Here is a 144,179-nt window from a genome sequence, read left to right as displayed (position 1 = left end):
AGGTTCCAGTTTAGCTCAAGACATTATCAGCATATTTTCTCAACTACTATTGCTGGCAGTATTGTACTGTGGGCATAATAGCGTAGAATAAAGTAAGTCACTGATACCCTGAGTGAGATTTTAGACCTTCCAGAGCCCTGGCCCAACTCTGCTGACCACAGTAATAATTCCACAACTACCAATTGCTCCTAAAAGAAATTTGTGCACTGTTTCAACTTTAACTGTTCGAGTTACTATATTCTGAAGTTTCAAGTTTTAGATGCAAAGGTGACTGGGCATGTGAAAATATCTGTAAACTGCAAACAAATAAATTTGCATTCTTTTTCTAGGACTTTTATGGACTATGGTTTCCAACAGTCATTCACAAAAGAGGTTAGACAAAAATCCCTGTTTATTCCCAAGAAATCTTTACACAACACTCTTACACTGGCTACTTCACATAAACTTGCCTCAGGGATTTAATTCATAAATCAAATAAATTTCCTGCAGCCTGTACAGTACTGTTGGAATGGCTATTATAATAATCTAAAATTGTCATGTGTGGTGACATATGCCTGAAATCCTATAAGTTCAGGAAAATGAAACAGGGGAAATATTAGTTTGAAGACAGTCTCTTTAACTTAACAAGGCTCCAAGCAACTTGGTGAGAGTCTGTCTCAAAATACAACATAAAAAGGACTGTAGATGTGGCTCAGTGGAATGCACCCCTGCGTTCAATACTCAGCACCAAACCAAAAATTAAAAAAATAATAATAATAAGGATTCCAGGATACAAAAACATGTAAAAATGTTGGCAACAGCATAAATTTAATAAATGTATTTTTGATAAAAGTGTTAACGTTCTTTAAAAAATTCTACATAATCCACTAGTAATAATTTGGGGTAGTAGCACGAGGTTGTACATGCCTGTGCTCCCAGTGCTTACAAGGATGAGACAGGATGATCTCAAGTTAGAGACCAGACTCAAAAAATTGGCAAGGTCCTAAGCATATCAGTAAACCCTGTCTCACAGATAAATAAATAAATAAATAAATAGGGTAGAGACTGGGTATGTAGCACATTGGTAAAGTGCCCATGGGTTAATCCCTGGGTTCAATCCTCAGTACCACAAATAAGTAAATAAATAAAATAAAAGAGAGAAAGAGAGAGATAGATTGAACTTGCATGTAATTTAAATTCTAAATAAATTTTAAAAAATTATAGGTGTATATATAAAGCAATTGAAATCCTTTTGTTGAAGATATTTCTGCCCTTCTATTTTTGTTGTATCTTTATTCACAGTATCTAATAAAAGGAAACAAATGAAGTGTCTTTTAGATAAAAGGGATTATCAGAAAATGCGTTCCAGCTGCAGATTATTCAACTAGTGCCTTTAGAAACTACACACTTAAAATTAAAACTGGTCCCTAGAAGGCAAGACTCAGATACTGGTGTTTTTCAAGTACTCCAAGAGATTTGGTATCTGTGGGCACCTTTTGTCAGACTGTTCTAAAACTCAGAATGAGGTACATATGGGAGGTCAGGATGAGACCACAATACACAGTAATTCTTCAATGAGTAATCTTAACTCAGACATTCTGATAGATGAAAGCAGTGTTGAAGATTAAACTAGATTCTCTGTTTCACTGATTTCTGGGTTATGGATTCAATCCAAACAAATATTAGAAAAGACTTAAGGCTACTGGTTAAAATCTATTTAAAATAGGTACTAAAAATATACCAAGGCCTGGGTGTGTTGGTGCAGGCCTGTATTCCCAGTTGCTGGAGAGGCTGAGGCAGAAGGATCAAAAGTTCAAAGCCAGCCTTAGCAAAAGTGAGGTGCTAAATAACTCAGTGAAACCTCATCTCTAAATGTCTCTAAATGAAGTAAAAATAACCCTGAGACTGAGTCTCAGTAGTTGAGTGTTCCTGAGTTCAATCTCTAGTATCCACCATAAAAAAAAAAAAAATGTACCAGGGGGCTGGGGCTGGGCTCAGTGTAGCTTACTTGTCTGGCACTGGGTTCAATTCTCAGCACTACATATAAGTAAATAAAATAAAGGTCCATCAACAACTAAAAAAATAGCATTTCACATAATGTACCTATTTGTTGACAGCCTTTGACCTCATTTGCTGTGTACTTTAGTCTTTGAGATTGAAGTTGGCCATGCATGGTGGTGCATGCCTGTAATCTCCCCAGCTGCTTCAGAGGATGAGATAGGAGGGTCCTGAGTTCAAAGCCAGACTCAGCAATGGTGAGGCACTAAGCAACTCCGTGAAAACCTTTCTCTAAGTAAAAATAAAAAATAAGGGTAGGGATGTGGCTCAGTGGTAGAGTGCCCATGACTTCAATCCCTGGTTTTGCCTCCCAAAAAATGGGACTGGGGATATAGCTCAGCTGGTAGAGTGCTTGCCTTGAGGCCCTGGGTTTAATTCCCAGTACCACAAAAAACAAACAAACAAACATCTTTGTTTGTATGTGGTGCTGAGGATCGAACCCGGGCCGCACGCATGCCAGGTGAGCGCGATAAGGCTTGAGCCACATCCCAGCCCCATCTGCAAAGTTTTTGCTCCATGTGTTTAGCTGTTAAGATTACTGAAATTCAGAGGGTGATCTGGCTGCCAAAAAAAAAAAAAAAGCACCCTGAATCTTCTTCACATGATATCTCAGAATCTAATAAATTAAGGTGAGCTTGTTCTCATTGAGGAGACAGTGTTCTAAAAGCAAAAGCAAAAACATTAAAAAATATTTCCTGACTAGGTACCTGACTAGTACTCTTTCATAGCCACAACTTTATATAAGCCATAGGGAAAAAAAAAATAAGAAGAGCCCTGACCCCAAGTTTGTAGAATACATTCTACATTTGGCTAGAGTAGGAGTAAAATCGCATTACCAAATTTCTGTACACAGATAAGGCTAAAGGACTGCTGATATTATATCACTAATTCTGCCTTTTGTGATAGATGAGGTTTATACAGCTGTTCAGTGTCAAAAACTATTTTGAATATCCCACAAGTACTGTGTGTGTGTGTGTGTGTGTGTGTGTGTGTGTGAATGTATGTGTTTATATGAGTGTAGTGCTGGTGGTTAAACTGAGAGAATTATTATTCCTGAGCTATATCCTCAATTTTTTTTCTTTTTTTTTATTTTGAGACAGGATCTTACAAAGATGCTTTCTTGTGTGCCCACAATTTTTAAGTACATATCAAGATCAAATATGCCTGACCCAAAAGCAAATCTTATCTCCTTTAGGAGCCATGATTCATCACTATTTTTAAATTCTCTTAAAAGTTAACTAGTGACATTTTTTTTTTCAAAAAGGGGGATTTATACACATATGGTGGCTCATGTCAGCAATCTTAATAATTTGGGAGAATGAAGCAGAAGAATCACAATTTCAAATTCAGCCTAAATAATATGAGAGTGTCCTAAGCAACTAAGCAAGACTTTGTCTGAAAACTAAAAATAAAATAAAATAAAATACAATTTAAAAAGCCTGGTGATACAGGGGTTTAGGAGAACTACCCTGGGTTAAGTATTCATTCCTCTCCCCTTAAAAAAAAGAAAGAAAGAAAGAAAGAAAGAAAAGAATTTAAAAAAAGAAAAACAAAATTTTTACATCTGATGAACTCTTTATTCAATGGGGATAATATGTTTGAGAAAAACTTCTAAAGCTTATAGCAAGGATTTAAAATAAACTAGGGAAATTGCTGAAAGTTCAATTGAAAAATCAAGAGCAAGCAATATTTTTTAAATTTCTTATCAGGAGAAATTTGAAAACAGGCAAATTTCATTTCAGTCATGATGAAAATGCAGGATGCTATGGAAACTGCAACAAAAGGACTGTATCTGTATCACAAAAGTTTTGTAAATGGGGAATATGAAACTACATTAAAAAAGTGAGGACGAGACAACATTAAGGCTATATATGTAATCTAAAATAAATAATATACTAAATCTCCACTATACGAATTTTAACTAGGAGTATGTCTACAAAACAACACAATACTCCTTGCATAAAGCAGAGGATTTGTGATAGTCTCAAATTAAAAATGATTTCACATCTGTGGCTGTTGTGCAGGGGCTCATGTAACAAAAGCAAGGTTTGGGGCTCAAGCAGTTGAAAGAAGATGTGGGATGGTAGGCATGCTACTTTTGAAGGCAGCAATAGCCCATAACCAGCCTCTAGCTTCTATCCTTCAGCCCCCCAAATTATTAGATAGAATTTTTTTTTTTTTTTATGCAGGTCAGACAAAGAAGGCACATCAACAACATTTTACTGATGTAAGAACATGCTCACAAACAAATGTTTTTGACCTTGAGTACATAGCTTGAATATGAGTGGGGTTTTTTGTTTGTTTGTTTTTTAATATTTATTTATTTATTTTAGTTTCGGTGGACACAACATCTTTGTATGTGGTGCCGAGGATCGAACCCCGGCCGCACGCATGCCGGGCGAGCGTGCTACCGCTTGAGCCACATCCCCAGCCCCTTGAATATAAGTGTTTATGACCTTGGCTACTTGCTAAAAATACAGCCCTCTGGAAGCCTGGCCAGGTACTAACATACTTAGTCTTTTTTTGTCCTTAAATGCCTCATGGCATTGAGCATTTTACAACTTCTACTGTAAGGAGTAATGCTAACCTCTCCATTCTTAAGGTGCAACACAGAATGATGTTTATCTCTAATTCTTACAGACAAAAAATAATAATCTTGCTCTCTGCCACCTGGGTAAATTATTTTTTAAGTCCACCAGTTCTACTTAACAGGTAAAATGGGGTAAACTTGGATACCTGGGCTGGCCATGCCAGTTGTTCACTTGAGCCATTGGCTGCTGTTGTTTCATTTTATGCATCATCCATTGACTGGACTTGAAAGCCTTCATTCTTCTTTTTCTCCCCAGACTCAATCATCACAATGGGGAAGGCTGATGGGTATTTTCAAAATACAGAGATCTTACTCTACCGGATGTACTTTGGATTCCTAGACTTCTTGATTATCTTGCAATTCCTCATTCTAGTAGTCTCTCATACACTTGCATCAGTTTTTGCTGTCAGATCTGTAGAAACCATTCATCCCATGGCCAGAGCAGCTGCACATGACTCATTTGACTACTTCTCCAAATCATCTATGCCACTGCTGCCACTTTTTTCTTTGGCCAGGGCCTGGGGCCTGGGCTTCAGCAATCCATTGATAGTTCAACTTCCAAGGTTCATGTTTGCCCACAGTGCAGTCAGAATCCTTATTTCTGTTTACAAGGGACTCATTCCATTATGTCACAGCTCTCCATAGGAGTTCACTCTAATAGGACTGAGGCAACTAAGTGTTGTATGCTTCTTGGTGTCCATAGGTGCCACTATTCCCCTAACAATCTCCATTAATCTATCATGACTGAGATATCTCTCACCTGCAAATATCCTAAAGACTATGCCAGTTGCTGTGTGGGTGTTGAGACCCAGGATGTAAAATTTTGGTCTCTAGCAATTGAGAGATATGAGGCAGAGTTGGCAGTGTAGTCATGCTTATGCAGAGGTAACAATAGCTCCCAGGTAGCCCAGAGCCTTCAGCCCTCAGACTCCTGCATCATTCTATAGGCCTTTTCATATATAGGCCAGAAAACAAAGGTGCAGGATCAATATTTTACACAGTGAACACATGCTCAGAAGAAAATGTTTATGACAATGAATGCATACACTAAATCAAGTTATTTATTACTTGAATAAATGATAATAATATTAATCATCATCATCATAATAATAATAACAGTAACCTGTTGGAAGCATCAACAACAGAGTAGCTATAGTCATGTCTGGCCTTTCCAATGATCCACCCTTTTAGGATTCATATTCAAAAAATCTACACACCTGAAGTCTTCTGCAATGATCTATTAGCAAGGAGGTAAGAGCTCTGCATCCACAGGCCTCAAAAAAATATGTTGTATTGTGATATGACTAGAACACAATCCCCCTGTCTAGGATTACTAAAAGCCATCTCCAGATGGTATCTAAACAAGCTCATCATTCTTGCAACATGTCATTGATCAACTGCTGTATGGCTGCATCTAATTTTTACATAGTTTCTTCTTATTCAGTGAGAGATATCTAATTCACTAAACATAGGCTAATGTCAGGATTTAATCATATGTGGAACAGAAGTTATGAGAAAAACATATTGTGCCTTATAGGTACTGATTAAATTTTTATTAATTTAAATTTAAACTTTAATCTCTTGACAGGCTTTATTGAATTATATAGAAATATGTGTAGACATCTATGCCTTTAATGTTTGATGATATTCTCAGCGTACCCCATACTAAAGAAGAAAATTGAAATCACAACCCTGCATTAGGCTAAAGACAAAACTTCAAAATATATTTTTTTAAATGTTTAGATTCCAGTTTCTGGGTTACTGATGATCTGATGACCTAGAGTCTTCTCTCCAGTGATACCAATCTCTTTTGGTTAAAGTATAATATCTAAAATGAAAATGGATCTGTGCCCAGAATCCTGTGAGAAACAGAGTCCACTTTTGTACACTTATGAGATGTAGATGGCTGCTCTCTCAAAGTGCAGAGTCTCTCTCCTGTTCTTTGGCCCTGAGAGAATGTTGTTTGGTATGTTTATTCCATAACCTATGACACAGAACTGAGTTGTCCATTTTTTTCACCTTGTTGAGGTCAGGGTATTTATGGATCTCAAACATGGAATATAGCTGTGGTGAACATAGATATCCCTGAGAGGTCAAGAGTGAATTTTAGGATGAAGCTTGAAAAATACATTTATTTATTAGTCAATTTATATTTTCAAAAATAATAATATTTTGGATATAGTGCTTTAAATTATTAAATTGATTTAAGCTGTCCTTAATTTTTATTATGAATACTAGAAATTTTTAAATGATACTAGTGCATTATATTGTTTTTCCCTCTGGGAAAATATTACTGCCTTAGGTCATTGCTTAGAAGTTTAAAATAAAATTTGCTTTCTCATAAGACCAGACAGCACAAAAGTTAACTGAAATTTTAAAGTAATTTTGATAATTTTTTTTTTCATAAAAATATATATTTTGGGTGTGTGGGAGACCTTGCCTCTTGGTTTTATTTTCCCCATTGGGTTTCTCCCCACTGAAATGAAGTTTTCATCACATGAGAAGAACATCACATAGTCCTTTACCTTTTCCCCCTCTCACTAAGGTGTGGCTGTAGAGGTCTAAGAGTGGTGAGGATAATGCAAATGATGAGAAGTGATGATATGTCATTCCAACTCCTCATCAGCCTCCCCAGCTCAAGTGCATTTTTTATTGAGCTGGCTGAACATCTGTTCATTTGCTCTATTATTTATACTAAATGTTGCAGCTTTTTTAACCCTTTTTTCAATCCTTGTTAGTTACCACCAGATTTTTCCATGACATCATTTACTCTAGGGCCAGAAACATCTGGTCTGGTGGTCTTCACCTTGGTCTTCTCACCCTTTCCTCTTATTAGGTGAGGAAAACCTGCCAGCGGCCTCACTCTGTTTATCAAGTTGAGAGGAAGTAATTTGTTTATGTCTGAGGGCAATATTGCAGGGCTTCTTTAGGCATGCCTGGTGAGACTGCATGTTTCAAACTGAAGTTTTTAAAATGGAGTTTTTTAGGCCAGGCCTAAGGCCATCCTCACAATAGTGTAGTTAATTTGTCCAAAATTAAGTTTTGTTTTTTTTTGTTGTTGTTGTTGTTTGTTTGTTTGTTTAATGTATTTGTCCTCAATTGAGTTTTTTCTTTTCTCTCTGTCTCTCTCTTTTTTAACCAGGTATTTAACTCAGGGGCAGTGAGACACATCCCCAACCCTTTTTTGTATTTATTTAGAGAGAGGGTCTCACTTAGTTGCTTAGTGCCTTGCTTTTGCTGAGGGTGGCCTTGAACTCATGATACCCATGTATAATTCTTCTGAGCCACAGGGGTTATGGCCTGTGCCACCAAGTTTGCTTTCAACTGAGTTTTTAAATATGTAAGACAACTTTATTAAAATGACATTAGAAGCATTCCTAATAATAAAGCAAACTCCTTTGTCCTGGTGTGGCAGGAAATAAAAGTGGAACTGGACTTTAATTTAAATAACAAGAAAGTTCAATTGCAAGGACTTAATTAGAACACAGTTAATTAGAAGATTATAGGCCATAGCACTGTTGTACTTTTTAAAAATATTTTTATTCTTAGTTGTAGATGAACAAAGTATCTTTATCTTTATTATTATGGTTATTATTATGATTATTATTATGATTATTATTAATGTGGGTCCAGTATCAAACAGACTGCCTCATGCATACTAGCCAAGCACTCTACTACTGAGCAACAACCCTGGACCCTTACCTGGTATTTTTAAAAATATTTATTTATATTTTATTTATTTATATGTGGTGCTGAGAATTAAGCTCAGGGCCTCATATATGCTAGGCAAGCACTGTACCACTGAGCCACAACTTCAGCTCTTTCTTGGTACTTTTTAAATACCTATTTTACATAAATTTTAATTAGTAGCTTTGATGCTTTTTCCAATATCTGTTTGGATTAAATCAATAACCTAGAAATCAGTCAAGCAAAGTCTAGTTTTATCTCAAACTCTGATTTTACTTTCTCTTTCTTCCCCAGACTCAGACACCTTATCACAGTGTCTGAATTAAGATTCCCGCTTGAAGAACTTACTGTATGTTGTTCACATTCCAAACTCCAAAATTTACCTGTTCCTTAGTTTTAAAAAAGTCTTACACAATTTTTCCAGAGGTACCAAAATCTCTTGGAGTACTCAGAAATATCCTTATCTGAGTCTTTCCTTTTAGGGAGCAGTTTGAATTATAAGTATGCAGCCTTTAAGGCAAGTAGATAAGAGGAACATTTTCATCAATACCTTGTATCTAAAATGCACTTCATTTAATTCCTTTTATTAGATACTGTGAATAAACCTACAGTAAAAATGGAAATAAAGTAATGCCTTTAATAAAAATGTCCCAATTTCTTTAGATATATATCCAGAATTATAATTACTGGGTTATAGGGCATTTTGTAAACCAAGAATTGTTATTTATTTTTATTTATTTAGGCACTTATCCACTGTGTTACATCCCTATTTTTTTTTTTAATGAGACAGGATATCACTGAATCACTTAAGCCATTGCCAAGTTTCTGAGGCTGGTTTTGCATTTAAGTTCCTCCTGTTTCATCCTCCAGAGCCATTGAGAGTACAGACATTCACAATAATACCCTGCTTTAAAAAATATATATATATTAGTGGATTATATGGCATTTTTATTTTGAGCTCTTAAGAACCACGATAGGGGCTGGGGATGTGGCTAAAGCAGTAGCGTGCTCGCCTGGCATGTGTGCGGCCCGGGTTCGATCCTCAGCACCACATACAAATAAAGATTTTGTATCTGCCGAAAACTAAAATGAATAAATAAATCTTAAAATTCTCTCTCTCTCTCTCAAAAAAAAAAAAAAAAAAAAGAACCATGATTGTTGAGAGCCACAGCCGAAGGGGCCCCAGCAAACTTCCAGCTGCCAGCAATCCAGCTGCCGGCTGATGATTGGCTCACAGCGGCCCCAGCAACATCTAGCTGATTGGCTCCTTGGCCCCAGCAACATCTAGCTGATTGGCTCCTCTGCGGTGATGCTCATTGGACTGTTTCCCTGCCCTTTCAGACCACGGAGCTGCTCATTGGGGGACTTTTTGGCTCTGCCCACGTGACCCAGCCAATCGGCCTCAAGAGCAGGAGGATTGTGGGAGGTGGAGAGAAGCTTGTGGGGGGAGAGGGAGGCTTGTGGAAAGCCGATGGTGGCAGTTGAGGCTCTGAGGGGTTTTTTCCTGAGAGGCTGTTTGTTTGGCGTGTTTGGTTCTAAAAATAAAGTTAGTTTCTTTTGACAAGTGGCTCCTGATTGTGCCCAGCCAGACTGCGGCATTTTGGTGGCTCGCACGGGGAGCGACTGAGGGTAAGTGAAACTGCTCGCCCCTGAGGGCAGGGCGAGAGGATGGGTAGCCATTTTAAGATTCTTCTTTTGTTATTTTGTTTCACTTTTGTTTTAAGTTGCCTGTCCCTGGAGATGAGTGAGACGGAAGAAAAACCGCTCACACCTGAGGAAAAACTATTTACGTCTGAGGAACAGATAGGGAGAAAGGACGGATGCACATGTCAGGAGGATAGAAAGGCTATAATGACTTTTTGTTGTTCCCTTTTTATTTCATTCTGTCTCGGTTTTGTTTGGCGTCATCTTGTTGGGTTGTATTATAGTAGAAATACGGGATCAGAAATTAGTAAAAAACAAACTGAAAGAGTGTTAAGTAAATTGTTAGAGGAAGGAGGCATCCCAGTAAAATCAATAGCAGTCAGGGCATACGTTGATACAATACAAAAATGTAGCCCATGGCTTTTTAAGGAGGAGTTGTTAAATATATCACAATGGAACCATCATGGTGAAGATTTAAAAAGAATAGAAAAGAAAAGCCCAGGGACTCTGCCAGTTGGCACATTGCCATTGTGGACGTTCGTATCTTGTTTGCTTAGTCCAAAGCCTTCAGTTCAGACAATGGTAGAGGAAGGAGAAGACATAATGATTCAAGTAAAAGAGAAGGCCTCTCAAGTTAGTCAGACAGAGGAAAAGATTCAAGTAAAAAAGAAGGTCTCTCAAGTTAGTCAGACAGAGGAAAAGATTCAAGTAAAAGAGAAGGCCTCTCAAGTTAGTCAGACAGAGAAAGAAAGTGTAAAACAGAAAAAGCCATCAGGGGGAAAGTTACAACAGGAGATTGCTACTAACACCTTTCTATCACCAGAGGGTGTAAGTGTCCAACCAACAGCACCACCTCTACAGGAGACTGCTACTAACACCTTTCTATCACCAGAGGACGTAAGTGTCCAACTAACAAGGCCACCTCCATATGCTGGGAGGTCCCCAACCCCCGCAGTTGATAGTTGGGATCCTGAGACAAGATCTCAAATATTAACATGCCCTGTATTTGAGGCAGGAGGGCAGCGATTTTACCAAGTTTTAAATTTCAAAACAGTGAAGCAGCTAAAAGAGGCTGTAACAACCTATGGTCCTCAAGCACCCTTCACTGTAAGCTTGGTCGAATCCATTAACAACTTGAACATGACGCCAGCAGATTGGGCTAATATGTGTAAAGCTGTGCTAAATGGAGGACAATACCTGTTATGGAAGGTTGCCAATGAGGAATTTTGCAAGGAGACGGCTAGGCGAAATGCAGCAGCTGGTTATCCTCAGAGAAATCTAGATATGTTGTTAGGAAAGGGACCTTATGAGGATCAGCAGCAACAAATTGCATATGATCCTGGCGTATACGCACAAATTGCTGCAGATGCAATTAAGGCATGGAAGACTTTACAAGGACATGGAGGTTTACAAGGTCAATTATCTAAGGTAATACAAGGAGCTAATGAACCTTATGCTGAATTTGTAGATAGGCTTATTCAAACAGCTACCAGAGTTTTTGGGAATACAGAACAAGCAATGCCATTACTAAAACACCTGGCTTATGAGCAAGCGAATCGTTGGTGCAGAGATATCATTAGACCATGGAAACATGAAGATTTAAACACATATATTAAATTATGTAGAGACATTAATGAACAAGAGCAAGTCGTGGCAGCTGCAGTAAAACAGGCTTTAGATGCCAGAGACATTAATGAACAAGGGCAAATTGTGGCAGCTGCAGTAAAACAGGCTTTAGATGCCAGGCCAAGAACATGCTACAATTGTGAACAAACAGGACATTTTAAAAGGAATTGCCCCATTGGAGGAGGGTTTAACAAAACTAGGTATCCAAGGAGTAGAATACCAGGTATTTGCCCACGATGCCGTAGAGGGAGACATTGGGCTAATGAATGCCGTTCTCAAACCACCATAGAGGGTACTCCATTATCAAAAAACGAACAAGGACCAGGTGTTTATCCACGATATCGTGGAGAAAGGCATCAGGCTCCATTGCCAAAAAATGGACAAGGGGGCCCAATGCTCCGGGGCCCAAAACCACAAATATACGGAGCACTGGAGGAACCCAGCAACCCCATCAGGGTAGTGCCCAGGACACATTGTCCATCAGATCCCTCATCAGACAAACCAGAGGGAGCGCAGGGTTGGACATCTGCGCCTCCGCCAGAGCAGTACTAACTCCAGAGATGGGAGTTCAAATCATTCCCACAGGGGTGAAAGGACCTCTTCCCAAAGGAACAGTAGGCTTATTATTGGGACGCAGCTCTTCTACTCTAAAAGGACTTATGATAAGTCCTGGGGTAATTGATCCCGATTATGAAGGTGAAATAAAAATTATAGCCAGTTCTCCAAAGGGTATATCAGTAATTTCACCAGGAGATAGAATAGCACAGTTACTAATAATACCCAGCCTACATGATAAATTTTCCAGTCGTACTGTAGAAAGAGGTTCCAAGGGATTAGGTTCCACAGGTGTAGATTGGGCTATGCTTTCTTTAAATTTAGATTCTCGCCCCATGCTAAAACTAAATATTCAAGGACATGAATTTAATGGGCTACTGGATACAGGTGCAGACCTTAGCATCATCTCTCGTCAAGAATGGCCAAAACATTGGCCATTACAACAAGCCACTCAAACGCTTCGAGGCCTAGGAGTGGCGACTAATCCCCATAGAAGTGCAATGGTATTAGATTGGAAGGATCCTGAAGGATGTGAAGGAACTATACAGCCATATGTATTGGATCATCTTCCCGTAAATTTATGGGGACGAGATGTCCTAGATCAATTAGGTTTGACATTAACAAATAACATCAACCAAAATGCACCCACTATTATGACTAGACAAGGTTTTAGGAAAGGAAAAAGATTAGAAAAACAAGAACAAGGTATAGCAGCACCAATACAAATAGATCAAGGAACAGACAGACATGGGTTGGATTTTCAGAAAGGGCCACTGAGACAATAAAAATTACTTGGAAATCAGAAAGACCAGTATGGGTTCCTCAGTGGCCCCTGACTAAAGAAAAGATACAAGCAGCCCATGACCTGGTCAAACAACAATTAGCGGAAGGACATATACAACCTTCTGTATCTCCCCATAATACTCCCATTTTTGTCATCAAAAAGAAATCTGGTAAATGGAGATTATTGCAAGATTTAAGAGCCATTAATAATGAGATGGTTATTATGGGACCTGCTCAATCAGGGATTCCTCAGTTGTCTGCTTTGCCAAAAACCTGGTATGTTTTAGTTATAGATATTAAAGATTGTTTTTTTTCAATTCCAATTCATCCTGAGGATAGTCCACGTTTTGCATTTACTATCCCTGCACTGAATCATGAAGGTCCTGATCAGAGATATGAATGGAAAGTACTCCCTCAAGGGATGGCTAACAGCCCAACTATGTGTCAAATTTATGTTAACAAAGCAATCCAGCCACTTAGAAATCAAAATTCTGAACTACAAATATTTCACTATATGGATGATGTATTATTAGCACACAAAGATAAAAACACATTGCTAGAATGTTATGCCACACTTACAAACTTATTAAAAAATTATAATCTAGAGATAGCAATAGATAAAGTACAATTAAATTTTCCAATTAATTATTTAGGAGTTCTATTATCCTCAACCATGGTCCGTCCACCAAAAATTCAAATACGAGTAGATCAACTCAAATCACTTAATGACTTTCAAAAGTTATTAGGAGACATAAATTGGATAAGGCCTTATTTAGGTATACCAACAGGAGAGTTGGGACCTTTATTTGATATCCTAAAAGGTCCATCAGATCCAAATTCACCCCGAATGTTAACGCCTGAAGCAAGAAAGGCATTAAAAATCATTGAAACATATATGGAAAATATGCATTTGGATAGAATTGATATAAGTTTGCCTTTATTATTTATTGTACTACCAACAAAAAATATTCCTACAGGAGTATTTTGGCAAGAAGGTCCATTATTATGGATACATTTATCTTATTCTCCTAACACTATTCTTACTAGGTATCCTGAGGCTGTAGGACAATTAATACTCAAAGGAATAAAAGCAGCAAAGGGAGTGTTTGGAATTTCTCCCAATAAAATTATTACTCCATATACTATGAATCAAATTGATGAGTTAGCTAATGAGTTAAATACTTGGGCAATAATCATGTGCAAATCTAATGTTTCATTTGATAACCACTTACCATCTAATCCTTTATTGTCTTTTTGGGCATTGCATCCTGTAATTTTTCCAAAAATGACAAGAAAAACACCTATCATGAATGCTCCAAATATATTCACTGATGGGTCAAATAATGGTACAGCAGCAGTAGTTACCCCTGATCAAACTTTTACATTTTTAGTACCCAAACAATCAGCTCAAAAGGTAGAGCTTAATGCAGTTTTACAAGCTTTTGTGATGTTTAAAGATTCTGTATTTAATTTATTTTCTGATAGTCAGTATGTAGTTAATGCTATAGTATCTCTTGAAGATGCTGGTAGGATTTCCCCTTCTTCTACTGTTTTCTCTTTGCTTTCCACTATACAAAGTCTAATCTGGGACAGAAAAGATCCATTCTTTATAGGACATATCAGGGCACATACAGGATTGCCTGGAGCCCTTAGTTTGGGCAATGATTTAGCAGATAAAACTACACATGACATACATATTTTCTCTACACTAGAAGAAGCTATAAATTTTCATAAAAAGTTCCATGTCAATGCTAATACTTTACAAAAGCGTTTTAAAATAACTAAGGAACAAGCTAGACAAATAATAAAACAATGTCAAGATTGTGTGACCTTTTTACCACAAGTTAATCTTGGAGTCAATCCTAGAGGATTGATACCTAACCATATTTGGCAGATGGACGTCACACACTTGCCAGAATTTGGAAAATTAAAATATTTGCATGTTACAGTTGATACTTCTTCTGGATTTTTGATGGGCTCCCTTCATGCCGGAGAAAAAACTAAAGATGTTATAGCTCATTGCTTACAAAATTTTGCCACTGTGGGTGTTCCAAAACAGTTAAAAACAGATAATGCCCCTGGTTATACTTCTACCTCTTTTAAACAATTTTGCTCAACATTTGGCATTACTCATATAACAGGAATCCCATACAATCCACAGGGACAAGGCATAGTTGAAAGAGCTCATCAAACTATTAAAATGTACTTATTAAAGCAAAAAGAAGGAATTGGGAAGGGGTATATATTCCCCAAAGATAAACTTAAAATAACCCTTTTTACTCTAAACTTTTTAAATTTGGATTCATCAGGACTTAGTGCTGCGGAAAGGCATATGTGTCCAAAAAATGTACATAAGCCCAAGGTACTTTGGAAGGATATTCTAACAGGACAATGGAAAGGTCCTGACCCAGTAATTGTCTGGAGTCGGGGGTCTGTTTGTGTGTTTCCACAGGGAGAACAGCAGCCGATTTGGATTCCAGAGAGATTAACCAAAGTCCTGACCCAGTGATTGTCTGGAGTCGGGGGTCTGTTTATGTGTTTCCACAGGGAGAACAGCAGCCGATTTGGATTCCAGAAAGATTAACTAAAGCGATTTCTACAGACCAAAAAGAAGATGATTTGGCTCAAATCCATAACAACTGATATCCAAAACTCCAGTTTGGCTATTCTTACATCTGCAACAGAACCAGGATGCTTTTTTCAATATCTATTTTATTATTGCCCTTTGCCATATCATGAAGTTCTATTTTGTTTTTTGAGCTCATACAGACCTAGGTTAATGTTTTGCTGATCAGTTCTATTTTTTGACTATAGAGTTTTTAAACATTGCAATGGAGATTTCACCTGTAAAAAGTTATAAGGCCTTTACTATAATGTTATGTGTTGTATGTATTATGTTATGTGTGCACACTTGTGTTTTGTGTTATATGTTTGAATGTCCATATATCATATATGATGAGCGCTCATGATAAAATGGATCCAAATATTTTTTTTTTCACGTGATTTATATGGTTTAATTTATATTGGGTAAACAACTGTTGAGGATTGTTTTAATATGTAAACAAAAAAGAAGGTTAACAGATCTGTTTGTTTACTTTCACCTTTCCTTTTCATTATATTTAATAATTCTCTTAAAGATAATGTAAATTGTTAAGAAAATTGTTTTCTTTTAGTGCCTTCTGTAATGTTACATAATTTTTTCTTTAGCCATTATTGCCAGAATTCCTATCTTCATCCCAGTGCCGGTGAAGACAATGTAAATTGTTAAGAAAATTGTTTTCTTTTAGTGCCTTCTGTAATGTTACATAATTTTTTCTTTAGCCATTATTGCCAGAATTCCTATCTTCATCCCAGTGCTGGTGAAGTCAAAGATAAAACCAATCTACACCTTCTACAATAGCCATCACTGAACTGCTTGCAGAACTTGCCTGGACACATTGTGAGCTCACCTGTATGCATTTTGAACTATCTGTTGGTGCAGCGACTTGTGGTAGTGTTGGGGTATTTTTGCTGATGATGTCACCGGTGGTACAATTTTTCAAAGGAGCCCTCAATTGGCTTAATGTCATGACATTTTGCATCCTCCTCTACTAGTGATGGTCTAAAATTTGGGGGCCAACAGAGGTGAGGCAAAGAACCTCACCCCCCCACTGGTGCAAAGGCCTATCCACAAGTATGGCTGTATGCTGGACCGGTAGTCAGTGACGGGTATGATCCAATTGCAGTGGTACCAACCTAAGACAGGAGGCTGACGCCTAGAGGTCAGTTCATCCGATGACGGGTAAGGACCATATGTTGAATTGGACTGCCTAACAGGCACGGTCCCTAAGCCACATGCTTGTTGTTTAAACAGAGAGGGGGAGATGTTGAGAGCCACAGCCGAAGGGGCCCCAGCAAACTTCCAGCTGCCAGCAATCCAGCTGCCGGCTGATGATTGGCTCACAGCGGCCCCAGCAACATCTAGCTGATTGGCTCCTTGGCCCCAGCAACATCTAGCTGATTGGCTCCTCTGCGGTGATGCTCATTGGACTGTTTCCCTGCCCTTTCAGACCACGGAGCTGCTCATTGGGGGACTTTTTGGCTCTGCCCACGTGACCCAGCCAATCGGCCTCAAGAGCAGGAGGATTGTGGGAGGTGGAGAGAAGCTTGTGGGGGGAGAGGGAGGCTTGTGGAAAGCCGATGGTGGCAGTTGAGGCTCTGAGGGGTTTTTTCCTGAGAGGCTGTTTGTTTGGCGTGTTTGGTTCTAAAAATAAAGTTAGTTTCTTTTGACAAGTGGCTCCTGATTGTGCCCAGCCAGACTGCGGCACATGATAGTTTTTTCAAAAGTATCTTTATTAACTTTATATTGTAACCAAAATTTTTATCCATACATATACACATATACTCTGGAGTCCCTACTGTCTTTCAGGTATTTGTTTGGTTTGGTATGGTTTGGTGGTAGGAATTGAACTCCGGGGGTGCTTACCACTGAGTTATGTCCCCAGCCCTCCCCCCCTTTTTTTTGAGACAGGTGATATATCACTAATATCTCACTAAGTTGCTTATAGCCTTGCTATGTTGTTAAGGCTGTCTTTCAAATCACAATCCTCCTGACTCAGCCTCTCCAGCCGCTAGTATATTTACCACCACACCTAGCTCTTTCATATTATTATAATAACCTTTTCAACAACACTGCCCAGGCTACAGAAAATCTCTTTGACTGATGCATTTTATCCCTGTGGAAAGTTTATATGAAGTAGCCAATGTAGGACTATTCTGTAAAGATTTGTTGTAATAAACAGGGATCATTGGTTTTCAACCTCCTTTTTAAACTACTGTTTGGTATCATAGTTCATAAAAGTGCTGGGAAAAGAATGTAAATTCATTTGTTTGAAATCTGCATAAGCTCAGTCACCTTTTGTTCCAGAGTTTGGAACTTCAGGACACAGTAACGTAAACAAAATATGTTAAAGTTGAGACATTCAGTACACACATCCACACACACACACACACACAAAAAAAAAAAAAAAAAAAAACCTTTCTAGGAACAATTGGTTGCTCTGGCATTATTACTAGTGTATCAGGGACATAGTAATATAAACAAAATATGTTAAATTTGAAACATTCAATACACACATACACACACCCACAAAAAAAACCAAAATTTTTTTCTAGGAGGAATTGGTAGTTCTGGCCTTATTACTAGTGTATCAGGGTTGGGGCGAGATTCAAGAAGTGCTAAGATCTCACTCAAGCTAAGAGTAGTTTACTGGATTCCTCCCTATATCACCTATAGTACAAGCTAGAGTGAACTTCATCTGTCAGCAATAGCAGTTGGGAAAATATGCTGGCAGATTTTTTTTTTTTTTTTTTTTGAGATAAGTTGACAACTTTGATATTTGGGTATTTTTGTGTCTTGGTCACAGCTGATGAAACACTTGTGAAGGCTTTTATGGCTTCTAGATATCACCACATTTTTTTGGTATAATTTCTTTCATATTTCCTTCTTTTTTTTTTTCTTTTCTGGTGCTAGAGATTGAACCCAGGGCCTTGTGCATACAAGTCAAGCACTCTAAAAACTGAGCTACATCCTCAGCCCCTCTCTCACATTTCTGTTCACTAGAGGTGATGATGGTAATTGGGGATTTTGTCCCAAATGTGGTACATTTCTTAAGACAGGACTAATATCCAGTGTATGTAAATCTCTCTACTCATTCATGATTTTGCCAAAGAGACACTCATAGTAGTTTTTTTTTAAATGTATCTATAGATGGAGGGAGAGTGTCTCATTTAATATTCTGCTTTATTTTCAACATCATTCCCTCTTAATATTTGCTTTTTATAGTGTTGTTAAGGTTGGAACTGACTATCTTGCACATTCTGCATACACACTCTAACAGTGAACTTTGCCACTAGGTCCCAATTCTAACTTTAGGTTGGATAGATTCATTCACGTCTAATGTTATTTTTTATATGATCAGTTTTACAAATGCCTTTCTATTGCTCTTAACAATACTATTGATCTACATATGGTTTCAGATTTGATTAATATTATGATTTATTGGTCTGCATTATTGCAATATAGTTTTATAATATACATTAAGTGTGTCTCATAACAATAACTATATTATTTGTTTTTTTATTAAAGGTTTTGGGGTATTTTACATATATTTTATTTCAAAGATAATTTTTTTTGGTCCCTTCTTTTCTTTTATTTGCTACTTGGAATTAAACTCAGGGGAATTGAGCCACATCCCCAAACCTATTTTGTATGACATTTAGAGACGGTGTCTCACTGAGTTGCTTAGGGCCTCACTTTTGCTGATGCTGGCTTTGAGCTCACAATACACCTGTCTCAGCCTCCCAAGGTGCTGGGATTACAATTGTGCACCAACACGTCCAGCTCTCTTCTTGTATTTAAAGAAAAACATGCTAAAATTTTGATAGGAAAATATTGTATATTAAATTGAGTTAAAATAGTTGTCTTTGTAATGATTAGTTTTATTTACGTACATGGTATTTTATGTGCTTTTGTAAATTGTTATTTAGTTTGTGATAAGTTCCACATATTTTCCTTGAAAGCCATTATACATGTGATGTATTTAACAGATGTAACTTCAGTATAATACTTATGTGGTATTTTGTTCTCTAATTAAACCAAAAATCTTTCTGGGCTCTAGAAACCAATCTTTCTCAAACTTTATTATTTTTATTTTTCTGAATCACCTCCTCTTTCCTCCTAGGCCCCAGATTTCCACTGTATTGACAAGTATAGCTCTAGATTTATGCTATCACATAACTGTACACTGTCATTGTACACACATATTATAATTTCTACAGGTCTAAGCTGCTTGGTGAGGAGTATTTCATCTTTATATAAACAGTTTTCATGATGAAATAACAGCAATTTCTACTCCATCTTTAGTTCATGAGAATTTATTTTGTGTCCTCATCAATACTTTGTATTCTTTTTGTTGTTATTGTTTCTTACTGGAATTTTAAATCAGGGGCACACAGAGATTGGGTCACATATAGTTGCTTAGGGCCTTGCTAAGTTTATGAGGCTGGCTTTAAACTCAGGATTATCATGCCTTAGCCGCACAATCCAATGGGATTAGAGGTGTGTGCCATGGAACCTGGTTCTATTTTATTTTTATATTGAAATATATATCACTTCTGAAAATAATTTATTCTTGATATTAAGAAAGCATAGAATACCATTTCCCCCCACAAATGACCCTTCCTTTTTTTTGGAAAAGATGTCATTTTTTTTTTTTTTTTGGAAAAGATGTCAGTAGTGCCAGATGTATAATTTATTAAAGTCTAAATGGCAAGGTTGTTGTTATTATTATTATTATTATTATTATTATTATTATGCTATGTATTAGTTACAAAACTTTACCTGTTCATATTATTATAAGGTATATACTCTTTTCTATAACTTCATAGCATACATCAGTGTGTATAAAAATGACATTTGGGGGGTTGGGAGGTGAGGGGAGGGATCATGGGGTTAGAAATGATGGTGGAATATGATATATATTATTATATAAAGTACATGAATAAAGGGGTGAATTCATGTAAATATAATTTGTATAAAACCAGAGAAATGAAAAATTGTGCTCTATATGTGTAATAAGAATTGTAATGCATTCTGCTGTCATATATAATTAAAAAATAATTAAAAATTAAAGATAAATGATGGCATTATGTTCTAACTGAAAATAAATACCACTTCTTTTAAAAATTGAAAAAAAGGTCTGTTGGTCAGTTGTAAACTTTATAAAGTACAAAATGTATCCTGAACATTGGTAATACATAAACCTAGATGTAGGTATTTATAGTGGTGTCAGCAAAATTTTAAAAAAAATACTGTAGAGTTAATTTTTTGCAATGTATACTCATAATTATATGAGATGCATTTTGTACATGTACATGTATACTACCATTATATATAATTAATAAATGATTACTACATCTCGCATTAACCACATTTATTTCAAATTAATTTGTCTTTTGAAAGCACCAATATATGATACTCTTTGATATATACACATGGTGTGTCTTCAAATTTGTCACTTTTATATATTATGTTCTTTTCTTTATTCTCCTTTTTATAGAATTTCTTTTTCCAAATTATTGAGATTAATGAATTTTAGACACTTCAGTTTAACAGTGCAGTCTGTAGATTTTCTTTTTTAACCTCAGATAAAATACATTCCAATTTTAATAAACTTATTGTTAGTAAATGACTTCTAAAAACCTGCATATATAACACCCTAGCCTGACCCTACTCTGGACTATTGATATCTGGGTGGAGGGGATCTCAAAGTGATTCATGGAAAAGGCAGAACAGGGATGGATCAGGATGTGAGATGATAGATGCTGAGTATGTAGTAGTGAGTATTAATGAAAAAGTATTGGTAGAATAGATACGGGTAGAGAAAAAAAGTGCTGTGAAGAAAAGAGGGAAAGAATGACCAGCTCAAGAGTTCAGATTTAAAAAGTCTAATGGTGGATCAATGGTAGTATGAGGGTAAGGGGTAGTTTCTTTGGAGGCAGAAATAAGGTAGAAGTGAAAGAAGAAGGCAACTCTGGCACAGTCCCCACAAGAAAGAGTCAAATGAATGGGTTATGTGTTTATTTCTTCCCACCTCCAAGTGGAATTGATAAATCAGAGTATGTTTCAGTAGGTAGTATAAAACCATTTCCAAGTAGCTTTACAAATTTATATGGCCACAATCAACATTTGATAATTCCAGTCACATAAAATCTGTGTACATTTTTATCTGTTTTGTTTATTTATATATTTATTCATTTCATTTTTTTCATTCACTTTTGCTTTACTATTATTGTGTAATAGTAAAGCAAAAGTGAATATATATATATATATATTGCAAACTTCTATAACATTAGATTAAAGTCAGCCAGCCTCAGCAACTTAGTGAGGGTCTAAGAAAATCAGCAAAACCCTTTTTCTTTATAGAATAATTTATTAAAGGCTGAGAGTGTTTCTTAGTATAAAAGCATATCTGTTTTCAATTTGTCATATGAGAGAGAGAGAGAGAGAGAGAGAGAGAGAGAGAGAGAGAGAGATCTTGCAAAAATAAAAAAAAAAGTAATCAGTGACACTCTTAGTGTCAAGGATGTAAATAATTTCAAAGTAATAGTGAGCTAGTTGGAAAACTCATCTAGGTTATTAACTACTGCTTGGGAAGTTGGTCTGCTCTCCAAAATATAAAAGTGAGAGAGGAATTCTTTATTAAAGTGTGCATAAGAAAAAAGAGGAGTTTTGACACAGCTTTTAGTTGATCCAGACTGGGTCAACTTTAGCGGGTGATTAGGGTTCTGCCAAGATGATAAATCCTTGAGTTATTTGGAATAATGTGATTTTATCTAGTCTTCATAAATGAAGATTGAGGTATAATATAAATAAGGCTTGGCAAAGGAAAAACATTTCAATGAAAAGTAAATGTATGAATAAACACATAAAACAATATTTAACAAAAAGTTAACATTCAGAATATTTATGCAATTATGTAATCACCAGTAATGTAAAAACAATGACAACTAAAGAAAAAGTGAATTAATAAAAAACAAATAAATAATGTAGTGAATGAATTAATTACTGAATAACTAACAAGTACAAAGATTTAATGTGACTGAAATTGTCAAAGTCAGCTTGTAGCCATGAAAAAGTGTAAAGGTACATAGAAATGGTGTTTTACTACTTACTGAGACATATCCTATGAACTATAAATTCCACTCCTAGGTGGGAAGAGTTGAACACAGAACCCATTCACCTGGCTCTCTCACTTGGGAACTGTGCAAAAAATTACCTTTTTCTTTCCCCTCAAACTTTATTGCTGCTTCCAAGAACACTACCCTCTATATTCACGCTATCATTGTAGACTTGTAGCATCTGAACCCGTCTACTGTTCAAGTTTTTCTTCTGTTTTTTTTCATTGCTCTTTTTCTCCCTACCCCCATATCGTCCACCAATACTTATTTTGTATAGCAAAATCTACATACTCAGCAATCACTAGTCTTATATTTTACTGTATCCATTTCCTACCTTGTGCATGACCACTTTGAGATCCCCTCCATCAAAACATCAGTAGTCCAAAGTGATCAGAATGGGGGTAAAATATGCAGAATATTAAAGGTCAGTTACACAACAAGAAAGCTATAAAAAGTGGGCCTCATTTAAAGGTGAAAATAAAAAGAAAATCTTTAGACTTCACTAGTTAAAATAAAGGACCCAAAATTTATGAGTCTCAATAATTTGAATTATACCTGTGAGTCACTTTTTTGGGGGAAAGGGATATAAGGACATTGCTAATGAGTTTAAAGCTCAAACTTTTTTTTTTATGAGACAAAAAACAGAAAAATTAAAAAAAATATTAAAGTAATTGTTATATAATTTTCATAAAAAATGCATATTTATTCACAAATTGCTTTAACCTTATAAACAGTTAAAAGTGTCAGTACACTTCTCTCTGGGCTAGGTCCTATTATTGGAAGAAAACTTTACCTTAAAATAACCCCATACAGAGGCACTTAATGCAATTAACAGGCCATCAAATAATAATAATAATAATAATAATAATAATAATAAGTGAGGTGTGGCGGATTTCAGGGTTGTGAAACATACCTGTAATATAAGTTACTTGAAAAGCCATCACAGGAGAATTTTAAACACTGTCTGAAGACATATATGTAAATATTATTTATAAAAAGTGTTAATGGGTTCTGTAGTCAGGGTGCACAAGTCCAATACACAGTCTTTTTGTTTTCTTGAATATTTTTTGTTGTAGATGGACACACTACCATTAGTAATTTGTTTGTTGGTTGGCTTTTTAATGTGGTGCTGGGTGTTTAACCCAGTACCTCACACATGCTAGGGAAGCACTCTACCGTTGAACCATAACCCTAGGCCCCAAAGTCCTTTACTTAATTCATTTTTTGGCGGGATTGTATGCGTGTAGTGCAGGGCATTGAATCCATGGCCTTATATAAGCAAAACAAGCACTCTACTGACTAAGCTATATACTCAGCCATGATCTGTAGTCTTTTTTTTATTAAAAAAAAAAAAAAAGCGAGAAAATGTATTTGTGCAGACACAGCACCTTTCTCTGCATGTCATAGGAGAGGATCGAACCTGGGATTCATGGATACCAGGCTAGCGCGCTACCGCTTGAGCCACATCCCAAACACCTAGTGCGGCCTTTTAACCTTGATAATGGAGCCGCCTGTCATTCAGACTTTGATTCTGCACCCACTTGGCTCAGGTTGGAGGCAGTGCCTGAGGCCTTGGCCAATCAGTCTCTTAGGCGAGAACTGTCCAATGCGCACCCAGCTGGTGATGAGGGGGCGGGCTTCCACGAACTTACGTTCCCTTCCCGTCTGGAGCCGGCCATTTTTTCGATCATTTTTAGGCTTTCTGTCCTGGATCCGGAGCCCAGGTTTCCGTGCTATGGAGAAGCTGAAAACAAACCACAGGGAGACCGCTGAGAACCCTGAAAGCCAGGAAATGGTAAGTGTGCCTTGTCATCTTGAGACTGCGTAGGAAGGTGGCTTAAGGCTGACAGGAGTGGCAATGGTGGAAACTGGCAGTTGTGGCTAGGGACTCCTCCTGGTCCTCTCCAGAGGCTTGTGGCCAGAGGGTCTCTCTGTAGCAGCTTAGCCTTCACCTCCCTCTTACTAGTCTAGTGAGGCTTAGATCAGCAGTTGAAATCCTGGGCATGTTGTTTCATTATTGTATGGTGTTTTCAGCTTCTTTCTAAAGCCCTTTGTGGGCTTCCATGTCCCATGAGTCCAGCATGACTCCAGATTGCATAGTAAAGACTGAGATGATCATCAGGAGAACCCCAAATCCTTTTGTTGTACTCATGCATGAGATAGGCTGTTGATTTTAGGGCTTGTTATTCATGAGGGTTTGTTTGTTTGTTTATTTATTTATATATTTATTTATTGTGTGTGTGTGTGTGTGTGTGTTGTTTTCTTTTTGGTACCAGAGATTCAACTCAGAGGTGTTCATCCACTGATTCACATTCCCACCCCTTTTTTTAAAAAAAATATTTTTATTTAGAGACAGGGTCCCTTTGAATTTCTTAGGGCCTCACAATTTGATGATGCTGGCTTTTAACTCATTCTCTTCATGAGTCCTGAGATTTTTAAATGTAGGGGAAGCAGTATCTCAAATCCAGAACAGACATCTGAAATCCAGAACTTCAGTTTAGCTCTCCATAGGTCTCAGAATAAACCCCAAGTTTTCTAGCTCTCTGTTCACATATCCAATACTAGGGTTCTCTGTTCACAGAGAATAAGTAATAGAATAGAATAGATAGTATAATGACCATGTAATGTGGATAATGTGTCTCACTCAAACACATGTGGCCGCTAACTGAAAGATATGTTAATGAGCACCATTAAGGCCTATTTCAAATGTAAAAGACCTTGAAGCCCACTTGTGGGAACACCTTCAACAAAGTCCTTTGTCCCAGGGGTGATTCCTGATTGAATTTGAACATAAAAGAATTGGTCACAGAAAGAATGAAAGTGAACCCCTGTGGTAGTCAGGATGCCTTTTCCAAAGCCTATTCTAAATGCATTATGCTCAGGTGTTCTGCCCAAAACCATTAGTAAACTTCTAAGATGGCACATCAAGATGAGTTTTTTTTTTTTTTCTTTTCTGGTATCATTCCTCATATCACATAGTGGGAATTCTATTTCTTAGATTTTTTTTTCTTCAAAATTTATGAGACAAGCACCCAGGTGCAATTGGCAAACTGAGAAATTTTGGTTCTTCTCAAAACTCCACTTTCAGCATTATCAATCATTATTTTTTCATATTTTATTTTAATTGGATGCATCATTTATGTTTTTCTACAAGAAATGAAGGGCATTTTTAAAAGAGTTTAATTTATCATTCTGAGATTTTCACATCATGAGAAGAAAGCAGAATAAAATTTGGTGACATTAAAAAGAATGAATCTCTCCTAAATGAGGTTTATGTGTCCCAATTAATAAATTTTAAAAACTGTAATGGGTCATCAATTGATGTTTTATTTATTTATTAATGTATTTGTTTGTTTACTTATTTATGGCCAGACCATTTTATTAAAATAACCCACAGAAGGGGCTGGGGTTGTGGCTGACCTATAGAGCACTCACATAGCACGTGAAAGGTCCTGGGTCGGATCCTCAGCACCACATAAAAATAAATAAATAAATAACCCACAGAAACATTCCAAACATTTCAGGAAACTCTTTTCCTGCCTGGTGTGGCAGGAAAAATAAAAGTGGGACTAACTTGAATTTAAATTACATGCAAATTCAATCTCTCTCTCTCTCTCTCTCTCTCTCTCTCTCTGTACTGGGGATTGCAGGGCCTCATGCTTAGAAGGCAAGCACTCTACAAGCTGAGCTATTTACTCAGCCTCATTTTTTTTTTGGAGGGGGGGAGACCAGGGATTGAAGTCAGGGGCACTCTACCACTGAGCTACATTCCTACCCTTATTTTGTATTTTACTTAGAGACAGGGTTTGAGTTGCTTAGTGCCTCACGATTGCTGAGACTAGTTTTGAATTCATGTTCCTTATGTTTCAGTCTTGTAAACAGCTGATATTACAAGCATGCACCACCATGCCTGGCCAATTTCAATCTTACGGGCTAAAGTACACAGCAAATTAGATCAAAGTCCATGTCAATAACTCGGTACATTATTTTATATATATATATATATATATTTTCTTAGTTGTTGATAGACCTATATTTTATTTACTTATATGTGGAGCTGAGAATTGAACCCAGTGCCTCACATGTGCCAGACAAGTGAGCTACCACTGAGCCCCAGCCCCAGCCCCCTGGAACATTTTTTATGGGGGATATTGGAGATTGAACTCAGGAACACTTGACTACTAAGACACATCCCCAGGGTTTTTTTTTTTTTTTTTTTTTTTTTTTCTTTATTTAGAGACAAGATCTCACTGAGTTTCTTAGCACCTCATTTTTGCTAAGGCTGGCTTTGAACTTTTGATACATCTTCCTCAGCCTCTTCAGCAACTGGGATTACAGGCTTGCACCAACACACCCAGCCCCTGGTACATTTTTAATACCTGTTTTACATAGATTTTAACCAGTAGCCTTAACTTTTTTCTAGTATATGTTTGATTTGAATCCATAACCCAGAAATCAGTGAAACAGAATCTATTTTTTTATCTCTAACACTGCTTTCAGTTATGACAGTGTCTGAGTTAAGATTTCCCATTAAAGAATCTACTATATGTTGTGTTCACATTCTGACCTCCCATATGACCTAGTTCTGAGTTTTAGAATATCTGAAACAAGGTTTCCAGAGATTCCTTTTTTTTTTTTTCTTTTGGAGTATTTAGAAAACATCACTCTCTGAGTCTTGCCTTCTAGGGACCAGTTTGAATTTTAAGTGTGAGCTTCTGAAGGGATGGACTAATTGGATGCTTTGCAGCTGGGAGGCATTTTCTGATATACTTTCTATCTAAAAGGTACTTCATTTGTTTCCTTTTATTAGATACTGTGAATAAAGATACAATGTGGCAATCTTTAGCAAAAGGATTCAAATTCCTTTACATATATCCAAAGTTATTATTAGTGGATCGTATGACTTTTTTTTTTTTTACCAAGAATTATTATTTATATCTTTTTATTTATTTAAATAATGGAGATTAACCCCAGGGCACTTTACCATTGTGCTACATACCCAGTCTCCAACACTTTTATTTATTTATTTATTTTTGAGAGAGGGTTTTACTGAGTTTCTTAGGACCTTGCCAAGTTCTTGAGGCTGGACTTTAACTTGAGAATAAACCCCTAGTTTTCTACCTCTTATCCTCCTAAGCCACTGGGAGTTCAGGCATGTAGAACTTTGCACTGCTATCCCAAATTATTACTAGTGGATTATGTGGCATTTTTATTTTGGGCTTTTAAAGAACCTTAACACTTTTATAAAAAATATATATTTATTGGTTTTATATTGTCATCAATATTTTTACATATTTGTGTACCCTGGAATCCCTATTAATTATGGCATATTTACTTGGTTTTGTTTGGTTTGGTGCTGAATATTGAACCCAGGGGTACATACCACTGAGACACATCCACATTACTTTTTATGTTATATTTTGAGACAGGCTCTCACTAAGTTGATTGTAGCCTTGTTATGTTAATGAGGCTGTCTTTGAACTAACAATTCTCCTGCATCATTTTTCATAGCTTCTAGAATTTCAGGCATATGCCACCATACATGACAATTTTAGATTTTTATAATAGCCATTCCAACATTTTCTGCATAGGCTGCAGACAATCTATTTGATTAATGCATTAAATCCCTGAGGCAAGTTTATGTGAAGTAGCCAATGTAGGAGTGTTGTGTAAAGATTATCAAGGATTGTGGAATGTGATAGACATTATTATCTAAAGTACATATATGAAGATAGGAATTGATGTGAACATACTTATGATGTGAATATACATATGAAAAATTGTTCTATATGTGCAATAAGAATTGCGATGCATTCCGCTGTCATGTGTTTAAAAAATAAAACAAAATTAAAGATTTCTTTATATGTATTGCTGAGAATCAAACTCAGTGCTTTGCACATGCTAGCAATGTAGTCTACCACTGAGACACAACTCCAGTCCATGTACCCAGCTTTTTATACTCTTTGTAGTAGTCAGAAACAACTTTAAAAATTGCATTTATATCACTTTTCCTAGTACAGTAATGTATTGCTAACTAAACTTATTCTTAGTATTTTTAAAAAAATGATCTAATGGATGACTGTTATTTTTTTCCAGAGATTATTTTATCACTTCTTTAGGGCTTGGTGAAGGGTCTTCTTTTTTTCAGAATGTAGATGTCTCCTATTATCAAATGGTTCCATGCTAAGTGTGTTGAAAATAATGATTCTAAAAGTTTACAATTCACACATTTCCAAGACTATAGGGGAAAGGGAAAGGACAATATTCACAACCAGGAAACCATTTCCCATGGAAGCATAGTATCAGTGTCCAACCTGGAGTGTAATCCAGATCTTTCAGTGATAAGGTTGTTTAAGAACTACAAATGTAGGTTTTTGGGATCCTCTAAAGTACACTGAATGGCTTTAAATCATTTACTCTTCTTCAAAATAAAATTTCTACTACCTACTTAAATAATAAAACACGGTGAATGAGATTTAAGTTCTATGGAGGTACTAAGATTGACCTTTAATTATAGTTCATAAATAGTCAAATAAGAAGGGCCTTAGAGTTGTCTCATCTTTTCCAATGCATGATATGGAATACTTAGATGAACTGACATGAAATAATGAAAATGCATTTCCGGGAAGTGATATCACAGAAATTTTCAGGGTAGAATCTTGGAAATGTGGGAAAAATATATTCATATACATATGCATTTCTACTGAAAAAATAAGTGATAAATACATGAGTATGAGAGTAAATTCAGTGTGCCTCATGCATTGTAGGTTGAAGGTAATGATAAAGGAGTAACTGAGGGATCCAGAACTCTATAATTGTGGGAGACATTAATAGCAATTTAGAAAAAGAAAATATAGTTAAATCCTTTTAGATTTGCCTCTGTCCTCTGTTCTTCTTATAAATTTAATTCTGTCAAATGAGATTATGTGGGTATGGTTCTCTCTGAATTTATGTTTTCTCTTGTTTTTAGGATTTTGTCAGCTATGTCATGTAAAGCCCTGTCCTAAACTCACTTTGGGGCTCTTTTACCACCTGTTCTGGACTGCAGAGCAGAGACTCACCTCACTCATTCTGTGCAATGAATTGACTTTTGTCAATCTTTGCAAACAATGGTTGGGAGAAGAAGGATATTGGAGGTCTTTCATATCCTATAATATGGTTGTCAGACCCTGTGGGTTAAAGGGTAGTTACTTGCTATGTTAGAAACATCTTCCCTATGAGAAGGGCTTATCTATATTTTATGTTTTGGAAGCCCCATAAACACAGAAGAGAAGCATTTATGGTCACAAACAAAGGAATGCCAGAAGCCATTAGATGTGAGAAAAAAAAAAAAAAAATCTTAGAGCTTTCAGAGGTAAAAAGTTTATTACTGTTTTCTGTAAGAAAACTAAAATTTCTCTTTGGCCTGACAATATTTTGATGTTTTAAACTTGCTTGCAATTTCTACCTGTGTTTTGAATTCACCTATGCCTGGCTATCCCTTACCAGATATCAACCCTCTCTAAAACCTTACTGGTGCCTCATAAATCTTGGCTCCCACTGACCAAAATACAATTCTCTCTAAATCTCAGTGGCAGCTCATAAATTCTAATGTCTGGAGCTGAATTTATTCCCTCCCTTGAAATGTTATCCATGTAGATCCTTAACCAGCTATCTGCCTTTGTATTATGATTGTCAAAATCTTGTTAGCTGTAAGTACCTTAGACACCCACTTCCTTTGTAACCTTTTGTGCTGTAAAAACTTTTTCCTGAAGGTCAGGGGGATGATCTCTAGCATGGGATCTTGTAAGAGACAGTCCTGGCCAGCTTTTGTGTACACGATACAATCTTGATTTAATTTGATTTAAAATTTGAGTTGGTGGTCTTTTCTTTGTGTTTTGGTTCAACATTAACCTTTTTTTTTTTAACTTCACTGTAAATAAAACCAAAGAACACAACAAAACTCCTGTAAATGAGCCAGATGCATAATAATAGTCATTCTTTCCTGAAAGCACAGTATTCATTAAAGAAATAATATAAGCTTAAAAATTAAAAGATAGCTCAAATATCAAGGGAGTTTAGGAGTTAGAAATTTTTTCTTTCAGAATATAGGTAGTAAAATAGGAAAAAAGATAAAATGTGAAGAATAAATATATTAAGTAATATGCAAAAAATATCACCAAAATATTTATTACAAAAAAATCATATCTACAGAAATGGTTCAAAAGAAGCAGTCTTTTTGTCAGGGAATAAACATTTGGACAGGAATGGAAGTTTTGGTTCTCTTTTTAAGTAGTTTTACCAATAGTGAATAATCTTTACACTATTTCTGCATTTTACTGGTTGGAATTAATTATAATTCATATATCTGCGAAAAAGGTACTGAATGCAGAAAAATATTATTGCTCATGTTTAAATCACCTACATTATTTGATCTTTCCCTTTTTAAACTAAAAATCTGCATAAAACCTTCTCTTAATAAATATCTCTATCTCTGTATATTAGCAGCAACTGAGTTATAAAATTTGCTATGATAACTTGTCTCTTCATGTACTTAAAGACTATGAATTTGCTGCTTAGCATTTACGTATAATTTTTTTATGGTGTTCTCTAGTTATTTACATCTCTGTGCCAAGTTTTATACCAAGCTCTTAGTATGTGCCTTAATTACTCTGTGTAGCAATGTAGGATCCATGACTTATTTGTGACACTTTGTTCCCAGAACTGTGTCTAAAGGGAAATATGTACAAGATGATTATTCAGGAAAAAAAAAATCTATCTAATATTTTATTTTATATTTATTTATATATTTATGTATACATATTATTTTTATTATTTAGAAACACTTTGGTCTTAAACTACACTGATTCTAGTGTATTTTAGCTTGAATTGGTTGTGAAAAACAAACTAATAAGACATTTCTCTTTGTTGTTTGGTGATTTCTGCAACCTCAGGAACCTAGTGAATAATGGCAGAAATAAATAAGTAATTCTCTAGTTTGAGGCAGAATCATCAAACTAGATGATGATTTGCTTCTGCTTTCTATCTTGATCATTAGACACATACCTTTAAATTTACATGGAACACTTTTGGAATTCTGTTCTGTTAGTTCTTCTAAAAAAAAATCAAAGAAAGTGAAAAATAATGCAGGAAAGATAAATGATTAATTTAAAGCAATTCATTTCTTAAAATAAATCATTTTTTTAAATTACAAAAAATTCTGAAAAGTTAGAAAAGTTAAAAGATTTAGAAATAGCCTAAGGCAACTTCTCTTTTGCTCAGGACAGTAGACTATATCTCCAACTCATTCCTCTCTAGAATTGGACTGTGTGCAAATATGAAAAAACAAAAAAAAGTGCTAAGATACCCCACATGGCTTATAAGTTTTAAAATCCTGACAGGAGCTCAAATCTGCCATTTTTCTACTTTACAAAATACAAAATCTTAAATTTGTATACTTAACAAACATTTGCAGAAGTGTAATTTAAAATGACCTAAAAAAATGAAAAAAAAATCATTCAAGGACTGACCCACTGAACATGAGGGACTTATAGTATTGAAGCCCTTATATTAAATGTCTTTTTATCATTGTCAAAAATTTCCACGTTTATATTATCAATATATTAATCAAAATTTTTATGCATTTAATAACAAATATCTTAGTTCCTCTTTTACTCAGTCTTTTAAAAAATTAGTAATAATTAATATTAATAATTTAATGCTCATGCTTGTTAAAGTATGAAACATATACTTTAAAAGCTATGGCTATAGCAAGTGAAAAATCCAGCCTAATTTCCTCTTAAGATTGGAAGCCATCTCATCACAAAGGCATGAAAAGTTAATTTCTGCTTTATTATAAATTACTGTGATTTGTAAACTTGCTTGAAATGCCTGCCAGTGCCTTGAACTCACCCATGTCTGGTTTTCCCCAATGAGATAACAACCCTCCCTGAAACTTTAGTGATGACTCATAAATTCTGGCTTTCCCTGACCAAATAACAACTCACTCTGAAACTTTAGTGGTGCATCATAAATTCTGATGTTGTGATCTAAACTTACTCCCTAAGTGCTGAACCATTTAGACCATTAACCTACTATATGCCTTTGTATTATGTTTGTCAAAACCCTGTTATCCGTGTAAGTTCTCAAGTCACCCCGCTTTTGCAACTTTTTGTGCTATGAAACTGCAATCCTAGAGAACTGGAGTGCTGTCTTCTTTTCCCATGGGTTTCAGGAGAGACTGTTATGCTCAAATGCGGGACCCCAAAAAGACCACCAGAACCAAGATTGATGTAAGTACCAAAGAGGTTTTTATTGCAAGCTAGCTCAGTCCTCTACACTCACAGCAACTGGTGGCTTAGAGGCCCTGAGCCCGGGGTTTGCAGCAGTTTTATAACTCTTTGGGGAAGGCAGGTACCCCACATACATCATAGCATCTCTTAGCAAATCATCACACACCTTGGGAAAATCATAAAGAACTCTAAAACATGATTAGCACATTCACTGGTGGGAACAAGTTGGGTAAGGGTGATTGGTTAGTACAAGATGGGGATTCATTTGAACTGATTGGCTTAGGCCATGAGGGGAGTATGTGCTGAACTATATGATTTCCCAAAATGTTATCAACCACCATAAAGTACTGGGAAGGTCATCTAGCATCTCAGGTATTTTCCCTGTCTCATGCTGATTGGTGGCTGCTAGGGGGTTGCTATGGATCCCCACCTAGCCTGACTGAGTCAGGGACACCAGGCACAGCAGATCTCTCCTGTTATTTGTAGATAAACAATGCAGCAGGGTGGGTATGAGCGTAGGAATGCTCTGTGTGTCTTTGCAAGGACAAGAGTCATGCCCCCTTCCTTGGACAGTCTTTGCTCTGAGGTAGAGGTTAGTTTCTCACCTTGTACCTTATGTTTTTGTTTGTGTGTGTGTGTGTATTTTTTTAGCTGTAGCTGGACATAATACCTTTATTTCACTTATTTATTTTTTATGTGGTACTGAGGATTGAACCCAGGGTCTTGCACATGGAAGGTGAGCACTCTACTACTGAGCCACAATCCCAGCCCCTTGTGTGTTGTTTTTATTGGGCCTTTTTACTTTAGGGGGTTTCTTCCCAAAATCATGGCATTTGCAGGGAAATGGATGGCACTAGAGCAGATTATGCTAAGTGAAGCTAGTCAATCCCTAAAAAACAAATGCTAAGTGTCATCATTGATATAAGGAGAGCAACTAAGTACAGAGTAGGGAGGAAGAGCATGAGAAGAAGATTAACATTAAACCAGGATGACAGGTGGGAGGGAAAGGGAGAGAGAAGGGAAATTGCATGGAAATGGAAGGAGACCCTCATCGTTATACAAAATTACATATAAGAGGAGGTGAAGGGAAAGGGGGAAAAAAACAAGGGAGAGAAATGAAGTACAGTAGATGGGGTAGAGAGAGAAGATGGGAGGGGAGGGGGGATAGTAGAGGATAGGAAAGACAGCAGAATACAACAGACACTAGTATGGCTGTATGTAAAAACATGGATGTGTAACAGATGTGACTCTGCAATCTGTATACAGGGGAAAAATGGGAGTTAGTAACCAACTTGAATCAAATGTATGAAATATGATATGTCAAGAGCTATGTAATGTTTTGAACAACTAATAAAAAAAAAAAGAACTCAAAAAAAAAAAAAAGCAACACTCAACGACCTGAGATTCTAGCCCTTATCATGTCTGGATTGGATAATATTCCCTGTCACTCAAAAAAAAAAAAGGCTCACTTCTCTCATATTCAGTGTTCATGATCTGAAGCTCCTTCCAATCAAGAGCATTTTGTGGGAACTGTCCAATCCTGTGTGTCATCAGGGAGGAGGAGGGTGGGCTTTCACTTCTTATCTCCAGAGTCCTCCATTTTTCCATTTGAGTCTCACACTTCAGAGTCACAGTTTGTTCTGCTGTACAGGAACTGAGGATCCCAAGTAGTCCTACTCCTGAGAACCAGGCAATGTTGAGTGTACATTAGCCTAGCAAGGGAGGCTGGGGCAGAAAGACTATTGGAATCACAAGACTGGCTGTGTTGTAAACAGGAGCTAGCAGATTGGGACTCTGGGCAGTCTTTGGAGTCTGCAGACTTAACTCATCCACTGGGCCACTATGTCCTCAGTCCTACTGGCCAACCAGGTGGGGAACATGTCAGTGGCAGAGACTCTTTGCTGCCTTCCTTATGTTCAAAGGGCATCCTCGGCACCTGCATCAAATACTATGTGGCAGGTGTGTTCCTGCAGCCCAGATGCTGGAGATTGACAGGTGGAATAATTATCAAAATCAAATCTTCAAGGGCCATTTTCCTGCAGGAGAGGAGCTGTCATTTTGGGGTACCTAATTTCCTCTTGAGCTAGCTAATTTTCATTTTGACATTCTTTTATTTTTACTTTCTTCATTATTATTATTTTGTTAAAGTTAGGTGAACTGAGGGATACTGTACTACTTAGCCATATCCTTGGTAATGAAGCCAGATTTGCAGATAGGTAGTTAGTGTAGTTAGATAAATTGGGTCTAATATCCAGTAAAATCAAGAATGAACACCATATTGAGAATGGAGTCCAGGAAAAGGGGAATTGAAAATGTGCCCAAGGCCCTGAGCCCATCCCAAGGAAATTTTAATGAAGCAGCTCACAGCAAACATGGAGATGCTAATCCAAAAACCCCTCCTGCCCAGATTATTCCTTCTGCCCACCTGTCTTCCACACTTTGGGCCTTCCCACCATCACTGCAAGAAAGCAGAATAAAGGACAACAATGTGACAGGAATGCTGGATAGCTGAAGGAAGACCTTAGCTATAAAAAAGCTAAAAGGACCTTAGCTTAAAAAAAAAAAAAAAAAACAAAAACAACAACAACAAAAAACCCTTCCATGGATTCTACATCTTGGGTCCCCTTTTTCCTCTGGGGAGAATTCTTTTCTACTGTCCTTTAATAAAGCTTCTATTTTCCACTCTAAACTTGCCTTGGTGTACTTCTCTGGTGTTATACTTCAGCATTGGGGAAGAAAGGACTCTTCATCGGTAAACAGCCCTAACATGTTTAAATTTATTTTGAGAAAGGTCCTAGCTAAGTTGCTAAGATTATTTTTGTTATGGTTTGATTTATCTAGACTTTGCTATTGCAATAAGCATACTGTTTTTACATGCATAAGTATTCATATGGGGATCTTATTTATATTGTGATTCTTTAATGATTATTGTAATATTATAATTTCACAATATATATGAATACTTGGTCATGATAAGTTCTTTTTTTTTTGCTCTTATATTTAAAATGGTTTTTGGCTAAAGTTATTTATAATTTTGTAGATGAATTTTAAAAATGTATGCTTTACTTTTTTATTTCATTTAAAGTAAAGCTTGTTGATCTTTTTTATTATTATTGCATTATTCTTGTATTTAATAGTCAGGTTTATTTTGACATAACCATAAAACATGGAATATAATTTGCTCCACCTTAAGTATCCAGTAGTTCCCCTTTCCCTATTCTCATACTTTCTTCTATCGTATATTTATTTATAGTTTTTTAAAAAAAGTATTGCTTTATAGAATACACATAAAAATAGACTTCACTGTGATATATTCATATTTGTACATAGCAATTTTCGTGAGATATATTGTAGGTTAATTTGGGGGAAAATTATCACCTTTATAATGATGAGTTTTATCATCTGTACATGGGATGTATAATTTAGTCTTCTATGTGCTTTTTGTGACTTTTATTTTCTCATAAGTTCTACAGATTTTGTTTCTAAAAATGTACATATGTGAAATACCATTTGCATAAGGCACCTATGTAAAATTTATATATAGAGTGTTTTCTGCTGTGTTCTACACTGGATATTTTATGAACTGTGACTGGCCCTAGTGACCATTTTTTTCCTACAGATTATTTTTTATCTCTTCCAAGATATGTATTGTATTGAGCCATGCCCTTGGGCTTCAAGTGTTTGGATGAGTACCATTGTATACTTATATGTTATCAAGGTCCCATATGCTCTAATTTCAGTAAGTCTCTGTGATGGGGAGTATCATGTATATTCAATAGCAAAATAGTTTCCACAAATAGATACTAATTTAAACTTCTTTTGAGTTAATGATTATTCATTTGTCTTAAATGTTCATCAATATTACTTATTTTTTCCCATGATGGGTTTTTGTTTTGCATTTCTTTAATTTGTAAATATTTTGAATTTTTATAGTTAATAAACATATCTCTTGTATAAATTTGCATTCAAATTTCTGGCCTTTACATCCTTTTGGCTTAAAAGATGAGAAAATGGATCAAAAAATGCAGCTAGAGTTTGATTTCAAGAAAAAGAAAAAGGTTTAAATTATTTTTTAAAATTGCCTTTTTTCTTTCCTCATTATTTATTATAGGTTTCTTGTATGATTGTAAGTGTAGGTTATGTAAAGTGCATTCTAGGGCTTATCTTTGGAAGTTACTACAGGAAAAAAAAAAGAAATATCTCTACACTATGGCTGCAGCAAAATGAGTACATTTCCTAAAATCATATGGTAATTAAATTGTTAAATGACAGATTTACTAAATATCCACTCCTTAAAGATTTTCTTCTGGAATATTTTTGGCAGTGAATCATGAATTCTATTATCTGGATTTGGGGGTTTAATATAAAATCATATGGACTGAAATTTGGCCAATCCTAAAAATATTCATACATAATTTGTTGTTTACTTAATGATATGTTGTGGAGATAGCAACTAATGAACATATCTATTTTTAGAAATAGTTACTTTTTTTCTTTTCAGTTTCTAATAACCTTTAGATTTATTTCCTTACTGAGTCACTCAAGGCCACCGATGTGTTTCTTTTCATTTTGTAATCTCTAGGCATTTACTCTTCTAAGAAATCTGTCTTGAGAGCTCTGTTTCTGAAGAGTATCTTAACATGAAAGAAAAAAAAAAGTATTTGTGTTGCCCCTGAAATGTATTCTCAACGCACTCTCTTCAAAATGGAGAGAAAATAATATTTCCACCAACTGGCATCCCTGTGTTAGAAGCTAATAATACATTGATGGTCTTTGAAGAAATTTCATACAGTTCTGTCTTTGGGTAGTTTTCTGTGGGCTGCTGAATTTCCATTTAGTATCCAGATACCCATGTTTTTTCATCTGTACAATGAGAATAATTTTAGAGGGCACAGAGGAATAATGCTCTTCATGGAGGCTATGAATACCTGTATGTTCTGTAGTGCACAGCTGACAAAGGCCCTGGGAGACACTGTGCAGATACTAATTGATTAACAATTATCTGCCACTCACATAAATTTTCTTTCAAAAGCTTGTAATAACTTTAGGCATCTATGTCATCCACATTCCCAAGTATAAAAGTTTAAATCTTTCTTTTCTGAATTCCAAGTTCCAATTCTCTTGTGGTTCAATGTGGTACAAATAATTATGTTTCTTTTTTCTTTTTTTTTTTTACACTATGTTTCTAATAAAAATGTTCTCAGCTCCAAACCTATATTTCCCATGTCCAGCTATGTTTAGAAAATGACATAGATAATTGTATTTGATAATTTATAAAGGAGAGTTGAGAATACTCCTTGCTTGTGTCTCCCTTCCTTAGAAACTGAACCAGAACTCTTCTTGGTCCTGAAAAGGGAGGACCATAACCAATCAGATAAAAAAAAAAAAAAAAAATGTTGATTGATTGTATATTCTCTTCTCTGTTCAGATCCTTGGCCCATTTCTCGATTGGGTTATTATCATCATCATCATCATCATCATCATCATCATTATTATTTGCTTAGTTTTTTGATTTCTTTATGTACCCTAGAGATTAGTGCTCTATCTGATGTGTGAGGGGTAAAATATTCCTCCTAAAATGTAGGCTCTGTCTTCACCTCACGGATTGTTTCTTTTGCTGAGAATAAACTTTTTAGTTTGATTCTATACCATTTATTGATTATTTGTTTTAATTCTTGTGCAATCAGTGACTTATTATAGAAATTGGGGCCTAATCCCACATGATGAAGATTAGAGCCTGTGTTCAATTCCATGAGACATAGAGCATCTGGTTTAATTCCTAGGTTCTTGATACACTTGGAGTTGAGTTTTGTGCATGGCGAGAGATAGTGGTTTCTTGAAGAGGCTATCTTTTCTCCAGTGCATGTTTTGGCACCTTTGTCTAATATATAATAATTATAATTTTGTGGGTAAGTCTCTGTGACCTCTATTCTGTACCATTCATCTACAGTCTTTTTTTTTTTTTTCCAAATGCAATGCTGTTTTTGTTACCATTGCTCTGTAGTATAGTTTAAGGTCTGGTATAGTGATGCCACCTGCATCAATCTTTCTGCTAAGGATTGCTTTAGCTATTCTTGGTCTCTTATTTTTCCAGATAAATTTCATGATTGCTTTTTATATTTCTATGAGGAATGCCATTAGGATTTTGATCAAAATTGCAGTAAATCTGTATAGTGCTTTTGGTAGCATTGTCATTTTGATAATATTAATTGTGCCTATTCATGAGCAAAGTAGATCTTTCCATCTTCTAAGGTCTTTTTTGATTTTTTTCTTTAGGATTCTGTAGTTTTCCCTGTATAGACCCTTCACCTCTTTCATTAAGTTGATTCCCAAGTATCTTTTTGGGTTTTTTTTTTTTGAAGCTATTGTAAATGGGGTAGTTTTCTTCATTTCTTTCTCAGAAGATTTTCACTGATATACAGAAATGCCTTTGATTTATGGGTGTTAGTTTTATACCCTGCTACTTTGCTAAATTTATTTACTAGTTTAGAAGTTTTCTTGTGGAGCTTTTTGAGTCTTCTAGGTATATAATCATATCTGGCATTTGCAGGTAAATGGATAGCATTGGAGAAGATTATGCTAAGTGATGTTAGCCAATTAAAAAAAAAAAAAAAAAGCCAAATATAAGGAGCTGATTCATAATGGGGTAGGGAAGGGGAGCATGAGAGAAATAGATGGATTCTCAATAAAGAAGAGGGGTGGGAGGAAAAGAAAGGGGGCAGGGGATTAGCAAGAATGGTGGAATGTGATAGAGACCATCATCAAAAGTACATGTACGAAGACACAAATTTGTATCACCATACTTTATATGCAACCAGAGATATGAAAAATTGTGTTCTATACATGGAATAAGAATTGTAATGCTTCTGTTGTCATTTATTTTTAAAAATCGATAAAAATATGAAAAAAATTGTTCATAAATTATATACATTAAATATGTGCATGTTATATATAGAATATATGCATATATATACATACACACATATATATATGCACACATATGTTTATATATAGATCTAGGGAAAGGCAAGTCTCTTTCCTGAATTTTTAAAAATCAATTAATTTATTAATTTGTTCTAACTTGCTAATAGATCAGAATGCATTTCACTTCATAGTACACAAATGGAGCACAAAATTTTATTTCTCTTGTTGTACAGAAAGTAGAGTTACAAAACCCATGTAACTCTACTTTGTGTACAACAAGATTTTCATCTCATTCCACCATCTTACCTACCTCTATACCATCTCCCATCACCTCCCTCCACTTTGTCTTATTCAAAGTTTCTTCATTTCTTTCATGCTACCTTTCACTTCCCTCATTGTGGATCACCATCCACTTAGCAGAGAAAACATTAGGTCTTTGGTTTAGGGGGATTGGCTTACTTGCCTTAACATGATATTCTCCAACCCTTAAGAAAAGAAAATGTTATAGACAGGCCATTGGGTCTAAGGCCATGTCATAAAATAAGAAATATACCATTAATCAATTTAAATAATAGACTCAAATCTTTGGATCTGGGGGAAAATACACACACACACACACACACACACCATACACTTTCTGGTTAAATCTCCTTGCCGTCAATCAGGGAAGTTTCTCTCTAGTTTTTTATATCTCAGGAGAAATATTGGTTAAAAAAAATGTATCTTTTACCTGTAGCTTAAAAAGAAGTGATCATGTCCTTCATCTTCCTGAACTCAGGAGAAGCATAACTCTCAAATATGGTTCTGTGAACTGAGATTTTCTGTAGTCTTGACATAGTTTTGAGGGTGCTGTTCCAAAAATACATATACTTTATTAGTAATATTTTAAATACATAATGGTAATTTTCACATAGTGGAAATTTTGGGTTATAGTATAAAATTCAATTTTTACTATTTTTATATGAATTCTAAAAAAATAATTTTATTTCCACCTCATACAATTTTAATGTTCAGTCTGTTTCCATACAAGAGAAGTGAACTGAAATTTTACGGGATTGTCACTGTATTATTTCCATCCATAAATAATGTATTTACATGTATAATCTACAAATTCAAAAGGCCTCATATGCAAGTTTAAATGCAAATGCTTTTCTGGGTTGGCTAGATTTTACTTCTCCAAGGATACCTTGCCTTAAATTTGCTGCAGCCTGAGGATCTGGATTTCAATTTCCAGAGCCTCAAAAGAAAATAAATAAATAAATAAATGTACAGACAAGACCTACAATTGTGACATCATTTATTTCTGGACTTAAGGTTATGTCTTGTCTCTCAAAAAACTCACTAGGCTCAGATTGAGCATATGAAGACATAAGTTGTGTCCAATCAGGAGCCCTTATATAAGTATTGTCCAGTCTACACATTTCAGTAAAGAGAAGCAAGTTTTGACCATCTGGTGTAAAGTCTGCCAGAGTGGGTATCCATTTCTAGGCTCCCTCACTAATGTTCAGTGCTCCTGATTTTTTTCTCCTGTATAGGTACTTTGTGATTTATAGAGAGGACATGTGGTTCCTAAAAATACAGTAAATGATGAGTGTGCAGTGAAATCCTGAGACTGGATGGTGAGTCTGGTTGAAACTGGCTGCACTGACTATGGTGGGAACTGGCAATGGTGGACTAGAATCCCTGGTGTAATCTTTGGTTTCTGCAGTCCTGCGTCTTCTGAGAAAGGTCAGCTATGAGTCTCCACTGGCCAGTCAAGTGGACCATATATTAACAGTAGACCCGGAAGTCCTATGTATCCTATAGAATATCTTCAGCCCTACCTTAAATTCTATGTGAGAACATTTGTGGCAATATTTCCGAATCTTCTCAGATTGTGTTGTGGATTCTGGAGTGGGGAGATCATCACAATCACAACTCCATATATTTTTTCCTCCAGGAGGGGGGTGAGATACTCTATAGGTATCTCAGTTTTTCTTTCCTCCTGAATTCATTCTCCTTCTTTTTGGAGATTGTGGTATTGTGGATTGAGCCAGAGGTACTGTACCACTTAGCTACATACCTGGTGGGGTTTTTTATTATTATTATTTATTTATTTTTATCTTCAGACAGTTGCTGAGTGTGATTTTAAATTTGTGCACCAGTATTGTGAGTTGTATTTATATATAAAACTTTAGCTTCCTGTTCAATGACAACTTCCCCCTTTCCCAGTATTATCAGTTACATTTGTGCAGTATTATCAGTTACTTTACCCATCTTATATTTCAAATGAACATGGTATTTTCAATTGTTATACCAAAAACTGGATGAGACTTTAAAGTATTTTTTTCTCTCTGAGTGCAATGATGCATGCATATTAATTCCAGAGACTCAAGTGCCTAAGTCAGTAAGATTTCAGTTTCAAGTTAAACATCAGGAACTTAGGTAGACCAATTAGACAATTAGAAAAACCTGTCTCAAAATTTTAAAACATGGCTGGGTATGTAGGCCAGAATTAACATGCTCCTGTTTCAAATCCCCAGTACCATAGAAAAAAAATCAAAAGCAAAATTTTTTTTTGTTGTTGTTGTTTATGAGCATTTTACATGATTGAAAAGTAAAGAAGAATTGCTTGATCTTGGAAAAATCATGTGTTTCTATTCTTCCTTTGTGTCTCCAAAGGCAGACAACCTGTCAGAGTGTCTTTATGCTCAGATTTCCTTTTGTGGAATGTATATGAGAGCATTCTCATTCCCTACCCTGATATTTTCCTGGAACTGTGTTTCAGAACTATGTAATATGAGGACCCCACAGCTGGCAAATCTAATGTCTCTCGCAAGTCCAGACCAGTACTTGGGGCTTTTCTTGTTCAAGAGCAGTATAAATGTAGACAGCTTAGTTTCTCAAAGAAGTAACTGAGAGAACTCTCAACTTCCATTTTTTTTTAAATGTCTTCACTAATTTTATAGTCTAGCACAGTGTTTCTTTCTTCCATATTCATATAATTGGAATACTACTTACTATTCCACTTTTTCAGAGTAGCCATTCTAACAGCTGTTCTCAAGCTGCAGAAGATCTTATAGTTGGCTGGTGCACTAAAATTCTGATGCAAGCTTTTTAAATTCCAGGGTGTCTTATGCTCACTGGGAAAAAAAAATGATGTGCACCTATTTTAGAAATAAAGAGGGATCTGTGATTGTAACCATTTTTCTTCACTAATATTTGAGATTGTAGCCCATTACAATGTTTGCACACCAATGTGAAAACACTCCTTTTTGATCTAGGGAGATTTGCACCTGCACAGTTACCAGTGCTTTCAATGCTTTGAGGTTTCAGATATAGTCCATTGAATGGAAAAAGTTAATATCAGGACAAATTACTTACAGAAAGAATTGGTTAGGTCTGGTGTTATTAGTAAAGTGAGCTGGGTGAGAGAGCTCAGGAAGTGCTAAACTGCCACTTTGGATTTCAGTGGTGGTCTGTATTTCCCTGTTAATTTTTTGGTACTGTCTAGATAAAAGTTCAACTGTCAGCAACAGCTCTTTGCATTTTTAGAGAATGTTGGCAAATCCCTCTAAGGGATTAAGGGGTTCCCCTAAGATTTAACACCTCTTCCATCTGGTCTAATGGAATAAAGCCCATGGATCTTGCATGGCCATAGAAAACCACTTATTTTTTCCCCCCTGGAGTTGATGCTCATGTATATCTTATTCCTTCCTCTGTGTGTACAGATAAATTAGCATTCAAACTACAGGCAATTTAGAGTTAAATAATATATTTCAAACTCAAATCAATCTTCCTTTATTTATATTAACACTGGATTTGGGCATTTTGTTCCAGTAATTTTGCATATTGCTCAAATCAGGAAAATCTTCAAGTGCATTTTACTCATCTCGGTAGATATTTTTTTTTCCAGTTTTCCAATGTGTGTGCCTCTAATTCCTTTACAGTTTTACGAAGGACTCAAAACAGGAGTATATATTTATTTGGTGTATCCATAAATGGAGGGAGATTTATATTCTGCTTTTATTTATTTTTATTTTATTTTTTTTAAATTATCTCTCTTTATATCTGCTGTTTGGTGGATGCTTGTGTATAATTCCAATGTCACACACATTCTGCACACAAGTCCCTTCTTGTGATCTATGCCTTTTATTCTAACATCTACCTTGAGGTTGGATTGTAGCATTCACTCACATTAAATATTTTATTGATATGTTTTGATTTATATACTTACAATAATTAACAATAAAAAGATATTTGCATACATATGAATTGCCCTATGTACTTTTCTGTATTGTGATTTCTTTATCTTAAAATTACTACACTCTTGTAATATTATAGCATGCATTAGTGTCAGGTAATGATCACTAGTACATTTGCTCTTTTTTTTTTGTTTTTTTAGTATTTATTTTTCAGTTTTCGGCAGACACAACATCTTTATTTGTATGTGGTGCTGAGGATTGAACCCGGGCTGCATGCATGCCAGGCGAGCGCACTACTGCTTGAGCCACATCCCCATCCCACATTTGCTCTTATATATGAGAGAGTTCTTGCCTAATTTTATATACATTTATCTTTCCAGGAAAATTTTAGAAGTTTTTGCTTTGATTTCTTCTTTAACAAAAAGTAAAAAATGGTAAAATTTTGACCAGTTATTATTAAAGGGTACCTTGGGGAAAATGATCATTTTTATAATAGTTTTATCCTTTGTAAATATGTTGAATATTTGAGTCTTTTATGTTCTTTTCTGTATTGTTATTTTCTCAAATACTGCATATTCCTTTTGTAAACATATTTACATATGAAATGCAACATTCATGTGACATCAGCATAAAACATACATGGTATTTTATAGTATTTGTCAAACTGGATATAATACATCAACAAAAATTCTAGCTCCTAGAATTTACATTTTACAAAATTTAATAATTATTTCTTCCTCTTTAGCCATGCCCCTTGATTTCACCTCTGGAAGACTATGGCTGTATTCTCATGTACAGTTGCTGTAATTTTAGTCTCTGTTTCCTGTGTGGGTGTATCATATACATTTTATTACAAAACAGTTTCTACAAATGGATAATAAAAGCTTAATTATTATTTTTCTCTTTTGTGAATGCATTTATTCCACATATTCATCAATGCTATTTAATTCATCTATATGATGTGATTTTATTCAATGTTACCTAATTTCTAAAGATTTTGAGTTTTTATGATTATTGAACACTTAGATATATCCTTTTTAAAGTGACTCTTCAAGAACTTTTTCTGTTTTTCTTTTGCAATCTGTATTATTTCTTCTTCTTATAAGCATTTGATGATATGTGAGGAAAATAGGGTTTCTTATTACCTTGTCAGTTTCGCACCTTTTAATGTAATCACTTGATGAATATATTTTTTTGTATTAATATTTTGTAATTCATAAGTTTAAGCCTATTATATTCTATAATTTTGAAAACAAAAACTATTTTTTTTTTCTTTTGTGATATTAGGGATTCAACCAAAGTGTCTTATTGCTGAGCATATGCTCAGCTCTGTTTTAAATTTTATTTCTAGATGGGGTTTGCTTAATTTCTTCAGTTGGCCTTAAATTTTGAACTTCATGCCTTAGACTCCAGAATAGTAGATAGTTCAGGTGTGAACCACCATATGAACCCTATCTTTTGTATGTAAACTTTTGAGCTTTGTACTTTCTTATATATTTCAGTATTATTTATTAATAACTTATATTTACCATTTAGTGTGTCAAAATATGTTGTTATGTTTTATGAGTGAAGGGATAAAATAGCATTTTATTATTACACTGTTTTCCCAATATCCTAGCAAGTTTTAAGTGTTTTGTTGTTGGTGTTTTCTGTAGTTCCACCATTTATTTTATTATGAGGTTTACCCTGATTGATTTTACTTTATAACATCAATCATGTGGCATCATGGTATTTTGGTCAACAGTAGACTTTATGTACAACCATGGATCTAGCAAATATCTTAGCCATGTACTAGTCTATACCATCTAGATTCTGTCATTGCACTCAGAGAATTGGAAAATTGCACAAGATTCTTAGGATAAATTTTCCAGAGTGTATTTCCATAAAGTGAGAAATCATTATATATGCCTATATTTGCAATTATACACTGTATAATTGATATAATTTTTATTTGTTGAATTTTCAAATTTGCTAGTGCTTTCTTTTTTAATTGTATCTGCTTTTTTTTTTTTTATTTGTACTGAATATTGAACCCAGGGGTGCTTAACAATAAAGCCACATCCTCAGTCCTTTTTTTTATATTTTATTTAGAGACAGAGTTGCTAAGTGCCTCACTAAGTTGCTCAATACAATATATATAAGACAATATTATATATAATATTATCTTAGAATTTATGATCCTTTTTTCTTATCCTCCTCAGTCACTGGAACTACAGTTGTCCATCACTAGACTGGGCTCATTTGCTTTTTAAAAGCACCAACATTGATATTGGTAACTCTGTGTTATGTTTATCTTAAATAGCTTCTAATTTTGCTCTTTTCCTTAAGACTTTCTTTACTTTTAGTTTTTAAATTTTACTTTTTATTGGGATGGATGATTCGATAAGAAATTCTAACCATTTTGTGGATTACTAATTTTTTGTATGTTGTATTTTCACCTCAGGTATAGATGAATTCCAATTTTTGCAGCTGTATGGAGGTCTAAGTGAAACATAATAACCTGTATGGATATTGTTAAAGAAATGGAACCACAATTTTACCCAGTTTTTCGACTGCACTGTATATGCCCAAAGGACATAAAATCAGCATACTACATTGACACAGTCACATTAATGTTTATAGCAGCACAATTCACAATAGCTAAGCTATAAAACCAACCATTCAATGATGAATTAGTCTATTCAGTGATGACAGGATAAAAAACTGTTGCTTTTGTACACAATAAACTATGAATCAGCCATAAAGAAGAATGACTTTATGACATTTGCCAGGAAATGGATGAATCTGTAGATTTTATGCTAAGTAAAACAAACCATTTCTTTAAAACCAAAGGTTGAAAGTTTTTGCTGATATGTGAAATCTAAAGCTCATAAAGTGGGGAAGAAAAAGAAAAGAAGATCAGTAGGTTGCACAATAGTAAACAAAAAATAAATAAATGAATAAATAAAAGGGAAAGGGATAGAAATAGAAAATATATATCTCTAAGTGAATCCTACCATCGTATCCACCAACAAGAACAGAATTTTTATTAGGATAAGATATATCCCATGCTTGCATAATACCATAAAATCGATTTTACTGTCAAGTAGATCTAGAAAGAACAAATAAAATAAAAAACAAATTATATTTGTTTGAAGAGCTATATGTATATTCTATATAAATATCATACAATATAAACATCGATCAAAGTTTATATATATATATGTATATATATATATATATATATATATATATATATATATATATATATAAAGTTCATATATATATAGTATGTTAAAAATGTTAAATTATAAAAAGGAAAATTCAAACAGGATTGTTGTTGCTATTTTTATATTAATAACATACATAAATACTATAAAATGTTTGAACTTAAATAAACTATTAAATATTTCCATTAAGTGGTCTGTCTACCTTGTTACATTTCAAAATTTCTCTTATACCATTGGTATTGGAATTACTAGAGATCTCACTACACATTCAGAACAGCCAACTCTATGAGAGAAATAACAAATAAGATTCCACACATTAGTAAATCTCTGATTAGTGGTTGTACAATTAAAATTTGAGGATTTCCTTTCTTAATTACCATAATTTTCTCATCTGAATAATATACATAATTTAGATCATGATATAAAAAATTAGAAAATATATATTTTTAGGGTAATGCCTGAGTTTTATATTATGTTTCATAAATGTGGAGTATGTATACTTTTTTGAACTTAAATCGCTTTTTCCTCAGAAGTAGATAATAGTATCATGGTGTTCCAAAACACCACCTACATGATAGTCTACTAACTCTCATTTCAACTTCAATTACATTACAGACTGTGCAAATGTTTATGTGGTCAATGTGTTATTTATTTGCCTATTCTTATTTTAGGAACTGTTAACATTCAGGGATGTAGCCATTGATTTTACTGAAGAGGAGTGGGAATGCCTTCAGCCTGCTCAGAAAAATTTATATAGAGATGTGATGCTAGAGAACTATAGAAACTTGGCCTTCCTGGGTAAGTTTAATTTCCCTTTAAAATTTGAATTAATAATTATTATTTAATTTACTTCTGTTGCAGAGTATCTTCTGGGAACTTCTCAATAAGAATGAGTTTCAGATTTTTGTTTCAAAGAAAAAGGATATTTTATACAGATATTTTACTCTCTCTCTCTCTCTCTCTCTCTCTCTCTCTCTCTCTCTCTCTCTATATATATATATATATATATATATATAATTTTACTCTTTAATCTGTCTCTTTCTTTGTGTGTTATACATCCTTCACTTTAGATAAGTAGTACCTAGTATAATTTAGTGATGTAAATTATTGTAGACTACACATAGCAAGGGACACAGTTGAGTCATTCAAATGTCAAGGAGAAAACCAAACTAAAAAATGTTGAAAGAGTAGTTATCCAGCAGAAGAAATTTTCAGAAGCTTAGGTTTATTTATTTTGATTGTAATCATTGAGTACATACTGCCCTATATTTATCACATTTTCAAATTCCTTGTTGTTCTCTATTTTCTTCTTTAGTGATGTCCCAGTTTATTCAGATTAACCACCAAAACTTACCTTTTGTTGTGAGGGACAGCATGATCTGTTTCAAATCCTCTTGTGAGGAAGCCTTTAAAGAAGAAAACAGAAGAGAGAAACACACACACAGTGAAAGGAAAAAAAAAAAAAAAAAAAAAAAAAAACTGTCCACCCCTCTTAACAGCTGCACATATAATACCCCAAAATTACATAGCTTCTGATACCATGACTGCATTCTAACCCAGTGTTTCTTTAACCCCAAGTGCTAGATAACCAAGATTGGGTACAGTTAATACAAATAAAGAGCCCCTTCTCCATGAGGACATTACCACAGAAACTAGATAGTGCACCTGTAGAGTTGTCTTAATAGCTTCAGGGAGAAAGTGCTGGGCATTACAATTGTGGGACTCAGGGTGCCAGTTACCATCATCCCCACACTTTCCTGTCTATTTCCAAGGTGAGAATACCTAATACCTCCCCTCTTTTTTAAGGCCTTTTGAATAAATAATATTACTTATCTCCTTAATGCTGATGGGGGCAAAAAATAGGGCAGGCATAGACAACAGCAAGTTCCAACATCAGTAAACATCCACCTTTGAATATTTTTGACCCAGATGAAATTGAGTAAACATGAAGTTAGCCATTCCACCAAGTCTAAACATCCATCATCTTGTTGAACCTTATTAATTATATCTTTAAGGTAATCTAAGTCTTTTGAAATAAAATTACTATTATAACTTAAATTGAAGGAACACATGTTATTAAACTTCTGATATCCTTTATGATGTAACAATAACACACAATCAATTGCAGCATGATTGTCAAGTATGGCTTGACAATGTTGTTTTTGTTCTTCATTAAGCCTATTTACATCCATGGAGGCATGATTAATACTGTTTATGATTGCATAGGCGAGTTTCATAGTAGTTTGCACAACTACTGAATCATTACAGTTTTTATCAAGAGGAATAGACCTTTTATGAATAAATTCCACAGGATGGTGACCTATTAAATACTATGTGGATGGTAAGGACACATTATTCTGCTAAGACAACAATGAATACCATGAGACATTTTTACAGGTATATAACAATTTCATGCAAGTGAGTCAAGATATTGTAATGGGTTCTAAAAGTCCAGGATGTGAAAGTACTGAATTTCCCACAGCTGGTGTACAAAAAACAGAGCAACATTGTTATTAAGACTAAAGCATTTACAGAGTTTTGTGTGAGTTTAGCAATCAAAGAAGTAACAAAATTATCTAGAGTACATTCTAACCCCATTTTAGCCAACATCTGTTGAGCTGAGGCTGTTAATGATTTTATACCCCCCAAGTAACTAGAATTCAAGTATCTTGGGGTCCTCTTTTAATGTATCTCCTCTTTTGAGGAGAATGATTATTCTCTTGTTTGGATGGACTCTTCTCATCCAGGGTTAAATGAAACTTGGAAATCAGCTTGTGAAGTCCCTGATGTTCATTTATAATTGCTATTTTTCATACATGAAGCTAGAGTCCAAACAGGACATGTTGGCATAAGTGTAGCACTCTATGCTTTTCCTCATGTGATCAAAGGCATAGGATCTTGTCATGCTGGTGAGGTGGAACCTCATATATTACATAATATTTTTGGTAATGGCTGTTTGAGAATAAAATGTCTCTATTCAATGCAGATGACCAATTTTGAGTATTTACTTTATGTTGTATATTGAGCACATTAACTGTAAATAAAACAATATTTAATGCATATTAATATAAGAGAGGATAGATCTTTGTTTGATTCTGTTTTAAAAGGCAAGTATTAGGATACAATTTGCTCACTCAACCAAAGCGCGTCCAAAAGAATTATGAGAAATTTCATGATTTAAAACTATATCTCATTGATTAAAAATTGTGTGAAAGGATGAGATGTAAAGGCAGGGGCATTATCCATCTTTAAACAAATAGGGCCTCTAGGAGAAGATCATGCTTGGTTTCTTTCCATGCTCTCTGCTGGAACTGACTTGACATTTTCTTTTTTTAGATTCAATTCTGGTAGTAAAATTTTTTCTTTTGTTTTGTGTTTTGCAATAATGCATTAGTAATCATAAATATTTTGAAGTGAATAAATCACTATACTTCTACTTTGTAATTTTTTAATGTTTTTTGTTTTTTTCTATTTTGATTACTGATTTAATTTCTGGATCATTGTTTTTTTATTGTGGCATGCTTGGATTCTTTTCATACTTTCTATATCTATCTATCTATATATATATATATATATATATATATATATATATATATAGAGAGAGAGAGAGAGAGAGAGAGAGAGAGAGAGTCTTTGACTATAATATCAATCCTACACAAAACACTGTGTGTGTGTGTGTGTATAATATATTTATATATATATATATATATATATATATATATATATATATATATATATATATATAATCTCACTTCTCTTTATATATCCTATAGATTTTTAATTTTTACAGTATTTTACAAGTTGCTTAGACTTGTCTTAAACTTGGTACTGCTTGATAAGCCTCTCCCATATTGGTAGTATTTCAGATTTGCACACTAGGCATGCCCCTCTCATTTTTTTCTTAAAGAATTATTCACATAAACATTGTGCTCATTGATGTTAATATTTTTCAATTTCATTCTCTAAACTTTTTAAAATAGTTATTTAGTGTTCTTTGAGTAATTCATAACTGTCAGTATCGTAATGTTAAATTCTTAATGTTTTTTTTTTTCTTTTTTTGTCACTTGGATTTAGCCATGCTTCTCTTTGTTTATATTTGCTGTACTATTTTTTATTTGTTCATTAAAGGAGCCATCAGTAGATTATATGGTCCATTTTTGGGAAAAAGATATAAAAACTTTTAAATAAATAAAAATAGGCAAGAACAGTGCTGCATCCTTGTAATATTTGCTAATTGGGAGGCCATGCAAAAGTACTTCATGTTTGAGAGAAGTCACAGAAATTTAGAAACAGCATGGCTCAAACAATTTTAAAAAGACTTGTGTTGTAGTTCATGATATAGAATTTTTGGAGTAATCTCAAGCATTACACATGAAACATTAAAAGTTGGATGACCTAAAGACCCAGAATTTCCAGTACTAAATATGTATCCATGAACAATTAAATCTGAAAATTGAAGAGATACCTCTGCTTTTGTGTTTAGTGCAAACATTTTTCTCAGTATTAAAGCTAGGGACTCAATGTGTGTGCCCATCAATGTCAAATGTGTAAAAATATGTACTTATATACTATTATTATTTAGTTATAAAATATTTTGTCTCTTAAAGTGTTATAAGGAATATATGCAGGACTTTCAATTAAATGAAAGGTGACAGGCAGATATTAAGTTGTAGGAGCATTTGATTCACATGTGGAAGTCAGAAATTTAGTGAGCAACATTTTGCTCACCAGGTACTGTGTTTTGTGTAGGGTTGATATTATAGTCAAAGTCTCCATATTTTTATTTTATTGAGCATAATAGGGTCAAGAGTTTTATTTTACCACATAGTGAGTGTATTATGTTCTTCATAAATACTAGTAGAAGGAATACAATACCTTGTAAGAACAAAACTGATAATTATATGAAATAATGATTGTGTTGATTCATTCTATTTAGTCATTTTACCTTGTATATATAGTATAAAATACCATGATATATTTATAAATAAACAAATTTGTATTTGTCAATAAGGGAAATTCTCATATCACACGAATGTAAAAATATAAAAATCAATTTATTATACTTGATGGTCATGTGTTGAATTCATCCAAGTATTATCGCCATAGGCTATGCAAGGTTTTTATACTCTTTTAAAATGTTTTTTATGAAAAATTTTATAGACATATATGTGTATATTTCTTAGTAAATTTTTTGTTCATATTTCTTTTTTAAGAGCCCATTGCCTCTTTACCCTTGTTGAATATTTATGGTATTATCACTCAAAATCTACTAGTTATTTTCATGTCTCTATGTCACGGTAGACAAAAACCATTTTTTGGACACTCTTTGAAAAAGCCAGAAATGTTTGTATATGTTTTACATTTCTCTTATTCTACTGACAGTGAAGGTAGCTGGTAGATATTTCCTAAATACACAATACTATCTTATGAAGGACAAAAGGCTTTTAACTACACTTTATTATATTACTCTTCTTAATGATGTACTCCTCTTGGATACTGTGGTGTCTACAAGAATTTGGGTAATATTCTCAAGGTAATTTTGTCTGTACATTTTTATTGAAGTAATATATTTTTTTGGATTCATGGTGACTTTGGACTTACTAATCTGCTACACTCCTGATGCACTTATTTTACCTTAATTTCATGTTATGTATGCAAAATATATTTATCCCAGTCTAATAGGTATTGTTTTTTTTTAATTTTTGTTTCTTTCAGCCATGACTTCTAATCACACCCAAGAATATTCACCAGAAAAGGGCCTAAAACATATATTTCATGAAGTGATAAGTGCAAAATATAGAAGTTGTGATCTTGACTATTTACAACAAAAGAAAATATGGAAAACTACAAGTGAGAGTGAACACCAGAAATCATATAAAAGATCAGGCCTTGTTCACCACCAGAGAATTTATACTGGAGAGAAGTCCTACAAATATGAAAATTGTTGCAAAGCTTTTAGTAAAAACAAAGGTATTATTTACCACAGAGGAACCCACAATGGAGAGAAGCTCTACAAATGTAAAGAATGTGGCAAAGCTTTTGGTCAAAAATCACACCTTAATTGCCACAGTAGAACTCACACTGGAGAGAAGCCCTATAAATGTACAGAATGTGGCAAAGCTTTCAGTCGAAAATCACACCTTACTTGCCACATCAGAACTCACACTGGAGAGAAGCCCTACAAATGTAAAGAATGTGGCAAAGCTTTCAGTCTAAAATCAATCCTAATTTGCCACAGCAGAACTCACTCTGGAGAGAAGCCCTACAAATGTAAAAAATGTGGCAAAGCTTTTGCTCGAAAATCAAACCTTATTTGCCACAGGAGAACTCACACTGGAGAGAAGCCCTTCAAATGTAAAGAATGTGGCAAAGCTTTCAGTCAAAAATCACCCCTAATTTGCCACAGCAGAACTCACAATGGAGAGAAGCCCTACAAATGTAAAGAATGTGGCAAAGCTTTTGGTCGAAAATCACACCTTATTCGCCACAGGAGAACTCACACTGGAGAGAAGCCCTACAAATGTACAGAATGTGGCAAAGCTTTCAGTCGAATATCATACCTTGTTTGCCACGGAAGAACTCATACTGGAGAGAAGCCCTACAAATGTAAAGAATGTGGCAAAGCTTTCAGTCTAAAAGAAGGCCTTATTTACCACAGCAGAAGTCACACTGGGGAGATGTCCTACAAATGTAAAGATTGTGGCAAAGCTTTTCGTCAGAAATCACACCTTGTTAACCACAGCAGAACTCACACTGGAGAGAAGCCCTATAAATGTAAAGATTGTGGCAAAGCTTTTGGTCAAAAATCATACCTTACTTACCACAGCAGAATTCACACTGGAGAGAAGCCCTACAAATGTACAGAATGTGGCAAAGCTTTTGGCCACAAATCACACCTTGTTAACCACAGCAGAACTCACACTGGAGAGAAGCCCTACAAATGTACAGAATGTGGCAAAGCTTTTGGTCACAAATCACACCTTGCTAACCACAGCATTATTCATAGTGGAGAGAAGCCCTACAAATGTACAGAATGTGGCAAAGCTTTTGTTGCCAAATCAAACCTTATTCACCACAGCAGAACTCACAGTGGAGAGAAGCCCTACAAATGTACAGAATGTGGCAAAGCTTTTGGTCAAAAAATAGGCCTTATTCGCCACCACAGAACTCACTGGAGAGAAGCCCTACAAATGTAAAGAATGTGGCAAAGCTTTTACTCAGAAAACAGGCTTTATTTGCCACAGAGGAATTCACACTAGAGAGAAGCCTTACAAATGCAAAGAATGTGGCAAAGCGTTCAGTCAAAAATCACACCTTATTTGCCACAACAGAACTCACACTGGAGAGAAGCCTTACAAATATAAGGAATGTGGCAAAGCTTTTAGCAATAAAACAGGCCTTATTCACCACAACAGAACTAACACTGAAGAATAGCCCTACAAATGTAAATAATGTGGCAACCCTTTAAAAAAAAATAAAACTTTATTCACCACAACAGAAGACAACCTAGTGAATGTGAAATGTGAATAAAGTGATAATAACTTTTAAAGAAAAACTAAACCTTGGGGCTGGGGTTGTGGTTTAGTGATAGAGTGCTAGCCTCGCATTTGTGAGATCCTGGTTCAATCCTCAGTACCACATAAAAATAAATAAGTGAAATAAAGTTATTCTGTCCAACTACAACTAAAAAAATAAACATTAAAAAAATGACTAAACCTTATTAACAACAGAATTTATACAGAAAAGAACCCCTACAAATTAAAACAATGCAGCAAATCTCTTAATAAGAAATCAATTCTTATCGCCACTAGGCTATTTATTCTGGAAAGAAGACATGTAAATGTGGAGAATGTAGAAACATTTTAAGTTACTTTACTAGACATCAGAGAAAACACTGGAGTGAAGCTCTACAAATGAGACCATTGTACCATTATTCTAAGAAAGGGACAACATTTAATCATCACCACAATAACCGTAGCATATTGAAAGTTTTGAAATGTGAAAATTTGACAATTTTCACATTGACAATGTGACAATGCCTCCAAAATTTATTCACCAATACTCAGTACCTGTGGATACATACTGGTTAGAGAAAATACAGATGGGAAAAAAATTGTAGCCACATGTTTCTTAAGCACTGCTTATTTTTGGAGAATTCATTGTGCCCAGAAACCCTAAAAAGTTCAATAATATTTCCAAAACATATTTAAATTTTAAATTCATTGAACATCTGAAAACTCATACTAGTAGTGAACATTGAACAGATTTTGTCCAAAATGTATGCCTTATATAAAAATGAAACATTTATAATAAATGTGAGAGTAAAGTTGTTATCTATACATTACACCTTGATGTATATGAGGATCAGTAAAATACAGAACTCATTTAAGTTTAGAAAATAAGTAGTTGTCTTTAACTTTTGCTTAAATTTATTAAGCATTATCAAGTTATTTTATAGAAATATCAGTCATAAATACCATGCATGAATAGTGAAGAAACCTCATCTTTGAAAGGATATAATTGTTTTTCTAAATCAATATTTACTATTTTCACTTTTGAATACTGAGAAAAGAATTATATGAAATCTATTTTTGATGTTTAACACTGAAGCGTAATATTTTGAACTTTATTTTTTTTTAAATTTCAGTTTAAATTTAGGTATTTTTAAACACTGAGCCACATTCCTAAGCCCTCTCTCCACTTTTTCAAATTTTGAGACTGTCTTTCTAAGTTGCTTGAAACCACACTTAAGTTGCTGAGACTGAATTTAAACTTCTGAAACTACTCAACTTCCCAATTTGCTTGGATTACAAGCACGGACCATCATGCCAGGTTTACAGTGCATTTTTTTTAACCTATATTTACCTTATGTAGGCAATATGTCTTTATAACTGAATATTTATTTATATGTTAACACTCATGTATTGCATCCTGTTGTTAAATGACAGACATCACAGTGTTCCACTTGACTAAATGTTCTATGTAACAGTAAAACATACTATTGAGTAAATAATACTCTAGCATCTCTTAATACTTTTACAGATTTTAATCAAACTTAATGTGGAATACAATTTGCATAAGTCAGATCATTATTTTTTTCTGTTTGTATTTATGGTGAAATTAAGAGTTATAAGAAGGATATAGATATAGGAAAATAAGCCCCAGATTTTCATATCTTGAATTATAAATTTTAACTTTTTAACATTTCCTAGGAATTTGAATAGACTGAATTTCCACAAACTTAAAGGTAGCTCTTACAGGAGAGAAGAGCTTTATCTTTCTTGTGTGTGCATAATGGCCTTCTAGACTTCAGCCTCATTGGAGACATTTCATTTTTCTGTGAATGAGGTCAGTGATCAGTGTTTTCATGTGCATAAGTAAATTCTGACATCATTGTTATTCTATAGGTAGTATTATTTCAGGGCAGGAATCAGAGAAATGGATGTGGAGTCAAGGTTGAGTGAGGCCTTATACTTATGACAAAATAATCAATCAGCTATGTTGTATAGTCTCATTTTCTGTGGACCAAGTAGTAAGAGGTTAACTGAGAAGGTTGTATGTAAAGATTAAGTTTCTTATCATAAAATGTTGGCTTACCAGCTACAATAGGGTAAAGGCTTCTTATACATAGAATCCATACAAAAATCATATTGAATATCATTCACAATTTTATTAACATTACATATAATTCATGAAGAACTGAGTTTACAACAACATATGCCTATGAACAAGAACTGAGAACATTGTACACTCTCCAATATAGACATATTTATACCAATTTAATTATACATGAAACTACACTAAATGAGAAGAAAAATCAATTGGATTAACACACAACAATATACAAATAAAAACTTGTAAAGACTTTAGCAAGAGACCAATAGTGGATGAAGTGTGGCTTCCAAATGCTAGGGAAAAAATGGACATATAATCAGTTAAAGGTAATTGAAGAAATATAAGTTACCCACTTTGAGCTAGACCAGCATTTGAAAGAAAAAGAGTCACAAAAAAGCAAAGATTATTCACTTCCATTTGTATGCTTTGTAATATTTTCCAAAAGTTTTCTGCATATTTTATTGCAGTCAAATTGGAAACAATCCAGAAAGTTAAAAAAAAGACAAGTATTGCTCCTCTGGTTTTAAAAGCAAGAAAAGGAATAGAGAGAGATTTATTGAGCTAGAAAAATTTACTAGTTAGAGGTTAAAAAAAGAACTGAGATTACCAGAGTCTAAGTATAATGTATTTCAGCCATCCCTGGCTGCACAGGGCATTTTTGCTTAACAAAGAATTTGTTCACGTATGTACAGCTTAAATAACATTGCTGTTTTTACTCAGTCTTTTTCATTAATAACAATAATGCACCTTTCAACAGTTTCCAGCCACAAAAATACATAATTTCAGAAATCTTCTGGTTCATCTTCCATATATTCTGCCACAATATTCACCAGGGCAAGATAATATAAACCTTTTGGCAGCCCATCAAGGCATTCACTTCTTTTAATTTTAAGGCCAAACATATACTGCATAGAAAAGTATGATACATGGAACAACATAATTTTACATGGAACAACATAATAATACTTAGTAAAATTTTTTTTTCATGAAAAATATATCCCAACTCCTTTGTCTTGGGATTACATTAGAAAAATATGAGGTAATTATACTGTGTTCTATGACCTTAGGCTATGAGCCTTAAAATTACCTTAAAATACAAAAAAAAAAAAAAATGTTTATTTTTAAATATAGTTTTTATATTTCAAAACATTCAAATCAAATTCCACAGCAATCAATGACACGAAAAAGATGAGAAAAACAAATGCAGTTTGGTGTCTCATCATGACATTACAATATCTGCTGTAGATTTCCTGTGGCTTCCACTTTTAATTTAAAAAATAATTTTTCCATACAATTTGGGTGAAGTGGAGGACAAAATCTCCTGCATTGCTTTCCTGAGCAAGCCATCATACTTAAAACAACTGAACCCCAAGTCAAAATATGTTTTCTCTACAATCTAATTATACCAGTTCTTAACTCATCTAGCATAAAACAAATCCACTATCTTCTGGTTGAATATATTGAGCCCAAAGATATGAAACCTGGGAGCTAAAAGAAGTATGACATAAATAACGAGGTCTTTTTGCGCATAAGGCAAATTGCACTTTTTGTATTTGATTTTTCTGCCTGTGAAGATCTACATTTCTCTTCCTACAATGGTATTATGATTGATGATTGATGGTGACTTGTGTGATAACAGGAGGCTTAAAATGCAGCTACATGTCTTTGAGTCCTTTCACTGGTAAAAATTACTGTAATTTGTACTCTAATAGGAGACTCAAAATGGTGCTATACAAACCTATTTTTTTTAATCTGCCTCTTTATTCATGGTTTTCTAATGGTTTTGATCTAGTCAGTTCAGACCATTTCTGATTAATTGGTGTCATCAAGGTGTAAATTCCCTCTGATCAGTAGCAATGAGACAATTCTTCCCATTAAAAATAAAAACATTCTCATAGAGCCTTTGCTATATTCCAAGGAACAACTCTTGCTTTTGCTTTACTAAACAAAATAAATTCCACATATTTGAGTCCCAAAGTAAATGGCAATACATTAACCTAAGCACCATGAGGAATATAAGAAATACAAGATATCATCTTTGAAATATAAAAAAAAAAAAATAAGAATCATAAATGCTAAGCCATTACCATCTAAACCATCCCAGAGCTTTTAAATTGTAATCTTAGATGTTCTACTCACTCTCATAGTAAGAGGCCTTAAACTCAAAGATATTTAATCACTCACTAAAGATCACTCAGTGAATGCATAACACTTCTTATTCTAAAGCTTTTCCAGAATTTTTTGATAATACATTACAAAGTCTCACCTGTCTTCTTTAGAAATAAGACACAGAACTTTTTTAGTCTGTTTTATAATGCTATACAAAATGCCAGAAACAGGCCAATGTATAAAAAGAGATATAACTGCATAAAAATATTTTCTGAGGGGCTGGCATTGTGGCTCAGTAGTAGAGTGCTCACCTGTCACATGCAAGAAGTTGGGTTTAGTTCTCAGCACCACATAAAAATGAATAAATAAATAAAATAAAGGTATTGTGTTCAACTACAACTTATAAATAAATAAAAATATTTTTGGTACATAGTTCTGAAAATCTAAGTGCATTGTACCAGAATCTTCTCAGCTCCTGTGACAGCCCCTTCACCTGCATTACATTTGAGATGGCATTATGGTGAGGGCTCCTTTGAGAAGTAGAGAGAACATAATGAGAAAGGAAGTCAGAGAAATTCAGAAAGAAGACTTGCTCTTTTTGTAACAACCGGCTTTAATAAGAACTATCTTGTGTCCCATGAAAGTTCCATTAACTCTTTCCAAGAGCATCTCCCCCAATGATCTAACCACAATTTACTAGATCTCACTTCTTAAACATTCCACAATTTTCCAACTCTCTCCCTTTGAAACTAAGTTCCAAACACATGAGCATTTGGGGGACATACTCAAATCATAATGAAAGTAATATGAGAGAGATAATGGTAAAAATGAGACATAGAATGTCATTTCTTAGTAGTTATAAAGATTCTAGATACTACAATAAAATGCTTTAGAGTACAGAAATTATTTTAGGTTGATATTTTAAAGACAATAGAGAATTTCACTAAATTTTTGAAGAATGAATGAATTTGAATGTGACAAGACTAATGGGCTAGGTATATTAAAATAAGGGAAAAGTCTGCAAAACTCAACGGATGTTTAGTAAACCATGCCTAGGTATAAAAAGAGAATGCTGGGCTTTCTGATTATGCTATATCAAGCCAAATTTTACTGACTAAAATCCAGTGGCCCTCAAAACCAGAGCAAATATTCATATGAAAGATGCTGTGGACATCAGTCTCAAGAACTTCCTACTTAAAATATCTGCTTCCAAATACTACATGATTCATAGTAATTCTCAGGAGTATTATCTTTCTTTCAATTTCAATTTTTAGCTTTCTATATAGTTACCTCACCATATCATGGCCAGATCAATATTTTCTTGAACTTCTTCATATATTAATCTATACACTGTCTCATATATGTTTGTTTCTAGATTGTCAGGGATCCCTCCTAGTGAATTCTGAGATGTGCGAGAGGTTGAACAAGCATAGAAATTTGCTTATGAAAAATAAGCCATCTAATAGGTGGGAAGTAAAAGGAGAAAAGATGCAAAAGTCCTCATCTAAACTTGTATGTGCTGATACTACACAAGGTTATTCCAATGATGTCTGGTTTGGGGTAGGGAACTAACTTTTCTTATACACTCACTATGACACAAAGTTCATCAAAAATGATTGTTACAGACTTTTTGAGAACATCTAAATTTATCTTAGTAATTTCTACATTGAAAAACTACTGTTACCTTTAAACAAAACTATCCATTGCAATAAATCTGAAATAGTTCTTTAATATTGCAGAACAGAAAGTTGATGGCATTATTCACTGAATGCCAATATTTTCCAATAACACCTCACACCACAATATATGTACCTTATATAGTTTAACACCTATAGGAGTTCTTAACAAAATGGATAGATAATTAAGTAAAGAGTGAAATGAGACTCAAACAACTAATTATAGTAAAAATTATTATTACCTTATTTCAAATACTAGTGTACCCTTTTGCTTTTTTCCCCAAAAGTTATTTTTTTAACCTTTTGGTATGATATTTCACTTCATTTATATAACATGATAAATAGTACTGTTTTTTCATATGTACTCTCGGGATGCATCTCAAATATATTTGCATACCCCAAGACCTTAGCAGATTTCTATACACATTATTCACTGGAGAAACAGTAGTTACTTCTGAAATCTATATTGCTCTTTTCAAATGAGGTCTTGCAGTTTTTTTTTTTCTGAAATAATTATAATGAACTTATTTCTAATTAGCATATAGTAAGTGCCTGATAAATATTTGTGAAAAGGATGAAGAAATAATAAGAGCATTTATATAATCTATACAATATGGTATGTGGTATTTCATGATTGTAGCTACAAATTATTGAATATTATAACAATCTTACTATGTGAGTGAGATGTGGGTATGATGAAACAATAATATATAAAAATTGCATGCTGCATTGTTAGTAATTCACCAAAAAATATTATCAAAAACAGACACTCTGATGTGTGTTTTTTGTCAACTATTATATTATGAATGAATGAAGCTCAGTAAATGAATAATTGGAACTACATACTTGCTTAGGGTGCCTATCATTCATTGTTAAAAAACTTTTAGCTATATAAAATTTTAATACTGTATGTCACATTGTGATAAAATGGAATTTTGATAAAATGTACATTAATAATGCTGAAGTCTTTCATTGAGTCTTATATCAGTTTATGAAATAAACTTGCTATATGTGATTTACTCAATTCTAAGTGTCTTTTGTTTTCAGAAACTGTATGGACAATGCAAATTAAAGTTAACATACTAATATTAATAGCAGAAGCACCACAGGAAAAATGAAAACAAAGAATTGGGAGATTCCACCATTATAGATGTAATTTTCTCAACATCTATTCAATGTACCTAACCCACTATTGATACCAAAATTAATGAGCAACCTCTTCTCATGCTGAATGTGCATGATGCTATTATATAAAATGAAAACAATTGCAAATGTGTCAGAGATGCATTTTGCAACATTAGTTAAAAATAAAATTGATTGATCAGTATCTCACTGTGTTTGACCCCAGCAAATACCCTCTCAGTGTGCAAGATAAATGGGTTAAAAATAAAAAAAAAAAATTCAAGTAAAATCCATGTTAAAGAATAACAACTATTTTTTCATAAGGAAACTGTCAATGTCTTTTGAAAACAACATGAAAATAAACTGTGCCCTATCACATAAAGGAAAGCAACAATTCTGGTCAAAATCTTTATTTTATTCTTTGAATACGCCAAGTATTCTTTGGCAAACTGCCAAATATATTGTTTAAATTTCACAGGTGTAAATTATATCTGCTTTTCTCTAAATTGTTACTTATTTAATATAAATTTGTTGAGGAATTATTTCTGCATGTGCTGATTATTAAAATATAGTGAGAAATGTAAGTCATTTAAAGTTCTATGAATTGCAATCCCAGAATTGTGGGAGGAAGCTGTATATAATCATGAGAAACATATTGAGTATGATTAATTTGTTCCAGATATTTATTTCTCTTAGTATCCACTTTTTACATAAACTAGTGCTTTTAAATGGAACTGACTATTAAATATCATAGGAAAGGCTACCCGAGTAATCAGAAGAAGAAATTTAAAAGAAAAACCATCAAATCATAAACACCTGGTTGAAACAAGAACTGGTTAACTGTTGGATCTTAGCTTTTGACTTTGCTAAATTTCCTCCTATCTTTCTTTTGATGATGACTAAGAGGAAGGTACTTCTATTAAGAGCATGACCAGAAAAATTTATGGCAATTTGTTTTTCTAAAACATATATAAAATTGACTTGCTAACTCAGAATGAATCTAATGAGTATATTTTGTTATGGTCAAAAAAAACAAAAAGTATAACTACTCAACATGAAGATTGACCTTTTGAAGAAAAGAATGTGAGGGTGAAAACCAATTTGGAAAGGTAATATGAAATATTTTATATAAAAGTAAAGGCAGGAATAATTAAAATCATTTTGTTATTAGATGCATGTAAAAAATAAAAAGGTAGTGTCCAGGCCTGATATGGTGGTACATACCTGTAATCTCAAAAATCATAGAGGCTGAGGCAGAAGGATCACAACTTCAAGACCAGCCTTGGTAACTAAGTGAGAAGAGCTCTCAAAATAAAATATCAAAGAACTGTGAATATATATGAGTGATAAAGCACCCCTGAGTTCAATCCCCAGGACCATATAAAACAGTAGTTTCCAAAATTTACACACAAATCAGCCACCTCCACTCTATCTGAAACCATGTAAAGTTCTCATAGGCAACTAAATTTAGCCATAACTACTACTAGTTGTCTGATTTTGACCATAATCTTGAAATGTATACATAGAAGACCCTTCACAATGTATTTGGTGTTCCCATTGCTTTTTCCAATTATAATGAGAGAGGGAGGAAAACCAATTTAGCTTATGGGGCCACTTCTTTCTCTTCAGGCCTAATGAATCAAATATTAAAAGGCTTTAGTGTTTAATTGATTATCATTTATGTAATCATAATGATATGTGTTCTGTGATTTCATGCTTAATCTACATTGGACACTATTATTTCTGAGTATCAGCATCTGTACAGACCACCACACCCCACTCTATTTTTTAATAGTTACAAGTCCCTGCATTCATGCTTCATCAGTTAGTTATTCTCTCTTAAAAATAATCATGTGTTGCATTCTTTGTCAACAGAAAATTTATGAAGGTTAAAAACCAGTAAGCATTTTCACAGATTTGACTTTAAAATAGTTTTCATCACAAAACACACACCAGAAATAAGAATAATTTTTTTTTCCTCTAATTTATTAGCCTTTCTGACATCCAATATCAGGACATGAATGCTGCTCATGGAGGGATGTTCTTACCATCAAGAAAAATCAATACTACTTTCTTCTATTTCATTAAATGTTACAAAAAGTGCACATTTTACTGGGTTTCATATGCAGAACTTGACTTTCCATTATTTGTGTTTAATGGGTTTTTGCTTTCTTTTCCATCACTTTGTTTTTCCTGTATTTTCTAATATTCAATTTTTTTGTGGTGAGGAAAATAGATCACTAGAATCTTCTATCTTTTACTACATTCAATCACTTGACTACTCACTAGCTAATATTACTATTAAACCATCATTTTAAAGGTAGGACTGAGATTTGCTAACACAACTATTTTCAAGGTCTACTGCAGAATCAGCATAACTTTATTGAGCTCTGAAGTTAGAGCCATTGTTTCTGTCCACAAACTCTGTTCCCTTTGTTTTATGTTTCTTCTATATTGAGTAACTCTCTTTTAAATGAGGCACAGAAAATAGCTTTTTAGAATTTTATCATTTATGAAAATCTATTTTTATTTATCATTGATGGACAGTCTGCTTCAGTTTAGAATACAGGTTGAATACTATTTTTCCTTTAAATCTTGAGGTTATTATTTATTTATCATCTATAAGCCATCATTAATGATAAGTACTTGGGTTCTATTCTTGCTTTCTTGAAGCTGACCGTGGTTTTTCTTTTCAGAATATTCTCTTTGTTTTAAGCATAGCTACTTGAGAAATTCTGGATATATATTTATCATATTTAAATATTATTTTCTTGATTATAGCATTCAATCAAAATGGAATATTTCCAGACCTGATTTTCTTTCCAGCATATACATATAGGAAACAGGATAAAATATGGAAAATAATATGTCTGTTTTTCAGACACCAAAAACAGGCATAGCAGGGGAGTGAAACCATAAGCAATAAGTGCAGACTGGTGAGGGGAACTATAACTTTATTTTTAAAATTGTTCTTAATAAGTGCAGTTTGATCAAATGTGCCGCAGTCCGGCTGCAGCAAAATAACCGGGGGTGACGAATAACTTGTGTACGTTGATACAGCAGGAGTAGGAGCCATTTATTGCAGGACAGGAGCAGTATTTATACATTCCACACAGCTTATCTAATTAGCATAAACTAGATACATCAGTCAACCAATAAGGAATCTCCACACTTAATGGCTCGCTTTTGTTACTTCTCAAACCACTCCCTCTGGCATTTTGCCAGGCACCATCCAGACTTGTTTAGGAACTTTAACATTCCCCTGGCAAAATGCCAGGTGTTATTTTGACTTATTTACAGACTCTAATATTTCCCCCTTTTGTTTAATTTAAATAACAACCATAGTGGTTTTTACAGAAACACCATAAATAACCTGCTACAAACAGAAAGGGAGGATACAAAATGCCACAATACCAAGCCAATTGATGGCTCCATGCAAGAAGCCCTTGGAAAAATTATACCACCAATGACACCATTAACAAAGATACCGAGTTACAATTTGTTGTAGATTACAGTTTGTTGTCTCAGTCCAGGTAAAGCAGTGTCTCAATAGATTAACTCACAGTCCAGGTAAATCACAGTCCAGGTAAGTTCTGCAGGCAGCTAGCTTTAATCACAGTCCAGGTAAATTCTCCAGGCAGCTAGCTTAATCCGAAGTCTCGCCCGTTTCTCAGCTGAAGTCTCATCCGGTTTTCAGCAACACTGGAAATTCTTCCACCTTGGTCTTTACCGGCACTGGGACGAAGGCAGGAACTCTGGATGGCTAAAGAAAATCCTGTAGCATTCTACTAAGAAAACAACCTTCTGAACAATTTAGTACATTATCTCAAGATTTTTACATTTGAAATAAGCCTTAATAGTGCTTATTAGCTTCCAGGTGTGGGAGAACCATTGTAGTTAATTGGCATTGAAAATGACCAAACATCAGGGACACCTGTAGCGTCTTCTGCTGGCTGTAGTGCCTGGGCAGCCCCAGATGGCCCTAGGGAGTGTCCCGGACTCAAACTGCTACTGGGCACAGGGAGCAAGAGCCTGCGAGACTGTGCCTCCAGGTCAGGTCTAGATTTGGGCTCGCAGCAGTGGAAGAGCCAGCTCCCCAGCCAGGAGGCAGAGAAGGGCCAGTCGCCGCCGCCTCTTGGAAAATCCTTGTTGCGCTGTGACCGGCTTGCACACTAGGCAGCCGCCTCTCCGCTTCACGCACCCTCCGGTAACGAAAAGTATTTAGTAATAGCCTTTTGCTGCAACTTTTCTTCTGATAATCCTTCTTCTTCTGAACTTTCTTTTTCTTTCTGACTAGAGTTCCTGGGCTCTTATCAACACATGCCCTAATTATTCTTGGTTCCACTGGGGTGCCTCTTTCCCTTATCAATTTACTTCTCACCCCTTCCATATTTTCATCACAAAGACAATACAATACACTGAGACAAAACAAGACACAAACATACTGTATCAATCTTCTCCATTTTCTCGAAATGGCCATTTTTCCTCTCACCTATCTGCCTAGGGAGGAGCAGATTTGTTCCCGTCCTATCTATGGATGGGCAGCTTTTTTTTTCATCACTTACCCCCGGGTGTCCTTGGGCTCCCCATAATGGGCCACCATCTGCCGCAGTCCGGCTGGCTGCAGCAAAATACCCGGGGGGTGACGAACAACTTGCGTAGATTGATACAGCAGGAGTAGGAGCCATTTATTGCAGGACAGGAGCAGTATTTATACATTCCACACAGCTTATCTAATTAGCATAAACTAGATACATCAGTCAACCAATAAGGAATCTCCACACTTAATGGCTTGCTTTTGTTACTTCTCAAACCACTCCCTCTGGCATTTTGCCAGGCACCATCCAGACTTGTTTAGGAACTTTAACATTCCCCTGGCAAAATGCCAGGTGTTATTTTGACTTGTTTACAGACTCTAACAAAAATGCTGTTAAAACTTATGTGTAAAGGGGAAGTAAGAATAATCAAAGTATACCACTGTAGAAAAACTTGAGGTCTGGCACCTGAGAGCAGACTATGGGGGAAACTTCATGTTATGATCGTAAAGAACCCCCCACTTTCCTTTCACACTCTCACCCACTTAACCTCACAAGAAACCAACAAGACTCTCAAGTTTCAAGTTCAATAGTCACACTCTCTCCAAATACAAAAAGCAGTTACAATTCAACTGAACACAGAAGCTTGTGTGCAGAGTTACGGGGATCTGAGACATCATATAAAAAATTAGGTTAAAGATAATTCTGTGCTTTTTTGTGTGTGTGTGTGTGTGTGTGTGTTTTATTTTGTTCTGAGGGTGTGGCTATTCCTTGGTCACCTGAGCTCAGCAAAGAAACTGTTATTTTGATGAACTATCAGTGGCTGACTCATAATTAAAAACAGACAAATGTTAAAAAAAATTTTTAAAGCCTAATTATCAAAAAATATCTTGCTGCTTTCTCCCTCCATATTTTGCCTTTTAATTTTTTTTAATTTTTGATTTTTTTTTAGTCCTGAAAAGTAGACAGCAAAACAGCTTCTGGAAGAATTTACAACCACTTGCATGAGGGTCTTGGAAGCTGAGAGTCTGGACAGGGCTGGGAGGAGCAAACAGGAAGGGGTGTTTCCCTTAGTCACTGGAGGTCAACTATAACTAAAAAGTATCAAAAATCAATAAATGTTTGTAAACCAGGAAATGACACAGATTATCAAGTTAGAATCAGTTATAAAAAAATTATACAATGAATAAAATAGAGAAATCATTAACAGAATTAGAAAAAACTTGATGTAAATTTTATTTTTAGAAGTTTATTGGTGATACATAAAAATAAAGATGAATTTTATATTTTGATTTTAAATGGAAGGCAGAGAGTTATGCAAGTCATATAGTACTTCAAAAACCTTACTTCAGTTACAAAAGTATAATCTATTGATAGCTTCTACTTATTTTACTCTCTATCTTCCTTGGCATTTCACCTGAGGTCACACTTGTAGAATGTGACCAATAACTAAGCAAATAACTAACCAAGAAGATAATCACTGAAGTTACACTCTTTCTCAGAAAACACCAATCAATTTCAGAGCAAAGAAGTGATACAACACCTATTCATTTCCTTCTTTTGGAAAAAGTCCCTTTTGTGAATCAGATAGAAGAGGAAAATGGGCAACCTTTATCAAAATGTTACTAGAAATAAATATGAGTTAGCTTCATTTAGAAGTAAACTGAAATAAAATAACACCATTGTACAGTATCTTTCAGGGTTAACCTTGAAAGATAAAAAATAAATAAATTAATTAATTAAAAAAAAATAAAAAACTCTTTCCAAAGAGCAGAATACTTGGCAGCACACTTCCTCCTTAATTTCACATGGAAAAAGAAGTTTCCTCAGGTAAGAAGATATATAAACTAACAGGAAGATCCAGACCTGGTCAAGGGTCTAGAAGGAAATTTTGAAGTGTATAAAATTTGGGGGGTACAGTAATCAGGTTGGTCTCTGAGAGAGACAATGCAGTGTAAATATTATGGGACTTCATGCTATCACATACCAAAGCACAAACATCATGGACATTGTACAAGAGAACAAAATTGACAACTTGACTTTACTAGTTGTTTTTATCCAGCCTCGGATGATGCACAGGATGAATGAGGACTGAGTACCATAGTGGTTTCCAGTCACTGCATTTTATCTATCAAATGATTCTTCCAAATATCCAGCGAGCTAGGAGGAGAGGTCTATCTCTTGGTTCTTGTGACAGCATCATTCTTTTCATCATTCTCTCATAATAAATTGACAAGTGGACCTCTTTTAATGCAGAAATAATTTTAACCAGAAAAACCCAAACATTTTTTTTTTTTACATTTTGCTTTTACAGACAATAAATGCTAAGCAAGCACCACTAATAAAGTGCCAATGGATCATGCCTAAAATTGAATCAGACCACACTTACCAAAAATAAAGATATTACTATTGGTCTATGACCATGGTATCCACTGTGTTATCATCTACAAAAGAAATAAAAAGCTGCTGGCCTGGTAGAATTCTGGAACAGGTGATGGTGTTGCTAACACTTCTTAAATTTCATATCATTATATCAGGTTTTGCTACCAAGAGATAAACTACATAGATCCAGGAACCAGAGTATCAAATTTGAAGAGTCTTCACTCACGATCACTTCCATTAACCCACTTGGCAATTATATTTTCTTACGCCATGCCTCTGCATCCTCCAGTTTTAGAAATCTTAATTATTTAAGAGGTCACTTTTCCAACAGGATGTCTAACAAGATTCCAACTAAAATTTAAACTGCAACTGAGGACTCTAAATTCTAAGAAAACATGAAGCATGAGGAGAAATTACAATCCTAACTAGGCCAATTCACTCTTTTTACCAGAAGAACATGGATTCAATGTTGCAATGGAGATAAAAATCAGATGATTCAATTTGAAAACAGATGATCCAATTCTCTAATTTTTAGTACTCACTTGCCCTACAGGAATTGTAAAAGGACCAGTACAGTAGCTGTGTCTTGAGAAAATTATAGTGAGGAGGCTCAAATGATTTGGGGATGAGTATGAGTTTCACTCAATTAGCTAAATTATAGAGACCAAAAGAAGTACATTTAGGGTATTTAAATGAACAGCAGAAGAGACACAAGATGACCATTAATTTGACATTCAGTCTACACAGCTGTCAAAAGTGTAATTAATTGCAGTGTTTTCCCTTCTTATTAGTTTTTTTCAGGAATAGTATCACCAGACCATATACTAAGTACAGAACTTAGACTGAAAAGTGAATTTTTGTGGTGTCACTATAGGGAACTGTGCTTTATGGCACCATTAGGACTGAAGGATCCATTTTCCAGACAATTGATGAAAGTGGTCTTTTCAAAATATTTTCATCACTAGAAGAGAATTTTTCTGGCTATGACCATTCAAGGCTTCCTACACTCAAGACTGTTTGAGACTCATTTAAATCACACTCCATGTCTCAAGTAGGAACAAATATTAAAGTACAAGACAGGGCTGGGGATGTGGCTCAACCGGTAGCGCGCTCGCCTGGCATGCGTTTGGCCCGGGTTTGATCCTCAGCACCACATACAAACAAAGATGTTGTGTCCGCCAAGAACTAAAAAATAAATATTAAAAATTTTCTCTCTCTCTCAAGAAAGAAAGAAAGAAAGAAAGTGCAAGACAGCTCCAAAACTTCAGTTTGAGTAAGCAGAAGCCTCCTTTGAGATTAGACTGCAACCCCAGATTCTGTGTGCCCAAACATGCTTCCTTCCCTTTATTTCCATTGTGCAGATCTGAAGCACACTCACTTATAGACTTCCAAGATGCCTAGTCATGGTCTTAATCTACCTCCTGGGGAGCCCTAGTTAGAACTCAAATGCATCCTTCATTTACTTCCAGACTTTCTGTTTTCCAGAAGTTCTTTGAAGTCTTTTGTCACTGGAGATCACCTCTTCTTTTCATTGTAGGGTTTATCTCATTTTATGTGTCTCTTTGAATGTTTCTTTAATTCATTGTGGGTAAAATAGACTTATATATTTGAAGATCCAGATCTCTAAGTAAAATAGTTAGTTTAGTTTATGGGCTTATAATACTCAGTCAAAAATGTTCAATGCATTTTAATATAAATTTAGATCCATGATTAAAATTGGAGAAAATAAAATAGGCTTTATAAGGATGTAATTCTGCACTACAAAGTTATCATTGTTTTTCACAAAGGATAGGAATTTTGGAAGATATCATGGCACCACAAAAAAAAACAAAAAACAAAAAAAACACTATTTTTTATATATAGTTATGTTTGAAAGAGAATAATAAAGTCACCATAAATTAATGATATAATATAAAACAAAAAGCTTTATGACCAAGTTCTGCTTATTTTTGACAAAATATGTTTGAAGCAAATATACCAAATCCATGAATCTCCTCAAAATACTATAAAGATACAGTGAATAGCATTTTTACACAAATCATGTAATTTTATGATATTATGTAAATTTTCTAAACATAGATGTAGAAGCTAAATATACTAATATTCTCTCTCAAGGCACATTTATTTTGAAGCATAGTTCCATAAATCTGCAAATACAATTAAATTTTACTTATTATACACAGATCAGTACCTCAAATGACCAAATACTTGGAAATAATTTCTTTTGAATATTTCTATTTCCTACACAATAAGGTCAGCTTTAATGTATTTTCTCCTTTTCAGTGACACAGAATTTTAAAATTCTAAATAAATTTCTCCTGTAGGCTCAAAAATCACCATATAACTATGGTACTAATACAATTAGTGATGGATTTTACAAGAAAAATTCTTTGTACTTTTAAGGGAGTTGTTGGAAATGAAACACTAGATCAACACATGATCCTTCAAAAAAATTATAATAATGCATGCACAGCAATAAATTTGGAATAAAGAAGGCATAGACATTTGTTAGCTACAGGACTTTCAGAACATATGCTTTGGACCTAAAAGACAATTATTTTGCTTTGTAATTACAGCACTTGTCATAGCTGTGTGAGGAGTTTTAGGTCCATGTTTTTGTTTTGTGATCTCACATGCTTCATTTATTCAGATGTATTTATGTAATATATGCTTTTATGAGTAATTTGAAATTATATGTAACTTTCTAATTATAGAATATTGTTTTAGAAAATCTTGGTAATCACACAGTTTCTAAATTAGAGAGCAATTACCATGCAAGATAGAAAATGCACAGTGGCTAAAAGAAGTCCTCATTCCAGAGTCTAGCCTTAGCATTTTCACAGAGTTGATTGTGAATAAATTCATATAGTTCATAAAGTTAAGATCTGTTGAATCTTATCTTGACATTCAAGATGGTCAATGTGAAAGCATAATGTTTAAGACTGTATGTTCTTTGAATATTATGTAAAATACTCAAGGAAAGAAGATTAAGTGACCAGATAAGAGTTTAGCATTTATAGATTTATATCTAAAAAAATCTTCTAGTGTGTATTCTCAATTGAAAACTGATGTTTTAAGCCTATGTTCTATACTGAATGTTTTTACTTAAGTTTTGTCTGTGGCAAAACATGAAAATAGTCATATGAAAGTAGGCACTTTTCCTATTACTTACCATTTAACCACAACTCACATTTTGAGACTGCACATACTAATTGAATGGACAAGTGTATGCCAATGTCATATTTCAGGGAAAATTCATTGTATGGTGTAATAATTGTTAATACTCCTGACTTTTCCAGGACAGTAATCTGGTAGGTAATATCTCCAACTAAGAATATAATGTTGTCCATAAGATTAATTTTCTAGCATATTTTAAATATAGTCTCCAAGGCAAATTTTTATTTAATGTGAAATGTTCTTACATTTTAAAAAAGAGAGCTATGTTAGAGCAGTTATGTAATCCTAAACACTCAAAGTTAAAAAAAAAAAAAGTTGAATTTCTAAAGGGTTTCCTTGTTCCCTGGAGAGAGTTAATCTCCTTCTCCTTCCTTCTTTCCTTCCCTTCATCCTTTCTTTCTTCCTTCATTCCTTCCTTTCTTCCTTCACACTTTCTGTCCTTCCTTCCCTCCTTCCTTCCTTCCTTACAGCTCTGCCTCACACAAACACACGGTGCCTCTGGCTTACTCCTCCCTGCCAAAACTGCCCTGCCTTCCCTGGATTCCTTCCTTAGAGTCTCCTGCACTGAATGGGGAAGACATGTCCCATCTTGAGAAGGATATTCTGCATCTCCCTGTTTGCTCTCTGAATGATGCCACTTCCTGTGATTGTTGGTTTTCAAATTCCAGACTGATATTGATGTTAGGGATTTAGAAACAAAAGACCAGAATTGGCACCCCTAAATACCCACCTAAATCACCATTTGCTGTTAAAATGCTTCTGACACTCTTCGTGTGCTTAACTTGTTATGAGAGACAGTAAAATTGTGTAATTAGTACGATACATATGTATGTTTGGTACTATTCACAGAGAGCTGTAGCCTGGGTTGAATATGCAAACATAGGCACACACCTGCAGGTATTGCTGGGTGGTTTTTAACTAATGTGCTTACTTTGTAAGATGTCACCTTTAGCAGCAGACAGGGCCTATGACATGTGTTTATCATGTGGTCACGGCTGCCCACAACCCCAAAGAGAGCCAGCATGGTGGCCCCTTCTCTCCTGCCCTGGCTGGAACCAGGACGCTGACCTTCCTTTCTGCCTGTTGGCGCCCCCTGCTGTCTCTTTCTTCTTGCACAACTGGGTCTCTTTGAGGAGCAACATCTCTGTGTGGAATGATGCTCTTTTGTTCTCAGTGGAAAACTGTAATCCTTTTTCCTATTCTGTCACTTCCCAAGCTCAATTTCTTAGAATGTGGGATTCAGAAAAATGCACCTATATCATTTTCCCAAGAAATGCCGGAAAGAAATCCCCAGGTGGAAGCTAGTATCATAATAAATACCTATTGCTTTGGCCTAGCCAGGAATTATCTTTCCTACTTTCAGAAGACTTACCACAGATTTTGCTTGTGGAACTTTCCCTGTCCTGCTCTGCCAGGGTCAGCCATGGTGCCTGCTTCTCCATGTTTTTTTCCTGTTCTACTCCTGGCTGCATCCTGATTCAAGGGTGTGTGCACAGTGCCACAGCTGACCAGTCAGAGCCACTGACCTCTCACTAACTGAAGGCACAAAACCCCAGCTTAGGTGCCCAAGACGGAGTCAGAGAGTTGAGTAACATTAAGGTTCCAGAGCCTTCCTTCCTTTGTCTCCAGTCTTCCCACAACCCAATGTTGTAACATTCCAGCAAGTTATTAGTTTTGCTTCTTTTATTTATTTATGTTTCCTTGGAACCAAGCAAAACCTGATCTAATGACAATATATATATATATATATATATATATATATATATATATATATATATATATGCATATGTGTGCATGTGCATGTATGTATATGCATGTGTGTATATAGACCTATATAATAAATACATATCTATTTATATATTTTATATTGATGCTAATTATATCATTTCATTTACACATTTATACATAAATATATCTTAATATATTTAATATCTATTTTTTATGTTTATATGAATAAAGTGTATCTTTTCATCATTGGCCCACATCGTGCTGCTTCAGACGTTGGGCCAGCTGTCACTTGCTTTGGGGCTTGCACCTTCTTCCTCCCTATCTATTTGCATGTGTCCTGGAACTGACTTATCTTACCAACAAAATCATTACATTAGATGCCCTGTGTTTTAGTATGTGACTTCACAGGGACTCAAAAACATCCATCAAACCATAGAGCTTTGGCATAAATTAGTTTCATTCCAAGAGACAGCGAAATTTCCTGAGCCTTTAGGGCCTTATCATGCAGATTTTGTGTATGTGTACGAGCATGGTGGTGGTGCACACATGAGTCAGAATTCCCCAAAGAATCAGAATCAATATGAGAGTGGGGGAGAAAGAGGAGGACGAAGGAGGAGAAGGACTAGGGGAGGTAAGAAGGGAGGAGAGGCAGAATGAAGCACTGGTCACATAAATATGCAGTCTGAGAAGAGCCACGGTCAAGCTGGAGGCTTGATGGCAGGTGGTGTGGATCAGAGGCCTGAGAGCTGCAGAGCCAGCAGTGAAGACCCCAGTCCAGACCATCAGCCTGTGCACTCAAGGAAGGCACAGAGGGATGCAAAACTGTAGCATTCTGGGTCCAAGTTGAACTTCAGTGTCTTATCAACCCAACAGGTTATGATCAGGGTAGAAAATAAATTGCTAAACAAAAAAAAGTAGGAACAAAATAGCAACTAGGGAAGTAGCTGAAACAGACCAGTAGTAGACTCCCTGCTGCTCTCTGGCCCTCTAGAAAGGTTTCTGCCAGTGCATGCATGTGGCTCACACTGCTCACCCACATCACCACTCCCAGGAGGAAAAGGAGGGGAGATATATCTGAGGAGGCCACTCAGAAGCACATTCTTGCCAGTGCTTGCCCCACAGTGATGGCTTGTCCCATGGCCTCAGTGGGCTGGGTGAAGCAATTCTAACTGGCAGCCATGTGATCCCCCAAAGTAGGAAATTGTCATCACCAAAAGAAGGAAAAAGCCAATGTTCATTGGAGATCAGTGACTGTTCACTGCTCCCTGGGCCATTAAGAGAGGGCTGGGAGACTCCACAGTATTTCTCTTCGGGGACCACAGGTGCACAACCCAGCACCACCTGAGCTATGCCAGAGATGCCTGAAAACCTGGATATGCCCTAGACACCCTTTTAAACAGACTCCAACATGAAATTGAGGGGAAATCATCTCCCTCTCAGCTGTAGTTTATACACCAAACTCTGGCTTTTAGCATCTCTTTAAGGTTCTTCCTTTTATTTATACACCTGATCAATAAGACTTCTTGTTTTGTTAGGGTAGAATTATATGCTTTCTGAAGTCTACACAGTAGAAGAAATCCTTCCTCACCCAATTTTGATTGTAAAGCACTAAACCTTTTTAAAAAATAACTAAACTTCATGCCATGCATAAAATCCTCTGTGTGTGTGTGTGTGTGTGTGTGTGTACATGTGTACACCTTCATGGATGTGCTGTGGCATACCCAGTGTTTTAGTGGGCTTTTGCATCACTGTGACCAAAATACCCAATGAGAACAACTTAAAGGAGGGGAAGTTTATCAGGAGCTTATGGTTTTACAGGTTCCTGTCCATAGATGGCAGACTTCATTTCTCCAGGCCTGAGGTGGGACTGGAGGATATCATGGGGGAAGGATCCAGTAGAAGAAATCTGCTCAGTTTATGGTGGGATCAGGAAGCACAGAGACAGAGAGGGAGGGGAAGAAGCTGCAGGAAGGCCCAGCTCCTTCAGCCACATCCCACCTGCCAACAGCTACCACCCAGCCTGTCCATTCCAACTGGGATGGACTGATTAGGTTCCAGCTCTCACAGTCCAATCACTTCACCTCTGAATATTTCTGCATTAACCCAGGAGCTTTGGGGAGACACCTCACATCCAAACCATAACACCCATCATCATATCCATCAGTGCAGAGGGGAGAGAGAAAAGGGTGTGGCTGCCTGGTGATCTTGCCCCCTTGGCCCCTGCAAACCTTGGATCAGGGTTGCCTAGAGTGCCTGGAACAGAGGCATCCTCATCCTGAATAATGCTGTGCCCACCATCTAACTTTCAAGCTGCCCCTGGAGGCTTTAATTCCATTGGGAACATTTTCAGAAACTTTACATTTAAAGCCAATTTCTAAGTTCTATTTTATTACTTTATTTATCAATTTGTGTAGTGGTGCTAGGGATAGAAGCCAGGGTCTTAGGCATACTGGACAAGTGTCTCACCTGAACTACATCCCTGCCCTCAAATATCTCTTCACAGGGAGAGCCTCCACTTTCACTCTTGGTGAAACGCGGTGCCAATCCCAGAAACTCATTTACAAAGTCCTTGTGGGGCAGACACAGGTCCTGGTGTCCTGGAGAGCAGCCTGGAGCTCCAGCCACTGAGCTCCCTGTCACCTGTGGCAAAAATCTCTTTGTCTTTTTGCAGAATCCCTGGTCACTCTTTGAGTACTGTCTGACAATCACACTCCAGTGTCTCTTTGTTTGGCCTGAGGCTCTGGGGTAGGATAAGGAGAATGAAACCACCCAAAAGTTGTGAAGGTCCTCTCTGTCCTGTCTGTGTGTCTGGCTCTTACTCCATTGGCCCCAGAGAGCAGAAGAGCTCAGCCACCCTGGGCAGTCTCCAGGCAGGGTACTGGCATTAAGAGACTGGCCTAATGTGTGGGGTTGCAAGCAGAGCTGCTGGTCCCATGTGGTCCCAGCTGTCCCCCACCCATATCTGTTTGGTCTGGGAAGCAGATGCCATGTAAACAAGAGACACTGGAGCTGCTCGGTATCCCTCCATAGAAGTGGAAATCTGCTGCTCTCTCTGCCTGGACCTGGGACTCAGTCTCTTGCTCTTTGCCCTCACCAGAGGTCTCTCTGAATACCCTATAGTTCCCACATTTTGTTCCGCCATTCTTGCTTCCCTGGCCTTCTTGGTTTCTACCCACAGGCCCCATAAATACCTGACATCATGTATATGCATCTATCGTCTCTCTCCCCCACTAGGATGCAACCCCATGGCAACAGAGACTTGGATTGATTTCACTTGTTGCTGTCTGCCTGGAGCCCTGGAAAGTTTCTGGCATGCAGTATGTGGGCAATAAAAATAAATGAGCTGCTTAATGAATTATGAGATTGTTTTAAAAAAGAGAGGGAGATGCGTCTGTCAAGGATTTCACAGGGTACCTGGCCTGTGGCAGGTCCTCCACAAAAAATAGCTATTTGTATTGCTGTCATCAGACTTCCAGGGAAAGACTGAGCTGGTGACTCTTCTCAAACCTTAGCTCTGTAGTTTCATGTATAGGGAACTTGTTTACCATTGTCATAGTGTTCAGAGGTGTGGCCTTTGGGAAACAGAGTCCTCAGGCATGGGTTAATCCATTCCTGAATTATTGGATTAAACCATTCCTGAATTAATGGTTTAATGGGTTAGCCTTGGAGTGAGCTCTCTCTAGCACCTGTCTTGCCTGGGAAGCCATCTGCCATGTTGTGTTGCAGCCAGAGATGCACCAGATACCACACCTGGGAATTTCTGGCCCCTGGAACTCTGAGGTAAATCAACTACTGTTCTCTATAAAGTGCTCAGTCTGTGGTACTCAGTCACCTTTTGTCCCAGAGCTTGGAACTTCAGGACATAGTAATGTAAACACAATATGTTAAAGTTGAGACATTCAGTACACACATACACACACAACTTTTTCTAGGAGCAATTGGTAGTTCTGGCATTATTCCTAGTGTGTCAGGGTTGGGACAGGATTCAGGAAGTGCTAAAATCTCACTCAAGCTAAAAGTAGATTACTGGATTCCTCCCTATTTCCCCTAAAATACAAGCTAATGTGAACTTCATCTGTCAGCATCAGCAGTTGGTAAAATATGCTGACAAATGTTTTTTTGAGATAAATTGACAGCTTTGATAATTGGGTATTTATGTGTCTTGATCACAGCTGATGAAACACTTGAAAAGGCTTTTATGGCTCCTAGATATCACCACAATTGTTTTGTATCACTTCTCCCATATATATATATATATATATATATATATATATATATATATATATATATATATATATATATATATATATATATATTGTGGTGCTAGAGATTGAACCCAGGGCCTTGTGCATACAAGTCAAGCACTCTAAAAACTGAGCTACATCCTCAGCCCCTCTCTCACATTTCTGTTCACTAGAGGTGATGATGGTAATTGGGTATTTTGTCTCAAATGTGGTACATTGCTCAAGACAGGACTAATATCCACTGTATCTAAATCTCTCTACTCATTATAATTTTGCCAAAGAGACACTCATAGTAGTTTTTTCTTAAATGTATCTATAGATGGAGAGAGAGTGTCTCATTTTAATATTCTGCTTTATTTTCAACATCATTCCCTCTTAACATTTGCCTTTTATAGTGTTGCTAAGGTTGGAACTGACTACCTTGCACATTCTGCACACACACTCTTACAGTGAACTTTGCCACTAGGTTCCAATTCTAACTTTAGGTTGGATAGATTCATTCATTGAATCTAATGTTATTTTTCATATGACTGGTTTTACATATGCCTTTCTATTACTCTTAACAATACTATTGACATATATATGGTTTCAGATTTGATTCATCTTATGATTTATTCTTCTGTATTGCAATATAGTTAAATGTGTCACATAACAATATTATTTGTTTTTTTATTAAAGGTTTTGTGGTATTTTACATATTTTATTTCCAAGATGATTTTTTGGTCCCTTCTTTCCTTTTCTTTTATTTGGTACTGGGAATTAAACTCAGGGGAACATAGCCATTGAGCCACATCCCCAGACCTATTTTGTATGATGTTTAGAGATAGTGTCTCACTGAGTTGCTTAGGGCCTCACTTTTGCTGATGCTGGCTTTGAGCTCACAATAAACCTGTCTCAGCCTCCCAAGGTGCTGGGATTACAATTGTGCACCAGCACGTCCAGCTCTCTTCTTGTATTTAAAGAAAAACATGCTAAAATTTTGATGGAAAAATATTATATATTAAATATAGTTAAAATAGTTGTCTTTGTAATGATTAGTTTTATTTACACACATGGTATTTTATGTGTTTTTGTAAATTTTTATTTAGTTTTTGATAAGTTCTACATATTTTCCTCGAAAGCCATTATACATGTAATGTATTTGACAGATGTAACTTCAATATAAAACTTATGGGGTATTTTGTACTCTAATTAAACCAAGAATCTTTCTGGGCTCTAGAAACCAATTTTTCTCAAACTTCATTATTTTTATTTTTTATTTTTTTGAATGTACCTCCTCTTTCCTCCTAGGCCATAGATTTCCACTGTGTTGACAAGTATAGCTCTAACCTTATGCTATCCTGTAACTGTGCACTGTTATGGTACACACATACTATAATTTCTACAGGTCTATGCTGCTTGGTGAGGAGTACTTCATATATACATAAACAGTTTTCATGATGAAATAACAGCAATTTCTACTCCATCTTTCTTCATGAGAATTTGTTTTGTGTCCTCATCAATACTCTGTATTCTTTTGGTTGTTGTTGTTTCTTACTGGAAATTTAAATCAGGGGCACACAGAGACAGGTCACACATAGATGCTTAGGGCTTTGCTAAATTTCTGAGGCTGGTTTTGAACTCAGGATTATCTTGCTTTAGCCTCCCAATCCAATGGGATTAGAGGTGTGTGTCATGGAACCTTGTTCTATTTATTTTTATTTTGAAATATATATTACTTCTGAAAATAATTTATTCTTGATATTAAGAAAGCATAGAATATCATTTTTTCCCACAAATAACCCCCCCCCCCCTTTTTTGGAAAAGATGTGGTTTTTTTTTTTTTTTGGGGGGGGGAAGATGTCAGTAGTACCAGATGTATACATTATTGTTTCTAAATGCAAAGTTTATTATTATTATTATTATTATTATTATTATTATTATTAGTAGTAGTAGTAGTAGTAGTAGTAGTAGTATGCTATGTATTAGTTACAAAAGTTTATCTGTTCATATTATTATAAGGTATATACTCTTTTCTATAACTTCATAGCATACTTCAGTGTGTGTCAAAATGACCTGTTGAGGGTTGGGAGGGAAAGAAAGGGCTCATAGGGTTAGAAATGATAGTGGAGGGCTGGGATTGTGGCTTAGTGGTAGAGTGCTCACTTAGCATGGGTGGGACTTGGGTTCAATTCTCAGCACCACAAAAAAATAAAGGCATTGTGTTGTGTCCATCTACAAAAAAAAGATTCTCTCTCTCTCTCTCTTTAAAAAAACTTTATTAAAAAAATAAATGATGGTGGAAAATGATGTATATTATATAAAGTACATGTATAAAGAAGTGACTTTGTGTAAATATACTTTTTATAAAACCAGACAAATGAAAAATTGTGCTCTATATGTTTAATAAGAATTGTAATGAACTCTGATGTCATATATAATTAAAAAGTAATTAAAAATAAAAAAATAAAAGATGGCATTATGTTCTAATTGGAAATAAATACTACTCCTTTTAAAAATTGAAAAAAAGGTCTATTGTTCAGTGATAAATTTTATAAAGTATAAAATGTATCCTGATTATTTGGTAATACATAAACCCAGATTTAGGTATTTATAGTGTTTCAGAAAAATTAAAAAAAACTTACTGTAGAGTTCATTTCTTGCAACATGTACTCATAATTATATGAGATGCATTTGGTACATATACATATATACTACCATTATATATAATTAATAAATGATTACTACATCTCACATTAACCAAATTGATTTCAAATTAATTTGTCTTTTGAAAGCACCAATATACGACACTCTTTGGATATATATATACTTGGTGTGTCTTCAAATTTGTCACTTTATGCATTATGTTCTTTTCTTTACTCTCCTGTTTGTAGAATTTCTTTTTCCAAATTACTGAGATTAGTGAATTTTAGGCACTTCAGTTTAACAGTGTGGTCTGTAGATTTTCTTTTTAACCTCAGCTAAAATACATCCCACTTTTTATAGGCTTATTGTTATGTAAATGACTTCTAAAAACCTGCATCTATAACACCCTAACCTGACCTTACTCTGGACTATTGATATCTGAGTGGAGGGGATCTCAAAGTGATCCAAGGAAAAGGCAGGATCGGGATGGGTCAGGATGTGAGATTGGTGGATGCTCAGTATGTTGTAGTGAATATTCATGAAAAAGTATTGGTGGAGTAGATAGGGGAAGAGAACAAAAGTGCTGAGAAGGAAAGAGGGAAAGAATGACAAGCTCAAGGGTTCAGATCTAATAAGTCTTGTGGTGGATCAATGGTAGCATGAGGGTAAGGGGTAGTTTCTTTGGAGGCAGAAATAAGGTACAAGCAAAAGAAGAAGAAGGTAACTCTGTCAGAGTCCCCAAAAGAAAGAATCAGATGAATGGATTATGTGTTTATTTCTTCCCACCTTGGAGTGGAATTGATAATTCACAGAGTATGTTTAAGTAAGTAGTATAAAACCATTTCCAAGTAGCTTTACAAATTTGTGTGGCCACAATCAACATTTGAAAATTCCAGTCACATAAAATCTTTGTACTTTTTCATCTATTTTATTCATTCATTCATTCATTCCATTTTTTTCATTCACTTTTGCTTTACTGTTATTTTGTATGTTCCCCTGGTGAGTATTCAATGATACATACACACACACATACACACACACACATAATTTTATATATATATTTACGCTATCATTGTAGACTTGTAGCATCTGAACCCATCTACTGTTCAAGTTTTTCTTCTTTTTTTTTCATTGCTCTTTTTCTCCCTATCCCCATATCGTCCAACATTATATATAATGCTCACTTCTATAACATTATATTCTAAAACATTAAAGTCAGCCAGCCTCAGCAACTTCGTGAGGCTGTAAGAAAATCAACAAAACCCTTTTTCTTTATAGAAAATTTTATTAAAGACTGAGAGTGTTTCTTAGCAAAAAAACATATCTGATTTCAATTTGTAATATGAGAGAGAGAGATCTTGCAAAAATAAAAAAAAATAATCAGTGACACTCTTAGTGTCAAGGATGTAAATAATTTAAAAGTAATAGTGAGCTAGTTGGAAAACACATCTAGGTTATTAACTGCTGCTTTGGAAAGTTAGTCTGCTCTCCAACTTATAAAAGTGAGAGAGGAATTCTTTATTAAGGTGTGTATAAGAAAAAAAAAAAGGAGTTTTGACACAGCTTTTAGTTGACCCAGACTGGGTCAACTTTAGTGGGTGATTAGGGTTCTGCCAAGATGATAAATCCTTGAGTTATTTGGAATAATGTGATTTTATCTAGTCTTCATAAACAAAGATTGAGGTCTAATATAAATCAGGCTTGGCTAAGGAAAAACATTTCAATGAAAAGTAAATGTATGAATAAACACATAAAACAATATTTAACAAAAAGTTAACATTCAGAATATTTATGCAATTATGTAATCACCAGTAATGTAAAAACAATGACAACTAAAGAAAAAGTGAATTAATAAAAAACAAATAAATAATGTAATGAATGAATTAATTACTGAATAACTAACAAGTACAAAGATGTAATGTGACTGGAATTGTCAAAGTCAGCTTGTAGCCATGAAAAAGTGTAAAGGTACATAGAAATGGTGTTTTACTACTTACTGAGATATACCCTATGAACTATAAATTCCACTCCTAGGTGGGAAGAGTTGAACACAGAACCCATTCACCTGGCTCTCTCACTTGGGAACTGTGCAAAAAATTACCTTTTTCTTTCCCCTCAAATTTTATTGCTGCTTCCAAGAACACTACCCTCTATATTCACGCTATCATTGTAGACTTGTAGCATCTGAACCCGTCTACTGTTCAAGTTTTTCTTCTGTTTTTTTTCATTGCTCTTTTTCTCCCTACCCCCATATCGTCCACCAATACTTATTTTGTATAGCAAAATCTACATACTCAGCAATCACAAGTCTTATATTTTACTGTATCCATTTCCTACCTTGTGCATGACCACTTTGAGATCCCCTCCATCAAAACGTCAAGTCCAAAGTGATCAGAATCGGGGGTAAAATTTGCAGAATATTAAAGGTCAGTTACACAACAAGAAACCTATAAAAAGTGGGCTTCATTTAAAGATGAAAACAAAAAGAAAATCTTTAGACTTCACTAGTTAAAATAAAGGATCCAAAATTTATGAGTCTCAATAATTTGAATTATACCTGTGAGTCACTTTTTTGGGGGGAAGGGATATAAGGACATTGTTAATGAGTTTAAAGCTCAAACTGTTTTTTTTTTTTTATGAGACAAAGAACAGAAAAGTTAAAAAAATATCAAAGTAATTGTGATATCATTTTAATAAATAAAATATATACATATTTATTCACAAATTGCTTTAACCTTATAATCAGTTATAAGTGTTAATGCAATTCTCTCTGGGTTAGGTACTATTATTGGAAGAAAACTTTGCCTTAAAATAACCCCATACAGAGGCATTTAATGCAATTAACAGGCCACCAAATAATAATAATAATAATAATAATAATAATAATAATAATAATAATAAGTGAGGTGTGGCGGATTTCAGGGTTGTGAAGCATACCTGTAATATAAGTTACTTGAAAAGCCATCACAGGAGAATTTTATACACTGTCTGAAGACATATATGTAAATATTATTTATAAAACGTGTTTATGGGTTCTGTAGTCAGGGTGCACAAGTCCAATACACAATCTTTATTGTTTCTTGAATAGTTTTTGTTGTAGATAGATACACTACCATTAGTAGTTTTTTTGTTGGTTGGCTTTTTAATGTGGTGCTGGGTGTTCAACCCAGTATCGCACACATGCTAGGGAAGCACTCTACCACTGAACCATAACCCTAAACCCCCAAATCCTTTACTTAATTCTTTTTTTTTTTTTTTTGCGGGAGTGTATGTGTGTAGTGCAGGGCATTGAATCCATGGCCTTATATAAGCAAAACAAGCACTCTACTGACTAAGCTATCTCCTCAGCCCAGATCTGTAGTCTTTTTTAAAAAGACTAAAAACAAGAGAGTGTATTTCTGCAGACACAGCACCTTTATTTGCAAGTCGTGGTGAGGATCGAACCTGGGCCTCACGAATGCCAGGCGAGCACGCTACCGCTTGAGCCACAATCCCAGCCCCCGCTTTGCAGTCTTTCAACAGTGACAATGGAGCAGCCTGTCATTCAGACTGATTCTGCGCCCACTTGGCTCAGGTTGGAGGCAGTGCCTGAAGCCTTGGCCAATCAGTCTCTTAGGCGAGAACTGTCCAATCCGCACGCAGCCGGTGATGAGGGGGCGGGCTTCCTCGAACTTCCGTTCCCTTCCTGTCTGGAGCCAGCCAGTTTTTCAATCTTTTTTAGGCTTTCTGTCCTGGATCCGGAGCCCAGGTTTCTGTGCTATGGAGAAGCTGAAAACAAACCACAGGGAGACCGCTGAGAACCCTGAAAGCCAGGAAATGGTAAGTGTGCCTTGTTATCTTGAGACTGCGTAGGAAGGTGGCTTAAGGCTGACAGGAGTGGCAATGGTGGAAAATGGCAGTCGTGGCTAAGGACTCCTCATGGTCCTCTCCAGAGTCATGTGGCCAGAGGGTCTCTCTGTAGCAGCTTAGCCTTCACCTCCCTCTTACTAGTCTAGTGAGGCTTAGATCAGCAGTTGAAATCCTGGGCATGTTGTTTCATTATTGTATGGTGTTTTCAGCTTCTCTCTTTTTTTTTTTTTGAATTTTTTTTTTTTTTTTTTTTTTTTTACTTTCTGAAATGAACCATTGTACATTGTACAAATCATCTACTGATGGAATAAATGAGTGAAAATTATACTGCTGTACCACACACCAAAGAAGAAAATCATTTAAGAGGGGGGAAAATTAGGTAACGGTGAAAAAAGGATCTTTATACCTCTAACCAGGTCCTCGGCCATCATGAACATTCCAAACCATGACACCTTTTGATGATGGGAGGTCACCACCCGTATGAATCCGTCATCAGCCTTCCGGGTTATGGGTGTAAGTGCCAGCACTTTGTGGAATGTGTAGCCCAGCTCCCCCACCTTCAAGTTTTGTGGGGGAGTTAAGTTTGCCCTGGGAGCCCATTAGGCCACGGGGCCTGATGTCCATTTCAGGCAATCGCTTAGGATCCCCACCCCTGGCTCCGCTGGCTAAAAGGTCTTAGATTCCGTGGTGGGGACGAGGGCGAGGGGTGCAGGGTGGGTGGGGAGCAGCAGCTCCGAGGAGCAGACTGCCTGGGGAAGGAAGCACATTGGATTTCTGCAGTCTAACCATGCCACAGGGAAGGCCTTTCCGGCCAGCGTGGAGTGCAGGGCCGCTGGCACTCTGTGTGGCGTGGCCTTGGCAGGGCCCAGCTGGTCCCAACTGCTGGCCCATTCCTACCTTCAGGCACTTCAGAGAAAAACTAATGACAGCCTTGGTACCGTGGACATCTTCATCCTCCACCGGGCTGGGTCCCCTCGCCTGTCCAGAGAGGCCACGTGAGCAGAGGAGGCCTGGCTGCCTTCCTGTCTCCATGGATACTGTTGGAGTCTCCTTCAGCTGTCTGGGTTGTAACCTCTCCGGTTTTCCAAAACAGAAATAAATATCCAGATTCATCTTTCATCAAAATGGAGCTTTGCTGCAAAGAAAAAACGTTACTCTAACTCTACAGGATCTGAAGTTGAAGCCGCCTTGAGATACATTGAGAGGTGGCACCTGGGGTCACTTCCACGCTGAGGCGCAGAACACAGTTCTCAGCAGAACTGACCGCCTGAGGGGCAAAAGTGATAAGTACAAGGATTTTTTTTTTTTTTTTTAAACAGAACCTTTCTGCATTGCTCACTTCAACATTAAGATTTTTCAAAGTGTTTTTTTTTTTTTTTCCTTCCCTTATTTCAGGAGACATTTTGCATGAGGTATTTGAAATTCAAGAACATTTTGATTCTTCTTGAAGTGCAGGAAATGTATATGCTCCCTTAAAAACAACAAAAACAACAACAACAACAAACAATAGGAGCTTCACCCTCAGAAACTCTTAGAAATTGGAACCTGGCAGACACTTCCCATGGTGGTCGGGAGAAAGATCCACATGTCACAGTGGTACCTGAATATGCACCAATTAGCCCAAACACAAACAAAAACCCCCAACAAAACCCGAAGTCCCCCTCCCACCCCCTAGTAACACACAACTCAAAGGGAGTCAGAACTCCAGTGCAGTAAAGAAAGCTGAGGAAAAGGTTTACGGTCTGAGGAGTCCGTATGTTAATTAAGAGCAAACCAGGCCTCAAAACTCAATAGCTAGGCAGTTCATCCAAGGGGGCATCTCTGCTTTGAGAGGACCCTCCCAGCGCAGGCCGCTCACAGGGAGGGGAATTCAGTCGCTCCTTTCTGGAGGGTGTGCAAATCTTTCCAATTCCTTGGTGCCTTGATTCTGGCCTTTAAGGCCCAACCATCAAGGCCTGATCCCTGGTGGCATAAATGTCCTGGGAATGAGATTCCATCCAACTGTCGACTCTGGGAGTCAGAACATTTTGCAGAAGTGAGTGGGTTTCCTCCGATTGCAATCTTGCCTCTGGGGCTGGGGGAGGCAAAGGATGGGGGTGGGGGGCTGGTCAGAGGGCAGCAGGTTTCTATGGATTTGAAATCCAAGCAACATCCCGTGAAAAAGTTCAGCACCAGCTGCTCCTGCTGCCTGCTCCCACCTCCTGGCCCTGCTATCCTCTTAAGGAGACAAACACGCAGTCAGCCAGAGAAGCCACTTGGTCTTCGGAGGTCCAGGAGGAAGCAGTGACGGAGGTGGTGGTGACAGTAGGGGCAAGAGGGTGGAAGTGCCAGAAAAATCTAAGGGCTTTGCATGTCCATCTGGGCTGCTGGGAACTTGGAAATACCCAGCCCCCAAGGCCCTGAGGAGGTAAGGGCATGGCCTGGACCCGAGGAGGCCAGCCCTTGAGGACTGGGCCCTGGCACCTATAATTCCTGGAGTCCTGGAGGCTGGTGCCCACCCCACCCAGGGCTCAGAGGGGGCCCAAGTCCCCCCTTCCAAAACTGGGCCAGCTTAGGAGTGTCTACTGTCCTGCAGCTCCAGCCTGCCCACTCCACAGCAGTCCTGGGCAGGAAGGAGCAGGGCGAGGAAGGTTGTGGCCGCTGCCTCATCCGGACTGAGAGGGCACTTTGTAAAGGGAGATGCAAAACAACCAGGAAATGCCAGAGGTCACCTCAAGGGCACAAGGCACAATAAAAGAAAGTGGAAGGAATTGGTAGAACAGTGAACAGACCCCGACAGAAAAGTGAATTCCTGATGGGTACCACCCTCCAATAGCTGATATCCATAAATAGAGAAGGGGGGGGGGGGAACAGCAGCAACACCAATGTGACCCTGGCTTCCGAGACAGTGTGGACCCTCCTGAGCGGTCAGCCCGCCTCCCAGGACAGCCGCTTCGGGGTTCGGGTGTTTCGCTTCACAGCAGAGTTCTTCAGTGTCTGAGAAGTTCGCCGTTCTGGGTTTTCTTGGATTTGCACTTGGTAAACTTGAAACATTAGGAGTCCTGTTCGGGCCCAAGAGGAATGGCGCTCACAGCGCTTTCTAGGGTGAGCCGGAGGAGCAAGCTCCCTGTCTACGTCTCTTCCGAGTTCTGTTGAGAGGCTCCAGCTTCATCTGTTTAGAGGGTGGCACTCCTTCCAAATCCTGAGAGATCGTGGACATCTCTGCCGCCAGCCCCGACTGACGGCTGCCGTTCTACTTTCTCTGAACTGTTCATCGAGTTTTCCATCCAAGACTGAGTTCTACTCATCAGAAGCGGCTTTGGCCCCAGGGTGCTCCTTCCCCTCGTCCACTTTGGCTTCTGTGCCGCCGCTGGGCATGGTGGAGTTGGGCTCTGGTGCAGGGCTGGAGTTGCTGCTGTTCTCCTGTTGGATGGGGGAGGCATCTGCTAGGGAGCTCTGGTGGCTGTTATCTTCGTGCATGTCCATCATCCCGGGGAGGTGCTGTTCTCTGGGGTGGTGACCTCGGAGCCACACTTCAACTTTTGGCTCCGTCACAGGGACCCATTTGTAGATTCGGGACGTGTCACCCACAGTCACCCACTTCTCCCATTTGCGCACTTTCTCGATAGCCGCCATGACCCTCTTGACATCATCTTTGGCCCGGCTCCTGGTCTCGGCTGGAACCGACCTGCCCAACATGGTTCTGGCGGGGAGAGAGGATGGGGGAGTGCGCTCACTCACTCACATGCAGACCACACACTCGCGTGTGTGTGCGTGCGCGCGCGCACACACACACACACACACACACACAAAGCCTGATGCCACCGTGCGCTGGGGCCCAGTGCCTTCATCTTCTTCCTAAAGCCCTTTGTGGGCTTCCATGTCCCAGGAGTCCAGCATGAGTCCAGGTTGCATAGAGAAGACTGAGATGATCATCAGGAGAACCCAAAATCCATTTGTTGTACTCATGCATGAGAGAGGCTGCTGATTTTAGGGCTTGTTACTCATGAGGGTTTGTTTGTTTGTTTGTTTATTTATATATTTATTTATTGTGTGTGTGTGTGTGCTGTTTTCTTTTTGGTACCAGAAATTCAACTCAGAGGTGTTCATCCACTGATTCACATTCCCACCCCTTTTTTAAAAAAATATTTTTATTTAGAGACAGGGTCCCTTTGAATTTCTTAGGGCCTCACAATTTGATGATGCTGGCTTTTAACTCATTCTCTTCATGAGTCCCGAGATTTTTAAATGTAGGGGAAGCAGTATCTCAAATCCAGAACAGACATCTGAAATCCAGAACTTCAGTTTAGCTCTCCATAGGTCTCAGAATACACCCCTAGTTTTCTAGCTCTCTGTTCACATATCCAAAACTAGGGTTCTCTGTTCACAGAGAAAAAGCATAAAATAGAATAGATAGTATAATGACCATGTAATGTGGATAATGGGCCTCACTCAAACACACCTGGTGGCTAACTGGTGTTCTGCCCAAAACCATGAGTAAACTTCTAAGATGGCACACAAAAATGAATTTTTTTTTTTTCTGATATCATTCCTCATACCACATGTTGGGCGCTCTATTTCTTCTTGCTTAAATAGATTTTTTTTTTCTTCAAAATTTATGAGACAAGCACCCAGATTCAATTGGCAAACTGAGAAATTTTGGTTCATCTCAAAACTCCACTTTCAGCATTATTAATCATTATTTTCCCATGTTTTATTTCAAATGTATGCATCATTCTTAATGTTTTTCTTCAAGAACTGGAGGGCATTTTTAAAATATTTTAATTTCTCATTCTGAGATTTTCACATGAGAAGAAAGCAGAATAAAATTAGGTGACATTAAAAAGAATGAATCTCTCCTAAATGAGGTTTATGTGTCCCATTTAAGGATTTTTAAAAACTGTAATGGGTCATCAATGAGGGTTTATTTATTTATTAATTTATTTGTTTGTTCATCTATTTATGGTCAGACCATTTTATTAAAATAACCCACAGAAGGGGCTGGGGTTGGGCTGGAGATGTGGCTCAAGCAGCAGCGCACTTGCCTGGCATGCGTGCGGCCCGGGTTCGATCCTCAGCACCACATACAAACAAAGATATTATGTCTGCCAAGAACTAAAAAATAAATATTAAAAAAAAAAGAAGGGGCTGGGGTTGTGGCTCAGTGATAGAGCACTCACCTAGCACGTGCAGGGTCCTGGGTTCCATCTTCAACACAACATAAAAATAAGTAAATAAAAATAAATAAATGAATAACCCACAGAAACATGCCAAACATTTCAGGATACTCTTTTCTTCTGGTGTGGCAGGAAAAAATAAAAGTGGGACTAACTTGAATTTAAATTACATGCAAGTTCAATCTCTCTCTCTCTCTCTCTCTCTCTCTCTCTCTCTCTGTATTGGGGACTGACTCTAGGGCCTCATGCTTAGAAGGCAAGCACTCTACAAGCTGAGCTATTTACTCAGCCCCATTTTTTTGGGGGGGAGACCAGCGATTGAAGTCAGGGGCACTCTACCACTGAGCCACATCCCTACCCCTATTTTGTGTTTTACTTAGAGATAGGGTTTCACTGAGTTGCTTAGTGCCTCACCATTGATGAGACTGGTTTTGAATTCATGATCCTTATGTCTCAGTCTTGTAAACAGCTGATATTACAGGCATGCACCACCATGCCTGGCCAACTTCAATCGTAAGGGCTAAAGTACACAGCAAATTAGATCAAAGTCCATGTCAATATCTTGGTACTATATATATAAAGTTGTTGATAGACCTTATATTTTATTTACTTATATGTGGAGCTGAGAATTGATTCCAGTGCCTCACATGTGCCAGACAAGTGAGCTCTACTGAGCCCCAGCCCCAGCCCACTGGTACATTTTTTATGGGGCATATTGGAGATTGAACTCATGAACACTTGACTACTAAGTCAAATCCCCAGGATTTTTTTTTTTTTTTTAATTTATTTAGAGACAGGATCTCACTGAGTTTCTTAGCACCTCACTTCTGCTAAGGCTGGCTTTGAACTTTTGATACTTCTTCCTCAGCCTTTTCAGCAACTGGGATTACAGGCTTGCACCAACACACCCAGCCCCTGGTACATTTTTAATACCTGTTTTACGTAGATTTTAACCACTAGCCTTTACTTTTTCTCTAATATATATTGGATTTGAATCCATAACCCAGAAATCAGTGAAACAGAATCTATTTTTTATCTCCAACACTGCTTTTGGTTATGACAGTGTCTGAGTTAAGATTCCCCATTAAAGAATTTACTATGTCTTGTGTTCTCATTCTGACCTCCCATATGACCTAGTTCTGAGTTTTAGAATATCTGAAACAAGGTTCCCAGAGATTCCAAATTTTTTGGAGTATTTAGAAAACACCACTCTCTGAGTCTTGCCTTCTAGGGACCAGTTTGAATTTTAAGAGTGCAGCTTCTGAAGGGATGGACTAATTGGATGCTTTGCAGCTGGAAGGCATTTTCTGATATACTTTCTATCTAAAAGGTACTTTATTTGTTTCCTTTTATTAGATACTGTGAATAAAGATACAATAAAAATAGACATGTGGCAATATCTTTAGCAAAAGGATTTCAAATTTTTTACATATATACCTTGAGTTATTATTACTGGATTGTATGGCATTTTTTTTTTTTTTTACCAAGAACTATTATTTATATCTTTTTATTTATTTAAATACTGGAGATTAACCCCAGGGCACTTTACCCAGTGTGCTATATACCCAGTCTCCAACACTTTTATTTATTTATGTATTTTTGAGAGAGGATTTTACTGAGTTTCTTAAGACCTTGCCAAGTTCTTGAGGCTGGTCTTTAACTTGAGAATAAACCTCTAGTTTTCTACCTCTTATCCTCCTAAGCCACTGGGAGTACAGGCATGTACAACCTTGCACTGCTACCCCAAATTATTACTAGTGGATTATGTGGCATTTTTATTTTGGCCTTTTAAAGAACCTTAACACTTTTATAAAAATATATTTATTAAATTTATATTGTCACCAACATTTTTACATATTTGTGTACCCTGGAATCCCTATTAATTATGAGATATTTGCTTGGTTTTTGTATGGTTTGGTGCTGAGTATTGAACCCAGGGGTGCATACCACTGAGATACATCCACATTCTTTTTTATGTTATATTTTGAGACAGGCTCTCATTAAGTTGATTGTAGCCTTTTATGTTAATGAGGCTGTCTTTGAACTAATAATTCTCCTGTGTCATTTTTCATTGCTTGTAGAATTTCAGGCATATGCCACAATACATAACAATTTTAGATTTTTATAATAGCCATTCCAACAGTACTGCATAGGCTGCAGAAAATTAGTAGTAATTAATATTAATAATTTAATTCTCATACTTGTTAAAGTATGAAACATATACTTTGAAAGCTATGGCTATAGCAAGTGAAAAATACAGCCTAATTTCCTTTTAAGATTGGAAGCCATCTCATCACAAAGGCATGAAAAGTTAATTTCTGCTTCATTATAAATTACCATGATTTGTAAACTTGCTTGAAATGCCTACCAGTGCCTTGAACTCACCCATGTCTGGTTTTCCCTGATGAGATAACAACCCTCCCTGAAACTTTAGTGATGACTCATAAATTCTGGCTTTCCCTGACCAAATAACAACTCACTCTGAAACTTTAGTGGTGCATCATAAATTCTGATGTTGTGATCTAAATTTACTCCCTAAGTGCTAAACCATTTAGACCATTAACCTACTACATGCCTTTGTATTATGCTTGTCAAAACCCTGTTATCCGTGAAGTTCTCAAGTCACCCCGCTTTTGCAACTTTTTGTGCTATGAAACTGCAGCCCTATAGAACTGGAGTGCTGTCATCTTTTCCCATGGGTTTCAGGAGAGACTGTTATGCTCAAATGCGGGACCCCCAAAAGAGCACCAGAGACCAAGATTGATGTAAGTACCAAAGAGGTTTTTATTGCAAGCTAGCTCAGTCCTCTACACTCACAGCAACTGGTGGCTTAGAGGCCCTGAGCCCGGGGTTTGCAGCAGTTTTATAACTCTTTGGGGAAGGCAGGTACCCCACATACATCATAGCATCTCTTAGCAAATCATCACACACCTTGGGAAAATCATAAAGAACTCTAAAACATGATTAGCACATTCACTGGTGGGAACAAGTTGGGTAAGGGTGATTGGTTAGTACAAGATGGGGATTCATTTGAACTGATTGGCTTAGGCTTTGAGGGGAGTATGTGCTGAACTATATGATTTCCCAAAATGTTATCAACCACCATAAAGTACTGGGAAGGTCATCTAGCATCTCAGGTATTTTCCCTGTCTCATGCTGATTGGTGGCTGCTAGGGGGTTGCTATGGATCCCCACCTAGCCTGACTGAGTCAGGGACACCAGGCACAGCAGATCTCTCCTGTTATTTGTAGATAAACAATGCAGCAGGGTGGGTATGAGCCTAGGAGTGCTCTGTGGGTCTTTGCAAGGACAAGAGTCATGCCCCCTTCCTTGGACAGTCTTTGCTCTGAGGTAGAGGTTGGTTTCTCACCTTGTACCTTATGTTTTTTTTATGTATTTTTTTTAAGCTGTAATTGGACACAATACCTTTATTTCACTTATTTATTTTTATGTGGTACTGAGGATTGACCCCAGGGTCTTGCACATGAGAGGTGAGCACTCTACTGCTGAGCCACAATCCAGCCCCTTATGTGTTGTTTTTATTGGGCATTTTTACTTTAGGGGGCTTCTTCCCAGTTCAAAGTTCAATCTGTCACCTAAAAAGAACAGAGATAAAAAAAAAATTAAATAAAATTTGATAGTTATTGTCATTATTTTATATTAATTCCTGAATAATATACAAGCGTATGTAATCCATAAACTGAAATGACCTTATATGTAAGTTTAAATGAAAATGTTCTGTTGATTGGGTTAGTTCCCACTTATGGAAAAAAACCTTGCCTTAAAATAACATTTCTCAGATTAAAAAAAAAGCAGCACTCAACGACCTGAGATTCTAGCCCTTATTCATGCCTGAATTGGATAATATTCCCTGTCACTCAAAAAAAGGGCTCACTTCTCTCACATTCAATGTTCATGATCTGAAGCTCCTTCCAATCAAGAGCATTTTGTGGGAACTGTGCAATCCTATGTGTCATCAGGGAGGAGGAGGGTGGGCTTTCACTTCTTATCTCTGGAATCCTCCATTTTTTCCATTTGAATCTCACCCTTCAGAGTCACAGGTTGTTCTGCTGTGCAGGAACTGAGGATCCCAAGTAGCCCTACTCCTGAGAACCAGGCAATGGTGAGTGTGCATTGGTCTAGCAAGGGAGGCTGGGGCAGAAAGACTATTGGAACCACAAGACTGGCTGTGTTGAAAACAGGAGCTAGCAGATTGGGACTCTGGGCAGTCTCTGGAGTCTGCAGGCTTAAGTCCTCCACTGGGCCACTATGTCCTCAGTCCTTCTGGCCAACCAGGTGGGGAACATGTCAATGGCAGAGACTCTTTGCTGCCTTCCTTATGCTCAAAGGGCATCCTCAGCACTTGCATAAAATACTATGTGGCAGGTGTGTTCCTGCAGCCCAGATGCTGGAGATTGACAGGTGGAATAATTATCAAAATCAAATCTCCAAGGGCCATTTTCTTCAGGAGAGGAGCTGTCATTTTCGGGTACCTAATTTCCTCTTGAGCCAGCTAATTTTCATTTTGACTTTCTTTTATTTTTACTTTCTTCATTGTTATTATTTTGTTAAAGTTAGGTGAACTGAGGGATACTGTACTACTTAGCCATATCCTTGGTAGTGAAGCCAGATTTACAGATAGGTAGTTAGTGTAGTTAGGTAAATTGGGTCTAATATTCAATAAAATCAAGAATGAAAACCATATCGAGAATGGAGTCAAGGAAAAGGGGAATTGAAAATGTCCCAAGGCCCTGAGCCCATCCCAAGGAAATTTTAATGAAGCAGCTCACAGCAAACATGGAGATGGTAATCCAAAAGCCCTTCCTGCCCAGATAACTCCTTCAGCCCACCTGTCCCCCACACTTTGGGCCTTCCCACCTACATTCCATCACTGCAAGATAACAGAACAAAGGACAGCAATGTGACAGGAATGCAGGATAGCTGAAGGAAGACCTTAGCTATAAAAAAGCTAAAAAGACCTTAGTTAAAAAAAAAAAAAAAAAAAACCCTTTCATGGATTCCACCTCTTGGGTCCCCTTTTTCCTCTGGGGAGAAGTCTTTTCTGCTGTCCTTTAATAAAGCTTCTACTTTCCACTCTAAACTTGCCTGGGCGCACTTCTCTGGTGTTATACTTCAGCATTGGGGAAGCAAGGACTATTCACCAGTAAAGAGCCCTAAGATGTATAAATTTATTTTGAGAAAGGTCCTATCTACGTTGCTGAGATTATTTTTGTTATGGTTTGATTTATCTAGAATTTGCTATTACAATAAAACATACTGTTTTTACATACATATGCATTCACATGGGGATCTTATTTATATTGCGATGCTTTGATGATTATTGTAATATTATAATTTCACAATATATATGAATAGTAGTAGGTCATGATGAGTTCTTTTGTTGCTCTTATAATTGAAAAGGTTTTTGGCTAAAGTTACATATAACTTTGTAGATGAATTTTGAAAATTTATGCTTTGGTTTCTTACTTAAAGTAAAGCTTTTTTTTTTTTTTTCTTTATTATTATTGCATCATTGTTGTATTTAATAGTCAGGTTTATTTTGACATAACCATAATATATGGAATATAATTTGCTCCCCTTCAATATCCAGTAGTTCCCCTTTCCTTATTCTCCTACTTCTTCTATCATATATTTATTTATAGTTTTATTTTAATTATTGCTTTATAGAATAGAAATAAAAGTAGACTTCACTGTGATATATTCATATTTGTACATAGCAATTTTGGTGAGATATATTGTGGGTTAATTTGAAGGAAAATTATCACCTTTATAATGATTAGTTTTATCATCTATACATGGGATGTATAATTCGGTGTTTTATGTGCTTTTTGTGACTTTTATTTTCTCATAAGTTCTACATATTTTGTTTCTAAAAATGTACACATGTGAAATACCACTTGCATCAGGTACCTATGTAAAAATTATACATAGTGTTTTATGCTCTTTTTTAAACTGGATATATTATGAAATGAGACTGGCCCTAGTGACCATTTTTCCTACAGATTATTATTTATCTCTTCCAAGATGTATATTGTATTGTGCCATGCCCTTAGGCTTCAAGTGTTTGGGTGAGTACCATTGCATACTTATATGTTATCATGATCACATATGCTCTAATTTCAGTAAATCTCTGTGATGGGGAGTATCATGTATATTCAATATCAAAATAGTTTCCACAAATAGGTACTAATTTACACTCCTTTTGAGTTAATGATTATTAATTTGTTTTAAATGTTCATCAATATTACTTAATTTTTCCCATGATGGGTTTTTATTTTGGATTTATTAAATTTCTAAAGATTTTGAATTTTTATAGTTAATAAACATGTCTCATGTATAAATTTGCAGTTCAAACTTCTGTCCTTTATATCTTTTTGGCTTAAAAGATGAGAAAATGATCCAAAAATGCAGCTAGAGATTGATTTCAGGAAAAAGAAAAAGGTTTAAATTATTTTTTTAAATTGACTGTTTTTACTCATCATTTATTATAAGTTTCTTGTATGATTGTAAGGGTAGGTTATTTAAAGTGGATTCTAGGGCTTATCTTTGTTAATTACTATGGGAAAATTAAATAAGAAATTGATCTACACTATGGCTGCAGGAAAATGAATAAATTTCTTTAAACTCATATGGTAATAAAATTCTTCAATGACATATTCACTAAACATCCACTCCTTAAAAAAATTTTTTTCTGTAATATTTTTGGCAGTGAATCATGAATTCTATTTCTGGATTTTGGGGTTTAATATAAAATCATATGGAATACAATTTGGCCAATCCTAGAAATATTCATACATAATTTGTTGTTTACTTAATGATATGTGGTGGAGACAGCAACTAATGAACATATTTATTTTTAGAAATAGTTACTTTTTTTTTTCTTTTCAGTTTCTAATAAGCCTTTTAGATTTATTTCCTTACTGAGTCACTCAGGGCCACTGATGTGTTTTTTTTTTCATTTTGTAATCTCCAGGCATTTACCCTTCTAAGAAATCTGTCTTGTGAGCTCTGTTTCTGAAAAGTTTCTTAACATGAAAAAAAAAAAAAAAAAGTATTTATGTTGCCCTGAAATGTATTCTCAATGCACTCTCTTCAAAATGGAGAGAAAATAATATTTCCCCAGACTGACATCCCTGTGTCAGGAGCTAACAATACATTGATGGTCTTTGAAGAAATTTCTACAGTTCTGTCTCTGGGTAGTTTTCTGTGGGCTGGTGAATTGCCATTTAGTATCCAGATACCCATGTTTTTTCATCTCTACTATGGGAATAATTTTAGAGGGCACAGATGAATAATGCTCTCCATGGGGCTATGAATACCTGTATGTTCTGTGGTACACAGCTGACAAAGCCCCTGGAAGACACTGTGCAGATTCCAATTGGTTAACAATTATCTGCTACTCACATGAATTTTTTTTCAAAAGCTTGTAATAACCTTTTCACTTTAGGCATCCATGTCATCCACATTCACAAGTATAAAAGTTTGAATCTTTCTTTTCTGAATTCCAGGTTCCATTTCTCTTATGGTTCAATGTGATGCAAATATATATATATATATATATATATATATATATATATATATATATATATATATATATATATATATATATATTGTCTTTCTTTTACACAGTGTTTCTAATAAAAAATGTTCTCTGCTCCAAGCCTATATTTCCCATGTCCAGCTATGTTTAGAAAATGACGTAGAAAATTGTATTTGATAATTTATAAAGGAGAGTTGAGAATACTTCTTGCTCATGTCTCCCTTCCTTAGAAACTGAAACAGAACTATGCTTGGCCCTGTAAAGGGAGCACCATAACCAATCAGATATATAGAAAAAAGTTGATTGATTGTATATTCTCTTCTAAGAATTCTCTGTTAAGACCCTTGGCCCACTTCTTGATTGGGTTGTTGTTGTTGTTATTATTATTATTTGCTTAGCTTTTTGAGTTCTTTATGTACCCTAGAGATTAGTGCTCTATCTGATGTATGAGGGGTAAAATTTCATCCTAGGATGTAGGCTCTCTCTTCACCTCACAGATTGTTTCTTTTGCTGAGAATAAACTTTTTAGTTTGATTCCATCCCATTTATTGATTATCTGTTTTAATTCTTGTGTTATAGGTGTCTTATTAAGGAAATTGGGGCATAATTCCACATGATGAAGATTAAAGCCTGCATTTTACTCTAGTAGACACAGAGTCTCTGGTTTAATTCCTAGCTTCTTGATACACTTCCTTTTCAATGACAACTTCCCCCTTTCCCAGTATTATTAGTTACTGTTCTGCAGTATTATCAGTTACTTTACCCATATTATATTTCAAATGAACACGGTATTTTCAATTGTTATAACAAAACTGGATGAGACTTTTAAAGTATTTTTTTCTCTCTCTGGGTACAATGATACATGCATATTAATTATAGAGACTCAAGTGGCTAAGCCAGTAAGATTGCAATTTCAAGGTAAACATCCGTAACTTAGACAATTAGAAAAACCTGTCTCAAAATTTTAATACATGGCCGGGTATGTAGCCCAGAATTAACATGCTCCTGTTTCAAATCTCCAGTACCATAGAAAAAAAAAAAATCAAAAGCAAAATTTTTGTTGTTGTTGTTGTTTATGGGCATTTTACATGATTGAAAAGTAAAGAAGAATCCCTTGATCTTGGCAAAATCATGTGTTTCTATTCTTCCTTTGTGTCTCCAAGGGCAGACCACCTTTCAGAGTGTTTTTATGCTCTGATTTCCTTTTGTGGAATGTATATGAGAGCATTCTCATTCCATACTCTAGTATTTTCCTGGAACTGTGTTTCAGAACTATGTAATATGAGGAACCCACAGCTGGCACATCTAATGCCTCTTGTAAGCCCAGACCAGTACTTGGGGCCTTTCTTGTTCAAGAGCAGTATAAATGTAGAAGGTTTAGTTTGTCAAAGAAGTAACTGAGAGAACTCTCAACTTCCATTTTTTTAAAAATGTTTTCACTAATTTTATAGTCTAGCACAGTGTTTCTTTCTTCCATATTCATATAATTGGAGTACTACTTACTATTCCACTTTTTCAGAGTAGCTATTCTAACAGCTGTGCTCAAGCTGCAGAAGATCTTATAGTTGGCTGGTGCACTAAAATTCGGATGCAAGCTTTTTAGATTCCAGGGTGCCTTACGCTCACTGGAAAAAAATTGATGTACACCTTAAAATAAAGAGGGATCTGTGATTCTAACAATTTTCTTCATTAATATTAGAGATTTTAGCTCATTACAATGTTTGCACACCAATGTGAAACCACTCCTTTTTGATCTAGGGAGATTAGCACCTGCACAGTTGCCAGTGCTTTCAATGCTTTGAGGTTTCAGATATAGTCCATTGAATGTAAAAAGTTAATATCGGGACAAATTACTTACAGAAAGAATTGGTTAGGTCTGGTATTATTACTGAAGTGAGCTGGGTGAGAGAGCTCAGGAAGTGCTAAACTGCCACTTTGGATTTCAGTGGTGGTCTGTATTTCCCTGTTAATTTTTTGGTACTGTCTAGATAAACGTTCAACTGTCAGCAACAGCTCTTTGCATTTTTAGAGAATGTTGGCAAATCCCTCTAAGGAATTAAAGGTTCCCTTAAGATTTAACACCTCTTCCACTCTGGTCTAATGGAAAAAAGCTCATGGATCTTGCATGGCCTTAGAAAACCACTTACATTTTTTCCCCCTGGAGTTGATACTCGTATACATCTTGTTCCTTCCTCTGTGTATACAGATAAATTAGCATTCAAACCTGGAATCTAAAAAGCTTGCATCAGAATTTTAGTACACCAGCCAACTATAAGATCTTCTGCAGCTTGAGCACAGCTGTTAGAATGGCTTACTCTCAAAAAGTGGAAGAGTAAGTAGTACTCCAATTATGGATATGGAAGAAGGAAACACTGTGCTAGACTATGGGAAATTTAGAGTTAAATATGCTGTATTTCAAACCCAAATCAGTCTTCCTTTATTCCTATTAACACTGGATTTGGGCATTTTGTTCTAGTAATATGGCTTATTGCTCAAATCAGGATGATGCTCAAGTGCATTCTACTCATCTCTTGGTAGATTTTTTTTTTTTTTTCAGTTTTCCAACATGTGTGCCTCTAATTCCTTTACAGTTTTAAGAAGGACTCAATACAGGAGTATATATTTATTTGGTGTATCCATAAATGGAGGGAGGTTTGTATTCTGCTTTTATTTTATCTTTTTAAAAATTATCTTTCTTTATATCTGCTGTTTGGTGAATGCTTGTGTATAATTCCAGTGTTACACACATTCTGCACACAAGTCCCTACTTGTGATCTGTGTCTCTTGTTCTAACATCTACTTTGAGGTTGGATTGTAGCATTCATTCACATTAAATACTTTTATTGATATGTTTTGATTTATATACTTACAAGACTTAACAATAAAATGATATTTGCATACATGTGAATTACCCTATGTAGTTTTCTGTATTGTGATTTCTTTATCTTAAAATTACTACACTATTGTAATATTATAACATGTATTAGTGTCAGTTAATGATCACTAGTACATTTGCTCTTATATATGAGAGAGTTCTTGGCTAATTTTATATACATTTAAATTTCCAGGAGAATTTTAGAAGTTTTTGTTTTGATTTCTTCTTTAACAAAAAGTAAATCATGGTAAAATTTTGACCAGTTATTATTATAGTTTAAATTAGGGAAAATGGCCATTTTTATAATAGTTTTCTTTGTAAACATGTTGAATATTTGAGTCTTTTATGTGCTTTTTCTGTATTTTTATTTTCTTAAATATTGCATATTCCTTTTTTAAATATGCTTGCATATGAAATGCAATATTCATGTGACATCAGCATAAAACATACATGGTATTTTATACTGTTTGTCAAACTGGATGTGATACATCAAAAAATTCTAGCTTCTAGAGTTTACTATTTATAAAATTTAATAATTATTTCTTCCTCTTTAACCATGCCCCTTTGTTTCAACTCTGGAAAATATGGCTGTATTCTCATATGTACAGTCGCTGTAATTTTAGACTCTGTTTCTTGTGTGGGTGTATCATATACATTTGATTACAAAACAGTTTCTACAAATGGATAATAAAAGCTTAAATTTTTATTTTCCTCTTTTGTGAATGCATTTATTCCACATATTCATCAATACTATTTAATTCATCTATATGATGTGATTTTATTCAATGTTACCTAATTTCTAAAGATTTTGAGTTTTAATGATTATTGAACACTTAGATATATCGTTTTTAAAGTGGCTCTTCAAGAATTTATTCTGCTTTTCTTTTGCAATATTTTATTTTTTCTTTCCTCTTATAAGTGTTTGATTATATGTGAGGAAATTAGTTTTTTTTTTTACCTTGTCACTTTTGCACCTTTTAATGTAATAATTTGATGAATAGATTTTTTATATTAACATTTTGTAATTCATAAGTTTAAACATATTATATTGTATAATTTTCAAAACAAAAAACTATTTTTTTTTCTTTTGTGATATTAGGGATTCAACTAAAGTGTCCTATTGCTGAGCATATCCTCAGCTCTCTTTTAAATTTTATTTCCAGATGGGGTTTGCTCAATTTCTTCAGTTGGCCTTAAATTTTGAGTTTCATGCCTTAGACTCCATAATAGAAGATATTTCAAGTGTGAAACACCATATGCACCCTATCTTTTGTATGTAAACTTTTGAGCTTTGTACTTTCTTATATATTTCAGTATTATTTATTAATAACTTATATTCAGCATTTAATGTGTCAAAATAAGTTGTTATGTTTTATGAGTGAAGGGATAAAATAGCATTTTATTATCACACTGTTTTCCCAATATCCTAGCATCTTTCTTTGGAATGAAAGCCATTTTTCCTCTTCCCTGCACTGTAATCTTCATTATGTATCACTGCCTAAATAACAAGAGACTTACCAAGAGTTTTATTGTTGTTGTTGTTTTCTGTAATTCCACCAATTATTTTATTATGAGGTCTACCCTGATTGATTTAACTTCATAACATCAATCATGTGGCATCATGGTATTTTGGTCAGCAGTAGACTTTATGTACAACAGTGGATATAGCAAATGTCTTAGCCATGTACTAGTCTATACCATCTAGATTCTTGTCATTACACTCAGAGAATTGAACAATTGCAGAATACTCTTTTGATAAATTTTTCAGAGTGTATTTCCATCAAGTGAGAAATAATTATATATGCATATATTTGCAATTATGTATTACATAATTGACATAATTTTTATTTGTTGAATTTTCAAATTTGCTAATGCTTTTTAAATTGTATCTGCTTTTTTAAAAAAATTTATAGTGAAGATTGAACCCAGGGGTGCTTAACATGAAGCCACATCCTCAGTCTTTTTTTTAAAATATAGTTTATTTAGAGACAGAGTCTTGCTGAGTTGCTAAGTGCCTCAATATGTTGCTCAATACAATATATATAAGACGATATTATATATAATATTGTCTTAGAATTTATGATCCTTTTTCCTTATCCTCCTCAGTCACTGGAACTACAGTTGTCCATCACTTGACCTGGCCCATTTGCTTTTTAAAAGCACCAACATTGATATTGGTAACTCTCTCTGTGTTATGTTCATCTTCAATAGCTTCTAATTTTGCTCTTTTGCTTAATATTTTCTTTACTTTTAGTTTATAAAATTTACTTTTCATTGGGATGGATGACTTGATAATAAATTCTTAATCATTTTATGGCTTACTAATTTTTTTCTGTATGTTTTATTTTCAACCTCATGAATTCCAATTATTGCAGCTGTATGAGGGTCTAAGTGAAAGATAATAACCTGTACAGATATTGTTAAAGTAAGGAAACCACAATTTAACTCAGTTTTTTGACTTAACTGTATATACCTGAAGGATATAAAATCAGCATACTACATTGACACACCCACATTAATGTTTATAGCAACACAATTCACGATAGCTAAGCTATAAAACCAACCATTCAATAATGAATGGATCCATTCAATGATGACAGGATAAAAAACTGTTGCTTATGTATACAATAAACTATTAATCAGCCATAAAAGAACTACTTTATAATATTTGCTAGGAAATAGATGAATCTGGAGATTTTATGCTAAAAAAAGCAAACCATTTCTTTAAAACCAAAGGTTGAAAGTTATTGCTGATATGTAAAATCTAAAGTTCATAAAATGAAGAAGGGTAAGAAAAGAAGATCAGTAGATTGCACGATGGTAAAATAAATGAATAAATAAATAATGATTAAATAAATAAATAAAAGGGAAGGGGATAAAAATATTAAGGAGATATATATATATATATCTGAGTGAATCCTACCATCATAGTCACCAAGAAGCACAGGATTTTAATTAGGATAAGATATATTCCATGCCTGCTTCATACCATAAAAATTGATTTTACTATCAGGTAGAACTAGAAAGAACCAATAAAATATAAAAAAAAAATTATATTTGTTTGAAGAGCTATATGTATATTCTATTATAAACATCATACAATATATACATCAATCAAAGTTTATATATATATATATATATATATATATATATATATATATATATATATATATATATATATTACATATTTTGTATGTGAAAAAATGTTAAAATTATAAAAAGGAAAATCCAAACAGGATTGTTGTTGCTATTTTGTATATTAATAACATACACAAATATGATAAAATGTTTGAACTTAAATTCACTATTCAATATTTCCATTAAGTGGTCTGTCTACCTTGTTACATTTCAAAATTTTTCTTATACCATTCGTATTGGAATTACTAGAGATCTCACTACATATTAAGACCAGCCAGCTTTATCAGAGAAATAACAAATAAGATTTTACACTTTAGTAAATGTCTGATTAGTGGTTGTACAATTAGAATCTGAGGATTCCCTTTCTTAATTACCATAATTTTCTTATCTAAACAGTATGTATAATTTAGATCATGATACAAAAATTTTAAAATATATATTTTTGTGGTAATGCCTGAGTTTTACATTGTGTTTCATAAATGTGGAGTATATATACTTTTTTGAACTTAAATCACTTTTTCTGCAGACGTAGATAATGGTATCTTTGTGTTCCAAAACACCACCTACATAATAGTCTACTAACACTCATTTCAACTTCAGTGACATTACAGACTGTGCAAATGTTCATGTGGTCAATGTGTTTATTTATTTACCTATTCTTATTTCAGGTACTGTTAACATTCAGGGATATAGCCATTGATTTTACTGAAGAGGAATGGGAATGCCTTCAACCTGCTCAGAAAAACTTATATAAAGATGTGATGTTAGAGAACTATAGAAACTTTGCCTTCCTGGGTAAGTTTAATTTCCTTTTAAATATTTTAATTACTAATTATTATTTAATTTACTTCTGTTATATCTTCTGGGAACTTCTCTGTAAGAATGAGTTTCAGATTTGTGTTTCAAAGAAAAAGGGCATTTTTAGTACAGATATTTTACTCTTTAATATATATTATTTTATTCTTTAATCTCTCTCTTTCTTGGTGTGTTATACATCCTTCACTTTAGATAAGTAGTACCTAACATAATTTAGTGATTTAAACTATTGTAGCCTAGACATAGCAGGGGACACAGTTGAGATGTTCAAATGGAGAAAACCAAACTAAAAAATGTTGACAGAGTAGTTATTCAGCAGAAAACATTTTCAGAAGCTTATGTTTATTTCTTTTTATTGTAATCATTGAACACATACTGCCCTATATTTATTACATTTTCAAATTCTTTGTAGTCCTTTGTGTTCTTCTTTACTGATGTCCCAGTTTATTCATATTAACCACCAAAACTTACCTTTTGTTGTGAGGGCCAGCATGGTCTCTTACAAATCTTCTTGTGAGGAAACCTGTAAAGAAGCAAACAGAAGAGAGAGACACACACACATTGAAAAGAAAAAAAAGAAAAAAACTGGCCACTCCTCTTCTTGGCTGCATATAGTATACCCCAAAATCACATAGCTTCTGTTACCGTTCATACATTGTAACCCAGCCTTATTTTAACCCCAAGTGCTAGCTAACCAAGATAAGGTACAGTTAATACAAACATAGAGCCCCTTCTCCCTAAGGACATTACCACAGAAACTAGATAGTGCACTTGTATATTTGTCTTAATAGCTTCAGGGAGAAACTGCTGGGCATTAACATTGTGGGTCTCAGGGTGCCAGTTACCATCACCCTGTCTATTTCCAAGGTAAGAATACCTACAGCCCCACCTCCTTTTTAAGGCCTTTTGAATAAATAATATTACTTATCTCCTTAATGCTGGTAGGGGCAAATTTGTGCAGGCATAAACAACAGCAAGTGCCAACATCAGTAAACATTCACCTATGAATATTTTTTGACCCAGATGAAATTGAGTAAACATGAAGTTAGCCATTCCAACAAGTCTAAACATCCATCATCTTGTTGGACCTTACTAATGATATATTTAAGTTAATCTAACTCTTTTTAAATAAAACTACTATTATCACTGAAATTGAGGGAACATATTTTATTAAACTTCTGATATCTTTTATGATGTAGCAATAACAGACAATCAATTGCAGCATGATTGTCAAGTATGGCTTGAAAATGTTTTTGTACTTCATTAAGCATTTAAACAGCCATGGAGGCATGACTAATACTTTTTATGGTAGCATAGGCGAGTTTCATAGTAGTTTTGTAAGCCCGTTGAGCTAATCCAGGAAAACCCATTAAGGAGAATGTCAAAGCAACAAATTCTGCCTTAGAGAGAAGATTCACTGAATCATCAGAGTTTTTATCAAGAGGAATAGACATTTTATGAATAAATTCCACAGGATGGTGACCTATTAAATACTATGTGGATGGTAAGGACACAGTTATTCTGCTAAGACAACAATGAATACCATGAGACATTTTTGCAGGTATGTAACAATTTCATCCAAGTGAGTCAAGATATTGTAATGGGTTGTAGAAGTCCAGGATCTGACAGTACTGAATTTCCCACAGCTGGTGTACAGAAACGGAGCAACATTGTTACTAAGACCAAAGCATTTACAGAGATTTGTGTGGGTTTACCAATCAAAGCAGTAAGAAAGTTACCTAGAGCACATTCTAACCTCATTTTAGCCAACACCTGTTGAGCTGAGGTTGCTAATGGTTTTATATCACCCCAAGTAACTGAAATTATAGTATCTTGGGTTCCTCTTTTAACGTTTCTCCTCTTTTGAGGAGAATGATTATTCTCTTGTTTGGAGGGACTCTTCTCTTCCAGGGTTAAATGAAACTTAGGAATCAGCTTGTGAAGTCCCTGATGAACATTTATAATTGCTATATTTCATACATCAAGCTAGAGTCCAAACAGGAGATGTTGGCATAAGTGTAGCAGTCTATGCTTTTCCCCATGTGATCAAAGGCATAGGATCATGTCAGATGGAGTCTTATATATTACCTAATTTTTTTGGTAATGGATGTTTGTGAATAAAATGTCTATTCACTGCAGATGACCAATTTTGAGTATTTAACTTTATGTTGTATATTGAGCACATTAACTGTAAATAAAACAATATTTAATGCATATTAATATGAGAGAGGTTAGATCTTTGTTTGTTTCTGTTTTAAAAGGCAAGTATTAGGATACAATTTGCTCACTCAACAAAATCTTGTCCAAAAGGATTATGAGAAATTTCATTATTTAAAACTGTGTCTTATTGATTCAAAATTGTGCAAAAGGATGAGATGTAAAGGGAGGGGCATTATCCACCTTTAAACAAATAGGGCCTCTAGGAGCAGATCATGCTTGGTTTCTTTCCATGCTCTCTGCTGGAACTGACTTGGCAGTTTCTTTCTTTAGATTCAATTCTGTTAGTATTTTTTTTTCTTTTGTTTTGTGTTTTGCAATATTGCATTGATAATCATAAATATTTTGAACTGAAAAATTCATTATACTTCTACTTTGTAAGTTGTTTTCTATATTTCTTATTATTTTCTATTTTGATTAATGATTTAATTTCTGGATCATTGCTTTTTATTGTGGCATGCTTAGATTCTTTTCATTCATATATATATATATATATATATATATATATATATATATATATATATATATATATATATTATATATATATATCCCACTTCTCTTTATATATCCTTTAGGTTTTTAATTTTTACACTATTTCACAAGTTGCTTAGACTTGTCTTAAACTTGGTTTTGCTTGGTAAGCCTCTCCCATATTGGTAGAATTTCAGCTTTGCACACTAGGAATGCTCCTCTCATTTTTTCCTAAAGAATTATTCACATACACAATTTGTGCTTATTTATATTAATATTTTTGGTCTCAATTTCACTGTCTAAACTTTCTTTAAATAGTTATTTAGTGTTCTTTTAATTTTTTTTTTTTTTTTTTTTTAGTTTTTGGTGGACACAACATCTTTACTTTATTTTATATGGTGCTGAGGATCGAACCCAGTGCCCTGCACTTGCCAGGCGAGCGCGCTACCTCTTGAGCCACATCCCCAGCCCCATTATTTAGTCTTCTTTGAGTAATTCATAACTGCCAGTATCCTAGTTTTCAGTTCTTTATGTTTTTTTTTTCTTTTTTGTCACTTGGATTAAGCCATGCTTCTCTTTGTTTATATTTGCTGTATTATTTTTATTTGTTCATTAAAGGAGCCAATCATAGATTATATAGCCCATTATGGGAAAAAAGTATAAAAAACTTTTAAATAAATAAAAATAGGCAAGAACAGTGCTACATCCTTGTAATATTTGCCAATTGGGAGGCCATGCAAAAGTACTTCATGTTTTAGGGAAGTCATAGAAATTTAGAAACAGCATGACTCAAACAATTTTAAAAAGACTTGTGTTGTATTTCAGTGATATAGAATTTGGGGGGTTAATCTCAAGCACTACACATGAAGAATTAAAAGTTGGATGACCTAAAGATCCAGAAATGCCAGTGCTAAATATGTATCCATGAACAATTAAATCAGAAAATTGAAGAGATACCTCTGCTTTTGTGTTTAGTGCACATACTATTTTCAGTTTAAAGCTAGGGACTTAATGTATGTGCCCATCAAAGATCAAATGAGTAAAAATATTGTAGTTATATACTATTATTATTCAATTGTAAAAATATTTTATCTTTTAAAATGTTATAAGAAATATATGCAGGACTTTGTAGTAAGTGAAATGTGGCATGCAGAGATTAAGTTGCAGGAACATTTGATTCACATGTGGAAGTCTGGAAATCAGAAATTTAGTGAGTAAAATTTTGCTCACCAGGTACTGTGTTTTGTGTAGGGTTGATATTATAGTCAAAGTCTCATTTTTTTTTTTATTGCACATAAGAGGTTCAAGAGTTTTGTTTTACCACATGGTGAGTGTATTATATTCTTTATAAATACTATTAGAAGGAATACAATACCTTGTAAGAACAAAACTGATAATTATATGAAAAACTGATTATGTTAATTCATTCTTTTTTTGTGCATTAATTCATTCTATTTAGTCATTTTACCTTGTACATATAGTATAAAATACATGATATATTTAGGGAATAAAAAAAGGTGTATTTGTCAATGAAAGAAATCATCATATCACACAAATTTAGAAATATAAAAATCAATTTATTATGCTTGATTGTTATGTGTTGACTTCATCCAAGTATTATGGCCATAGGCCATATACTCTTTTAAAATGTTTTTATGGAAAATTTTATAGACATATATGTGTATATTTCTTAGTAAATTTTTTGTTCATATTTCTTTTTAACAGTTCATAGCCTCTTTACCCTTGTTGAATATTTGTGGGATTATCACTTAAAATATACTAGTTATTTTCATGTCTGTATGTCATGGTAGACCAAAACCAGTTTTTGGACACTCTTTGAAAAAGCCACAAATGTTTGTATATGTTTTACATTTTTCTTATTCTACTGAGAGTGAAGGTAGCTGGTAGATATTTCCTAAATACACAATATTATCTTATGGAGGACAAAACGCTGTGGATGATAAAAGTAACATACTTACCTTCTCTTTATTATATTACTTTTCTTAATGATGTACTCATCTTGGATACTGTGGTCTCTACAAGAATTGGGGTAATATTCTCAAGGTAATTTTGTCTATACATTTTTATTAAACTGATATATTTTTTCTTTATGATGAGTTGGACTTACTCTTGATGTACTTATTTTATCTTAATTTCATGTTATGTATGCAAAATATATTTATCCCTGTCTAATAGATATTGTTTTTTTAAATTTTCTGTTTATTTCAGCCATGACTCTTCATGATACCCAAGAATATTCATCAGAAAAGGGCATAAAACATATATTTCACAAAGTGATAAGTGGGAAATATAAAAGTTGTGATCTTGACTATTTACAACAAAAGAAAATATGGAAAACTACAAGTGAGAGTGAACACCAGAAATCATATAAAAAATCAGGCCTTGTTCACCACCAGAGAATTCACACTGGAGAGAAGCCCTACAAATGCAAAGAATGTGGCAAAGCTTTTAGTCTAAAAACAGACCTTATTCGCCACAGTAGAACTCACACTGGAGAGAAGCCCTACAAATGTAAAGAATGTGGCAAAGCTTTCAGTCAAAACTCACACCTTATTCGCCACAGCAGAACTCACACTGGAGAAAAGCCCTACAAATGTAAAGAATGTGGCAAAACTTTCAGTGTAAAATCACACCTTATTAGCCACAGTAGAACTCATACTGGAGAGAAGCCCTACAAATGTAAAGAGTGTGGCAAAGCTTTTGGTCAAAAAACAGACCTTTTTAGGCACAGCAGAACTCACACTGGAGAGAAGCCCTACAAATGTAAAGATTGTAGCAAAGCTTTCAGTGTAAAATCACACCTTCTTCGCCACAGCAGAACTCATACTGGAGAGAAGCCCTACAAATGTAAAGAGTGTGGCAAAGCTTTCAGTCAAAAAGCAGGCCTTATTTGCCACAATAGAACTCACACTGGGGAGAAGCCCTACAAATGTAAAGAATGTGGCAAAGCTTTCAGTGTAAAGTCACCCCTTATTTGCCACAGCAGAACACACACTGGAGAGAAGCCCTACAAATGTAAAGAATGTGGCAAAGCTTTCAGTCAAAAAGTAGGCCTTATTTACCACAGAAGAACTCACACTGGGGAGAAGCCCTACAAATGTAAAGAATGTGGCAAAGCTTTCATTCTAAAATCACTCCTTATTTGCCACAGCAGAACACACACTGGAGAGAAGCCCTACAAATGCAAAGATTGTGACAAAACTTTCAGTCGTAAAGTAGGCCTTATGTGCCACAGTAGAACTCACACTGGAGAGAAGCCCTACAAATGTAAAGAATATGGCAAAGCTTTCAGTCAAAACTACACACTTGCTTAGGGTGCCCATCATTCATTGTTAAAAAATCTTTAGCTATATAAAATTTTAATACTCTATGTCACATTGTGAGTGTTTTATTGAATCTTATATCAGTTTATGAAATAAACATGCTATATGTGATTTCCTCAATTCTAAGTGTCTTGTGTTTTAAGAAACTGTATGGACAATGCAAATTAAAGTTAACATACTAATATGAATAGCAGAAGCACCACGGGAAAGATGAGAATGAAGAATTGGGAGATTCCATCATTATAGGTGTAATTTTCTCAACATCTTTTCAATGTACCTAACCCAGTATTGATACCAAAATTAATGAGCAACCTCTTCTCATGCTGAATGTGCAAGAGGCTTTTATATAAAATGAAAACACTTGCAAATGTGTCAGAGATGCATTTTACACCATTAGTTGAAAATACAATTGATTGATCAGTATCTCACTGTGTTTGACCCCAGCAAATACCTTCTCAGTATGCAAGAAAAATGAGTAAAAAAAAAATCCACGTTACAGAATAACAACTATTTTTTTTTTTCATAAGGAAACTGTCAATGTCATTTTGAAACAACATGACAATAAACTTTCCCCTATCTCGTAAAGGAAAGCAACAATTCTGGTAAACTTCTTCATTTTATTCTTTGAATATGCCAAGTATTCTTTGGCAAACTGCCACATATATTGTTTTAATTTCACAGGTGTAAATTATATCTGGTTTTGTCTAAATTGCTACTTATTTAATACAAATTTGTTGAGAAATTAATTCTGCATTAGCTGATTAGTGAAATATAGTGAGGAATGGAAGTCATTGGAAGCTCTATGATTTGCAATCCCAGAATGGTGGGAGGAAGCTGTATATAATCATGAGAAACATACTGAGTACTATTAGTATGTTTCACATATTTATTTTCCTTAATATCCACTTTTCACATAAAGTAGTGCTTTTAAATGGAGCTGACTATTAAATATCATAGGAAAGGCCATCAGAGCAATCAGAAGAAGAAATTTTTTAAAAAGCAATCAAATCATAAACATCTGGTTGAAACAAGAACGGGCCAACTGTTGGATTTTATCTTTTGACTTTACTAAATTTCCTCCTATCTTTCTTTTGATGATGACTAAGAGAAAGGTACTTCCATTAAGAGCATAATCAGAACAATATATGGCAATTTGTTTTTCTAAAACATATAAAATTGACTTGCTAACTCAGAATAGAATCTAATGAGTATATTTTGATATGGTTAAAAAAAAAAAAGTATAACTACGCAACATGAAGATTGGCCTTTTCAAGAAAAGAATATTAGGGTGAAAACCAATTTGGAACGTTAGTATTGAATATTTTATATCAATGAAAAGGCAGGAATATTTAAAATATTTTTGATTATTAGATGTGTGTAAAAAATCAAAAGGCAGTGTCCAGGCCTGATGTGGTTGTACATACCTGTAATTTCAAAAATCATAGAAGCTGAGGCAGAAGAATCACAACTTCAAGGCCAGCCTCAGTAACTAAGTGAGACCAGGTCTCAAAATGAATATTGAAGAATTGTGAATATATATAAGTGATAAAGCACCCCTGGTTTCAATCCCCAGTACCATATAAAACAGTAGTTTCCAAAATTTAGACCCAAATCAGCAGCCTCCACTCTGTCTGCAATTATGTAAAGTTCTAAAAGGAAACTAAATTTAGCCAGACCTACTACTAGTTGTCTGATATTGACCATAATCTTGAAATATGTACATAGAAGACCCTTCACAATGTATTAGGTGCTCCCATTATTTTTTTCCAATTGCAATGGGAGAAAAACGAATTTAGCTTATGGGACCACTTCTTTCTCTTCAGGCCTAATGAATCAAATATTAATAGGCTTTAATGTTTAATTGATTATAATTTACGTAATCATAATGATATGTGTTCTGTGATTTCCTGCTTAATCTACATTGGACACTTTATTATTTCTGAGTATCAGCATCTGTAGAGACCACCACACCTCACTCTATTTTTTAATAGTTCAAGTCCCTGTGTTCATGCTTCATCAGTTATTATTCTCTTTTAAAAATAATTATGTGTTGCATTCTTTGTCTACAGAAAATTTATGAAGGTTAAAAACCAGTAAGCATTTTCACAAATTTGACTTTAAAATAGTTTTCATCGCAAAACACACACCAGAGGTAAGAATGATTTCTTTCTCTAATTTATTAGCCTTTCTGACATCCAATATCAGAACATGAATGCTGCTCATGGAGGGATGTTCTTACCACCAAGAATAATCAATACCACTTTCTTATATTTCATTAAATGTTACAAAAAGTGCACATTTTACTGTGTTTCATATGCAGAACTTGACTTTTAATTATTTGTGTTTAGTGGGTTTTTACTTTTTTTTTCATCACTTTGTTTTTCCTGTATTTTCTAATATTAATTTTTTTTGTGGTGAGGAAAATAGATCACTAGAATCTTCTAACTTTTGCTACATTCAATCACTTGACTACTTACTAGCTAATATTACTATTAAACCATCATTTTAAAGGTAGGACTGAGTTATGCTAACACAACTATTTTCAAGGTCTACTGCAGAATCAGCAGAACTTTATTGAGCTCTGTAGTTAGAGCCACTGTTTCTGTCCACAAATTCTGCTCCCTTTGTTTTATTTTTCTTCTGTATTGAGTAACTCTCTTTTAAATGAGGCATAGAAAATTGCTTTTTCGAATTTTATCATTTATGAAAATCTATTTTTATTTATCATTGAAGGACAGTCTGTTTCAGTTTAGAATACCAGGTTGAATACTATTTTTTTCTTTAATTGTTGAAGTTTTTCTGTATGTATCATCTACAAACCATCATTAATGATAAATACTTGGGTTCTATTCTTGCTTCATTGAAGCTGACCATAGTTTTTTTTTTTTTTTTTTTTTTTTTCAGGATATTCTCTTTGTTTTAAGCATAGCTACTTGAGAAATTCTGTAGATACATTTAGCATATTAAAATTTTATTTTCTTTCCAGTATATACATGTAGGAAACTGGATAAAATATGGAAAATAATATGTCTGTTTTTAAGACACCAAAAACAGGCATAGCAGGTGAATGAAACCATAAGCAATAAATGCAGACTGGTGAGGTGAACTATAACTTTATTTTAAAAATTGTTCTTAAGAAGTGCAGTTTGATAAAATGCTGTTAAAACTTATGGGTAAAGGGGAAGTACGAATAATGAAAGTATAATACTGTGAGAAAAACTTGAGGTCTGGCAGCTGAGAGCAGACTGTGGGGGAAACTTCATGTCATAATAGGAAAGAGCTCCCCACATTCCCTTCACCCTCTCACTCAATCTCACCAGAAACCACCAAGACACCCAGAATAAAAGTTTCAAGTTCAATAGTCACACTCTCTCCAAATACAAAAAGCAGTTACAATTCAACTGAACACAGAAGCTTGTGTGCAAAGTTACGGGGATCTGATACATCATATAAAAAGTTAGGTTAAAGATGATTCTGTGTTTTCTTTTTTTGTATGTGTGTGTTTTGTTTTGTTCTGAGGGTGTGGCTATTCCTTGGTCACGTGAACTTGACAAAGAAACTGTTATTTTGATGAAGTATCAGTGGCTGACCCACATTAAAAACAGACAAATGTTAAAAAAAAATTTTAAAAGCCTAATTAAAAAAAAAAGTGCTGCTTTCTCTCTCCACATTTTACTTTTTAAAGTTTCTTTTTTTTTTTTTAAGTCCTGAAAAGTAGACAGTTAAATAGCTTCTGGAAAAATTTATAACCAACTGCATGAGGGTCTGGGAAGCTGAGAGTCTGGAGCAGGGCTGGGAGGAGCAGACAGGAAGGGGTCTTTCCCTTAGTCACTGGAGGCCAACTATAACTAAAAAGAGACAAAAATCAATAAGTGTTTGTAAACCAGGAAATGACACAGATTATCAAGTTAGTATCAGTTATAAAAAAATTCATATAATCAAGAAAATAGAGAAATCATGAACAGGATTATAAAAAAATAGGTGTAAATTTTATTTTTAGAAGTTTATTTGTGATACATAAAAAATATAGATGAATTTTATATTTTGATTTTAAATGGAAGGCAGAGAGATATGCAAGTCATATAGTACTTCAAAAACCTTACTTCAGTTACAAACGTATAATCAATTGATAGCTTCTACTTATTTTACTCTGTATCTTCCTTGGCATTTCACCTGAAATCACACATGTAGAGTATGACCAATAAGTAAGCAAATAACTAACCAAGAAGACAGACACGAAGTTTCACTCTTTCTCAGAAAACCCCAATCAATTTCAGAGCAAAGAACTGATACAACACCTATTCATTTCCTTCTTTGGGAAAAGGTCCCTTTGTGAATCAGATAGAAGGGGAAATTGGCCAACCTGTATCAAAATGTTACTAGAAATAAATATGAGTTAGCTTCATTTAAAAGTAAACGGAAATAAAATAGCACCGTTGTACAGTATCTTTCAGGGTTAGCCTTGAAAAATAAAAAAACATGAAAAAAGCTCTTTCCAAAGAGTGGAATACCAGGCAGCACACTTCATCCTTAATTACACGTGGAAAAAGAAGTTACCTCAGGTAAGAAGGTACATAAACCAATAGGAAGAAATCAAGACTTGTCAAGGGTCTAGAAGGAACTTTTGAAGACTATAAAATTTGGGGGTACAGTAAGCAGGATGGATCTCTGAGAGAAACAATGCAGTGTAAATATCATGGGATTTCATGCTATCAAATAGCAAAGCACATACATCATGGACATTGTCCAAGACAACCAAGTTGACAACTTGGCTAGTTGTTTTTATCCAGCCTCGGATGATGCACAGGATGAATGAGGACTGAGTACCATAGTGGTTTCCAGTCACCACATTTTATCTATCCAATGCTTCTTCCAAATATCCAGCCAGCTAGGAGGAGAGGTCTATCTCTAGGTCTTGGGACAGCATCATTCTTTTCATCATTCTCTCATATTAAATTGACAAGTGGACCTCTTTTAACCCAGAAATAATTTTAACCAGAAAAACCCAAGAATTTTTTTTTTTAATTTTGCTTTTACAGACAATAAATCCTAAGCAAGCACCACTAATAAAGTGCCAATAGATCATGCCTAAAATTGAATCAGACCACACTTAACAAAAATAAAGATACTACTATGGGTCTATGACCATGGTATTCACTGTATTATCACCTACAAAAGAAACAAAAAGCTGCTGGCCTGGTAGAATTCTGGAACAGGTGATGGTGTTGCTAACACTTCTTAAATTTCACATCAGTATATCAGGTTGTGCTACCAAGAGATAGACTACATAAATCCAGGAGCTAGAGTGTCAAAGTTAATGAGTCTTCACTCATGATCACTCCCATTAACCCACTTGGCAATTATATTTTTTTTACACCATGCCTCTGCATCCTCGAATTTCAGAAATCCTAATTATTTAAGAGGACACTTTTCCAACAGGATGTCTAACAAGATTCCAACTAAAATTTAAACTGCACATGAGGACTCTAAACTAAATTCTCTGTACAAAAAAAAAGGAAAGCAAGAGGAGAAATTACAATCCTAGCTAGGTCAATTCACTCTTGTTACCAGAAGGACATTGTTTCCATGATGCAATGGAGATAAAAATCAGATGATTCAATTTGCAAACAGATGATCCAATTCTCTACTTTTTAGTACTCACTTGCCCTGCAGGAATTGTAAAAGGACCAGTACAGTAGTTGTGTCTTGAGAAAGTTATGGTGAGGAGGCTCAAATGATTTGGGGATGAGTATGAATTTCACTCCATCAGCTAAGCTGTAGAGACCAAAAGAAGCACATTTAGGGGATCACAAATGAACAGCAGAAGAGACACAAGGTGACCATTAATTTTACATTCAGTCTACAGAGCTGTCAAAACTGTAATTAATTGCACTATTTTCCCTTCTTGTAAGTTTTCTTCAGGAAGAGAGTCTCACTAGTACCATAAACTAAGTACAGAACTTAGACTGAAAAGTGAATTTTTGTGGTGTCACTATAGGGAACTGTGCTTTATGGTACCATTAGGACCAAAGGATTCATTTCCCAGACAATTTCTGAAAGTGGCCCTTTCAAATTTTTTTAATTAGTAGAAGAGAGTGTTTCTGGCTATGACCATTCAAGGCTTTGTAACCCAAGACTTTTGAAACGCATGTAAATCACACTCCATATGTCAAGTAGGAACAAATATGAGAGTGCAAGACAGCTCCAAAATTTCACTTTCAGTAAGCAGTAGCCTCTTTTGAGATTACACTGCAACCCCAGATTCTGTGTGCCCAAACGTGCTTCCTTCCCTTTATTTCTTTTTTTTATATATTTTTTAAGAGAGAGAGAGAAATTTTTAATTCTTACTTTTTTCAGTTTTCGGTGGGCACAACATCTTTATTTTATTTTTATGTGGTGCTGAGAATCGAACCCAGTGCCCTGCGCATGCCAGGCGAGCACTTAACCGCTTGAGCCACATCCCCAGCCCCTCCTTCCCTTTATTTCCATTGGGCTGATCTGAAGCACACTTACTTATAGACTTCCAAGATGCCTAGTCATGGTCTTAATCTACCTCCTGGGAAGCCCTAATTAGAACTCAAATGCGTCCTTCATCTACTTCCATACTTTCTGTTTTCCAGAAGTTCTTTGAAGTCTTTTGTCACTGGAGATCACCTCCTCTTTTTATGTGGATGTTTATCTCATTCTATGCTTCTCTTTGACTGTTTCTTTAATTGACTGTGGGTAAAATAGCCTTGTATATTTGAAGATCCAGATCTCTAAGTAAAATAGTTAGCTTAGTTTATGGGCTGATAATACACAATCAACAATGTCCAATACATTTTAATATGAGTTTAGATCCATGACTAAAATTGGAGGAAATAAAATAGGCTTTATAAGGATGTAATTCTGCACTACAAAGTTATCATTGTTTATTACAAAGGATATGAATTTTGGAAGATAACATGGCACCAAGAAAAAGAATCACTATTTTCTATATATAGTTGTGCTTAAAAGAGAATAATAATGTTACTATAAATTGATGATATAATATAAAACAAAAAGCTTTATGACCAAATCTGTTTATTTTTAACAAAATATATTCAAAGCAAAAATACCAAATCCATGATTCTCCCCCAAATACTATAAAGATACAGTGAACAGTATTTCTACACAAATCATGTAATTTTTATGATATTATGTAAATTTTCTAGACATAGATGTAGAAGCTAAATACACTAATATTCTCTCTCAAGGCACATTTATTTTGAACCATAGTTCCATAAATCTGCAAATACAAATTTTACTTATTATACACAGATCAGTACCTCAAATGACCAAATACCTGAAAATAATTTCTTTCAAATATTTCTATTTCCTAGACAATAAGTTCAGCTTTAATATATCTTCTACCTTTTCAGTGACACAGAATTTTAAAATTTTAAATAAACTTCTCCTGTAGGCTCAAAATTCACCATATCACTATGGGACTAATACAATTAGTGTTGGATGTTACAAAAAAAATTCTTAGTACTTTTAAGACAGTTGTTTGAAATGAAACACTAGATCAACACAATCCTTCAAACAAAGTATAATAATGCATGCACAGCAATAAATTTGGAATAAAGAAGGTACAGACATTTATTAGCTACAGGACTTTAAAACCACATGCTTTGGACCTAAAAGACAATTATTTTTCTTTGTAATTACAGCACTTTTCATAGCTGTGTGAGGAGTTTTAGGTCCAAGTTTTTGTTTTGTGATCTCACGTGCTTTATTTATTCAGATGTATTAATGTAATATATGCTTATATGAGTACTTTGCAGTTATTTGCCTCCTTGTAATTATAGAATATTTTTTAGAAATTATTGGTAATCACACAGTTTCTAAATTAAAGAGCAATCACCATGCAAGCTAGAAAATGCACAACGGCTTAAAGTACTCCTCATCCCAGAATCTAGCCTTAGAGTTTTCACATAGTTGATAGTCAATAAATCTATATGGTTCATAAAGTGAAAATATGTTGAATATTATCTTGACATTCAAGATGGTCAACATGAAATCACAACATTTAAGACTGTATGTTCCTTGAATATTATATGAAATACCCAAGGAAAGAAGATGAATGGCCAAATAAGAATTTAGCATTTATAGATTTATATTAAAAAAAAAAATTTCTAGGATGTATTCTTAATTGAAAACCGATGTTTTAAGCCTATGTTCTATACTGCATGTTTTCACTTAAGTTTTGTCTGTGGTAAAACATGAAAATAGTCATATGAAAAGTAGGTACTTTGCCTATTACTTACCATTTAACCACAACTCACAGTTTGGGACTGTACATACTAATTGAATGTGTATGACCAGTGTATGCCAATGTCATATTTCAGGGAAAATGCATTGTATGGTGTAATAATTGTTAATACTCCTGTCTTATCCAGGAGAGTAATCTGCTAGGTAATATCTCCTACTAAGAATATAATGTTGTCCATAAGATTAATTTTCTAGCATATTTTAAATGTAGTCTCCAAGGCAAATTTTTATTTAATGTGAACAATTCTTACATTTAAGAAAAGAGAGCTAGGTTAGGGCAGTTATGTAAACCTAAACACTCAAAGGAAAAAAAAGTTGAATTTCTAAAGGGTTTCCTTGTTCCCTGGAGAGAGTTCATGCCCTTCTCCTTCCTTCCTTCCCTTCTTCCTTCCTTCCTTCCTTCCTTCCTTCCTTCCTTCCTTCCTTCCTTCCTTCCTTCCTTCCTTCTCTTCTTCCTTCCTTCCTTTCTTCCTTCCCTTTTTCCTTCCTTCCTTCCCTCCTTCCTTCCTTCCTTACAGCTCTGCCTCACATAAACACACAGTGTCTCTGTCTCACTCCTCCCTGCCCTGCCAAACTGCCCTGTCTTCCCTGGATTCCTTCCTTAGAGTCTCCTGCACTGAATGGGGAAGACATGTCCCATCTTGAGAAGGATACTCTGCACCTCCCTGTTTGCTCTCTGAATGATGCCACTTCCTGTGATTGTTGGTTTTCAAATTCCAGACTGATATTGATGTTAGGAATTTAGAAACAAAAGACCAGAATTGGCACCCCTAAATACCCACCTAAATCACCATTTGCTGTTAAAATGCTTCTGACACTCTTCGTGTGCTTAACTTGTTATGAGAGACAGTAAAATTGTGTAATTAGTACGATACATATGTATGTTTGATACTATTCACAGAGAGCTGTAGCCTGGGTTGAATATGCAAACATAGGCACACACCTGCAGGTATTGCTGGGTGTTTTTTTTTTAACTAATGTAAGGTCTAAACTTTTAGCAGGACTAGTTCTGCACAGAACCCCATGTAGAAATGTCAGGGAAGGGCTTCTTTTGCTTCAGAGCCTGTTATTTCTTGGAGCACCACCATGGAGTGGAGGAAAGAGTGGTGTGTGATTAGCACAGCGCTGACTTTGGAAGATGTCACCCTTAGCAGCAGACAGGGCCAAGGACATGTGTTTATCATGTGGTCACAGCTGCCCACAACCCCTAAAAGACCAAGCATGGTGGTCCCTTCTCTCCTGCCCTGGCTGGAACCAGGACACTGACCTTCAGTTCTGCCTGTTGGCGCCCCCTGCTGTCTTTTCTTCTTGCACAACTGGGTCCCTTTGAGGAGCAACATCTCTGTGTGGAATGGTACTCTTTTGTTCTCAGTGGAAAACTGTAATTCTTTTTCCTATTTCTCTGACTTCCCAAGCTCAATTTCTTAGGATGTGGGATTCAAAAAATACACCTATATCATTTTCCCAAGAAATGCTGGAAGGAAATCCCCCGCTGGAAGCTAGTATCATCATAAATAGCTATTGCTTTAGCCTAGCCAGGAATTCTCTTTCCTACTTTCAGAAGACACACCACGGATTTTGCTTGTGGAACTTTCCCTGTCCTGCTCTGCCAGGGTCGGCCATGGTGCCTGCTTCTCCATGTTTTTTTCCTGTCCTACTCCTGGCTGCATCCTGATTCAGGGGTGTGTGCACAGTGCCACAGCTGACCAGTCAGAGCCACTGTCCTCTCACTAACTGAGGGCACAGAACCCCAGCAAAGGTGCCCAAGACGGAGTCAGAGTTGAGTCTTTTCATCAATACCATTAAGGTTCCAGAGTCTTTCTTCCTTTGTCTCCAGTCTTCTCAAAATCCAAAGTTGGAACATTCCAGCAAGTGATTAGTTTTGCTTGTTTTATTTATATATGTTTCCTTGGAACCAAGAAAAACTTGATCTAATGACCACATATGTGTATGGACGTAGTAGGCATATGTGTGTGCATGTGCATGTATATATATGCATGTGTGTACATAGATCTATATAATAAATACATATCTATATATATTTTATATTGATGCTAATTATATCATTTCATTTACACATTTATACATAAAATATATAATATATTTAATATCTATTTTTATATTTATATGAATAAAGTGTATCTTTTCATCACTGGCCCACATCGTGCTGCTTCAGACGTTGGGCCAGCTGTCTCTTGCTTTGGGGCTTCCACCTTCTTCCTCCCTATCTATTTGCATGTGTCCTGGAACTGACTTGTCTTACCAAGAAAATCATTACATCAGATGCCTTGGGTTTTAGTATGGGACTGTACAGGGACTCAAAAGAAATCCATCAAATCATAGAGCTTTAGCATAAATTAAGTTTTATGCCAAGAGACAGTGAATTTCCCTGAGTCTTTAGGGCCTTATCATGCAGATTTTGTGTATGTGTACGTGCATGGTGGTGGTGCACACATGAGTCAGAATTCCCCAAAGAATCAGAATCGATGTGAGGGTGAGGGAGAAAGAGGAGAACGAAGGAGGAGAAGGACTAGGGGAGGTGAGAAGGGAGGAGAGGCAGCATGAAGCACTGGTCACATAAATATGCACTCTGAGAAGAGCCACGGTCAAGCTGGAGGCTTGATGGCAGGTGGTGTGGATCAGAGGCCTGAGAGCTGCAGAGCCAGCAGTGAAGACCCCAGTCCAGACCTTCAGCCTGTGCACTCAAGGAAGGCACAGAGGGATGCAAAACTGCAACATTCTGGGTCCAAGTTGAACTTCAGTGTCTTATCAACTCAACAGGTTATGGTCAGGGTAGAAAATAAATTGCTAAACAAAGAAAGTAGGAACACAATAGCAACTAGAGAAGTAGCTGAAATAGACCAAAATTAGGCTTATCTTTCTGGAATATTCCAGATGTAGGCATTGTCCAGGGTGTCAGTAGCTGCCCTCCAAGTATTGTGCCAAGCCCCCATACTCCTCCTGCTGCTCCCTGCTGCTCTCTGGCCCTCTAGCAAGGTTCCCGCCAGTGCATGCATGTGGCTCACACTGCTCACCCACATCACCACTCCCAGGAGGAAAAGGAGGGGAGGTACATCTGAGGAGGCCACTCAGAAGCACTTCTTGTCAGTGCTTGCCCCTCAGTTATGGCTTATCCCATGGCCTCAGTGGGCTGGGTGAAGCAATTCTAACTGGCAGCCATGTGGTCCCCCAAAGTAGGAAATTGTCATCACCAAAAGGAGGAAAAAGCCAATGTTCACTGGAGATCAGTGACTGTTCACTGCTCCCTGGGCCATTAAGAGAGGGCTGGGAGACTCCATGGTATTTCTCTTTGGGGACCACAGATGCACACCCCAGCACCACCTGAGCTATGCCAGAGATGCCTGAAAACCTGGATATGCCCTAGACACCCTTTTAAACAGAGACCACCAATGAAATCAAGGGGAAATTATCTCCCTCTCAGCTGTGGGCTAGATACCAAACTCTGGCTTTTAGCATCTCTTTAAGGTTCTTCCTTTTATTTATCCACCTGACCAATAAGACTTCTTGTTTTGTTAGTGTAGAAATTATATGCTTTCTGAAGTCTACACAGTAGAAGAAATCCTTCTACACCCAATTTTGATTTCAAAGCACTAAAACTTGAAAAAAAGAACAAAACTTCATGTCATGAATAAAACCCTCTGTGTGTGTGTGTGTGTGTGTGTGTGTGTGTGTACATGTGTATACCTTCATGGATGTGCTGTGCCATACCCAGTGTTTTCATGGGCCTTTCCATCATTGTGACCAAAATACCCAATGAGAACAACTTAAATAAGGGGAAGTTTATCAGGGGCTCATGGTTTCAGAGGTCCCAGTCCATAGATGGCAGACTTCATTTCTCCAGGCCTGAGGTGAGACTGGAGGATATCATGGGGGAAGGATCCTGGAGAAGAAATCTGCTCAGTTTATGGCGGGATCAGGAAGCACAGAGACAGAGGGAGGGGAAGAGGCAGCAGAAAGACCCAGCTCCTTCAGCCATGCCCCACCTGCCAACAGCTACCACCCAGCCTGTCCATTCCAACTGGGATGGACTGATTAGGTTCCAGCTCTCACAGTCCAATCACTTCACCTCTGAATATTTCTGCATTAACCCAGGAGCTTTGGGGAGACACCTCACATCCAAACCATAACACCCATCATCATATCCATCAGGGCAGAGGGGAGAGAGAAAAGGGTGTGGCTGCCTGGTAATCTTGCCCCCCTGGCCCCTTGAAACCTTGGATCAGAATTGCCTAGAGTGCCTGGAACAGAGGCATCCTCATGCCGAAGAATGCTGTGCCCACCATCTACCTTTAAAGCTGCCCCTGGAGGCTTTAATTTCCATTGGGAACATTTTCAGAAACTTTACATTTAAAGTCAATTTCTAAGTTCTATATTATTATTATTATTATTATTATTATTATTATTATTATTATTATTATCAATTTGTGTAATGGTGCTAGGGACAGAAGCCAGGGCCTTGGGAATACTGGACCAGTGTCCTACCTGATCTAAATCCCTGCCCTCAAATGTCTCTGTTTACTCTTCACAGGGAGACCCTCCACTTTCACTCTTGGTGAAACGTGGTGCCAATCCCCAAAATCTCATTTACAAAGTCCTTGTGGGGCAGACACAGGTCCTGGTGCCCTGGAGAGCAGCCTGGAGCTCCAGTCACTGAGCTCCCTGTCACCTGTGGCAAAAGTCCCTATGTCTTTTTGTGAAGTCCCTGGTCACTTTCTGAGTACTGTCTGACAATCACACTCCAGTGTCTCTTTGTTTGGCCTGAGGCTCTGGGGTAGGATAAAGAGAAAAAACAACCAGAAAATTGTGCAGGTCCTCTCTGTCCTGTCAGTGTGTCTGGCTCTTACTCCATTGGCCCCAGAGAGCAGAAGCGCTCAGCCACCCTGGGCAGTCTCCAGGCAGGGTACTGGCATTAAGAGACTGGCCTAATGTGTGGGGTTGCAAGCAGAGCTGCTGGCCCCACCCCGCAAAAAAAAAAAATTAGTAGGACAACACAAAAGAATTACTTAACCTAAAAAGGAATGTGGTACTAACATATGCTATATTATAAATGAACTTCAAAACATTGTACTAAGTGAAACATTTCTCCGGTTCCCTGTCCACAGGGTCTCTCCTTCCTGCCTACCCTGCAGTGCTTGGGGGGGACCTAAGTACAGGCTGCTGTTGCCTTTCTGGAAATCTCAGTGGCCGCTTCCTTTGCTCTTCCTTTCCCCTTCAGAATCTACGTTTTCAGAACCATGATATTATTCCTTGCCCACACCCTTTGCAAGTGGACTTCATGCACCAATGGCACTCCCCACTGGTTCCACACTTCTCCACCTGAAACTTTGGAGTAATCACGTACACAATATCGCCCTGATAGTTTAAACCCACGGAAAAGAGCCCGTAGTCAGCCCCTCCACACTGGAGACTGCAGACAACTAGTGTCTCCTGGTTTTATTAGGAACCCCCGTGGTTTCTTCAAGTCTACACTGTTATGTTTCTTGAGATTGTGATTAAATTTACGCTCAAGGCCTGGGGGTTTGTCTCAAGCAGTAGCACTCACGCCTGGCATGCGCGAGTGATATGAAATCTATTCTATTAGAGAAGGGTGATGTATTTGGTTAAGAATAAACATTGGGTTAGTGGTGTGGCTCAGGGGAAGAGCACTTGCCTAGCGTCAAATATTTACTGAATTAAACTTGAAAAATAATTTCTGTTTTTTAAAAAAATTCCCTGAAAAATAATCAAAGGGAAGTGCTAAAAATAATTCATGGATAATTTAATTATAAATGCTGATTTTAAGTCCTTTAGGTATAAACCAAGGAGTGGGAGAGCTGGGTCAAATGGTGGTTCCATTCCAAGCTTTCTGAGGAATCTCCATCCTGCTTTCCAGAGTGGCTGCACCAATTTTCAGTCCCACCAGCGATGCATGAGTGTGCCTTTTCCCGACATCCTTGCAGTACCTCTTTATCCTTATCTTTCCAAATTAAACTGAGATACTTTTCCTACTGCGTCGCCTTCTCTGTTAACTTTTTAAGTGATTGATCACTCACGAGATCAATCTGTATCCCCTTATTTGCATGAGGTTAGGAGGCATTAAATACTATTTATCTATCTGACATCTATCACCTTATTGATTGATTGATTGATTGATTGACTGAGTAACTGTTCTTAAAACCTCTGATCGAGTTGAAAAGCAGATTGACAGAACAAAGTCTTGCCATGATGTTTTGTGTCAGAAGACACAAATCCTACTAAGAAATCTAGAGCAGGAAAACAGAATACTGTAGGGAAGGCTGACAGAAGGCAGCTTTCTTCTGTTCCTTAGCCCTGTTCTTTTTCACCAATCAATTCTGAGAATCCACATTTAGGATGATAAGGTAAAATAATTAAATTCAATCACAAATACAATGAATCACATGTCTTTGACTTCAAATGATAAGAGGCCCTCCCCATAGTCTAAATAACATACATACTCCCCTACCATCTCTTTTCATTGCCACACTGGGGCCCAAACTTCCAACACTGAAACTTTGGGGGACACAGTTAAACCAAATCCAAACCATTTCAGCTCATATGAGCACAAAGCTGTGCCTGAGGCTCTAGATTTCTGCCTATTGTTTCCTTCATTACAAGGATTTCTGCTTTTTTCCCCCCAGAATCTCTGCCTCTTTATTGAAGTGATCTTTCACTTCCTGTATTTTCTCTCTGATTTCATTTCTTATACTGTTCCTTAGTGACCATAAATAAATAAACAAACAAACAAATTAATAAATACATAAACCCTCAATTGATGACCCATTACAGTTTTTAAAAATCCTTAATTGGGACACATAAACCAAATTTAGGAGAGATTGACTATGGATATGAGATGAGCCAAGGATACAAGGGAAGCTTACCCAAGTTATGTTAAGGTTTCAGTAAAAGCTAAATGATGTAGACAGTATTCCTAGTTGCCCTGTAATTATAATGAAACAAACTACAATTACAATAAATAAGGAATCCATAAGACAGAAAATAAAAAGTAACATATCCTCATGTATTATTAGATAGCTGTAATATTACAATCAAGACAAGTTAGTAAAAAATCCTGAATCATGAATCTAAAAATTAGAGCATAATCCAAACAGACATTTCAGGTTCACTCTGAGCCATGATTTTTCTTTTTATGCTGCTTCTTATGCTCTTATTTTTCAAATGAGTGAATCCTTGTACTTCAAGAGGCATGTCATGTCTTGGCTGAATTACCCAGGCCTTCCTTGCTTTTAATGATGATAATGATGATGATGATCATCATCATTATCAGTGATGATATGACAGTCCCAGCTGTCCCCCACCCATATCTGTTTGGTCTGGGAAGCAGATGCCATGTTGGGATGTGGTGGGATCATCACCTCTCATTAAACAAGAGACACTGGAGCTGCTGGGTATCCCTCCATAGAAGTGGAAATCTGCTGCTCTCTCTGCCTGGACCTGGGACTCAGTCTCTTGCTCTTTGCCCTCACCAGAGGTCTCTCTGAATACCCTATAGTGCCCACCTTTCCTTCTGCCATTCTCACTTCCCTGGCCTGCTTGGTTTCTACCCACAGGCCTCATAAACACCTGCCATCATGTATATGCATCTATCGTCTCTCTCCTTTACTAGGATGCAACCCCATATCAGCAGAGACTTGGATTGATTTTACTTGTTGCTGTCTGCCTGGAGCCCAAGAGAGTTTCTGGCATGCAGTACGTGGGCAATAAAAATAAGTGAGCTGCTGAATGAATTATGAGATTGTTGTGAAAAACAGAGGGAGATGTGTCTGTCAAGGATTTCACAGGGTACCAGGCCTGTGCAGATCCTCCATACAAATTAGCTATTTGTATTGCTGTCATCAGACTCCCAGGGAAAGACTGAGCTGGTGACTCCACTCAAATCTTAGCTCTGTAGGATGCCTCCCAGGTTACAGCAGAGATGCACACACCACCCAATGCATTTGCCGTGGGTGTAGTCTCAGTATTTCTAAGATCAGCACAAGAAGTGGAAAACCAAACACAGTTTGAATTACAAATTCCTGTGGTTCCAATGTGTTCCCCAAGTTTCATATATAGGGAACTTGGTGACCATTTTCACAATGTTCAGAGTTGTGGCCTTTGAGAAACAGAGCCCTCATGCATGGATTAATCCATTCCTTAATTAGTGGATAAAACCATTCCCGAATTAATGGTTTAATGGGTTAGCCTTGGAGTGAGCTCTCTCCAGCACCTGTCTTGCCTGGGAAGCCATCTGCCATGTTGTGTTGCAGCCAGAGATGCACCAGATACCACACCTGGGAATTTCTGGCCCCTGGAACTCTGAGATAAATCAACTACTGTTCTCTATAAAGTGCTCAATCTGTGGTATTCAGTTACAGCCACAGAAAACCAAATCAGTCATGCTTGAAGCGTCTTTAAGAAGAACTTACTGAAGACTCACCTGATAATTTTCTCTAGTACCAGCCCAGGTGTTCCTCCATATTAAGAGACTGGTGGTTCTTCTGTTGAGTAACAGATGGAGCAGTAGGCCTGTGTTAGGGACACGGATGTACCAAAAATGGTGACAATAGTTGAAGCCATTATCATGGTTATTGTGTAAGTATCAGAATGGTTCTCAGTTGGGCAAAATGTGGTCTTGGACCCAACGTGGGAGATGAGCAGTCTGTGTCTTCTAAGGCACCTTGGTTGGTGTGCTCTCGTAGATGTCAGGCCCAGTGGCCATGGTGGCTTCACTTGTGCTCATTCTGCCTGGTGTGTCCCTCTCCACCCTCCCTACTCTTTCTACCACACATGTGGTTAAAGTGCTTGTGTTTGTGGAGTCATAGCAGTGACATGAGACTGTCCTGCTCAGATTGTTCCCCAGCTGGAAGAATCTTTAAAGCCCTCCTATCCAACCTTCCTGTTTTGCACCGGGTCTGTAAGGAAAGCAGAGGTGGCCAGTCTCTAGCACGCAGTTAAAAAGCTCCAGGACTAAAACCCAGCAGTGTGGCCCTCTGGTCCAGTGACTTTTCTGACCCTTACTCAGCTGCCTTCCAAGTCTCCAAAGTCACACTGCCATTCTCCTGTCTTCTTTTCCTGCTCCTAAAGCCAGAGAAGAGGACTGTGTCCTTCAGTCCCCCTACTCTGAGTGTAGGACCCACGCATCCTCTGAGGAAGGCAGTGCTGTCCTCCACTCTGGCCCCGCCTCAGTCTCCACCCCAGTGCTTCCCCAGGAGTGACTAGATTTCCTCATGGCCTGCAGGAACTGCCCCACTGCTCTGTCAAGGAACCTGTGTCCCCCTTTCCCATCCTCCAGCAGCCACCATCATGCTTGGTAGGGAACATCACCCTGGAAGCCCCTGTCATGGGAATCAGGACAACACAGGCCACAGGAGTCTCCTATTTTCTTTTGGAGTGGGGTTGAGCAGGGGCAACTTCATCAGAGACCAGGAGACACATCCAGACAGACAGCCCAAGTCGGATAGGAGGAGGACCCTGAGACTCCAGCCATGTAAACACAAGTGCATTTTTAAAATAATCAGCATTCACATGGTAGATGGTAGATGATTGTGGTAGATTAGATTGTGGTAGATTAGAGTGTGGCTAGGAATGGCCTCATATCACAGAGTTGCCCAGAGGAGGCTTCTCACAGGGCAAGACATAATACAGAGCAACAGTGTGTTGCTGGAGAGCCAGCGGAGTTCTAGAAAATGTCTGACCACTGATGAATTGGATTCTGCTTTTGTGTTTAGACTGGGGCCATTGGACCACTTTCCCAGTCCTTCAAGCACAAATCCACCAAGGCCACCACCATCCACCTCACTCCCCCCATTCACAACTGCCACATGCCACCCACACACGTATGCATGTGTGTGCAAACACACACAAAATCACACACAACAAACACAAGCATTTTCTTTCCTTCTCCTCTGGTTTTGGCCTCTTCAGTCTTCTCAAGGGTTATGACCATGTAGGAAATGCCACTAAGAAGGAGACACCGAGAAGTGAGAGCCAGTTGGAACAGGGCTGCTCATGGATTTCCCCAGGTCCTTTGATGGTGCTAGGTGTTAGTTACCCAGCATCCTCTTCCCCCTGAGTTCTTTTTCTTGGGGATCCCATTGGAGACAAGACCTCCACATTTCACTTACAGCTTCCCTGTTTCACCATGAGAGTCATTCAAGTAGGGAAGCAGGGAGAAGGACAAGGGAACCTTACAAGGTTTGTATCTGTCTGAGTCTTTGCCTTCTAAGGCCTGAGGTGGCTGTTCTCACCACCTTGAGGTTGAAAGTAAAGTCAGTGTGTTTCAGAAGGTCCCTCTCCAGGGTGACTGACAATGCCATTTTGTGTTTTGAATGAATTTGGCTCCAGGGGTTTCTTCTCCAGCCATCATATTGGGAAATCTTGATGATAAAGAGCAGGGACACAGACAGCTGTAGGAATCCCCTGTGCATGGTTCTATAAGAGCATCATGATACAGTTTGTCTTAGGAGCATTTCCAAGTGTGAGGAGCTGAGGCTCTGCCATGATTTACTGACACCACAGGGGATATATGTGACATGACATAGAAACCCTTGCTTATTCCCTCCCTTTTTAGTTACTTACTGGATTACTGCTCCAAACCAAAAGTCCATCATGTATTCTCCCTGGTAACCTGCTGTCCTTGATCAAAGGCTTGGAGCCTGGGGTTTACATGATCTATGCACCAAGATGCTATTCTAACAGAAATAAATTAGGTCCCAACATCTGAGAGTCATCATGTCTATGCATACGTGGCAATTTTTAGGAAAATCACAAGAGGATCAAAAGCAAGATTAAACCACATCTATTTGGGTTTAAACGATATTGTCTGTGTAGTTAGTTGTTTCCGCACACGTGTGTGTGTGTGTGTGTGTGTGTGTAAACCTGCCCAGCTGTTTTTTTTTTTTTATCTTAAATCTTTAGTCTTTATTAAAGAAGTGTTTCCATTGGCTAGCCAGTATTATTTCTAAGAGTTAAAGTATTTTGGAAAAGGGGCTAAGGAAAAAATCCTATCCCTGGAGTCCTTTCTGGCTTCACAGAAAACTGACACAGACGTTTCATTGAATTCTAAACAGAAAGGATTTTCTCAACTGTGTGTCTTTGGAGATAAATTAGGTCCTTCCACCTTTTTCTACAAGTGACTGATTACAGTTGATGTTGATAAGAAACTCAAAGCAAAAAAAAAAAAAAATCCCAAAAGACACACATGATATAATAAACAAACATTTATGTGAACGTGTGTGCCATTGAATAGGAATGGGTTGCTTTTGAAAACTGCCATCTATCAGTAAATAATCTCATTTAACAGGGGTAGGGGTGTGAATACCCCACACGGTGTTTCTTTTGGACATCTGACACCTCCATCTATTAAGAAATCACATCTGATTACAAAATCCTCTGATGTTTTTTCCTCCCTTTTTAGTTTCTTAACTGGAGCTGCACTAGTTGGTTCATTAGACTGACACTCAAAAGCAAAAAGAAAAGAATGAATCAAAGGAATGTGACACAACAACCCAGACCCTTCTAAGCCCTTGCTCAGCTGCTTCCTGGGAGATGGTCATTTGGTGCAGTTTCTAGCTATTTGGAAAAGCCACCAAAATGTTTACACGCATGCATGCACACTCGCCTGTACGCCCGCATGCCTGCCCGCCTGCACACACATGCACAAGCTCACACAAACACAGACATCGACTGTTGTTCTCGCCACATGTCAACCAGCAGCAGGCAATGGGAAAGCGGATGTTGTCATCAAATAAATAAGTGTTCGTTGTGGCGCCTGCAACCGGTTCTCTGTTGGACACAAGCAGGGGGTTCATTTTCTCTTTCAGACAAGGATGTCCTAGAGTTTTGGTGCTTGGTTCATGTGCTTCCCCCTGCTAGGAGGCCAAAAGAAGTGGTTCCGCTCCTCCTCAATTTTGATGGCCATAAAACTCTGTGTTTGAAAATAAGTGACTATTAAGTCCATGCATTTTTAATTCACGGGGTGCTTATGTGCTAACTGTGTCTTTCATGTGTTCAGAAGGCTCTGTGTGGGCAGTGCTGGGCTTGGCCATCCTACCTGCCTCACCTCCATCACTGAGTATCGTGGCTGCCTTTGGCTCATTCTCCTGTTCACAGGCTGGGGTTGTGCCGTGGCTAACATCACAATAGTGCAGTCAGGATTAAATGAGAAAGGTCATGGATGTGGCTCACAGTGTGCCTGCCACAGATGAAGGGTTCAAGAAATATTTGGAATTGCTGTGTTTGGATCTTGAATGTATCTCCAAGGCCCATGTGCTGACAGCTTCATCCTAGTGTAGGGGGATCTGGGAGGGGGGTAGAGCCGGTTAAAGCTGGGGTTGATGAGAGGCTTTAGGTCAATGGGGCATGCCCCCCAAAAGACTGTGGGGCCCTGCCGTGTTTCTCCCTTGTGGTTACCCAGGAGGTGAAAGGATCTTCTCTGTTCCTACCATGATGTGCTGTCACCTGCTAGGGGGCTAAAAGCAAGAGGTCCAACCACCAGCTGACTAAAACCTTCAAAACTCTATGCTAAACTAAACCTTTCCTCTTTGTAAGTTGATCATCTCAGGTATTTTGTTACAGGAATGGACCATTGGCTAACACAGTTAACATGATTCTTTGGAGACTGGCCTAAATCTGTCTGCTCCTCACCTGATATTGCTCCATTGTATCCTGTGTGCTTAGGTCAGAGGCCAGGTTTCTTTTCTAAACATGGAATTGAGAGTATCAGGTCTTTCCATCTTGAGATTTCTCACTCCATTCCCTCTCTTTCTCTTTTTTATCTCCCACTCCTGGAAAAGCCATGGTCTTTCCTTCTGGAACCCATCTCCTCTAGAGAGAGAACATGGGTGGTGCCAATGTCAGTCAAAGGCAGTGACCCTTACATGCTCACTCAGTGGAAAAGACTGCAATGACTTGGTCATGCTGCCCTCGTTGGCCCAGGGTAAAGCCCCGAGCAGAGTGGGCCGTGGATATATAACAACAAGTCCTGTGTTCTTGGCCTGGTCCTTCTGGCCTTGCCTGAGCCTGCACTCCATCCCTGTGATCTCTCAAGGCCCTTCACATGCCTGCCCTTGGGGGTGATTAAAATACTGCCTTTCCTGAGCCTCCTACCATGGCCTCCTCTCCTTGTCTTCCTTTCCCAGGTTCATCTTGCAGTCACTCCTCTTCAGGAACCTTTATGGCTCCTGTTACAGCTGGGTTAGGGACGGTCAGAGTGAGTCCACTCTTCTAAAAGCAGACAGAGAAGATATCAGGATGTTACTGTCTATGGAGGAAGGAAATTTTTAAATTGTCTTCTAAAACACAGATAAAATTTACAGAGCTTACTGTGTGCCAGACATGGGGCTCGATGCTTTGTCCACCCGTATCTCTGTCTTCCTGAAAATTCCATGAGGTGAGTCCTATTCTTCCCATTGATTAATAATGAGTCAGCGTTAAGAAGTTAACCTTGCTAAGCACATGTGGTCTGGGTGCGTACCACGGCCTAATCATTTTTCTTGCCCCTTTGTCTGTCGATGAGTTCATTGGCACCAAAACAAGCATGCTAAATGCAGAGTAGGTTCCCTGCTAAATTCCCCCAGAAGCCAATCGGGCCACGCATTGCAAACTAATGTCTCTCAGACCAAAGTGCAGCCCCATGGCTCCCGGGCATACCTTGGTTTTACAAGGATTCCAGTTATGTGGGGTCTCCCACTCATCCCCACAGCCTGTTCTTTGATCCTCAAAACCACCCTAGGATCCAAAACTGCATAAGTCCCACTTTGCAGATGTGGAATGAGCAGGGGTGTTGCTGGAGCAATTAGCCAAGGCTGTGGGGTGCGTATGTGGCTGGACTGAAAAACAGACCCATGTTCTCCCAGTTTCAGAAAGCCTGCAAGCGTCACTCAGAGGCTACAAAATTGGAAAGTCACATTATTTTTTTCAGCACAAATAGGCATTGAAGATCTAAATCCTGAGCTTATAATGGAACAGTGAGAACTCCACGTTTTGTTTGTCTGCCCACATCTTGCCCGGGAGGTGACTTGAGGACAGAGTCCTGCTTTTAATAAACACAGAATGATGGAAGTTGGATTTCCAATGCCTATGTATATATAATTAGAGGAATCACCCTCATTCTTGTACTTTAGTCAATATTTAGATTCAATATATCTCAGAGCATTTGAGAGCCTTACAGTGACTATTAGAATCAACTGGGACAATGTAACAGAATTAGTCCATTGGGACTTACATGCAAGACAAATTTATAAATGTCTCAACCCAATCATACCACTTGATTTTGACTATATTGTAATTTTAATATCCCTGGGTACATTGCAAACACTTTGGTCTTAACCAGATGTAATTCAACTATGGTCACTATTGGTGGTTATGGAACAATGCAACAAACCACAATGAGAAGTGACTTTTGGACATATGTGAAGTTCAGCCTTTGGCCAATGGAATGGATGATTCACAGTGCCAAGCTTAGGCACCCCTTCCCCCGGATGTACAATGTGAATCAGGTGGGTGAATGGTGAGAATGGCCTTAGGCCTGAGCCTAAGGAACTCCATTTTAAAAACTCCAGTTTGAAACCTGCATTCTCACCAGGCACACCCACAGATCCCTCCAGATGACCTCAGACAATTACTTCCCCTTACTCTGATAAACAGAGTGAAGCCTCTGGCAGGCTGCACTCTCCTGATAAGAGGATAAAGTGAGAAGATAAGGGTGGAGACCACCAGACCAGATGTTTCTGACCCCAGGGTAAATGATATCCTGGAGAAGTCTGGTGGTGGCTAATAAGGATTTCAAGGGGGGTCATAAAGCCCCAAAATTTAGTGTAAAATATAGAGCTAATGAACAGGGATTCAGCCAACTGAAACAAGGATGCACTCAGGCTGGAAAGCCTGGTGAGGAACTGGACTGACATCTCATTACTCATCTCAGATTTTTAAATGGTATCCTATGTTCATGAATGTTTCACTATTTTGGTTTCTCTTACTGTCATGTCTTTTAGATCTACAAGGTCTAAAAAGTCATGGAATGATTTAGCCTCATCTACTTGGTTTTCTGGTGACTTATTTTTCAAAACTTGTTTACACTTTATTTTATTATTTTATTTTTTATGTGGTGTTGAGGATTGAACACATTCCTCACATGTGCGAGGCAAACACTCTACCACTGAGCCACAATCTTAGCCCTGATGACTGGTATTTTTTAATATGTGACTGGAAACAATTTAAAATGCATACCAGTATTTCAGACACTTGACTTAAAACACAACATGCCTTGTATAAAAAAATATTAGCATCAATTTTTTTGTATCAAGTTTATGCATGGTGTCTTTACTGTAGAAATACACTGCTTACTTCAAGCAGATGAATATTGGGACTCTTATGGAAGTTCATCTTTTAGGCTTGGGTCTAATTTTTGTTCTTTTATTTTAATTTTTTTTGAGAGAAATTTTTAATATTTATTTATTCTTTTTAGTTTTCGGCAGACACAACATCTTTGTTTGTATGTGGTGCTGAGGATCGAACCCGGGCCGCACGCATGCCAGGCGACTGCGCTACCGCTTGAGTCACATCCCAGCCCCTAATTTTTGTTCTTTAATTAAAAACCTTACAATGAAATGACTTTGAGTCTAACTGAACTGTGACTTCAATTACCACCTTTATTCCAGATGACTGAGGAGAAAACAATAATAATATATTTCTACTGATTTTCAATAGCTGGATTTGGCCACTTAAGATAGTTTTTCTGGTCATGATAATAACATATATGTAAGATGGATAGCTTCATGAGAGATTCAAAGACAGTCCTAAAATACTGCCAAAGAGCTTTCTACACATAATGTTAGAGTATTCTAACATCATGGAAAATATTCTGAAAGAGCAACTTATGTAGCCATTATTAAAACAAGAGATTTAAATCTCCCAAGTCACATATATGAGGAACTGCATAATTAAAGCATAATGACCAACATTTCTACTGAGGACTTTTTATGTCAGAAACACATCCATATTTTATAGTTGTTCTTCTTTCATACATAATAGCTCTAGAGTATAAGTAGTATGACCCCATCTATATCATATGAGATGATCAGGTTTAGCATCAAGGTAAAACTTGAGCTCAATGGAAGATCAAAAATGCAAATTAAAAAAAAAATCTTAGAGGGGATGCTTCTCAGTGTCATCTTAGATGATATATTAAAGACATTAGGTCTGGTAATAAATGGTCAAAAATACAGCACTGAAACAATACACCTATTGGCATACCTACTACATTGAGATTCATTTTTTGACAAAGTTGCAATTCTTTATTTTGTGCAATCATCTCATTTCAATTCACCAAAAAATGTAAAGTTCTCAATATGTTTCTAGTGTTTAATCAAGAAGAGAAAGATGAAATCAAAGTAACACACTACCCCAGAAAACCTCTGAGATTATATCAAGATAAAATTATATCAAGAACTATTTTGATAACATATGGTAATTCTGAATCTATAAAAAAAGCCAATGTACAGGGGGAGCACAGATACCATTACATAATCCAGACATGATTTGGTAATAATATGGGAATGGCACCTGGAGAGTGTTAGAAAAACTTGTTAACTGAAGTGGAAAAAGGGCATGTTGGGTGAATCCACATCTATCCCTGGTAATAGCATAGGCTGAGATTGATGAAGATGATACTATTTGAAATGAAAACTTCTGCTTCATTTTCTCCTAAGATATTTACTATTTATATGGAATATGAAAAAAGATGAAAAATACCAAGTAAATGATATTATTTTATTAGTATAAGAAACATGTTTCTCTGAAGTTCATCTTGAGGTCTCAGCTAACACCATCATTTTCTTCTACAACTTCACATTCCTTTTCTAGCACAAGAACATTACCATTGGTATCTTGGCCCTGATACACCTAGGGGTGCTGGTAATGATGGGGTTTATAGCTACAGATTTTTTTTTTTGTCTCAGAATTTTAGAGGTGACATCGAATGTAAATAAATAATCTACTTCCACAGGTTTTTTGCGGGGCTTCTCCATTTGTACCACTTGCCTGCTGAATGTCCTCTATGATACCACCATCAGCCCCAGAAGCTCCTGCTTGGCAAAGATTAACCATGAATTCCCACATCAGAGCCTGTGATTCCTTGTTTCCTATGGGTATTCTACATGATGTTGAATGCTTGCTTCTCATTCTCTTCTACTGCCATCACCAATGTGACCTCACATGATCTTATATTTATTACTGTATGCTGAACAATTGCACCAATGTGTTACTTCCCAAGGCATTTATTTTTTATATTGGGGGTATTCCAGGAAGTCTTCTTTCTAGGGCTCATGTCCTTAGTTCGGTCTAAAGGTCAATAAATAGATAAACCTCTCACTAAAAAATAAAGGATGTTATCACTATTAATGCCTGAACATTAAAATAAATAAACAATGTTTATTTACAACTCTAAGCCCATAGATATGAGAACTTAGATTACATAGATCAATTTGTTGGAAGACACAAACTATCAAAATGCATTGTGTCCTTGGTGATCATCATAAAGGGAAGAAATTATTGGTTTCAGCATTGGATCCTCACCAAGCCATGGGTTTATTAAGGGTAGGACCATGACATGGTATCAATTATACGTCAAAGGAAAAAATAATTAACATAAATAGAAAATGGTTCCCTCAGAAGAAGACAGAAGAAATTACAAGCACACTGTGGCAGTGCACAGAATATCCAAAATGTGGCCTCTGTCTACTGGGGAATCTACAGAATGCATGAACTCTATACCTGCTGGGAAAAAGAAAAGTGTTGCAACCCTCCAGCTAATTGGGCTTTTTAATTTGGTATTATAAAAAAAAATTAGCCAATGATAAAGCAATATTTCTTGCAGGATTGAATGCTGATGAGGCATTTGCAAGAATATAAAATAGATTCCCAGAGCTATTCAGTATAGAAATGTTGTCCAGAAATGAACTTCAGAAATAGCCCAAATGTCCATCATTTGATTAATTTCAACTTTGGTCTAGCTACACCATGGAAGGTTAAGATCTTTGCATATGTGGAGTGTTTTCCAGGTTGTTTCATTGAGTAAAAAAAATAAGGGGCAGACAGAATATTCAGGAGCACTCCCTTTTGGGTAAGAAAGAAATTTACATAATAACATATCATTATTCTTGCCTCCTACCAAAACAAGAAACAGTAAGAATATATACTAGAAACAAAATAAAACAGATGTTCATGAGGGGCAATGGGAGGAGATTATTAGGGATGGGGTAGAGGTGAGACTTTAGTGTATTTTAACATGGGTTTATATTTGAGCCACATAAACAATGACCATATTCAAAACATAGAATTAATTAAAGGACAAAAATCAAGCCTGACAGACAGGTGAGAATCTGACCACCCAAACATGAACATACTATTCTGTGACTAAATAATTTCTTAAGCTTGCATAATTTCCAGAATCTTTTACTCCAATGTGAACAAAATTTTTACCTAAAGTAGCAACCCTGGTTGTGGTGTTACAGTTACTGGTCAGTACTTGGCAATAAATGATGTCAGAATTCATATGCAATGTTTATTGTCAGCACAGCAATGGATCACATGGGTTTCATGCTTTCTTCATGAGACTGTAGTTTACAAGGGCAGGGGCCACTTCTTATCTAGAGTGAGCAGCCTGCTAAATACACAGATACTACTATTAACATACACTGAAGAATTCTTTAACAGTTTAATGCCAAGAACATAGAGAGGACTTGACAGTTGCTTCCAGGTCCAGATTTCAGAAGCTTGGCTATACGCACTTGGCTATACACACTTGAGACTCAGCAGTTTCTCTGCTGCCCCGCCTTTGGTTCCAGAGAGAGCATGTCTTCCTCTAAGCTAAGACAGAAATACAGACCTGAAGTACCTGGCATTTGGTGATTTCCCTTTTGGGGTGGCTTTACTCCAAGATATTCTCCAATCCCTGGAGTAATTGGAGTCCTCAAAGTTGCTCCATTATCTTGATAACAGCAGCCCTTGCACTGAAGGATCTCACAGAGAGTGCATTTGAATGTCATCTCCTCCCAGCCCTTGTGATAATCCCATTCCCGTCAAGCAGGCACAGTAAAGTGCAAAAGTGACAACCGGGGACAGAACTGGCAGGTGACAGTATAGTGTGGGATTTCATAGATTCCATAAAAAATTCCTTTTTACATATCTATATCTATATTCTATTGGCTCTGTTTCTCTGGGGAACACTGACACAGCATTGTCAGGTTAAATGAGTTAGTGAGTGGACAGCACTTGGAGCTGTTGTAGGCACCTTGTAGCGGCCCCTTTGATGTGATTTCACCTCCTTACCCACTCCTTCAGCTGGTGGATTGAGTTGTGTTGATATTTAGAAGGGGACCCATATGCTCTGGCTCATATAGTAAAATCATTTCCTGGAGAGTGGACAATCTTGGAGGGTGAGTAGCCCTGCATTTGCTAACAGATATAACTGCCTTAGCCCAGGTAGACCCCAACAAAGGGGTAAACTGGACCTTCAAGGCTCATGATTTTACAGAGGCTGACCCAGAAGAAGTAGCCTACACTGTCCTGTGGAACAGGATCAAACTCAGACTCAGGTTCAAATTCTGACTAACTATGAACATTTATGCTAGTATCTTCATCTCCATGACTGGAAGAATATGTGCCTTCAATAAATGTTAGCCCCTCTTCTTTAGAAACAATTATTAAGATTTCTCCTGGGAAGAAGTTCCACGTGTCTTCTCCTAACGTCATGTGTATTCTATGTCCTGTATGCCATTCCATCGTACTTTGAATCAGCAAAATATCACCCAAGGAGATTACAGAATTCAATACAGTCTCATGGTTTTCTGGTTCTTGCCCAAGAAATGGCACAGGGAGGCCTTAGGAAATTCGTGCAATGAAGCTGAAATATTTTATTGATAACAATTTTATGGAGACCAGGGGTATTGTAGCAAATGACCTCCTAGGCCTGTCTCTTCTCACCTTGGTGAACATTGGGGCCAGGGAAGGGGTGGGGAGTGATGGCTGGGGCTAAGAGGCAGTGCCCCTGGTGCAAGCAGAGACAGGGCCTGGGGGATGTCACGGAGGGTGCTGGTTTGGGCACCAGAGGACCCCAGATTCCAAAGTGGGTTCCTGCCACTTCCTAGCTGTGTGACTCGGAGTCCATTGCTTAACCTTGCAGGCCTATTTTTTCTCTGTGGAATAGGGAGGACGGTAATACCCTCTTAGGGCAGTTGTGAGGACCTAAGGGGAGTCATTAAAGTTCTCAGCTGCTATGATCACTACTTTCTCTGTGGTCCAAACCTGGGCTGAGGCGCCCGGGTCCAAGGCCCTTGCAGGCGCATGCGCACAAACTCCCGCCAGCCAGGTGAGACCCAGACAGCTGCCTAGCCCCTGGATTTTAATCCTTCAGGGTCAAGGGGGTGGGCAGAGTGGATTCAGGGGAAGGAGTAATGATAGAAGGTCGGGAGAACTGCTAGTTCTGACCCTCCAGCCTGTGGGCTGTGTAAATGGGAGCCCGCCAAGATGGGTCCAGACCTGGTCTGAGCACCCAGCAGTGAGGGCGGGGGACTGAGAAGAGGAGTGGAGTCTCGCGAGATTTCATGGTGGTGGCGGTAGTGGTGGCGGCAGAGGCCCCATGGCTGGTGAGTGGCGGGCTGTGGTGTTGGTCTTTCGGGGCTGAGGAGGGTGAGAGGGGCTGAAACCAAGGTCCTGGGCGAGGGGAGCGGGCAGGCAGGTGGCCCACATCTTTGGAGGAGCCCAGCACACCCCGTGGCTGCGGTGGCACCACCTGATTCGCGCTACCTGGACCTGCGCCCAGCTGGTCAGCCAGGGCTGCGGGCCGGTCCTCCTGGCCAGTCAGACCTCGCACTCGGGAGTGACCCCAGGTCCCGCCTCAGTTTCCCGGGTGGAGGGGTGGCGCTGCTGGCCATGGCAGCTCCACTTTGCTGTGTGCCAGGCGCTTAACTTGTGCGCTTCCATGCTCGGACTGCACAGAGAGGTGCAGCGCCCTGACCAAAGTCACACTGCTGGGACGTGGTGGGATGGGCTTCCCACACCCACGCGGGCCTGCACCCCTTCCTTTCCTCCAGTCCTTCTCCCAGCAGTGCTCACAGCTGGTTCCCTGGGGTCCTGGTGGGCTGCAGAGTGTGTGTCTGGGACCCACTCTGAAGTTGGATGCAGCGTGGTTTGTGAGTTCCTTGGGACAGGCTTTTTCCACGCCTTTTGTCCGATTCCCGGGAGGTCTTCCACCCCTAAACTGTCTATTGGCCCAGTGTGAGAGGGCAGAGGTGGGCTTAGAGTGACCCTTGTATGCCAGGGGTGGGGTCACTAGCCCAACAAAATTGGAATACTGGAGCCGAAGCCTTGCCTCAGGCAAAGGAAAGTTTGATTCCCCTTGAAGCACCGATTCCAGTCTGGGACAGTTGGTTGTCAACCCCAGAACCAAGGCTCCTCTCCTTGGTGTTGAACGTTTATCAAGTCCACTTGCACACATCACTGAGGGGGGAGGGGAGGCCCAAACCAAAGTCAGACAGAAAGTGGGGACAGCGCTCCCCATCCCTGCAGCTGCCAAAGCCAGAAGGAGGAGAGGAGCCCCCCCCCGAGGGTGGCTGCCCCACAGTGGAGAGGAGGGGCAGATGTCAGCCAGACGACAACGTCCCCATGCACCACAGCACTGCTGCCCGGCCACCACTGCCTTCCGAGGCACTGCCCAGCATCCTCCCTGGTCCTCGGGTAGGCGTGGCTCTCAGAAGAGCGGGGTGCTCATGCTGCCCACCTCACTTGGCTCCTTGACGAAGATCTCGAAGGACTGGGAGACGTTGGCGACAGCCAACAGGATCCCCATCCCCAAGCCGATGGCACCCAGGAAGGCAGCCAGGACCAAGAGGCCCCAAGGCACAGGCCCCCAGAGTGAGGGGACCGAGTGAGGGGACTCCTGGAGTACCAGGTGGTGGCTGCAGGGCCCTCAGTCCCCAATGCCACCCAGGGTGCCCTGAGCTCCCCCAGCAGCTGGCCGGGCTGACACCAGCTGCCCCCCAGGCTGCGGGTGGCACTTTCGTCCGGATCTTGTACAGTCACATCAGGGGACTTGGGGGGACTACAAAATGCTGCCCATGAGCCTGGGTCATTCGCTCAGATTCAAAGGGCAAAAGATCAGCCAGTGGCAAGGACCCGCGGGTGACCTGGTGCTGTGGTCCCCTAGCTCCTGAGACGGGCCTTCTCCATCGAGAGCCACTGAATTCCCCACTGTCCATCGCTCAGCAGCCAGTCTGGGCAAATGGGGGGTCACTTCTGGCTCTAGCTGTCCTGAGACACTTGGACCACAGGGTCCTTTTCTGATTCCTACTCCAGCATGCATTGTCGGGGACTTGTCCCCTCAGCCCTCGGCTACTGGTGGGGAAGAGGCCCTCCTGCCACCTGCACTGAGCAGGCCCAGGCCCAGCTCCTGTTCAACCAGGAAGACAGAAAATCCCGAGGGCATGACCTGCCCACTTCGGCCACTGGGCCTGAGGGGAGGCAGGGAGGCTTCCAGCACAGGGGCCCAGGGTGGGCTCAGGAGCCAAGGAACGTCACCTAGCTGTGGCACAGGTGGCAGGGCCACTGTGCTAAAGATGTGTCCATTCTGCACCTGACCCCCTGTCCCCACGGCCTGGAGCAGCTATTCTCAAAGACAGGTTGAGGCCAGGCAGGGGCCAGAGGCCCCACTGTGTCTCCAGGAAGGTCTTACTGTCCTTACTGGTTTTATTCCTGGAGAGACCTGCATTCTCCTCAGTGTTTAGAGCAGCTCAACTCACAGTAGCCAAGCTACAGAACCAGCATAGATGCCCCTCAGCAGATGGATGGATAAAGAAACTGTGGTCCCTATACACAGTGGAATATTACTCAGCCATAAAGAAGAATGAAATGATGGCATCTGAAGGTCAATGGATGGAGCTGGAGAGGATCATGCTGAGTAATACTGTAAGCCAATTCCAAAAACCAAAGGCCGAGTGTCCTCTCTGACATGCAGATGCTGACTCACAATAGGGGAGAAGAGAAGAGAATTTCATTGGATGAGACAAAGGGAAGGGAGGGGAGGGACTGGGAGAGACAGGGGAATGAATGGACGTCACTTTCCCATGTTCACATAGGAACACAACCAGGGAAACCCCACAGCAGGGCCAGCCACAGGAATGAAAATCACGCCCCGTGTAGGTGACATGACAGGATGAAGGCTGCTGTCACGGGGAGCTAAGAAGAACAAATTCAGAGACAAACCTGTGTTCCCACCTATGACAAGGGACAAGGCGCGATGTCAATCAGTGTCCTCATCAAAGATGAAGTGGGCTCTGCTGGCCTCTGGGAGCCAGTGTGAGGGAGCTGACACTCAGGTCACCAGAGCGGCCCCACCTCCTCAGGCCTTTGCTCCCTACAGGATTGTGGAGCCTCAGAGGCCCGCGGAGACCCTGCCATTCAGGGACAGGGCAGCTGTGGCCTTTGGTCCCCCTGCTGTCTCCTCCCAGGGGCAACATGCACTCCCTTCTTCCCATCCTGACTTGTGACATCATGGGTAGGGACAGACCCGGGCAGCAGGGACAGCCGGCAGCACCTACCTGATAACACAGTGGCCTTGGTTGGAGGCAAAAACCACGATGGGGGCGATGGAAGATTCCAGAGCTCGGTGCAGGGAGGTGAAGCCCTCGATGGCCAGCAGGTGCACCTCGTCCACGAACAGCACGCTGGGGACCAGCTCGGACACTCCCTGGTCGATGTACTTGTTCACCACCTTGTTGATCTCACCTTGGACAGGGTCCCAACCAGTGCGGGAAATGTCACCTGCTCTCTTCTCCCCACCTCAATTCCCTCCAGACCCAACCCTGCAGCCTGGTTCTCCTACTGGCTCTCTGACCCCAGGCTGGGTACTGGACCCATTCCAGGTTTGGTGTCATCATTTGAAAACAAGAATCATGCCAGGTGTGGTGGCACACGCATATAACCCCAGCAGCCTGGGAGGTTGAGGCAGGAGGATCGCAAATTGGAGGCCAGTCTCAGCAACTTAGTAAGGCCCTGAGCAATTCAGTTGAGACCCTGTCTCTGAATAAAATACAGAATAAGGCTGGGGATGGGGCTCAGGGGTCAAGAGCCCCTGAGTTGTATCCCTGTACCCTCATCTAAAAAAAAGAAAACAGGCATCATCGCCCCCAAATCCCACAAAAAGCCTTCTGTGGAGCTGTGTGGGGTGCAGTGTCCAGGAGCTGCCCCATCTAGCCCTGAGCCTGATGCTGAGACAACCCACTTGGGAGCCCTAGGGAGATGTGTTTTCATATGCAGATTCTCCTCTGCTGCACTCAGTCAAGGAGCCCTTTTGGGGCCCTGCGTGAGAATGCTCAGGTTCATGAACTTTCCATCCAGTGCAGTTAGAATCCTCTCCCCGGGAAACCTGAGCAAGGAGGGTCAGAGCAGGCCCAGCCTCGGCTCCAGAACCACCAGCCTCTGCAGAAAGGCAGACCCACCTCAGGTCCCAGCCCTCACCAGCGCCCCCTGTCATCAGGATGGAGCTGTTCCCAAAGAACCGGGATCTGAGGCCTGTCCTCGCCCAGAGCCATGACGCGGGGCTGTCAAAACCCAGTTCAGAGACAGATCTGCTCTTGGCCACTCATGGAGGAGCTTAGGCTGCTGCGAGGCCTCAAGGCAACAGTGGATTCATGTTGAACTTACGTTTTCAGGGAGTAAAGTGGTAATGGGCCTGAGAAGGACATAAAATTGGGGAAGAGCCAGGTGCAGTGGCACACGCCTGTCATCCCAGCAGCCGGGAAGGCTGAGGCAGGAGGATCACAAGTTGGAGGCCAGCCTCAGCAACCTAGCAAGGGCCTAAGCAACTCAGCCAGGCCCTGTCTCTAAATAAAAAATAAAAGTGCTGGGATGGGGCTCAGTGGTCGAGGGCCCCCGAGTTCAATCACTTGCATAAAAAAAAAAAGTCTACAAAGGAGCAAGGGGGACCCACTGCCTGGTGTCAAAGTCGGCACCTTTCTGGGACCTCAAAGGAAGCTGATGCTGACCATAGTGGGGCCAGAGCACACAGTGTGGCCACGGCTTCTAAAGGGAGTGAAGACTCAGAGCCGGGAGCATGTCAGAGGCAGGGCCTCAACTTGGCTCTGGGCCCAGGCTTCGCCACGCATCCTCCCTGTGATCTCTGTCTTCTTTGGCTTCATCAACTGGCCCATCATGGACAGGATGTCTTGTCCCCCCTGTAGGAGAGAGGACTTTCTAAGGCTGCTACCAAGGCCCATCCTTCTGCCTCCTGCAGGTCCTGATGTCACTCAACTTGGAAGCCTGAGGTAGACAGGCCCAGCACAGCTCCCCTGGGAAGGAGGAGGGGCTCCTGAACTCAGAGGGATCCCCTGGAGGTTTCCTCTGACCTGCAAGAATCAAGCAGAGTCGTGCATGGTGGTACGTGTCTTTAAAAATCCTGGCAATTTGGGAGGCTGAGCCAGGAGGACCGCAAGTTGGAGGCCAGCCTCAGAAACTTAGTGAGGTCCTGAGCAACTCAGCAAGACCCTGTCTCTAAGTAAATATAAAAAGGCCTGCGGACGGGGCTCCATGCGTAAGCACCCCTGGGGTTTAAGCTTCAGTACAAAAACAAAAACAAAAACTCATATTGGTCTAGAAGTTTCTCAGTGGTGATAAGTAGACAGGGGAAGGCCTAGTGGACCATGGCCCAGCTGGTGGCCAGGAGAGGGGCTGCAGGCGCTGTTTCTGGCCATGACAGCACAAAGGACACGGGTTTCATCTGCTGGCTCTGGTATCTAAGTCCCTGACAGGGATCTTTATCACGTCAAGGGAGCAGCACAGACGGGGACAGATGACCCTCTCTCCCTCCCTCTGCAGCTTTGCAGGAATTCAAAGATGCAGGGACAGAAGGTTCCTGTCTGAGGGGAGGCCACGGCTTGCCCTTTATTCTGTGGCAGGATCTAGAAATGTCTCCTCATCTGTTGCCATCAAAAGCCCCTGCTGTGTC

General features: G+C 37.1%; 2 protein-coding genes and 1 pseudogene across 13 annotated transcripts; 2 read left to right on the top strand and 1 right to left on the bottom strand.

The window, feature by feature from the left end:
* Positions 1-32,855: 32,855 nt before the first annotated feature.
* On the top strand, positions 32,856-109,990 carry LOC139706091 (zinc finger protein 420-like). Of its 12 annotated transcripts, none has more exons than XM_071613745.1 (7): positions 87,422-88,283; positions 93,502-93,571; positions 99,601-99,661; positions 101,048-101,156; positions 101,991-102,061; positions 103,691-103,817; positions 108,756-109,990. In XM_071613745.1, the coding sequence occupies exons 4-7, from the start codon at positions 101,048-101,050 to the stop codon at positions 109,859-109,861; spliced, it is 1,413 nt and encodes a 470-aa protein (XP_071469846.1). In that variant the 5' UTR covers positions 87,422-88,283; positions 93,502-93,571; positions 99,601-99,661; the 3' UTR covers positions 109,862-109,990. The 12 variants fall into 12 exon arrangements, 10 of the variants coding, with proteins under 10 accessions (XP_071469842.1, XP_071469848.1, XP_071469847.1 ...); XM_071613743.1 differs by lacking the exons at positions 87,422-88,283; positions 99,601-99,661 and adding exons at positions 88,349-90,778; positions 92,111-92,213; XM_071613744.1 differs by lacking the exon at positions 87,422-88,283 and adding an exon at positions 91,976-92,213.
* LOC139706089 (zinc finger protein 84-like) lies at positions 46,028-61,649 on the top strand. Its single transcript, XM_071613739.1, is given in 4 exon segments — positions 46,028-46,293; positions 47,902-48,028; positions 52,946-54,401; positions 54,403-61,649. Coding segments are annotated over 3 exon segments (1,770 nt in total). The 5' UTR covers positions 46,028-46,293; positions 47,902-47,994; the 3' UTR covers positions 54,683-61,649.
* LOC139706097 (B-cell CLL/lymphoma 7 protein family member A pseudogene) lies at positions 87,189-87,970 on the bottom strand (annotated as a pseudogene).
* Positions 109,991-144,179: the final 34,189 nt, after the last annotated feature.

Source organism: Marmota flaviventris, chromosome 6, assembly GCF_047511675.1.
Source record: "Marmota flaviventris isolate mMarFla1 chromosome 6, mMarFla1.hap1, whole genome shotgun sequence".
Taxonomy (NCBI): Eukaryota; Metazoa; Chordata; class Mammalia; order Rodentia; family Sciuridae; genus Marmota; species Marmota flaviventris.
This window is presented reverse-complemented; position numbering and strand designations above follow the sequence as displayed.

Excerpts from the sequence above, each read along its gene's own strand:
- LOC139706091 (XM_071613741.1), top strand. The coding sequence starts at position 32,867 with ATGCTCAAATGCGGGACCCCAAAAAGACCACCAGAACCAAGATTGAT. Across the intron at positions 32,914-93,501 it reads CCACCAGAACCAAGATTGAT|AGTCACAGGTTGTTCTGCTG; the intron begins GTAAGTACCAAA and ends CTCACCCTTCAG. Across the intron at positions 102,062-103,690 it reads AAGCACCAACATTGATATTG|GTACTGTTAACATTCAGGGA; the intron begins GTAACTCTCTCT and ends TTCTTATTTCAG.